A 109574-nucleotide genomic window follows, 5' to 3' on the forward strand; every position below is an offset into this window, starting at 1 on the left:
TTTCTGCTGAAGTGAATAATGCACATTTTTATTGAGGTGGCATTTTTTTTAAAAATAAATAAAATGTTAATGTTGTCCAATCTGTGCATGCAGGTATGGTGTTAGGTAGAGTATAGGCTATGTTTGTTTATACACTATAAACAATGCAGGGGGGTGGTTGTATTTTGTCTCCCTGTTCTTCTATTGAGACATTAGGTGTCAAAGTCATGCCTCACCTATTACTGTAATACACATGATCTGATTTTGACCTGAAGGTCAAGTTAGTACAGTGCTGTGTTCTACCTGTAATGCACGCGGCGTCTGCTGTCGGAAATAAAAATGTTTGCACTCGTGAACCTCTCAAGTAGGCTATATTTTGATAGGCATTATGGGTGTATTCGGCATTATGCACTGGCGTCTGCCCTGGCCACACGAATAGCCGCGTGTCATAGATTATAGAATGCCCTAAAAAAAGTCTAGAACACACTTTAGGCTATACTGTATTGTGTTCTTTGGCTCAGCACCAAACGGAGGATGTGGGATGTGCGTTATAGGTCTATATAGGCTATATATATATATATAAATATATATATATATATATATATATATATATATATATATATATATATATATAGGATAATATATATATAGACCTATATATAGGCCTATATAGTCCCCATGTCATGAGTAATCAATAGAAAAAAAGTTATTTTAGGGGTTTGGAGGGTGAGCTTAATTTTTGGTATATTTGACATTCTTTTAATGAATCTATTTTCCCCCAATAGGCCAATAAGGTGTTTGTCGAAGCCTCGCTGTTGGATTCAATCCGTGACCCGGGCAGGGAGCGCTCTCGCCGGGCCGCAGCCTTTCGCTCCACCTCGGCGGCTGGCATGTGTGGTTTTATGTTCTTAAATGCTTGTTTTAACGCCGGCATTTGTTTTGATTAGTTTTTAATTAATTATTTGAGAGCGACACTTCTTGTGGTAAACTGTTTTTTAATCCCTTCCGTTGTTGAGCTTTTATTATAGAGATGCATCTCTTATATTTGTAGCCGTTTTTATTGTTGTATTCAGCCCTATTTTAATTGTAACATCTACTTTTATATTGTCATTTGGGGGATTTTATTATTGCTTGATTATTTACTTGTTGCAGCCATTGGCACATTTCAACACATGTGAAAATTGATTGATTGAAGACTTTAAATAAACCCCCACTGTTGACAAAAGTCTGATTATTTGGAAACAGAAAAGAACGAATATAGTGGTTTAAAAGTGTCTCCCGCATTTTACAATATGAAGTGTTGTAGTGGTATGGTATTAAATTATCGAGTAACTAAATATTCTGTTACATAGCCTATACGCATTCATGACAAAGGGGCCATAATATGACGAGTGTGGACAGTGTGGTCATGTGGTTTAAATACATTGAATTAAATACAGTTTGTTATCCAGGACCTTTTACATTTGCAATTGTTAATACAATATTGAAAACTTGTTCATCCAAATTAAAGGTCATTCAGCATCATTTGAGCAAAGACATAATAAAAAAAAAAATACTACTCCTGGTTCATTTCACCCTACAGCCACCATTTTATACAATCGGCCCGATTGTATAAAATGGTGGACGATTGAATCGATCGGGCCAGGGGAGTTTAGTATAATCTGATGTTCAGGTATTGAATAAAAATATAAAAAAAGTTTTCTGACTTCATTTCAGAACGAAAATGGGCCCAATGTGTTTCACAGCCATGTATGCGCGTCAATGATTCTAGATTTAACTCATAAGGTCACAGCAGTTTTCTATATATTGAAAGGACCATTCCCTTAATTTTACCCACTGGCTCACCGCGTTTTTGATTGATTGATTCATTGATTCATTGATTGGTAGCCAGATAAGTCGACCTCTTTCAAAGTCGACCCAGACTCGTTTCCCAACGGGTCTGAGGCCTTAAACTAGATGCAGATTAGACTAAAATCAAATCTGTGCTTCTGGGGGTCCCTGGAACAAAAAAGTTTGCAATAGGGGTCCATCCGTGGAACAAACTATTTTGAGATGGGGGTCCACGGCCAAAAATACATTTTGGGGGTCCTTAACCACTGATAGGCACATTCTACAAATGTCTTCTAAATCTCTGAAAGAGGTTGACTTTTCTGGCATTCGATTGATTGATTGATTGAAGAATGTATTAGGTTGCCTGGCTATAGTGATTCAATTGATGTCCTTTTAATGCGTGAGGGGGGCTTGAACAAGCTTTTCCCTCTCCTTTTTTTAACAATGAATTTATAGGAGTTGTCTGATCTATAATATCTAATATCAAATAGGCTACATAAATATTGAATCAAGCAACTGAATCAAACTTAAACTTACATTTAGCACACAAATATAATAGACGTTGAAATGACTGTCGTTTTAAAGTGGCTATAGTGCCATCTAGTGGAATTTGTTTGTAGACACAATTGAATTATCATTTCACATAACAACATGGATATCAGACATGACAAACTGCAATTTATATGACAGAGAGAGAGAGAGAGAGAGAGAGAGAGAGAGAGAGAGAGAGAGAGAGAGAGAGAGATTAGATTAAACTGTGGGTAGTACTTACTTTAAACTTTTAATAAAGTATTAAATCAAACACATTTTACAGCTATACAATACACTCTGAGGAGAGAAATGGGCAATATGAATCTTGACTGATATTTGACAGCACTTCTTACTGCAATTTCAGAGCCACTCATGTTGCACTGTGATATTACAGGAGAACTGGGCACTTTTGCAAAGTGGGCTCAGGAGAGAGCTGCATGGGAAACCTTTTTGAAGTGCACACCTTAACGAAGTGGGCACGGGAGAATTGTTCTCTTTATTAAATCTGTATTAAGAAAAGACACTGTGCAGAGCAGCCTATCTTTTATTTGTTAAAAAGGTTTATATTACTTTATTGTAGTTAGTACTACTAGTATTAAACTTCACTTACAATAACATACTTTTTAGTAGCTTATACTAAAATGAATATTGAAAATGTAATCATTCAGTCATTTCACTGAATACCAAATCAAGCAGCATCAGTCAATAATAAGCATACTCCTGACCTACAACAGCAGATGGCAGTATATGCCTACAGGCACACATCCAGACAGACAGACCACACTTTGATCATCTGATTTTACACCATCACGGTGGGACTACACCAAAAAATGTGCACATACGCGCGTACTGTCCGTGAAGAGGCTCGCGTATGCGTAAACGCTCCAGGCTACACCAAGGAGGGAGTATATGTGAGGAAGACCAGATAGTCTGTGTACAAAACGCATAGGCGTGCTCGAACCGATCCTATTTTTAGGGAATGCGTATCCGTGGTTCGCGCTATCCGTACGCCTGGTGTAGCCGGCTGAATTGATATATATTGGATCTATCCAAAACGCGCATACGCGCGCGCGCCCCGCATACGCACGCACACGCACTGACGCGCGCGAAACGGCTTGGTGTAGTCCCACCGTCGGGACTACACCAAAAAATGTGCACATACGCGCGTACTGTCCGTGAAGAGGCTCGCGTATGCGTAAACGCTCCAGGCTACACCAAGGAGGGAGTATATGTGAGGAAGACCAGATAGTCTATGTACAAAACGCATAGGCGTGCTTAAAAAATAGAACCGATCCTATTTTTAGGGAATGCGTATCCGTGGTTCGCGCTATCCGTACGCCTGGTGTAGCCGGCTGAATTGATATACATTGGATCTATCCAAAACGCACATACGCGCACGCGCCCCGCACACGCACGCATACGCACTGACGCGCGCGAAACGGCTTGGTGTAGTCCCACCGTCATGGGAACTGCCGAGACGCACACGCGCACACGCACGCGCACGCACACACACACACACACACACACACACACACACACACACACACACACACACACACACACACACACACACTATGAAAGGTTGAGAACCACTGCTTTAGGAGAAGGCCCCTCACAAGGCCCCTCGCAACCAACTTATACACATGCTCTATAGGCTGCCAATGATAATAACTATAAATGTACATCTGTAGCCTAGCTGTGACTGTGAGATGGTCTGCTCTAGCTGTTGATATTTCAGCACTTGGGTTAAAGGCTTCTTCCAATCCAAGCTCTAGTCAAAAGTACAGCCGACCTCAACTCACCTCACTAAGGTTTTCATTTACAACAAAGACATCAGGGGTGTTAGCTGTAATGTTTGAGAACATGCTTGGCTTCACAGTAAAAAAAAAAATAGAAGATATATAATTTGATATCAAATCTACTATTCTGTCATGCCTGCTTATTGCAACCGTAGGTCGCAGTTTACTGTCAGAACCGGCACAGCTTGTCCGTGTGTATGTATATGCCTGATACTGTGGTGACGTGTCACTCACTGTGACATCACGGTGACATCGCAGAGATCTCAGATACTCAGAGCATGGATCTCCATATATAGGCATAAACAGGTGACATCACAGTGATCTCAGATACTCAGAAGTCAGAGCAGGGATCTCCATATATGGGCATAAAAGGGATTCTGTTAGGGATCTCCATATATGGGCATAAAAGGGATTATATCCCAGATGATGCCCTTTTAGGAGAACCACACTAACAGTATGGTCAAGACAGATGACCAAGACAGATGGTGACTACTGGTGTAGAGGCCCCTGTATAAATGGCAAACAAACATGGTTTCGTTTCTTTGCTCATGATGTGAGGCACATGATTGCCTGGAAACCACAAACAAACACACACGCATGCATGCACGCACGCAATGGTGTAAACAAGTCTGACAAGTTACTTAACCGCTGTTAATTAAAATTACTGTCCTGAACTACAGTAAACAAGATCAGTAGACTACTCACTCGACTACTCATTCCATTCCATTATAATACACATTTCTGCACATTTAAAGTTGCGGACACCTGCAACTATTTAGCAGAGAACACAAACAAACCGCATTCATTGGACCCGACTTCAGCTACCCACGGTCAGTCCTATTAGGGAAAGACAGGGCCACACTCCGCTGCTCCGGAACTACTCCTCAGCTAGGCCTACAAAGATACACAAAGAACATGTTAAGTTCCTGTATTTGAAAACAACCTATAATAGATTATATGCACCATGGAACAAAGATGATAGTACTAAGTAATAAGAATATAGTGCTATACTGTACATGTATGGCCAAAAGAGGTTAGGCTATGATAATGAGAAATAACCACTTTTAGAGCTATTTATCAGTTCTGTTTAATGTGTGACAAATTATTTTAATACAATGTTTAATTGGAATTGTGTAGGCCTATAGCCATAAAGCACCTTCTTTTTTTTCTTTTCTTTTTTCTTTTTTTACAGACATTTGCAACAAAGTAGCACTGATGAGAAAGAAGATAGCAGGGGCGCTACCTATTATCCCTCAAACCACCGGTGCTCGAAAGGGAATACAATGAGCAAAAGAGGACAAAATGTGTCACAGAGGTACACAAATCCAGATCCAGGCACTCGGATCGAACATTAAAAAACACCATCGTGTTTCAGCAAATGCCTTCTTCAGGGTGTTACTGAACAAAGACAAAATGTAGGCCTAATTATAGACCTATCAGGTGTGTCCACAGTGAGGACCTGCAGTCTGCAGCCTACAGCCCCCCTGGTGGCATCCTACACATGTTGTCTGCATATGAATGAAAGCACAAAACAGGGTATGCCTACAGTCTGTTAAAACATACTTTACCATGGTTATAAAGTTAAAGGCCAACATTAGGACCAGTTACAATACAACAGTTAAAAAATCTACTTGTGAGTCATAAGTTACAGATACACCATACAGTATATAGGAACCCAGTTGAGTAGTTTCTTAAAGCTTATATATGGTGTATCTGTAACTTATGACTCACTTAAGTTGATGTTTTAACTGTTGTATTGTACACTGCCCCCTTTTCATGCCATACCTGAAGGCGGCATGCAAGAGAATGGCCTTGTCCAAGCTCTCCTGAACATCTTATTTTGAAAGAAATGCCCTCTCTGTGTAGAAATCCATGCCATACGATGATACGCCACATCTCCAGTATGCACTTGATTATGTTCAGTGTGGTTGATATTTTCATCAAAAGGCCCTTTTAGAAATGTCAGCCTCTGCTTCTCTAACATTCACTGCACGTCCCTGATATGACTATGGGCTGGGCAATTAACTGTACATATAACAAAACCACAATTTTGAGGCAAAAGTTTGAAATAATCATTATCAAATTGATTTGAAGTCATATTGCACAGCTGGACAAGCAAGACTATCCTCCCCACCTAGGTGAGATTAGAGTAATTATCCAGCCTGTTTGAGCTTTCAGTCGGTTAGACATGCTGTTGGCATATTAGAGAGAGAGAGAGAGAGAAGAGAGAGAGAGAGAGAGAGAGAGAGAGACACTGTGTGTGTGTGTGTGTGTGTGTGTGTGTGTGTGTGTGTGTGTGTGTGTGTGTGCGTGCGTGCGTGCGTGCGTGCGTGCGTGCGTGCGTGCTTGCGTGCGTGAGTGCAATGTGTGTGCGTGCGCGCACGCGCGCGTGCGTGTGTGTGTGTGTGTGTGTGTGTGTGTCTGTGTAGACCTATGGTACAAACAAGTCTGACAAGTTATTAGGAAACTGCTGTGAGTAAAGTTATGCAACAGTTTCTGTCTGGCTAATAGCGTGAGAGACTGCAAGAAGATGTGTTTTGTGGCGGGAGGTGGTTAAGTTTATGCAGACACTGAATAATAGCCAGACTGTGGTTAGGGTTGCATGCATACACACACACGCACAGTAGCCCTACAGCACAGCAACCCAAAACAAACAGAAAATAAGGCACAGAATTAACAGAGAGAAGAAGTAATAGTGAGATACAGACAAATAAAAATGGAGTGGGAGTATACTACAAACTAAAATGACCAATAACTGCCAATGATTGATGTAAAGGACAATGTTCAGATCTGTCTATTCTACTGAACCTAGCCCCCCTGGAGCCTCTGTCTACACCAGTGGTTCTCAACCTGTGGTTCAGGAACCCGAGAGGGTCCCGAAATTATTTTGGGGGATCCCCAGATGATTAGCCTAACTTAAGTAGTTCACCCCCAAAATATTTTTTTCCCCCTATTGATTAATTCTATTGAATTTTGTCCCATTCCTAAGACAACATTTTGATTACAATGAATTCCGGATGGGCATTTGGGTCCCCATCCGGACCCCATTTTGGGCGTGAACTACTCCTTTAATGTGCAACATTGTTTTCTCTCTCAACAGTAAACAAACCAACAAAGTTTAAGTGTATAGACATTTCTAACGTGACAATTTAAGGACTTTTTAATGCCTCTAAGATGACGAATTAAACATTGGCCAAATTGTCAAATATTAGAGGCAGAAATTGTGAAAATAGCAGATCTACATGCTCACAACGCCTCGCAACACAAGGCGTTGTGAGCATGTATAGATCTGCTATTTTCACAATAGCACCGTTTTATACAAAATGAAATGCCTCAACTCTCAGTGCTCGTCAGGGTGGGGGGGTCCCCAGTTAAAATATGATTATTTTGGGGGTCCCGGCCTGAAAAGGTTGAGAACCACTGAGTCAGACGTTTGAGCGACAAATGGAAGGAGGCAGTGAAAAGAAGCGGGAAGACAAATGATCGACAATGGTACACGCTGAAAATAGCAGATCTACAGTATACCAGCTCACAAATGCACCGTTGAAGCGACGCATTGTGAGCTTGTACATCGGTTATGTTCATGCAACAACAAAACCTGGAAGAAATACAAAAGTAAACTTCACCTGATGGCTTGATTATTGACTTGAGGTAACGGAGGCGTATGATTCTCCTACGCTCTCCTACGCAGACAGCAAGGATAAGGTGACAGAGAGAGAGTGGAGAGATGACTACAGTTGTGACTGAGAAGGAGATTACAGTTAGAAAGAACTAGACGAGAGACTGAGGTGGGTGGGGAAAGAGAGAGAGAGAGAGAGAGAGAGAGAGAGCGAGAGAGAGAGCGAGAGAGAGAGAGAGAGAGAGAGAGAGAGATAGCAATGAGGTCAAACCACCACCATGCATGTCGTGCAACCAAAGTGCCATAGGCCTACCAGTTGAAGTTGGTGTTAAAGTCAACATTAAAGTAAGAATAATAAAATGAAAGATATCAAATAAAATATGGTCAAACACAATTAAGTGTGTGTGTCTAGTAGTAGTAGCAGTATAGTAGTCAATAGATCAGCCACACTGTAGTACAATATAATATGTGTTTGTTTGTTTGTTTGATTGATTGAAGACTTTATTAGAAGTTTGCATAGGAAAAGGTACAGTTTCATGACGGTACAGTTCACTTGTACAAGGTCAACTAAAAGGAGATCCTAGTAAGCACTTGGCTTATTTGCACAGGAAACCATTTAAGTATCTCATATAACATTGAATGACAGACGGATAGAACACAGTACTATGCTGCAGTAGATAGTCAGAGAAAAAGGAAAATAAAACAACAGTGCAAAAAATATATACAGTAGATAATTACAAAGAAGGGTCAGGGGAGGGTAAGGCTGGGCTAGATTTGTTTTTACCAGTTACGAGCGGCTGCCTCCTGTAAGTGGTTTTTCAGGGTGATTTTAAAGGATGTTAGGGATCTACACTCCTTTACGGCCTTCGGTAAGGTGTTCCACGTTTTGGTGGTATAGCAGGAGAACGAGTTTGACCCTTTGACTGACTTAACTGTGGGTTGTATTACAGTGTAGTAGGCCTATGCAGTGATACTCAAACTCAGGCCCGCAGCGCAATTTTGACTGGCCCACCAATCAATCAATTGATCCCACAATTAACCCAAAATGGACGATTCGAGATATTTTGAGATTTTGCCCTCTCATGCTAAATCAACCACCACAGTATGTTTAATTAGCCAAAAAACAGTGTCAGTTGTTAAGATGGACAATATAAGGCATCAATGAAAGACAGAAGTTATCAAGTATCAAAAATGTTGTCATTCTATGAACTGGCAACTTGCCATTGTTGTAATGTGGCCCACAGCTTCAGCTGTTTGAGTATACCTGGCCTATAGTACAAGTCACTGAGAGTAGCAGGAGGCGGGGCAGCATAGCTCAGGGGTAGAGAAACCGTTAATAGAGCACGAAGGGTTCCCAGTTCGAATCCGGGCTCCTCCTGAGTTAATGTCGAAGGGTCCTTGGGCAAGACTCTGAACCCCACATTGCTCCCGGTGAGCAGGTTGGTGCGTTGCATGGTTTCCTCCGCCACCGGTGTATGAATGTGTGCGTGAATGGGTGAATGTGAATGGGTGAATGTAATGCACAATCTCTGTAAAGCACTTTGGATAAAAGCGCTATATAAATGCACCATTTGCCATTTAGCAGGAAGAACATTATTAGTATATAATATACATATCAGGGGTCTTCAACGTTTTCAGGCCAAGGACCCCCCCCCCCCCCCCATGAAGAACATTCATGGGGGCCCGCAGTGAATTGATCTGAAATCGCATCACCATTAGCATAAGAACACACCTGACATAACTGTGAAGCCCATTTGTCACTTTCAAAAATCGTATGCTGTATATTAGCATGTTTATGGTGTATCTACTATCTATTCTGCATCTAGCATGAGGCGTATCTATTCTGCATCTAGCATGAGGCAACATGTTTAACCAGCTGTGTGTGTGTGTGTGTGTGTGTGTGTGTGTGTGTGTGTGTGTGTGTGTGTGTGTGTGTGTGTGTGTGTGTGTGCGCAGGCAGGGGGGGGGGGGGGGGGGGGGGGGGTGGGGGTGTCTGGCCCTGTTACAGAAATCATGCTGATCGGGTACACAGTATCTCTGTAGCCATTAAACAGGTATTTCTTACATTGATGCTCCTACATATTATCATGCAAGCACCAGTTAAAGTTACTTTCCATCCCTCATATGTGTGCACAGTGCACACCCCATAACCCACACACTGCACATCATTTCGGAGCTCATATCTTTGAACGGGTAAGGGCTAGTACTATCTATCTATCTATCTATACTTACTAAAGCCCCTTTTCGACTGCAGTTTTAGCACCACACCACACCACACTACACCACACCACACCACACCGCACCACATAAAAATATCTACATTTTCCATTACAAAAAAGTACCCCTATCGGTAAGAAACAAATTGACCCTTTTAACTGTGATTATAATACAATATAAATTTGTATTACAACTATCCTAATTATAAGGCACTGTAATGGATTATAACTGTGATTATAATACATTATAAAGTATTAATGTATTACTATGATAATTAAAATACACTATAATAGATTATAATAGTGGTTATAACACAATAGAATCTATTATCATGTATTGCAACTATATCCTGGCTGGTGGTCTAAATGAAAAGTCAGTGAGTGATCAGTAATTATGAAGTGTTTGGCCCTGTTTGGCCTAGCTCAGACCTACTCTAGAGTGGATACTTTTTAGTACCCTGTTTAGTACCACTTTCACACCACTCTACCCAGGTCCTTATAGTGGAAAACCTGGCACAAGTGGGCGGTGTGGTGTGGAGTGGAGTGGTGTGGAGTTGGGCCAGTGGAAAATGGGCTAAAGTGGCTAAAAACACACCCACACTCCACATTGACCCCAATGCAAAAAGGGGATGTTTGAAGCCTAAGCCAGCCCATGATTCGCCCCCACCCGTCGCCATGGTGACCGCCGTCCATTGGCTCGTATTCCCAGCTATGGGACCGGCGGATCCAATTTCAACAGAGGGGGCGTCGCCAGAAGCACACACACACACACACACACACACACACACACACACACACACACATTAGTTTAGATAGTTTAATTAGTTTTTTAATGTATTGTGTAAGATAAACACTGTAAAGATTTATTATCAGTTAAACCTGGAACAGCTAAAAACTATTTTCACTAGTGGTTCTCAAAGTGGGGTCCTGGGTCCTTGAGGGAGTTCCAGGGGGTCCCCAGATAAATGATAGTTAGGAACCACATAGAACTTTTTGGGTCTGTAACTCGGTGAACAAATGGAACCAAATGGACCTGTTCCATTTGTACTCTAGTATTTTAACATTTAATATAAATTGTGTCCAGTGATATAAATATAATTAAATGGGTGTCTGTAGCCTAGTGTATTTAGAAATGTGTATTTAGTTCAAACATTAGCCAAATTGTAAAATAAATATAAGAAATAGGCAAACATTTTGAAAATAGCCGATCTACAAGCTCACAGTGCTCGAAAACATTGTATTGAGGACTCATAAAACTTTTCTGGGACACATTTGAATGACCACCTGTGGGTCCTGGGACCCATTACATTGAAAACCTAGTAACATCACTGCGTAAGGCTCGAATTTACTGGCCACATGGCACAAAGAAGCAGTGTTCAAATGACAGAAAACTGGCCTCTATAGAATCCAAATTACTGAAATCAGTTGTGACTGAGAACTGTAATCCTTCAGTATTTACAGCATCTATTTAGATTCAGTTATTGCAGGGCTGTCCAAAGTGCAGCCCAGGAACCAAGCGCACCCCGATGACACATTTTATACAGCCCGCAGCTTCATTCCTAAATTGTATTATAAACAGCCTGCCAACACCTTCAAACAGGAATATTTTATAGTATAATTTGTCAAGGTTCCTTGTTCCCTGTTGTCTCATTATGAAGGGGTCAAAGAAAGGCTATTTTGTTGTTTTTACCTTGCACATCCGGTTACATTTGGTAATGTGAGTTATTTGTGTTTTGTTCAGCACACACCTGACAAAAAAAACATTGATATTAAATGTTTATGATGATAGTTAAATAAAAGATTGTAATGTATGTGACTTTGTTATGGTCTGACCGAAAGTACATTTTTTCAGGAGATAGTTGGCACTTCAGTGTTTTAATATTTTCTAATGTGGCCTAGCCTGATTTCAGACTCAGCTGAAACAGTCCACTCTTAGAGTGGGAGGGTCTATGGGCTGGAACCAGGCTAAATGTGGCCCCCTCTGAAAAAGGTTTGGACACCCTGAGTCATTGGGTTCAAGTTAGAATAGTACTAGCAAAGAGACACATATCAAATGTGTGCCGCGTGAGAAAGAATTTTATTCATCTTAAGACATGACAAAACAAAATTCAATTTGCATAACAGTAGTACAGCAGCGGCCCAAAAAGGTACAAAAAACGCTTTTTTCAGTGTAAAAATAACTCTAGCTCAAACATCATACCTGTGCCTTCCTGTCTTAGTGCAAACTCTTGAAATAAAAGATAGGCACGTGATGGATACGATAATCGCATTTCAATTACACTTGAGTGCTTACTGCTTTTGACAGCAGACAAACGGTCATTCATTATTCCTTTTTGTAAAATTCCCCCATTTGTAATCCAGAGTAACAATGACAATCTAATGAGCCTAAATGTTTGAATGTTTGTAGACTGACAATATATAATGAATGAAAGCTGACATTCATAATTTAAGCTGTTCGTACGTGTTATTTCTGTCTGAAATGGCGTGATATTGAGTTCACAATGCAATGTTTTTTAACCTTTTTCTACTAAGTGCAACTGACTCACAGCAAGTGTAATAATACTATTTAATAACAAAACAAAAAATACAATGCAAGCGTATGGTCCCAAGCAATAATCACAACTGTCAATCACAAAATGAAGCTTTTAGCTAAGCAAGAGTTAGGTGGCAACTTGACATCTTTCTATTCTAGGAAAATAACCAATAAAAACTAGCCAAAGAAAAACTAAAAGTAAAATATTTCCAAATTTGTATTTTACATTATGTTACAAATAAAAAATAAATATCAGCTCTGTTTAATCTAGGCATTTTACTGATTTTCATCTGACGAGAAAAATAAAGATTACAAAGAGAGACACACCACCAGTTTATCTTTTTTTTCCAATAAACAGTGCAGCTTATTTCAAGTGTTCTTAGAACTCTCAGAACATTACCTGCCGTTCTTATAACCCTCGGAACGTCTGCCAGAGTCACATCAGGACGCCAGCACGCCTCTGCGGATGATGTTGTTACCGTAGCGACGGGCGATTGACGGGTCTCCCCTCAGCTGGTGAGAGTGGCACCTCTTCAGACAGTGCTCTACCTCCCCGTCATTCGGCTTGGCGTCGGAGGAAGGGCTGAAGGACTCGTTCTCTGCCCCGGTGCGGAGCCTGGTTCTGGGGTACGAGGGCTCTGTCGTGTTTGTTAGTGGCCTGAGGAAGGGCTTGCGCTGCTGCTGCTGTTGTTGCACAGACGCTGGCTCAGTCGCCCTCTCTTCCTGCTTCTCCTTCCCGGCCGCCCCAGGTGGTCTCTCGCTCCTCTTGGGGATCCTAAACTTCCCCCAGTTCTTGAGGTGGCCGTTGGAGGCCGAGTGGGAGGATGAGGAGTTGTTTGCAGGGGTCTTCCTCGGCAAACCACCGGGTTTAGTATTGGAGTCTGGGGGGGCACTATGGTTTTTGTTGGCTTTTGTAGTGACGGTGGTAGAGGGGTCAGGGGTCATTAGGCTTTTGCTGGCTGTTCCTGTGTTTATGGTGTAGTCGTCGAAGTCGGAGGCCCTGATATCGACCAGTCGAATCGATACCGTTCGCTCCAACTGGGGCTTCAACCCCAGTCTCATTTTTGTTAGGATTGGAGTAACGTCTGTGATTTCATTCTTCCTTTTCTTCCGTCTCCTTTTCTCCTCTTCGTCCTCGTTGTCGCTCTCGTGCTTCTGTCTGGTCAGCAGCACCACCGCCTCCCCTCTGCTCCTCATTTCTTGTTCCTCCTTGTGTTCTGGCCCTGGGGCCTCCCTCCTGGGCTCTGCCCTGTTCTCATGTTTTTGTAGCTTGACGTGGTTCGCAACCTCTCGAAACCCCTGATATCCCTGGTCGTCATCCATGTTTGGGACTCTGGTGTAGCCAGACACCTCAACTGTCACGGACTCCTTGAGTTTTGCTCCCTCGCGAACCTTTGTGTCCAGTGGTTTGCTGCTGCGGTCCTTCTGAGTGTGCGGGGAACTGGGAAGATGTTTTCTGTGGAGGCCTTTTCTCTTCTCGTGCTTCGAAGAGCCACGTTTTGTCTTTAGGCTGGAGTGACCCCATGGAGAGCCAGACTGGGAGCCTTGGCTTGATAACAAGCCCAGGGAGAAGATTCTTTCCAAATCTTTGGCTGAGGCATCACCTACAACAGATTAGAATTGTGGATAGGAAACAGCGAACAGATAAGTGTTTTAGTTCATGAATTCTAGAAATAACATTCAGTAATGCAAGAAATGTGCAACTGACATTCTGTGTTAGAACAGCGAATAACAACACCTTTTTGTATGCATGTATGTATTTTTGATTTTTCTATTATTTTACAGCTAATAACAACATGGCCTCCGTGACCTCTCTTTAGTTATCCATACTATAATTAGAGAGAGAGGTCAGTCAGTCAGTCAGTAGGTCACAAAATGCATTATCTATTCACTCGCTTCAGCGACTGATCTCAAATTTAACATGGCATTGGCCATTAGCATTATACACACGGTGACGGAGCCCGAATTTCATTTTTCCCAAAATTATAGCTATTTATTAGCGTTTCTTCACTCTAAGCTCTACAGCCTGTTGTCAGGGTTACGGTCCGTTCCTCCAGGCCATGGGATCTGTAGCCCCGGGCCCACACACACCTCTCTCACAGTTAGGAATGTTGCAGTCTCTCTCTCTCTCTCTCTCTCTGCATGGGTCACGCATGCAACGGGTGATGTGTGTCTCATCTTCCAACGGGTATAGAAAAATTATGTGGAGCAAATACATCCTCATACTTCTATTCACCTAATTTAGCTGTTAAATTATTTGTATCCATCATAAATATACACTCCTCCATGGGCTGCTCCTTACATTATGATGCTCAGACATATTCTCACGCACACACCATGCAGTTACAGTTACTTTCCCCATAACCCACACTCTGCACATATTTTGCAGCACATATATTCGAACGGGTAAGGTCTAGTCAATAGTAATTTACAGTTGCTGAGCAAAGCTGTAGAAATCAGAATTTTGTGTTCAGTCGGTAGATCACTTGGGGGATGGTCTGATTGGTCTACATTTGTAGGGACCTACATACAAACTAACCCTGTTCTAGACAGTCTTTGCCTTTGGCCACACTGTAAAAGCATACAGCACTGGCAAAATAGAGTCTTCTGCATTGTTCTTGATTCTTGAATATATCGAGGGCTTGGTGCAAAAAGGGCGTAAGTGGCATTCTCAATTATTTTACAGGACAGCTTTCCATTGATTGTAATACTTTACGGTAATTACAAACAATTAAAAAGGTATTTTAAAATATATTCATTGAAGCCTAATCTGTATGAAGAAGTATATATAGAATCAGGAAGAAAACATATCCCAACTCAGATTCGTCTGAGAAGCCAAAAAGAAAATACAATCCAGTTCACTCACCAGTGAGCAGCTCATGGTCCAGCAGTCTGACTTGGTGATGAAAGATCTGCTCCTGAACCCTCCACAGAGAGCGCTTCATCTTCTCTCTCCGCGTCACCATGTAGGTCAGGTTACGCACCTGAGGACCACAACACAGCAAAGTCAAGCAAAGTCAGGACAAAATAGAAGAGAAGAAACCATCCGATTTCAGATACCCTGTTGCCTTTATGTTGATGGTGTCTGACGTCATATGTTGATGGTGTCCGACGTCATATGTGAATGTCATTCATACTGTACATAGGTGAAGGCAACTAAGTGAGTGAGCCTTCTGAACACCAGTGACACACTTCATTGGATCAAGAAATATTGTAGTGACCACGTAGTGCATGTATACTTCATTGTCAACCACAATCCTAAAAACGTAGGAACTAGAGTTCCACCCCAAGCTAATTAGACAAATTCAAATCATCCTATCATCCAAATGTGCATGGAACGATGAGGAGGGGTCTTTAGTAATAGGTATATTTATCTTACGATTCTATGGAGAAGGCAGAGTTTTTATCTGTTTATAGAAAGATTCCTACTCAGTGCACTCTTCCTTCTGTCTCTGTCATCCATCCGCAGGTAGCAGCAAACGCTCTAGCCCTGACCCTCAACCCGTTTCAATACCTGGTCCTGCTCTTAAAGCTTGCCATGCTCTATGCTTGACCCGGCTCTTGAACTGTCTTTTTCCTCCCGCCTTGCATTATGGAAGGAGGGAGAAAGTGGAAACCTACCCTCTCCAAGTCCTGCCGGAGGTGGGTGAAGAGCTGGAGGCGGCGGAGCAGCACCTCCTGCTCGCGGCGTGCCAGGCTCTCCTCCTCGTCCTTCTTGGGCGTGAGGAGCGGCTGGTTGAAATTGGCCTTGCGTTTCAGCTTCCAGTACTGGAACAGGAAGTCCACTGCCTCCTGGGGCAGCTTGAGGTGCCGGGCCACTTCCTCCACGTCCACAAACTGGAAGAACTCCTCCTCAATTGCCTGGAGCTTCAGCTTGCGGAGGTTGACGATCTTCTCCTCTTGCTGTCGGCTGCTCAGGGCCTCCGGCTCGCCGGTGGGACCTCTGGAGGAGGGGAGTTCTGGAGGAGCAAAGGAGGAGGAAGAGACGTCGCCCTCCTCCTCCTCCTCTCTCACCCTGCCTCTTCTTTTGCCTTTTTTGTCTCTGTCTCCCGCCTCCTTCTCCTCCTCCTCCTCTCCTCCGGAGTCTCTGGCCTCGGCCCCCTGCAGCCCAGAGTGTTTAGGGCAGTAGGACTTGAACTTGACCTCGTCCTCCTCGGTGAGGACGGTGTTCATCTCCAGGGACGCGCTGAGGCCACAGGTCACGTGGAAGGCAGTCCGGCAGTTTTTCGCTGAGCACTGTGGGAGCACAAACACAGGAGTTTTTGATCATTCGTGGTGAAGTGCCACATCAACTGATCCAAATCTCCCTAGATCATCATCTGGGATTGGTTTATCGCAAGCTGGGTTCAAAATAAACCAAAGCTGGCCCGGACAGCTAGGGTAGCAGTCCGGGCACCTAGGCTGCTGATGCACCCTGACAGCGATGACCTTTGCTGCGTGTCACCCCCCATTTCCTGTCACACTACTGTATACCATCTAATAAAAAGGCAGACAAGGCAAAAAGATATCTTTAAAAATAAATAAAGCGAAGGTTCTGCCAGCTTCCCTGTGTTAACTGATCTGAGTTTAGCGATTGAGGTGCACAGTAACCTCATAGTAACCTCGTATCATGAGTATGTTACTAGTAAAAACTGCTCCAGAACAACAATTCTGGTAAGAAAATGTTCTCCCTGTTCTAAACTTCTTGTAGTGTGGTCAGGCAACCACTGGGTGGCACCTGATCTCATCTGACATCAATGAATTGGATATTGGATCATTTCAATAGAGTTGCATTTGAACAGTTGCAGTACTGTACCTGTATACACGCTCCTCTCTTCTCCTTACACACACAGCAGCTAAGTGCCCATCTGTTGCTGGGAATGTGAGACACGTTGGTTATAGGTTCCATCTTCTCTGGATTCCCAATGCTCACCTACAAACACACGTATTGTAGCGTTAGGTCTCGATCGGAACTTAGATTACACAGTAAAAAGGATTTGAAGATCGCATGACAACATTGATGTACGGGATTCCGTAATACCCTCACACTCGCATAAGGTCAATGTCGCTCTGTGTGATTCATGGACATTATAATTTTGCTTATCACACGTGTTACATAACTTGACAAACATGATTAAACAGATTCACCTCTGGAATCCACAAGGCACAGCTAACATGGACCCATTTGGTTCCACTGCGGGTGGGCTTCATGGCACCGCCTTTCTTCGGACACAGTTGGCACTTTGGCAAGATGCCCAGGGCACAGATCCGACATAGCCAGCTGCCCTTGGGGACTTTCTGAATGCCATAACACGCCTATCAAGGGGCAAACAAACACCGTGTTCAATCCTTTGAGAAGTATGCGGAAAGAGGGTGTGTGTGTACATGCCAAATGCAATGCAAGTTTAGGTTATTACTGTTGTTTGAAGGGGAACGTATGCTGTGAAACCTCACAAACATTGCACAATATTTAGTTTCTACTCCTTTTCATAATTATTATTGGTAGCTGTGGCAGTAATTTAGGATTAGTAGTGGGGTAACAACAGTAGTAATTCACTCAGTACTCTTAAGTAACTCTTTCTTTCACAGTTTGACACTTCACAGGATTTGTGAAAACTTAGGGGTTCAACTGACAAAGGATTCTGCGATGTACTTCTGTATGTTCATATGTGCATTTACTATACATCATTGGTTCTATTTTGCTTCATTTGTACACTCAGAGTTATGGGGGTCCTTGACATTAAAAAAAAAAAAAATCACCACTGCTACAGTTGAAAATGGGTTTTCAACTATATGGGCTATAATGGGCTCTATATATAAGAAGGGACGTGGCAAACCAACCTGGTGCACACAGATGTTACACTTGTCACAGAACACCATCTCATTGTTGTCCTCTCCGTCAGGGGACATGCAGACGTCACAAACCACATCCTCGTCATACTCGATGCCCAGCCCCTCCTCTGTCTCCGTGGCATGGGTCATGTTGTCATGGCAGCGGCACTCAAACTCCTCTATAACTCTCTCCATTGTGATCTCGTCAAGCACCGGAATTCCTAATGACACAATGAATAAATATGTTATAATAATCTGTTCCTTGATTTATTTTACTATTATGTAACTGTATGTGTACTGATTTCCCTTCCGGCATTTAAATTATCACAGAGATATTGCTTGCACAGCATTTGGTCATACTGTCTGCCCTACATTTATTTTAATAGGCTTCTTTCAAAATCTGCCATTTGAAAGCAAAAAGGTCTCTACAAACTACAAAAACAAAGTTTAAGTGCTTCCGTGGTCCTGACTGTATTGTGGAAGGCAACAGTCTGGCTCGCATGACTAGACTATTACTAAATTTCCCCCTTGGGATAATAAAGGTATCTATCTATCTATCTATCTATCTAGACACAGGTGGACCAAAGCAGGAAAACATCCCAATGCAACCAAAGCCCCCAGCTCAGCCCACCCCACTCACCCATCTCAGTGAACTCCTCGTTGATGATCTGTATCCAGGCCACATCTTCCTCATCCAGGTCATAGCGACACATCCCCTCGGCCAGTGTCCTGATGTCCACGTAGCCCAGAGACTCAGAGCGTGATATCCTGATCATCTTCTTAGGCTTAGTGAACATCACCTCCTTCCCCTTCTCTGCCAGAACCCTGTGGAAAAAGGGACGTTTCATTTAAAATCTGTACAAGACTCGCTATATGCTAAATTACTACATTTTAGAATGTCTTGCTCAAGCGAACATTAACAACAGGTTACTGTTGTAGAAAGTGAATCCTGCAGTCATTTGGTTGTGGGACTGTATTTCTAGCCTACCATACACAGCAGAATGTTGTTGGTTGTCTTACCGCGCTACTGGATGAGGGACGGACTGGGGACTGACAGGAACCTGAACTCCCTTCTCCCACTCCTGTCTCCAAGGATCCGCCAGGATGTAGTACTCATCTGGGTTCAGCTGGTGTGAATCATGAACCTTCATGGCAGTGATCAAGTCTGTGCGGAAAACCTGACCCATAGAAATGTGAATATTTAACTTGCAGTATATTACGTTTTTGAAATCTAAATCTCAGTCTAAGAGATGAAACTGGGAGAAGGGCAGAGTGGGAACTAGAAAGGCACCAGAGTGAGTCAATATTTGGCCTTAGCTGGCCGGGGTCAGAATAGGGACACTAGGGTTAATAGACACAGTTAGAGATGTGCCAATTGATCGGTGAATGATCGGCCGATAATGCCTGTATCGGCTTTGATCATTATCGGTAGATACTGATTCCAGTTGATCGTATCGGCCGCAATCGGAGCATCTCTAGACACAGTCACGTTTATTTGCAAAAACAGAACGATAAAGCCAAGCCGCAGTGATGAACAGATGAGAAATCATGAATGAGATAAAACTCCCAAAGTGCTCATTAAAAACAATTAAAGCAAAAACTAATGGAAAATAGTCAAGATGACAGAAAATACCCTAAAAACCTTTTTTCCATGTTTAAGTTTCATATAGTTTCTAAAAAGATGTACCTCAGAAGGTTTATTTCCCTTTCCTCTCCTGGGCTGTGATTTAGAGTGCTGGGACCAACATGTGGAGTTACCTGATAAAGGACAAGATAAATTATAATATGAGCCATAAGGATAATGCACATTTGATTCGCATTTTGTTGTAACTGCATTTTCACGCTAGATGGGTTCAATTTCTGTCACGCTGTAAGCCTGCAAAACAAACATGATAAAACCAAACATGTCTGGACAATGTGGACATTGTGCTCATAGGTCACCAGCACTTTCGCCTATAACATATTTGCCTACACGCATTTGGTCTTTTCGCATGGCTTTTTCACCGTGGAGGAGAGCCTTTTCACCAGGCCTGTCTGGTCGATTCACCGCTGTTGAAGAGCCATTTTGCCTACCCTCAGACTGTCCATGTTTGCTTGCCAGTGGTGTTACCTGTCAAACAACGGTGACGGCTATCCTATGCAATGCCACTCCATAGAAATCACATTAATACAGATTAGAAGTTAAAACTATTGGAATCATTTAGGGCTTTGCACAGGGCAAAAAGTCCACAGCCCGGTCCTCCTAAAGCACGATGTTATTTCTCTCTGAGGCGCATGCAGAGAGCACAGACTGGGCAGCTCAGAGCGCCAGTGGCGTCAGTTAAAAAAAAGCTAAGGTATGGCAACATGACTGGTGTGACACCAGTCATGTTGCAATACCTTAGCAACAGGCACGATGAAATGTACATTTTATTATGTCCCCTGTAGCCAAGGTATGGCAGCTGCCATAGCTTGCCATACCCAATTGACGCCTCTGAAGAGCGCACCACTCACGCAGCAGAGACAGAACAAATGCTGGGCTTGTATTGTAGGCCTAGTTTGATAAAAGCTAATGAATGCCGTTTTACCCACCTACAGCCCCCGTCAGTCACTGTTTATTTTGTGTCGGCGCTCCTTCGCTTAAGCCTACAATCAATCCAAAAACTCTGTGACTCCCTTTTTGCCGGTCTTTCAATCCGCTTATTAGGTTATGTATCAATTAATTAATTATTTGGACGCACCTGATTCCAATAACTATCTGTATTGATGTGATTACTATGGAGTGCATAGCCGTGTGTAATGGTCACCGTTTGACAGGTAACACCTGTCACAAATCACAATCAATATAATATTTAAATGACAAAGGGATAATATGCAAACATGGACAGTCTGACATCAGAATTGAGCGTAGACATACAGATTAGAGCTTTGGAATCAGGTGCGTCCAAATAATAATTAATTAATTGATACGTGCACTGCGCAAATAGGTCATGAGTCATGATGTCCCGATATACATCATAGCATTTGATTTTGAATATTATCATAGGCCTACTGCTGCTATGCTTTGTGGTGAAGAAGGTTTGTAAAATATAGGATATGCAGCAAAATTGTTCTGGAGGGAGGCGCGCAACCCCGCAAGCATAAACTTTCTGTGTCTGGTTCTGGTGCGCTCTCCTCTGCTCTGTGCCAAATTATGTCTGTCTGTCTGTCTGTCTACCTGTCTGTCTTTCTGTCTGTCTGACACACAGACAGAGCGTGTCATCATTGCCTCGTTAAAGACACTCGACTTAACATTTTAAACCAGGCAAAATGGATTTTGGATTGATGTAGGCTTAAGCGAAGGAGCGCCGACACTAAATAAACTGTGACTGACAGGGACAGTAGGACTACAGGTGGGTAAAACGGCATTCATTAGCTTTTATCAAACTGCGACCCCAGCATTTGTTGTCTTTGCTGCCTGTATCAACGCGAGTGAGTGGTCGAGCTGCCATAGCTTGGCTACAGGGGGGACATAATAAAATTTACTTTTCATCGTGCCTGTTGCTAAGGTATGGCAACATGACTGGTACCAGTCATGTTGCCATACCTTAGCTTTTTCTGAACTGACGAAAAGACCTGGCGAAAATGTTATAGGCGATTATGCCTGACACCTGCTCATATACCATATTATGTCTCTCTCTCTCTCTCCACACACACACACACACACACACACACACACACACACACACACACACACACACACACACACACACAATATATATACAATATGAACTACAGTCTTAGTTCCATATCCACGTCTTTATTTTACTGAATCCCCTGGTGAAATAGAGAGGTTGTGCTGACCTTATTCTTCTGTCTATATTGAGTTTTGGTATGAATGAGTCAGCAGCAGCCAGAAGAGGAAACTTACTTCCATTGTCGGAGTCTTCACTGCTGCTTGCATGCCTGCTTCTCTTCATGGTCCACTGCCTTGGGTACAGTCCAGTTTGGTCACACACTTCACAAGTCAAGTACAAAGAAAGAAAAAAATACAGAAATGTGTATTATTTCATCTAGTATGATACAATGTTTGAAATTGTCCACTGAATTAATACTGATAGAGAACATTAACGTCACCAGGTTTAATTGCAATTTCTCTTTTAAATGAATAATATAATGTGTTTACAGAAGACATGCTATATCAGATAAACAGAATAGATGTACAATTCTGGAACGTGATGAGTGAATATTGTTATAACATCAGCAATATTAGAAGCACACACTACTACTTTACTTGAGTATTTCCAATTTCCAATACTTTTACATACTACACTACATCTTGGATCCAAAGCATTATTACTACTACTGCACTTGTAGTCTGATGCGACCATAGACTATAACATTACAGTGGGGTTGTTGTTACTCTACAACTACAACAGCCTGGAAATGACAACAGCATTCAAGTCGCCACGTGCACACTAATGAGAAAACAACGCGTCATAGTGACACGGGCGCATAGGGTACTTTTTCCATTTACATCGTATGATGTAGGCAGCATTGACTTCACATAACACATTACTATTGTTATCATTTGTTTTGTTTTAATCTTAGGTTTAGAATAATGTGTAGGTAAAATGAATACAAACGTGCAATTTAGAGCAAATTAGCTCTGCGTTATGTAAACACCTGCGTTATGTAAACACCACATCGGCAACGTTACAATTAGGGCAAAAGAAAGTACCCTATGCAAAGTTCAAAGCATTTATTATTAATATTATTATTAGTAGTGTGTACAATACGTACTCGAGCTGCGCTTCTGTCGGCAACGATTGGAAACCCTAACGACTCGTAACTAGGTTAACAACACAGTCAAAACGCGTACACTATGGCTGACATGTTGGCATCGTATCGTATGTCGCCGACGTTAAAATGGTTATAAAGACTGCTTATAAAAGTAATTTAAGGCGTGTTGCTGCCATCATAATGTGCACGTGCGAGCAGATAACGTGCACTTGTTTTCAATCCAGTCAACAGTACTTTCCCAGGGGAAAGTATTCATTAGCTAAATGGCTAACTTGCACGTTATGTAATCCATAGGCAAACCCACACAACCACAGGCCCTGTCGGTCACCCCAGCAATGAAGATAAACGATATACCACATAGCAGTGGTGGAAAAAGTACTCAATGTTTTTACTTGAGTAAAAGCATCAATACTGCAATGTAGAAATACCGTTACAAGTAAAACTCTGGAATTCTAAATGTACTTAAAGTACCAAAAGTAAACGTACTCATTGTGCAGGATGTCACAAGTTTTCAATTTGATTAAATGTACAAAAGTCCTTGGCTTTGCACATCGCGATGCGAGGAATTGTGAGCTTGTAGACCTGCCATTTCTAAATATCAAAAATGTATATATAGGTCTGAAGTGGTTAATGTATGTTTTGTAATAATAATAAAAATCTACACACTAGTTAAAGTTTTCAAATGAATGTACAGTGGCGTAAAAGTACAATATTTGGATCCAAGATGTAGTAGGTGGAGTAGAACTAGAAGTAAAGTATTTGAAATACTCAAGTAAAGTACAGTACAAATACTTAAATGTTGTACTTAAATAAATGTACTTAGTTACTTTACACCACTGCGTACCACATAGGCATAGCTAGTAAACGAGTGCGTGGCTTATAACCGAACTACAGTGCTAGTTAGCTGGGTGTTTTCAGGAACCATCGCAGATTCACAACAACACACACCGTGTGTGTACAGTTTAAATACACATGAGCGTTAGCATTAGCCGTCCATTCCAGCAAATAGACAGAGTCTTCCATCCTGAAACCCAGCGGCTCAGCGGTGGTAGTGTGGCTAACATGTTAGCTCGGAGCTTGTAGGCTAAGCTACTACTGTAGTGCTCAAATTAACATGGTGCAGCCCAATCAAGCGTCGCCAAATGTATGTAAACGGGGCAAAACAATGTAGTTTTTATCGTGGATGAGTGGCATTTTGGGATGGATTGATGCACAGTGTGTGTGTGACACATCCACCAGTCATCCACTGGGTTCAGGTTAATCTTTGGCGCCATTTTAAAATGACGATCATGTTGCGTTGGGTTTTCCTCCTAGCGGACTGCTGCTAGTTTTTGAGCGACCACCATACTACTAGGACTAAAAAAAACTCACTCAAATAAGACTCATAAAGGAAAATACATTGCAGATGATGGACCAATTAAAAAAGTATATTATATATACACTTTAAATCCGTGTAAAGAAGAAGAGTTGTTAAAAGAAAGTGGACGGTACATACAGAGCACGTCAGGGCCGTTGCAAAGGTGTGCAGTTTGAATGTGATGTGTCTGTCTGTAGCGCAGCGGTTTTTACAGAGGCTTGACTTGTTCCGTTCAGACTTCAGAGCCGCATTCCACATACACAAACACACTGACGTGACCGACGTCGGCGCGGCGGAGGTGGGCGGCGGCTACGTCCCCCCGTGGGCCGTGGCTACCGTCCCATGGCCTGGAGGACTGTTGAGAGATGGGTCTTCAACGTTTTCAGGCTAAGGATTGGAAGGACCCCTTAGTTGAGAGAGATGAAGCAGGGACCCCCCCAAAACCTTTTCATAGATTCCATATCTGTTTGACAATCATCAGTGTATTTTGGATTCATGTTAATGTGTGCTTTCAGATATTTAACCACTTCTTGAGCTTGATTGATTGATTGATTGATTGAAGACTTTATTAGAAGTTTGCATAGAAAAAAAAGTACAGTTTCATGACGGTACAGTTGGTTCACTGGTACAAGGTCAACCTAAAGGAGACCCTAGGAAAGCACTTGGCTTTATTTACACAGGAAACCATTGAAGTATCTCATATAACATTGAATGACAGACGTCATTACCTACAAACTTGACCTTTTACTCTGTACTAAGTCTGCTCTTTCGGGAACCCAGGCTTTTATTTTGGCACCTCAACACCAAACCTCTTTGCCGAAAATAGCCGATCTACAAGCTCACAAGCTTATGAAGCTTGCAGTTGTGAGCTTGTAATCTGCTATTTTTGGCTACAGTTCTCAGCATATGGACACTAGGGTTCAATGTGTTAATATAAAAAGATTTGGAGGACCCCCTGTAGTAACTCTGAGGACCCCCTAGGGGTCCTGGACCCCCTGTTGAAGTCTTGAAGACCCCTGCCCCAGTGCCCTGCTGTATTCCTTGGCTGCGCCCCGGGACCCTTATATAGTATTACCTCTATTGGGGACTCGGGACCCATTTGTGGGTCGCATTTTTATGGGTCCCTTTATTTTTTAAAGAGTGGGAACCACTGGGCTACGTCCCCTGTGGCTACGTCCCATAGCCTGTAGTGGAACCGTACGGAGGAACGGGATGGTGTTTTTTACTGGTGTTTCAGTCCGAGTGTGGGGAAAGGGTGCGTTCGAAAATGCGCACCGGACTGCGCGGGCGTTTATCGTGGGCTTGCCCAGGCCTTACGGCCTGGGCATAAATATAACGATTGCATTCACCACGGCTTCGTAACTCGCGCGGCGCTCCGCCGGCCGCGCGGCCCTGGCCCGCTCTTCGCGGCCACTCGCGCCTGCGGCGCTCGGGGGCGAAGAGCAGGACCAAGGTCCGCTGGCCTTCGCGCCGCTTGCAATGTCGTGGACAATAAAACGAGCGCACCCTTTCATACACTCTGACTGAATCACCAGTAAAAAACACTCTCTCACGGAGGAACACGTACCACGTGGTTTTAAGCTGGCCAATGGCCATGCATTAGCAGATAATCGGGCAGGGCGCAGTGAAATCGGGAGAGTGTATTTTGCAGGTCTTTCAGTACAAGTGTATCAAAAAAGCAACTGGGTTAAGGCAGCGGAAGCTTGTGATTGGCTGCGCGGGCCGGCGGGGGTGTCGAAAGTCGGGGGGACCAAACCTTAACCCGGTCTCTAACCTCAGTAAAACGAACACTGGTGAATGCTAACCTGCCGACGCTGGTGAATGCTAAATTAATGTTAAACTGATCAATTAATCAACGACCAACGGTGCTTAACCCAGTTGCTTTTTTGATACACTCGGACTGAAAGACCTGCAAAAATACTCTCCCCAAAATGGACCCAATGAAATCGGGTACTCGGGTAGCATTACACACTACAGGCTAGGTTATGTCGTTTAGGATTCTCTGACCAGATAATACCCGAGTTTGTGGACGAAGATGTGGAATTTATGACCTCGAGGATCAACAACAGCTCGCTGTTTTTTCTTGCGATTTTAGTTTAATAGCATTTCTGTTCTGCAACCCTCCCGATGGTCAAGGGAAAAAAAACAATATAGTTGTGGCTTCAACATGGCGACAAAGAAATGGACACAAGAAAAAGAAGATCAGCTCGTTCAGATGTGGCAGAAGCGGTCCCTTCTTTATGATATATCGAGCTCGGATTACCACAACAGGTTTTTAAAGGCTAAAGCAGTGCAAGACATGGCCACAGCGGTGGAGTTATCAGGTGAGAAATGTGTTTTTATGCCATAGATAGACCTATCCTCCGCGTGCCTCGATCGGAGGATGCTGCAGCACAGCTCGAAATAGACACAACATAGCCTGATCTGACCATTAATTTGTTTCCCCGTTTGCCATTTTGTTTTTCCAGTGAAAGACGTTGAAACCCGAATGACAACGCTCCGGACTCAATTTTCCAGACACTTAAAACCACTGCCGAGTGGCAGTCCTGCCATTCCAAAGAGTCCGAGGACACTGTGGCTTTTGAGGTCGTTGGATTTTTTGAAGCCATACATAGCCCACCGACCAATTGTGACTACGGTAAGTGTTTTGTAGGTATTTATTTTGGAAGCAGGCCCGGTTCCACAGGGGTGCTCAGTCCTGCTAAGCACCCTCAGTTTTCCAGTGGAGCACCCCCAGATGAGATTTAGAAAAAGTTCTCTTTTTTATTTTATTTATTTTTTCGTTTTGTCTTCTAAGTTAGCTAACAATGGCATGTTAGCTTTGAGAGAACCTGCAGCTTGCGCCTCCCCTCCCCACTCATTAGTGAAGCCAAAAGGTGTTAATACGGCTTCTGCTCTGCACCAGAGCAGGGAGAGGAGAGGCTAGAAAGGGAGGGGAGGGAGGGGTCGGTTTGACAAGTAAGGGTGCCTGTGAGGTCAAAACAGCGGTTTGGTTGGTCTCAGGACGTTGTGTAAACACAATCCAATAAAAAAATACTAACTTTGAAGCTGAAGAAATAACCGCACTAGTATAAAGGCTATACACTCTGTTAGTTATGAGAGGGCCTGCGAAATCTAGCAACAGGGGCAGCCGAAATCTAGCAACAGGGGCAGCTATGAAAAAAATCGACTAAAGCAGGTATAAAGGGGTATGATAAAAGACATATTTAACCCTATATGTGTTTTGGTCTGGATGACTCCTTTAAAGGAGCCTTTGGCATGAGAAACATAAGTTTACATTGCCTAAGCAAGTATCAAAATAGTAATACAATAAAAAAAAGTAGAAAAGGGGGAACATACCTATACAGTTGGAGGGGGGCAGAGGGTACAGCATTGTGTAAACAGGACTATGTCACATGTTGTCCTAATGTACATGTTAATAGTCTATATACAGGCTATAAAGTAGCAGTATGAAATATGAAATACCATTCCTTTTGCAAATTGTCTTTGGAATGCTTTCTGCATAGTAGCCAATAGCCTACTGTGTTTTATTTGTCATTCAATTTAAACTAGTTTAAAAAGGACCCCAATTTAAACAAGCCCAAAGACCATTTTTATATGTGTTTGTTTTGCTATTTTATTCACTGAATAATAACATGAAATAATACAATGTCTAGTCTACCTGTCTACCTGAGCAACCCCAGTTAAGATTTAGAAAATGTCCTCTTTTTTATTTTTTCATTTTGTCTCAAAGTTAGCTAACAATGGCATGTTGGCTAGAGAGAAACTGCAGCTTTGCCTCCCCTCACCGCTCATTAGTGAAGCCAAAAGGTGCTAATAGTCGGTCAACTGTAAACAAAGCCTTTGTGTTTGGATCATATTTACATGCACATGACATACATGCATGCAAGTGTGTGACATGTGAGGGCTGACTGTAGTTTGGGGCAAGACATGCATCTTTTAAAACTTCCTTACATTCCTAAAAACCCACCTAGACCAATGTTTAATATTTTTCTCAACATTTTCTTGTCAATTACACCAATTCAATGTAAAGGAGCCTTTGGCATGAGAAACATAAGTTTACATTGCCTAAGCAAGTATCAAAATAGTAATACAATAAAAAAAAAGTAGAAAGGGGGAACATACCTGTATATTGGAGGGGGGCAGAGGGTACAGCATTGTGTAAACAGGACTATGTCACATGTTGTCCTAATGTACATGTTAATAGTCTATATACAGGCTATAAAGTAGCAGTATGAAATATGAAATACCATTCCTTTTGCAAATTGTCTTTGGAATGCTTTCTGCATAGTAGCCAATAGCCTACTGTGTTTTATTTGTCATTCAATTTAAACTAGTTTAAAAAGGACCCCAATTTAAACAAGCCCAAAGACCATTTTTATATGTGTTTGTTTTATTCACTGAATCATAACATGAAATAATACAATGTTTGGTCTACCTGTTTTTCTTATATACAGTATTTTCTGGACTATAAGGCGCACCTGACTATAAGGCGCACTGTCAATGAATGGTCTATTTTCAAACTGTTTTCATATATAAGGCGCACCTGACTATAAGGCGCACATAATAGACGCTACCGTTGCGTTATGCATCCAACAGATGGAGCTGTGCTAAAGGGAATGTCAATGTCAATGAATGATCCATATATAAGGTGCACTGGACTATAAGGCGCACTGTAGTTTTTTGAGAAAATTAAAGGCTTTTAAGTGCGCCTTATAGTCCGGAAAATACGGTATTTTAATTTTACTATTGAGAAGCAGACTGTTTTATAGATATAAATCCGATAATGCTGCTATACATTCCCCGTTTTCTTTAACTGCTTTTATTATATTTTGACTCTTGCTTGGCAATGTAAAAAGATGTTTTCTCATGTCAATAAGCCAATAAATCACCTTTGAATTGTATTTGAATTGTGTGCCATTACTTTTTGCATAGCTTTTCGGCATCAAGCCTTTCTCAGCGTGGGAGGAACTTATCAAGATAATATCAAATATAATAATAAAACAAAGCTTCCGATTGTTTTGCTAATAGTGATGGTTGGTTTAATTGTCTGGCTGTCATTGCCTGCGCAGTGGGCACAGTGGGCACAGTCAGATATAGACAGGCTACAGGGGGCGCCGCTGCAGCTGCCGCGCTTTATTGGACATAAAACATTTTTAAATATATGGGCAACCTCACTTAAAAGGGGGGCACCCTCAGCCATTATGGGCACCAGCCGGCCCTGTTTGGAAGCAAGCCTATTGGAAGGAGCCCCCCACGTACCACCGGGAGCGCGTGTAACATTTAGCGCACAACATTTAGCCACCAAAACGCACGTATTTCTTATTTATCATGCACGTTCTTAACTTAAACTGCAGCGCGGATGGTGGTTTATTTGGTGCTTATCGTTGTGTGTGAGCCGAGGCGAGCTGTCTGCTCTTTTTGGGAGCGCGCCCCCTCGCCCAGTTCCAAGCAAGCAAGCAGGCTGGCTGCTGATGCATGCAAACAGTGATATGACTTGCAAGTCGCAAACAAATACAAATTAGCCTACATACATGACTGACCGCAATTTAAATATTATGTACAAGCAAGTTGAAATGTTTGGCCTAGAATGAAAAAATGGAGGGGAAGAGGCCTTCACTATAGTAAGACCTATGCAGTGGTGGAAGAAGTAGGCTACACACACACACACACACACACACACACACACACACACACACACACAGGTGTGGGATGTCACACTGAGTATATAAATGTATGTCTGTCTATCTACACTGCTGTTGTGAGGGTCTGATGAAGAGCCGGTAGGCTCGAAACGTTACCACAAGTAAACGTACTCTTTGGTACATAAATTGGAGTGCAGACTTTTATTTTTCTATTTGTACATTGTTTTAGTCCAGCACCCAGGCTATATTGGCGCTGGATGTTCTTGCCTTTTGGCTGTCTTGCAGCCTCTTTGTTAACGTGGCGGAAGAAGTAGCTAGGCTACTCATGTATTTTTTCACTCATTTGTAAATTCCACAATCTAGATACTGTCAAGTAGCCCATTCACAAGTATTGAAATAAAAATATACAAAGTTAACTCAAGCCTGAACATTAACCATTAAAATCAACATGTACATTAAATGTGCACATAATAATAATGTAGGCTACTTGTTCTCTTTCCACCAGTGCCACTGTTTTCATGAGTTTTTGTTTTTATTGTGTTCCAGCTTGATATGCCCCCGCTTGATTCGCCCAACACCGATGAGGATGAGGAGGAGCCGCAATCGCCAGTGCTCTCTGCCTCCCCTGACAACGAAGAGTCTCGTGATCCGGAAGTATCTTATGTAGTATCTTCACCATCACCCACTCGCCCTGTCACACCCACACCTGCTGTGCCCAAAGCTGGTAGAGCTGGCCACCGTTGGGCATTGAGAGCGGCCAAACGGCAGAAGAATAGTGATGATTACCGTGAGTCGCAGAAGCTTGCAATTCTGCGAGAGATGGCCGGCACAGCCAAAGAGGACGATGTGGACATTTTTGTTAAGTCTTTAGGGAACGAAATGAGGCAGATCAAAGACAAAAGCAAACTCCCAGCGTTAAAAGTTGAGCTACTGTCTTTGATTTGTCGTGTCCAGTCTGGTGACAACCTGCCAGGTCCGCCAGCGCCCACGCCCGTCAACTACTTCACTCCGCCTCCAGCACACGGATATCCTGGACATCAGTACATGTATCCTCACCCACAAACCCCTTACCACATGACTCATGTGGGTCCACCACCAATGCCTCAGTTCAGCATGCCCTCATCGAGCTGTACCCCCCAAGGCCAGCAGAGCAGGGGTTGTGTGTCAGAGTCTGTGTCTGAGCAGGTAGTGAGACTCACACTACCCACCATGTCGCCCATGGACCAACCTCCCACTGCAGAGCAGAACAACCCTCTGACTCTGATCATGACAATTGGTCTAGATGGAAAGGGTGTAGTGAAAAGAGAAGTAGGGATGTGACCTGAACGTTTTCAGTTTTTTCTTTGCAGTTTTCATCCTGCAATAGAGTAAAGATGTGCTTTAATCTGAATAATAACCACTTTGACGGATTCCTTAGGTCCAAATTGTACATAAAAAATTGGTTAATTGTTGTCTCAGTAGGTTGTTTCCTTTCAAAGTTATGCTTGTTTCTATTGTTTCCATCTTGGGGTTTCGAGTCAGGATTTGTGTTAGAAAGGGTTAAAAATGAACCCTTCAAGGATTAAGAAAAAACAGGTGTTGAGAAAAAAAAATCAGTTTCACACCAATAATTTAATGAAAAGAGAAGTATAGATGTGATCTGAACATTTTCAGAAATTTCTTTGCAGTTTTTGGCCTGTGATAGTCAAGATGTGCTTAAATCTATCTATTAAACCAGCAAACTCACTCACACACTCACGCTCTAACGCTCACGCTTATCTACGTTTATCTATTCACTCGCTTCAGCAACTGATCCCAAAGTTCACATGGTATTGGCCATTAGCATTATACCAACGGTGACGGAGCCCGAATTTCATTTCTCCTAAATTAAAGCTGTTTATTAGCGTTTTCTTAGCCTGTTGTCAGGGTTACGGTCCGTTCCTCCAGGCCATGGGATCTGTAGCCCCACACACACACCCCTCTCTCTCACAGTTAGGAATGTTCTCTCTCTCTCTCTCATATCTTCCAACGGGTATGAAAAAACTATGTGGAGCAAGCGCATACATTATGCCTTACATTTTGATGCTCCCACATATGCTCCCACATATTCTCACGCACGCACCAGTTACAGTAACTTTCCCCACAACCCACACTCTGCACATATTTTGGAGCACATATCTTCGAACGGGTAAGGTCTAGTCTTAATAATAACCAATTTATTAGGTGTATGCGACCTGACGGTCGCTTATCTCCCGATTAGGGAGTCTTACTGGTTTCTATTATTTCCATCTTGGTGTTTAGAGTCTGGATTTGTGTAAGAAAGGGTTAAAAATGAACCCCATGCGAAGATATTTCAACTTGGTACCTGGCAGAATCTTAAAATATACCCTTCAAGGATTAAGAAGAAAACAGGTGGCAGAAAAAGATCCACCCTATGCGCGCGGACCCCCATTTCCATCTAGACTAATTTTTTTATTTTGACTAAGTCTCCGGTTCCCTCTCTCCCCGGCGGAGGAGATAAACCCCACCCTTCGGGGAAACGAGGAAGAGGAGCTGGACGCCGTACAGAGCCGAGGGCCACACCTCGGCTCACAACGCGTCACAATGTGACGCGTTGTGAGCTTGTAGATCGGCTATTTTTGGTGAACCTTCCCCCCAGAATAGGGATGCTGGGGTTCAAGTGGTTAAACGTCAAGTATTACTTTATTCTCAGTCAGTTCCGATGGAAACGGATATTTCTCCAATATGATGTAAGATTCTAAAAATGAACAGTGTAACTGAGGGGTGCTGTGGATGAAAAAGTTATTTACAGGGGTGCCCCGAGTCAAAATAGTTTGAAAACCCCTGTTTTAAGTTATATTCTTTTGTGTGCGATACATTATTCAATTAAAACATTTTTTCAAAAAGTATGTGTTGGTTATCATTCATTCTTGGCATCATATGCTAGATATTTTCACAATAGTAAGATAGTAAGAGCAGAGTAATTAAGTACTGTAATTAAGCACACTTCTAAGGTAGTTTTACTTCAATCTGCAATACTTTTACTTCTACACTATCTCAGAGGAAATAATTGTACTTTACTCCACTACATGTATTGGAAAACTGGTTATGTTGTAGATTTAGACTATTAATACAATGCATCGCGATTGCCATTTTCATGGATTTTTGAGCGGTGGTCACACCGTCTACATAGCGTGGCCGTGTGTGTATCCGACCGTCTATGTATGTGGTTGGGTCCGTATGTAGCCTCATGTGGTGTAGTACCTTTTCTGACCACAAATGTTAAGGGAGGGGCGCTGTTTTCAGGCCAGGCCAGACCAGGCACACACACACACACACACACGCACGCACGCACACACACATGCAGGGGGGAAGGGGGGGGTAAACCACCGCTCAGTTCACACGGGTGTGATTTTATACATTTGAAAACCTACCATTACTGAATCAAACTATGCTATGAAGCCTATGCTTTGGCATTGGCCAAATTGTCAAATAATTTAAGAAAAGAGATAACAATTGTGAAAATAGCCAATCCACAGGCTTACTTTTGTAGATCGGCTATTTTCACAATTGTATCTGTCGAACCAGGTCCCCAGTTCAAAAATTATAATTAAGGGGTCACAGCCTGATAAGGTTGAGAACTATGATATATTTGTTGATTTTTAATGAGGGCAGGATTCCCAGATTTTTTTTTTTTTTTTTTCCCCAATTCCAAGGCCTATATGCTATAACAATCACATAGTGCAATCATGAAAGTCTTAAACCGGTGTGCCTTGACAAAACCAACAGAAAAATATTTCCCAGAATTTCATGACCGAGGAAACCCGTTTAATATACTTGGAGCAGTGATAATATTACGCTTGAATTCAGAATTGTTTCTGGTAATAGAACATTTCACCAAAGGGGTTTGGAGTAAAACAGACCAAAATTACAACAATAAACCCTTTTGCAAATCCCGCCCCATTCTGCCCTGTTACTATGATGGGACATTAACCCTGGGCAGATTGTTTTTATAGTGGAAGTGGATGGGATTTTTTTTTCCCTTCATAGCCTCATTACAGCTATATAAAGTACCAAAGGAAAAACACCTAGGTGATATTAATAAAAGGGGAAGACAAAGGTACAGTAGTTACATTGCAAAACAGGGGATTTACCCGAAAATATATGTTTTAATTTGTTTAATCCCAGTGGGACAGAATCCTCTTTGCAGATTCTTTTATAGTGGTAGTGGATGCGATTTTTTTTCCCTTCATAGCCTCATTACAGCTATATAAAGTACCACAAAAAACACATCTACGTGATATTAATAAAAAGGGAAGAAAAAGGTACAGTAATTACATAGCAAAACAGTAGTTTTCCCCCGAAAAATAAATGTTTTAATTAGTTTAATCCTCTGGATCAGAGATAGAAAGAGAAGCGCATTGCATCTTGGGTACTAGGAAGAGGACAGAGAGAATGTTTCTCCTCACATAATAGGCTGGCTTTTCGTAATTCTGCCCATTTAAATTATATGTACCCAATCGTGACTCTTAGACCATTGATAAGGTACATGTGAACTAGTTTGTTGAAGCTTATTCGTTATGATGAGCGAGATCGCTTGACGCTTGCCGTCGCTATCACCGTACCGGCCGATCTCCGTGTCGCGCACTGCGGACAGTTTTTGAAAGGCTGAAGCAACATTCTCCACTGCACAAACTCCACCCCCGATAGCAAAAAGTGAATGTTTTTTTCTGGTTGGCCAGTCAGGGAGTCTCAGGGACCAATCAGAAGGCTGACAAACGGTCTATTGAGTTTTATTTCCATAGTATGAAAAAATATACAAAGTTCTCCTTTATAGGCATTGCAGAAATAATGAAGACAAGGTATAAACACAAGCACACCTGTGTTCCAATAGATCGATTGCAATTTTTTTTAAAAAGGTCAATTATTAATGGCGTTTTCCTGCCATTCAACGCTACCTGCAGGTGACACGAAATAATCACGCAGGATGTCACGTTGCTGTTCAGCAGATCTTGGTGGATTCCCACCCATTCCATGCGTCACTGGGAACAAGGTGCCCATCCCTTCAAGTCGCCATGTTCCGTCGACCAGCCTGTGGTCTGCGTCCTCCCAGTCCACAAAGTCTGGCCGTGTATATGCTGCAGACCTGCGCCCACAAAGGAAGTTGTGGAGGCATAGGGAGGCCAAGGTGATGGTGGTCACCCTGTCTGGTTCCAAGGATATGGCAGACCTGAAAACCCTCCACCGGTTTGCGAAAATGCCAAAGGCATTATCCGCTATTCGCAGTGCCATGGATAACCGGTAATTAAATATCCTCTGATCATGGTCCAGCTGCCTGAAAGGGTATGGCTTCATAAGGTCGGACCTTAAGGGAAAGGCCTCGTCACCCACCAGCAAAAATGGCATATTTATACCAGTGTTTGGCAATGGCTCAGGCGGAGGAAAGTTCAGCAGCCCCCGGTCCATTGCATCTAACAGGTCGGAGTGTGCGAAAAAACCTGCGTCTGGGACCTTACCTTGTACCCCAACACTGGCATAAATGAATTTGTAGTTGGCATCTACAAGCGCCATCAATATGACAGAGTCACTGCCACTGCTCGCTGACTGTTGAGGCTGAAGGCTGATGTGTTTTGCATCGAGCACACCCAGGCAATGTGGTAACTGCCATCTGGATTTGAACTCCTGGGCAATGGTACGCCATTCTGCCTCTGTTGTTGGTGTCTGGCAAGAGAAAACAATGATGAATATGATTATGAATAACACAATTTGGTAAAGATGTTTACAGTAAAGTGAGTAAACGCTTTTTATGCACTGTCTAAGATTAAAATGAAGTAGCAATACAGCAACTGTTGCAATATATAGACATTATACTTAACTATATACAAATATGTAATATATAAAACACAGTGATATAAAACAGAGCCCACCTTCAGGAAATCGTTTTTCATGACCTCGTACAGCGCCTCACAGGTCTCAAACACAATCTTTGCTACAGTGGAGGTCCCGATCCTGTACTGGGAGTGAAGGGAACTGAAGCTCTCACCTAGATGGACAAATGTATAATGTAAACATGATGCACACACAACTGCTCATTGTTCACTTTCACGTTTTATTTTCATTTTTACAGAATATAAGAAAACTTTGTTCGTTTTTTGAACCCCCTCCCCCCACCCCATCCAGGTATATCAACAATGGTTAAATAAGATTTAAGACATGAATCAATCTTATAGGCCTATTCAGCCCTGGATCACAAGATCCCCCCAGGGCTGATCTATAGCCTATTATGTAATATATATATATATATATGACACTCTTCACTCTTGTATCAAGGCCATCTTATATCAGTCCTATGTCCCACTGTAATATTAGAGAAAATCAAACCTGCTGCCAAAAAACGCAGGGTCAAACACAGTCGCTCCATCGGGGTAATGGCCCGTCTCATCTTGGTGTCCTGCTTTCGAATCCGCTGCTCGACCATCCCCAGCACAATGTCGAACTCAGCCGGTGTCATCCGCAGCATCTGTCCGAATCCATGGCGATCCTCAATCTGTATAATGTAAATAAATGGTAAATGGTGCATTTATATAGCGCTTTTATCTAAGGCGCTTTACATAGATTGTGCATTACATTCACCCATTCACGCGCACATTCATACACCGGTGGCAGAGGAAACCATGCAAGGCACCAACCTACTCACTGGGAGCAACTGGGTTCAGAGTCTTGCTCAAGGACTCTTCGACATTAACTCAGGAGGAGCCCAGATTCGAACTGGGAACCCTTGGGGAACCCTTTGTGCTCTAATAACGGTTTCTCTACCCCTGAGCTATGCCGCCCCCGGGTGAGTTTATACTTTCTTTCTTAGTAGGCATACTAGTACAGCAGATAATAGGAGCAATCGTTCACTTAGTAATACAAGCCGCAAACATCCGCAATGCCGAACTTTATATTCAACTTTAATATGTTTATGGGTCTTAAAATCAATGCATTTAGAGTTATAAAGGAAAAGACATGTTTTCGGAAGGACATCTTGGATTTCGGGGGCGCCATCTTTGATTTTCAAGTGGCCCGGTTTCTTAAATCGAAGAGTGGCCTCCAAAGATGATGTGTACGTCTTCATGCCTCTGAATTCATCCACCCTCCATGTGTCAGGCAGGGATTTCAGCCACTCCTGGAAGTCCAAGCCTGGTGGGTTTAGGAATCACGCGTTTGTAATGCAGGCTGCTATCCCAGGAAGTCATGTGATCCAAGATGGCTGCCGTGTGAATAAGGTCTACTCTAGACCTTCTTATTATGACCTTATAACTCTATGGTCTAGACTCTATTTTCACGCTTGTATCCTTCTTATTATAACTCTATGCTTGTATCACCAAGCGAACGATTCTCCCAAAATAGCCTACTGCTGTTGGCCGCTGTAGCCTACTATACATACACAACATGTTGAAACATAAACACCAGCCCCACGCGTCTATGTACGCGTGCGGTTATTTGTTTTGTTTAAAACGTAAACGCCATCATACCACTAACTAAGAAGGCAGCGACATGTTTCCATCATAGATAATGCATCGTTTAGTTATAGCCTATGCCAGCAAATAACAATGAAAATAGCCTACTAAAGTGGTTATGTCGTAATCATCACTAGGATTGGCAACTACTAGACTCTAGAGGTAGCTTAGTACCCGGGTATGCGTTTACCTCCAACTCTGTCCGCAAAAGACACAATCCGTGCTCGTCGCGTATCTGCTCCTGCCGGGTCCATTTCACCCACCTTCTTGTTCTTTTCTTGTTGTTCCGTCGTGGTCCCTCGCAGCATAGCAGCGCCACAACAACAGCAGCAGGCTTCATCTTCGAATGGCAAAACAACAACAAAAACGTGCAACCAGTGGTACTAGACTACTAGTTGTAGTAGTGCTAGTGGGTAGGGTAGCGCCGCGCACTGGTCTGGTGGTCTGGTCAGTGGTCGCCCTCTTGTGGGGTTTTATGGGGGACCTGGGGACCTTGCTACCTCGCGAGGCGCCTCCCCCTCACAGGGCCACAGGGCTGTCGGCGAAGAACTCATGTAGTTTGCGAGTACATTGTGACCTATGATCGTGAAACACACAATAACCTTCAAGAAAGAGAATCGTGTAGTGCAGGGCTACTCAATTTAAGATGGCTCAGGGGCCAAGGGCCACAAGCTAATTGACAGTCCTATTTTGGACGTTTAGATAATGATTTTGTAATCTGGCTAGCCATCGTCAAAGAAAAGGTCCTTTTCACGCGAGCATAGAAGTCTGTTCTTGAGAGATTAATGATTTTGTAACACTCTGCATGACTTGTCCAAAAATTAAGGAAACACTCACTGGAAAGAAAAAAAAAAGACAAATGAATACAATAAATGTAGGCCTTGGCCTACCATTTGGGTCCCAATCCGGAATCAATGGGGCTACATTTACTATAGCCTAAACACATTTTTTGTCTTAGGAATGCAACAAATACAAAAAATATTATTGAACTCAAGTCTCCATGACTAGCTGTGTCACAACTAAGTAATAATATAACTGTAGTAAGGGCCTTTCCCCACTAGAGCGCACCCTAAGCTCTCTCATAGACATAGCCCACATTGCTTTATTATGATAAACACAAACAACAAAAAATGTAACGGGAGAAAAGAAAAACACACTGTTACAAATGCTAGGTTCCAACATGTGTTGTCTATTATGAGCAGAGCAGCATGAAACCGCAAACAGATATTTCCAAAATATGCATGATGCAACTGTCCTTCCATTTGACAATCCACTCCACATAACCTGTCCACATAACCTTAATATATTTAAAGGGACAGGGACAGAACACCAACGCCCTTTCTTTTCTCCTGGAGAGGTTTTGAGTAGTGTGAACATATAACACACTTAAACATTGCTCTACAAGATTGTTTTAATGAGATGACAAAAATCTGTGAGTGTGCCCTAAATTGCATTATAATGTGACTGGAATCTGGATGCATATGCTACTGGAATGGTCCCGGAAAGTTTTATGACAGATGACTTTATTATTTTATAAAGGATTTTAGGATTAGTCTGTCACCCATTGAATTCATACCTACCTTTCTAATTACACATGCAATTAGTCAAACAAGCCAATGTAGTGCTAAACTCTACTAACCCTTATACTTAGCAGGAATCTTATGCAACTACATTTTTTTTACCATACAATGGGAAAACTATTGTACTACACAGAAAACAACTACTACAGAAAAAACTACTATTGGAGATGTGTTTGTAGCCAGACTGTGAGATTTCCAGACCCTTATTTGTGCAGAAACGCATCAACAGTGTCCTGGGATAAAAATGAACCTGAGTTATTCATAAAGGTTTAGCTGAAAAAACATATTCACAGTGTGACCATTTTTCTTCTTATATCACACCCGGGAGTTCCCATCGCCCCAAGTATGATGCAAGAGCAAAAAAAGAATGCATGGGCCATGCAAACCACATGGTGTACAAATACAGGTATCTCAACACACAGTCAGGAATTTTAACTCCAAACTAATCAGAGTGAATTTTACTCAATGTCCTCTACTCATTCTAAACCTTCATATTTGACTCCCGAGCTCATTTGATGGCAAGAATGGCATCATAGGACTTCCCCGTTCTACAGACTTGTATGTTGTGGAAGCCTGACTGGGAGAGCATGCTGGAGTACTGGGAGGGCGGATGTTCTCTGCCCTCGGTCTGAACCAGCATGTTGAGCGAGAAGATCTGAGCCATGACAGGACCTCGTCTGTTCTCAAACAACATGGCCTCTACCAGCAGAACCCCACCACCTGCCAAGGAGAGGAAATATACACAGGATTATTTTTTACTTATAATGAACATGATCAGTATTAAGAACTATATAAATACTATTAGTGCTAGCAAAATAATAAAAATAATACCTGGTTGACAGCTGTCATAAATCTTCTTCAGCAGTTTCAGACACTTCTCTTCATTCCAGTCGTGAATGATTCTCGCTAAAATGTACAAGTCAGCAGATGGAATTTCCCCGTTGAAGAAATCACCTGCATAATAACAAAACAGATTTCTCAAGTAGCACAGTTACCTTGTGATTACACATTAATCTATTATGGGCAATAGCATTAAAGAAGAAACAATAAAGAAGAAACACTGACACACAGCAACCAGGCTTTCTTGCTCTATCCTTTGGCTGAACATACTTGATTGGCTTGCTCCCAGAATAGAATCTGTATAGTATCTGCGCGTGCCTGGTAGAACAACAGACCATCTAAAAGTCTATAAAAAACATTTTAACAGTCTTTAAAATGGCCTCACCGGATTGAAATACAATTGCATCATCCTGTTCAGAAAAGTGTTTCTGGGCTGTTTCCACTACTTGGGGAAGGTCAAACACTGTAACTGAGGAGGAGGGGTAGGCTTTAGCTAATTCACGAGCCAGGGCACCAGAGCAACCTGGAAAAGACAGAACCACAACCATGGTACACTTGTCTGTGCATGATTGTATGAAGGAGAACATCAATAGGACAACAGTTTATGGCATGATGATGCTGTATCTGTATTTCTTTGTTGATGCTATTTGATTTTAAGTGGATGTTCCATTCAGTGGCGATGAACATCTTACAGTGTCTTATCATAACAACAGATACGGTACCTGATACATGATACTTAATGAGGTAAACGTGGTAAAATTTGCGATAGACCCGGGATATTTATTTCAAGACAAACAGAAAATTCACATTACTTGTCCTCATTTTGTCCTGTGAATGGAATGATGGCAGTTTAGTGTTAACGGACGCAGGCATGTAACTGGAGGCTTTGATGTTGCTGGGTGGGGTGATAACATATGTGTACTGGTCTACTGGTGATTGACTATTCACTACTACCAGTAAGACTCCCTAATCGGGAGATAAGCAACCTCAGGTTGCATACACAAACTTTAGAAGGCAATGGTAGCTAATCAGGAGGGAATATGGGAAATGGGACAGATCCATATTGATGACATGACGTTACTGTGTACTGTAAAGTTTGGCGTCGATAGGGGCAACGTGGTGGAGATATGAGAAGGGGAAAAGTGTGACGTGACGCACAGACTACAGACAGCCGGTGTGAGAACTAGGAAATGTGAAGCGTAATGCATTCTTAGCAAAAGCCTTTGATACAAGTTCATAAATATACTGGATGAAGTCTAAAAGTCATCCCCATACCTCCCAGATCTATCATTGTCTTGAAGCAGGAGAGGTTGAAAGCTGTCACTATATCATGTCCATCCAGAACCCACGAGGAATTCATCAAACCCATAAATTTCAGCATCTCCTCTTCAGATCTAAAGCATCAAAAGATCAAAGTTCACAATCAAAATCACTTTACTTGTTAAGTACACTACACTGACTGATAAAGCAGGCACATAACTCGTAAATTGGTGAAAGGTTAAATGTATGACACACACAACAAATCAAACAGTAACCTGTAAATAGCTTGAAATATATCTTGAGCTGGTAGGCCAAATGTCTTCTCGTTCTGGTTTTTCCCTTCCCTGTGTAATGTAACATGATACTGTAGTCAACCACAGCTTGAACTGAAGAACAGGAATCTTTTGCTGAATGATTTGAAGCCACTGACCTGACAGCATCCGCCATGTTATTCCAGAGAGGGTAGATGGTTTGGGACTGGTATATGATCATGTCATGGAGAGACTTGTCGCTGCCTTTAGCCAAGTAGAGGTTGGCCACATCACTACTGCTATAGAAAGCTGTTACAACAAAATGCAGTTACAGAATTTGAGAGAGTAATGTTGACCGTCACTTACACAAGGTTTCTGGGATGCAACAAGCTAACACCTGTTACAAACCTTATTCCAGTGCATGTCTGGCAAAAGAGAGCTACTTTACTCTGTTGTCATACAGTAGCTGTTCTAAATGGTGCACTTTGTGTGCAGCAGAAATGTAGTTATCACCAGGCTAGAGATACAAAACACAGACACATCCCAATTAATTTCAATTAACATTTCATTTAGGTGATTTTTGTTTACTTCTTTCCTGACTATCTTGGAAAGAAGATCCATATTCGGCTATTAGACCTGCTGTCTAAAACCTGGGTTGTAACTGGTCTAAAAGTGAAAGTGAAAAGTGAAAAACACCTAAAAACCACCACGTTTTAAGCCTAGTCATTATGTCTAATAGCCCGGAAAATGCTCAGTGAGATGACTGACAATTTCTTGACCCGCTTCCCCGAACTTGGGCAACGTCGTGAAAGATGGCAAACTAAGATTTTCCGGCAGCAGTGTTGCCAGTCTCCCAACCGAGGCACGGCAAGAATTTATGGCACTATGATCGCATAGACTGACATGGTAACCATTACGTGACAAGCGTGTCTCATGCATTTATTTGGCACAATAGTTGTTAGTTGAACATTTAGAATAACATTCTAATGAGGTCTATAAACTATGGTGTTAAATGTTTTATACTACCCATTAAATAATGATTTGTTGCTGATTCCTTTTGTGTGTGTGTGTGTGTGTGTGTGTGTGTGTGCGTGTGTGTGTGCGTGCGTGCGTGCGTGCGTGCGTGCGTGCGTGCGTGCGTGCGTGCGTGCGAGCGAGCGAGACACAGAGAGACAGACAGACAGACAGAGAGAGCATTTCATGCCTGTACACACATGGATTGGACACATTATACATGACTGCACTGGGCGTTGGCGAATGTCATCATCATCTGTAGTAGATTACCCTGGCATGAAGCCCTGCCCTGACAGGGGTGGCAGGGTGGCCATACATTCAAAATGTCAAAAATAGAAAATGAACCAGTTCATTTGACGTCGTTCTGGATCTGAGCGTCAACTAAGCTCCCAAAATGAGACCCGGGTTTTAATCTGAAGTGATGTAATTACAAATTTGTGTCAGTAACACTGACACGGCGGTTGAGACAAATCTGTGTACAGAGCAGACATGTCTGTCTGTCTGTCAGTCTGTCTTCATGCATGCATGTGTGCATGCGTGTGAGAGAGAGAGAGGGGAGGGGGTACGTGTGGTGTGCAGCACCTTTCCCTTCTATTGTTTCCACCTCCAGGATCTCGATCCCCACCAGAACCTCCAGCAGTCTCTCCATTCCGTCCACGCTGGTGTCCAGTGTCCCGGCGACATGCTCCGCACTCAGGGGCTTCTGGGATTGCAGCAGGAGATCAAACACTCCCAGCTCACAGGCGGTGAATATCACCTGAGAGGGAAGTGAAGTTAAATAAAACCACATGGATGCTGTTAAGTTGAGGAAGAGGCGTGTCCTGGTATTTTTAGCAGGAGAATGGTTTGGTACATTAACCCTTGAGTCCCTATTTTGGGCAAACTTTCCCAAAATAACAATATTTTCCAAAACAGCAAAAATCTAAAAGCTCACAAATAATACAAGGGCAAATTGTGCGTCACAATTGGCTATTTTTCACTATTTGTTATAGCCTATTGTAGCTTATAAATCGAATAGGCTTGTTGTTAAAATAGCTATGGATATGTTTTCATATTGGAAGAGATAGGCTTAACACATGGTCAAGTTCAAAACTTCAATTAGGGCAGAGGTGTGGGATTCCAAACTCCATCTAGGACCTAAAGATACATAACTGTGTTTTTTAAGTGTTTTTAAAAAGTCAATGTGTTTTCTGAATGGTAGTAACTAACATTATTTATAAAGGGGGGTGGCTTTGACGTAAGGACATCAGTGCAGGGGCGTAGGCAGCGGTAGGCGAACGAGGCGACCGCCTACCAACTGAGAAATGATCTGGCAAAAAAAAAAAAAAAAAAATCTCAAAAAAAAAAAAAAAAAAGTTTCCTATTTCTGACTGGGCAGTAGGCCTACAGTGTGGAGAGGACCATAGGCCTATAGAATGTCGCTCAACCAGTTCCATTCATTGACTAGTAGGCGGCCTGGCCATTGAGAAAGTGTTACCCTTTTAGAGATATGTAAATTTGGGCTGCCGGGCTATTTAACTCAAGTCGCAACAACAGAGACAATAACACACTGAACAAAGTCCATTCTGCTTTCCTCCTACCTGTAGGATATCCTCTGTTCCAAATGAATAAAGTCCTTAATGTAGTAGGTAAACAGCTTCCAAACACAATACGTGATCATTGTGTTGTTTAAATCCAGCACTGCTGGATTAAGAATTGACATCTTGTTGTCTCTCCAGCTGTAGCATATTAAAACTCATTAAGCAAGCCTCTTCCATAAATGTAAGGCCCATTCCCACTGGGCCAGATAACAGATAAAAAATATATCTATAATATCTACCACAGATAGAAGTACCTGTGGCAAATATCTGTGCATGGTAGATATATATATTTTTCTATCTGTATCTACCATCCACTTTGAATGGAAAAATATCTAAAGAAAGAGTTTTTTTTATCTGTTATCTGGCCCAGTGGGAATGGGCCTTAAATAAAAAATAAAATGTATTTCATTAAAGGAGTAGTTCACTCTCAAAATTATCGATATTTTCAAGCTCAAGCCCCGCCGCATGTTGTTGTGAGCCATGTATTTTAAGGGACACAAGTTTACTTTGAACTAATTTAGCTAGTGTTGTAATCACAAGTTGAAATAGGCCTATATGTCACTATTTGGGAGCAATGTTCGCCTTGTTTGTAATGCTCCATACTGTGCTTTTTGAAAGGGGGGGGGGGGTTGGCATTTCGCCTACCAAAATTTAATTCCTGGCTACGCCCCTGCATCAGTGTGCCTCTCCTAACCTCAGATAACCAATCTACAATGAGTCTTGTAGGCTACTATTATGTAGACCTGACCTACTGCATTTAAACATTTATTGGCTGTTTGATACCGCCTTCTGCATGATAACATTATATGTGTATTTCGACAAAACACAAAAAATAAAAACCTTTGAAACCCTGAAGCCGTTGAAATACTCCAAAAGTTTGAAGGGATAGTCCAGTTCACTCTGGGATAGTTGCTCTGCCATTGATGGAGGAAAATCTAAAATCAAAATTCCACACCCCAGGCAATCAGTTGAAGTGTGAGTGACAAATTAGTGACAGCACGCATACATAGCCTCCTCAGACTATACAGGAATGCGTTCAAACTTCAACATGTATCATCATTAGTTAGTTGCTTTGCCATCAGCTAGCTCAGCGTATTGCATGCAGGATATAAATCGCATCTTGGATGCATTCATTGATTCACTCACCCCGCAGAGATGATCTTATTGCTCTATATGTCCAAAGGTCGGGGGATTTGATAATTTGGGAGTTGAGTTATTATTATGGTTATATAAACAAAGCAAGATGTCGGTTCTCTACAGTTGTTGTCGAACAATCCGAGCCCACTGAACTGTGTGTAACTGACTGTTACAAAGGCACCACACAGACCATCTTAAATGTGCATTTCTAGTTTCAATCTGGTCGAGGGTAGGGGCGCTGTGGAGCAGTGTCTGCCTCTAGTCTGCAAGCATCTTGGGGGCTGCATGTACAGATGAGGATGGATTCCATTCTATGACTGAACAGAAAAGGCATTACGGTGCAAAATATTTTTAGCCTGCAACTACGCTACCCAGTGGCTTGCTTCACCATATTTTCTATATTTTATTTATTAATTTGATCATAGGAGCTCGTTAATCTGCCTGCAATGTGTAAGATATTATCTCCCTATGAGGAAAATATTTCATAGTTTAATTTAAACGGCATGTTTTTGTTACATATGCATGTGCAACAGACTGAATGGTTTGAGAGAAATTTGAATATGTGCATTATTTAAATCTGGATATAATGGACAGTGTATCATTTTAATGGTTAATCCGTTGCACATGACTAATTGTTGTGGGAGGGTAAGAAAATAGCAGTTTATTAATACAATTTGACAATGATTTTGTCCAATGTTTATTGTAGAGTATGTTAATACAATATATAACTAACTAATACAATTGGGGTGGTTGTATTTGATCTTCCTTCCTGTGTCTATGTTGGACAATCCGGTTTCTGGTTTGACATGAATTTCGGGACATATTTTGACATGAAGGTGAACATGTAATTAGTCAAGCAAGCAGGCAGGCAGGCCCAATGTCAGAACTTGTGCAGGGGACCAGTGGAGCAGGAAACGTATACTGTTAACCCACTTGTGAACTTGGATGACACAAGGTTTGATTATCTAAATACCGGAAATAAAATAATCATTGTTCAAAAGTAAAATACTGTACATCACATTACTCCTTAGTTCATTTGTTCTTTGCCATTAAGTGCATTCACACTGAGCAGTGAGCACTATAACTTTATGTATATTTAGGCTATGGTAATCAATTCCAAATTCATGTTTCCAACAATTCTGTTTAATTCTTCATTCCTTCCAGTTCTTAAACACTCAATCCAGTCAAACAAACCAGTGTTACAGAATAAATGGCTTCATAGTTGTTTAATATTTAAAAATAAAAACATTTTGTTCTGGACTGTGACAATAATGCTTACTACAATGGTAGAATGGTACAATAAAACACGTAACTCTTTCAAATATTAACCAAATCAATTTATTATGCATGAACAAATCCCTTCATGTCTCTGTCGCGCAGAAACACACCCAACATTTAAATACACAACGTGGTGGGACTTCGGCATAGCTCACATTTGTTGCACATGCTTTAATAAAATGATAGATAATATATTTACAAGATAAGCAACTTGTCTCCCGAAAAAAAAAAAAAAAGCAAAGAACAGATCCCTCAATCCCACCCCCGCAGCACTTTCTCCGCCGTTGCTTTTTGAAAGTCACACCTACGTTTGTTTTTTGAAAGTAACTTTAAAAAAAAAGAAAAAAGAAAAAAAGAAAAGCTGAATCAACATAATCCATGGGGTATTTTGTTTGGCCAATACAACATAGCAATATTATATGGAGTTCATCAACTACATAAATATGGCAGTAACACTGAATACGTCATACGGTCTATTTACAAAGTTGTGACGTGGGGGAAACCTTTTAGAGTCTGAGAGTGCGTGGTCTGACCAAATGCATGCCTTTTTAATTAATCGTCTGGAGGACCTAGTCTAGGAAACCACTGATGTCAAACGGTCCGAGGACAAGGGTGTTACATCTTCTGCTATCTTTTCTTTTGTTTTTTTAGACTGGTCAGGACTATATAAAACAAACAAAATAAGGCACAATTAATACTTTGACCATTTTCTGGGGGATTCTACAGACTTATAGCTGGCTTGAGAGGCATGTAAACAATTGGAGTCGATTTGATTAGGACTGCCTTTTGCCCTTCCCTTTGTATTCCCAATCACCTATTCGTCACGTCTGTCTGAAGCGATTCAAAATATTGTTTATGGCAAGGACCTTTGAACACCCCCCCCCCCCCCCCCCCCCCCCCCGGACTCAACCCATCCTATGACCCCTTCCCTCCCACAATGCTACTCAACAAATACAATCACATGGTGACAAACAAGAAGAACTAGTAGTGCATACACTACAGAACACAACAGGAAAATCAACAGCCCTCCCATTGGCTTTGGTTAGGCCACAACACTGCCCTTTTCAACAGAGAAGGAAGAAAATAAACTTAAAATCAACCCCCCCCCCCCAAAGAAAAACAAACAAAAACAATATGATTGATTGATTGATAAGCTTTTGAAAGCTAAAGCAGTTCATTTGCAAGGTGACTAAACCAAAAAGTAGACATAATCTGGTTTCTCAGCCCGACAGTGACATCTTTTACCACACTGGATTTTCTAACCACCAAAGACCAACCTTCGCAGGTTTCTCAGCCCGGCACTGACATCTTTTACTATACTGGGTTTTCGAACTGCCAAGACCAACCTCCGCTGCCCAGCACACGGAGTTGCCGATCATGATGCTCATTTTTCACATACAGGGACGCATTTTTACATTTCTCCCCACACCCTATGTATTTTCTGTTTTTGTTTTCTTGTCTGCTTCCCAACATACTCCTTACCCTTGTTAAAAAAAAAGTACCCTCCATAAAGTTTCTCAATCTTGTTTCTGTTCCGTTGGTGGTGGTCTTGGAGGAGGATGACGTTTTGGGAATGGGGAGAGGAGGAGCGAGCCAGAACACGAGCCCCGCTCCTTTCAGCACAGCTACAGTACCAGTTAAATTCAGGAAGTCAGGGGTGGAGGGGGAGTGGCACAATGACAGAAAAAAGGAAGAGGAAGGGAGAGAGAAAGAGTGAGGGGTGGAGACAGAAGAAGGGGGTGAGGAGTCAGGGGTGGTCTGTCGCAGCTGTTTGGGTTCGTGGCTTTGGTCGCATTGGTTGGTGGAACAGCTTCAGTCGTGTTTTAGGTGGTCTTTAACGTCCTCCTCGTCTGTGTACTCTGACGGCTCGTCGCCAGGCTTCAGCAGCCTTCCGACATAATCGTATTTTTCTGGAACAACGAACAAGATGCGGAGCTTAATACATTGAACATTAAAGGGCCAAAGTATCACTACAAAACCTTTTTTAAACATATAAAACATTAAAACATGAAGAATTTTAACAAAATAGAACATTACAATGTTGCTTGGAACGGTTTCATTCCATAATTAAGTTCAGCATTTGCAAATGCATTAAAGTAAAGCATGTTGCAAATTAATTAGGAATTCGGAATAACTTGTTACTTACTCCATCATGAAAAACAAAAGACTTAAAAACAATAATGGCACAATTTCTCATATGTAAGTGGTAAGTACAATTCTGAATATATTTATAACAGGTCTTTGTCATTAATACTCTCAATCTTTTCTTTTCCTTGCCAATTTAACACGCCTTCTGCACTGGTTGTGAAGTGCTGTTGTATTGAAATCTTTCACTCCATTAGATTTCTAGGGTTTCCACAATTGGTTTTAACAGCAGCAGTGACTGGGCTCCAGTTTTGGTTGAACCAATTATTTAAGGCCCTGTACATACGGCAACGCTCTGTAGAGAAAACGGCGAGGTCCCGGGATTTTGCCGTTGCGTTTTGCCTTTTTATCAAGCGTTCATATGAAGCCGAAATGATGTAGTGTCCATGTCACGAGTGAACGGCAGAAACGCAAGAAGCAACAACGCATCTCCTACAAATAGATATTGAATACCTTCCTCAATGTTGTGGTTCGGTGGCCGAGCGGTTAAGGCATTGTGTTTTTAGTCCGTGAGCCCCGGGTTCGCGTCCCCGCTTGCCCAACGCAGACGTCTTTTTTTTTTCGGCGATAAAGTTATTATTATTATTATAACATTATTCACATAACTCAATAACAGCGCTGAGTCGGCTCATCGCCTCCGTCATGAATAATAATAATAACTTTATGGCCGCAAAAGTTGTTCTTGGTGGTGAAAAGAAGTGACTGACACAAGCGGGACGCAAACCCGGGACCCGTGGATCGAAAATGATGTGCGTTTAACCACTCGGCCACGAAACCACAACACTGAGGAGGGTATTCAGTATCTATTTGTAGGAGAGAAAAAGCCTAACATGCGTTGTTGCTTTTTGCGGTTCTGCCGTTCACTCGTGACGCGAGGGGAGTGAGGAGTCAGCTTTTCCACCCAAATCTGCGGATCCAGATCGTTCCGTTTTTAACCCCCGAAAATGCCGTTGTCGTCTGAACGGAAGGCCTATCTGACTTTTTCTTTTGCGTTATTCTTGTTGCCAAAACGCAGTGTGAACGGCACCTAAATATTTTTGTTTTGTCTGAACATAGGGAGCAATCTACCCAGTCAAAGTAGTTGTACGTGTGAATATCCACTGATTGTGAATTCATTTATTAATTATTATCCATCAATAGCACTTAATTACATTTATAGTACTTCAACCAACTAAGAAATATTTCTAATGGACACACATATTATATTACATTAAACTGAATCCTGGCCTGGGTGCTCTTGCTACAAAGATTATTTTCTGAGTGAAAGAAACAAAAAGGTCTAAAAAGAACAAGACATGTCCTTGACTCTCCCCGTTTTTTGCAGCTTGTCTGCTCATGGAAGGAATGAGAGTCTACAGCAGAGGCCAGTTAGAGAATCTCAGCTCGGCTGGCTTATAAATATGGCAGATGGTGTCTGTGAAATGTGAGATGAATCAATATTGGAGAGAGATTTAAAACAAACCGCCATGGAGGCAGAGCGTAACAATGTCCCAATGGTACAATAAATATACGTTTCTTGTGCATGTGCGCTTTATCAGATCAGACAGCGCCTGGAAAGAGGGGTATAACATGTGACACAGTACCGGACACCGATTTGAACCGAAAATGTTGTGATTATGTGGCATGCATCCAACAGTATAAACAAGCAATATTCATCTCAGATTTGATGTTTATTAGGTTATTGTCAAGGCAAAATTGTAGACAAAATGTTTAAATTGTAGAGAGAGAGGGCAGTGATGCAACACAGGTTATGAGCTGGATTTAAACCCATGATGTCATGAGTAGGTTCCTGTGTGGTATGTGTACAAACTGGGTCAGCGAGCGGCCGGGGCAGCCCTAATCCATCGCACAGGGTTCAAAAGTAGTAGGAAATAATCATACCCATGAACTGCATCTCCCATTCTCTCACGCTCTCCATTTGTACAGCATTGAGGTCAGACAAGTCGTCATACTCGTCCCTCAGAGCATCCTTTTCCAGGCAGAAGGTTGCCAGGCCTCTCGATGCATCCCGACCAGCAAATATCCCATATGGACCCTCTGCAGTAAAAGGAAAAGAACACAAGTGGCAGTGGCAGAAGAAAACAAAACAGAAATGTGACTGCACACACTTGAGAATTTACATTTAGCTTCTATGATAACATTTAGAGCCAGACTGTTGCCCCAAAGGAGATAAATCACCACGCACTAGCCAGATGTCAGTCAAATCGTTAAATTTTAATTTTGGCTTACAAGTATGTCTACGCTCAACTTTGATATACAGCCAACTGCAGTGCGTGTTCTATTTCAATGTAGAAATAGTTTGCACTCATGAGATAGATAAGGTGCCACTTTGGCATATAACCAACCATCATTTTACATTCCAGTCCCATTCTAAAATTGATGCTCCACCCCACCCAAAAACATCTCGATTTTGGATATAGTTACTATGTCATATGGCATATGCAGGGTCATCCCAATGTTCACAGGGTTCTATGTTCCCCGCTTACCAAAGGTGTTAGGGCTATGGTTGTAAGTGGGTTGGTGGGATGTCTGGGAACATAGAACTCCCAAAGATAGATACGGTCCTGCATAGGCTTAACGTTGTTTTAGGTTAAGCATTACGGTAAAGTGATGATCATTTCTGAAATGTACTAAAGTGTGTTTAATTGCTTTTACCAACTTAGTATAGACCTTACTTATGATTATGTATTTTAAACTCACTGTGTATTTTGTAAAAGCACCAATATTCAGCTTCACATTGATGGTGAGTGAGGCTTTTTGATTTTGTCCATATTGCCCAACCCTATTCCAGAACTCTAGCCAACTAGTGAACATGTGTGGGAGCAACCAGCCACTGTGACCGCTGGACAGATAACACAGTCACATACTTTTCTTCCCTGGTTGATCTGAAGGTTGTTTCATGGAGTAACTTATCCTTCATATACCACATCATCTGACTCACACATGGAACTGTGGACCCTCCAGGTCTGCCACAGGGTATTTCACATGGTCTCAAAGAATCCATTAAGCAAAGCAGTGTTATCACATCGCTAAACCTTGCCAGATTAGATTTGCTCTTGGCTTGTACATTCCACTAAAAGAGCAATCATTTAGAGATTGAAAACAACATTCAATGCTAGGTCTGTTTATTATGTTATTAAGGCCAAAAAATGTGTTAATTCGGTTTAGCTACGTACATTTAGGACAGTCTGACTTTCATGGCAAGTGAGCTAGAAACATGAAACCCAAAGTAATGTAATTTATGCCAAATATGATAATTGCAGGCTGTCACAGAGTGGATGGGCGTGTCAGCCAACATTGCAAAACTTTTTTGTTGGTGGGGTTAACAGTTTTAGAACAAGCAGGCTAGCCTCTCCCTTTTAGGACGAATGACTGCTCGCTTTCAAATAGCACAAGGTCTCAACTTGGGTAACAGCTGGACTATAAAAGTAACTCAGTACCATTTGCTGACTAACGTTATTCACTCCATGTCACGTCATTCTTACTATGTCAACCACAATGCATGCTCGCGTAATGCACTATTCTCACTTACGCCAACACAAACGTCAAAAAATATAATTGATTTTTTTTCCCGTATTCAGACATGATGTAAACAACAGGCTGGTCTAGACCAGTGGTTCTCAAAGTGGATTCCAGGGACTTTGTGGGTTCCCATATGGGGGTCTAAATTGACCCATACAAGTCTGTAACTCTTAACAGTATGCCAATGGAACCAAATGGACAAGTAAAAGTTTGACACTGGTCTAGACAGCCACAGTGCACTGTGTGGAGACGCGACTTCAACAACACTGCTAGCTGGCTAGAGCTAGTCTAGTGAGCCTTCGCATCCAGAATCAAGACCACTTTTAAGCTCCACTCCACTTCTAAACCGGTTCTCCCGTGTTATTAAGTGAACCACAAAGCACTGCAATGTGAAGCTGTGTGTGGCAACAATGTCGGATAAGCAATGCAATGGTGTCTGTTGTTATACACTAGCTGTTATTATTAGCCACACCATCCCATTCAAGTTCATCAAAACAGACAAAGCCACTAGTAGCTGACACAAGCTAAGCTAATATGCTAAGCTAATGTTAACGGTTTGCGCCCAAATCTTGTCCGGGGACATGGGGGAGCTAACTTAGACCCAATACTAAGTTAGCTAGCTGCGATCTGTCACTTTCAACACTCACTGCTTTGCCTTTGCCCCCCCCAAAAAAAAACTCACCTCGCCCGTAAAACTTTTTGCCCGTGGTCACGTCGAACACCTTCATGTTGACGGCCATCAGGATGCGGGGGTTCTGGAGCCCGTCGTACTCCCCGAGCTGCTCCAGGGTGAAGTCACGTCTCCTCATCTTGGGGAGCGCGGCGGAGGCCTCGCTGCCCTGCGCCGCGCCGTCCGCGCCGAGCCCCAGCAGCCGCTTCGCCAGCCGCCGGTACACCGCGTAGCACACCGCCGCCACCAGCACCACGATGCCGACGTTGAGCAACATGCCGCCTAGGAAGCCGAGCCCGTCGGAGGACTCGTCCGCTGCTGCTGTCCCCTGCCCGCCGCCACTCGTGTCGACCGGTCCACCAGAAGTGTCTCCATCGTCCGCCATACTGCACGGTAGAGAGCCTACCTACCCGTACCCACCCACCCCCGGCCAGCCAAAAAAAACAAAAACAACAAAAACGCCTACTGGCTTTTGATCGCGCCACGCGGAAGTTGGTGACCTATCGAATTCCGGGACGCGAGGGGGCGCTGTTCCGTTACAACCCCAGAAGCAAACGTTTGAGTAAAACAATCAAAATAAAATAAAATCATAATAAATCGCTTTAAACAATATGTTTTCAAAGATTTGCACAACTCTTCAAAAACAGCAGATATACAAGCTCAGAGTGCGGCACCTGAGCTTGTAGATCTGCCATTTTTTAATAGCCAAAGTATAAAACAATCGTTAAAGCGGTTAAAATCTAAAGTGATACAGATGCTTTCCAGGTCTAAAAGGGGCTAAATTCATAATCATATCTGAACTACACGTAAGTACAATTAACAAACCATCAAATAACAAAGCAAATCCTTTCAGGTGATCGCACCGAAATGTCAAAACAGCGTCCGCTGGGGTCACACAATTCGGTAGGTTACCGACGGCGATGTAACAGCTCATTCTGATAGGCCCGCGTCAATAACTTCTCCATCCCATTGCCAGGGACCCGTAGTTCTTTGCTTCAGTCGAACATACTGTACACACACTTTTGGCTGCAAGCCTGCAACTCCTGCAACTTCAGATTATACAACAGACATATTTATTTAGCACTATGTCACTGCAGCCCGGCGTTTCATCTTATTATGTCAACAGTAACACACTGTCCCTTTTGTCATGAATGATGAAACTTTTACCTTTTCCTATGCAAACTTCTAATAAAGTCTTCAGTCAGTCAGTCAGTCAGTCAGTCAGTCAGTCCATAGTACTGCATAGTAGCCTATGCAATTAGTCTTTTCCTGACTAGTATAATATTCAACTCATTAGATGAGATCATGTACAGTAGTTATACAGTTATAACCAACACAACCCATATGCATGCATCATAAGTATGATTTCTTCTTCTTTTCACCACACACACACACACACACACACACACACACACACACACAGTGTATAGCGTACCTACAAAAGTACTATATTAATTCCAGACAGGTACTATCATGTGCACCAAGTATCTTATTCTTTCTTATGAAATCCTCAATTTACACTCCTCAAATCACTTTAGATGTAGGCCGGTTTAGATACTATTCTCATAGTATCTCAGCCAGCCATGCACACACACAACCAGCTGTTTCGTTTTCCTTTTGAACTCAACATAACTCTTCAGACTCAACCTGCTGATCAGGCTGACAGGCTGGGCAGTGCAAGAGGAGACTTGCTGATGGGGGCAAGTGAACGGGAAGTAACAAACATGGGAATCTGCAATGAAAAGAGGGCTTAATGGAATCAACTGGTAGTTAAAGAAAACAGATCACATAAGTCAAGTTTTTACACAATCAATTGTTACTTTATATATTTATTTTTTTGCATTTTACAATTCAGGACATGAAACTCTGGCAATGACATGCATAGCTTCATTCTAAAGCACACTCAAAAACCACACTACCAATAAAACACATCAAGTTTTTAAATTCAATGACAAATAAAAGATGAATAGCAAATTATTTTTTTATAGTATGTACATTTATTTTAAGTCCAAAGCTAAAATCTTTTTGTATATCCGGTCATGAAGGCAAGTCAATTAGCCAATTAAAGTGCCGAGAAGCACCAAATCGCAACATAATGATATGAAGTAAACTTAAAAGCTAAAAATATAATTGATTTTGCTAGCTCACACCCATTTCTGTTGAAATATTTCCTTTTTCATTAACGTTAAATCATAAAAAGCATAAAAACTCAAAAGATTAACTAAAACTATACCAATCAATCCAATGAACAAAAAAAACAAAACAACAATAAATTATACTACTTCCGGATTTAAAACTGGACGTTAAGTAAAGCTTCCCAGAAAGATGACCATTTAAAATTATGTTTGTCAATACTATCCCTCAACTCGCTGGGGGTTTAATCAAAAACAACTTCACACTACTTTTCAAGTTAATTATGGCGCATTGACGGTCACAATGAAAAATAACACGTCAGTTATCTTTGAGGAGCAGCTAAGGGTCAAGTCTTTCAATTGCCTATGACTGCAGCTGTTTATTTGATTGTCATTATGAGAACAAACAAAATAGAAAAAAACTGCTCTGGAAAGGCATCTATGTGCCTCACTAATATAAGAGAGCAATGCTGCAAGCAGTGTCAGTTTTAATAACCTTCAAACTCCCAATAACAATTAAGACGAGAGAAACACTGTCAGAAAAGGAACAACTTTGTCAGCAACGTCATTCGTCGTCGTGGCTCAAATCAAAGGCACAAAAAAGAGACTATATCCGTTTCTTAATCTTGGCAAATCAGGATACCCTGCACCATTCCAACACGTTGAGCTCTTTCAAAACGGCAGAGCGCCATTTACAGATTGCGAAGGTCAACAAGGTCTTGACACTTGTTGAAATGTATGGCATCAGAGAGAATAAATGTGAAATGCAGGGAATGCATTTTTTATATATTTTTTTGTAAACATTTTAAGAGCTGTCGAGCACAATGATAACTTCATTCAAGCCCGCCTGTGTCTATGCTTGCTTTAATAAAAGAAAACTCACTCAATGAAACCCAATGAGATTAAGTCAAGAATCATCCTGAAGCAGTCTTTTCATAACTAGACCGCATGCCACTGAGAATACTGCTCTTGAAGCACATAACTCTGCAGCCGAGTGCTTCCTTCTCACTCTATCTGTATCTCTCTACTTCTTCCAGAAGTTTGGCAAGACGGCAGGAGAGGAAGGGTGGTTTCATTTATTTGGGGCACGACTTTCCTTTTTGGCATTACCAGTTCCGGCCTCAGCTTTCTTTCCCTGGGCGGCGGCGGCAGCAGCAGATTTCTGAGTGTTTTCTTTGGGCGCGTTCTGGGCTTGCGTGGTGGTGGTGGTAGTGGCACTGGAGAGCGGGGCAGCAGAAGGTTGACTGGTGGCACTAGTGGTGGAGGAGGATTTGTTGGTGGAAGAAGCCAGCGTCGGTTTAGTGGTAGGGTTGGAGGGTCGTCTACTACGCCTCCCTTCGTCCCCAGCTGAGTTGGAGTGATGTCTTCTCCTGCCACCCTCCTCACCTATGGGGGGCTGGAGACACAGAGATCCATCATCAGTAACAGTCTACAGCAGTGGTCTCCCAAACCTTTCAGGTCGAGACCCAAAAGAGATATTAGAAGTTTGCCCGGGACCCAAACTAGTGAAAATAACAGATCTACAAGCGCACAAATGGGTCCCGATCTACAGAGCAGCCGTCGCCAGGGAGGATCAAACACGTCATGCACAATGCAACTACGTAAACGCAGATTCTCCCTTCATGGAATGACTTATTGGCTTCATAATCAGTTAAAGGGGTATTTCAGGTTCGTTGACATTTTAATGTCTACTCTGGCTTTTAAGCCCTTCAGATTGAGACATCAGGTAATGTGGGACAGTCAAGCTTTGTTGTGTTGATTTGTTGCTTCAGTGAATACAAAGCAGGATTAATTATTGCTATGCTTTAGCAGTGAAGGCCTATGATCAAGATCACATGGTTTCATGGATGCACTCCCACAGAGGAGGACAGGGGAATTGTCAGAGCAGTGGCTGGAGAAGCAAAACATTTGTCCCAGATTTTCTGATTTCACCCTTTGTGGCTCACTTTATCAGGTGTGCTGTCTGCTTGACTTCCCTGGCCTTTAAATATTAATCCTGGTCATGAACAAGTAGATGCTCTCTATAGGTATTTTATTAAGTGTAAGTTAAATTCTGACCACTGGCCTATCGTATGGCAAGTTGCTATGATACCCTGCCAGACCTAAATGACACCAATAACATTCATCTCTAAAATACATAACATTACTCTCACCTCCACTCTGAAGTCCTCTAGATTCTTAAACTTTCCAAGGTGTTCCTGCAGCTTTGGGTCAATGGTCTGGTTTTTTAACTTGGAGTACTTCAGGAAGGCCCAGAACTTTTCCAGACCATACAGCTGGCCTGGAGAAGTGTGAGGAAAACAAACAAACAAACAAAAAAACAATCAAAATTCTTTGACAAAAAAGCAGCTTCTGCATTTCAAAAGGATTGATGTTAATTAACATTCATAAACCAATTTGTACTATCTATTTATTCCATGCCATTTGTGTCATACGACAGTATTGCGTGACAAAGAATAAATTAGCCTGTAGGCACATTTTCTGCTACTATTTAACACATTGACCGCCATTTTAACATACCTCCGTACTCCCACCTGCCATTCGTCTCCATAGACTTCCATGTAATTGGGTGTGCACGGATCATGCACACCCATGCCTAGATAATGCACCACGTGTGTCCACATTGCTCACAGCTTTCAAACAAAAAAATCCGAATGGAAATCCGTTCAGGCATTCATGAGATAACAGCCACTATGTTTAACAAAGATGGCTGCCAAAATGGCTGCCATGCTTGAAAGATGGGGTTGCTATGGGGGTTAAACATGCAATTTCGCGATTGCTATCATGCCTACTCCATTTTTTGGGGTCCAAAAATTTTTTTGAAAAAAAATTTTTTTTGAAATTTTTTTTTTTATTTATTTAATTTTTTTTTTAAATTCTCGGGACTATCGGGCCTGGCGGGGAAAGACATTGGAATAATCTCGGGACTATCGGGCCTGGCAGGGAATGAGTTAAGATATGAGTCATCATAATATAAAATATTTTAAAATGTATTAGCAGACACAATGTATTAGTCTGACCAAGGTATATTGATGTCCACCTCCAATAAAAATGTTCCTCCCTCCCCAATCACCATGATTCAGACCAACATTTATTCATTATAAAAGGCTAGCTTTCTTCTCTAGTGCACCTCCAGGCTATTGACTCTTGCATTAAATAAAAGATGTTTTGAAGCATAGCATTGTTAGCTTCCATGTGTGCTCCCACGTTTGATTTAGCTCAAACCAGCAGGCAGCTACTCTAATTCATCCAAACAGGCATGGGATCCTTCATTATGATGAGAGGTTTTCTTTCTTAACATATGTAATACAAGTCCAAGCCACATTGCTCAGGGGACACTTACATACAGTTCATACTTTGAAACTGACAAATTGCTTCAAGTATGCCAATGTTTTACTGATGAGACTGACCACCATTCTGGTATGATGTGAAAGAGCAAGGTTCTACTGAACACAAACATCAACTCATCTGGAATGTAATGGCAAAGACTTGACCGGCAATCCCTAAATCAAGCATTCTGCTTCAGTGAGTCACAACAACTGAGGCTGAGAGCATTGGGGAACTGATTTTAATCCATTCCTTTATAGCAAGAGCCCATTCACGTACCAGGGATCAGCTTCTGGCAAGTGAGCCTTCTAGGTGGGTCAAATACTGAGAAGTACTACTAACAAGACTGCTGCACTGTGTTGAGTCAAGTGGGACTTGCAGCATAAAAAACGAGGTAGTACAAATATAGAAATAGCCAAAGATCCACTAGGAAGTCACTGCATAGCAAAGTTGTGGTGAACATTTAGCTGACCCAGAGGTTATGACACAGAAGAGGAGATAGAACCAGCTATGTTTCTTCCCTTTTAAGGGTGTACCTTTAAAAATCAAGTTTAATTCCTCCACAGTGGCCAGGCAGGCACTACAATAAATGCAATTGTAATAGAGCATCGCAGCGGAAGTGGATTCCTGGGGTCACTACGTCATTCCCCATTCATTTTCGCCATAGACTTTTACAAAAACATTTATAACAATTATGTTAAGCCTCGAACCAAGCCATCCAGGATGGAGGTGAATCATGACCATATAACCTTTGATCCTATGTGAAAACATATTTTAATATTACATTATTTGATATACTACATTTAATAACTACCCTTTGTTTAGCGATTTTCAAAATGTTCTTTTCATAGAAAAAAAGGTTATATGGTCATGATTCACCTCCATCCTGGATGGCTTGGTTCGAGGCTTAACATAATTGTTATAAATATTTTTGTAAAAGTCTATGGCGAAAATGAATGGGGAATGACGTAGTGACCCCAGGAATCAACTTCCGCTGCGATGCTCTATAGGAGGAGACATAGCTGTCTACATCCTGTTACTATATGAGGAGTGTTGATTTGTCATTCTGAAGAAGACCTTTTAGTCGAAATGTTAACAAATAAAGCTCTGACTGGGAGCTCTTTAGTTAAGCCAGTTTGCAGACTTTTTGAAAAAAAAAGAGTAGGGGTAGGCACTTGGCAACTTGACAGGACATATACCCCTGGGGTAAAGGGCAACTAAATATGGGAGACAGCAGAATAAAATAAAATAAATGACATTAAGACTTACCAGGCTAAAAACTAACAAGACAAATGACTAGCTGAAATAGTGAAACTGGCTGGATCTAAGCTGGTAAATCTGGGTGGTGACTGGGATGGGTTCCTTCTCTAACAAAAACTGTCAGATGGTTTCAATTCAGTGGTTAGCCTATGTGCATCCTGGTTAAAATGATAGTTAGGCACAAACTAAATGTGGTTAGCAGAAGCATGTATGTTCTTGTTACCTCTCTCATAGTCTCTCAGCGTTTCCTCCTGAAAGTCCTTGAACAGATCTATCCTGAATCTCTTCTCCAAACCATAGCTGTAGAATCGGAATAGGCACTCCAGCCCGTACCTGTAGGGTAACACAAATGAAGGGAAAGTTCAAGTTTATTGTCACACAACAATGCAATTCTTGATTCAAAGTAGGCCTGCATATTTGATGATAACTGTCAAACTGCCAGAAAAAGGAAAAGTGAAACGAAAAAGTGGGTTGAAAGCAAGATTTCATTGCTCAAAAAAATTAAATAAAAATGCTTGGCGTGAAACAGCTTTATGTTAGGGAATTCTCTGTATCTAGTTTTAAGTCTTTGAACAGATATCTTTTCATTGGGGGGTCATATGGTATAATTGTGTAATGTATACAGTATGTGTTCCTCTTTGGTTGTTATGATGCCAAAACTGCTTGCCTCCATGCCAAGGAACAGTGTAATGTTTGTTCTACGTTCGCACACACAGACTGACTCATTGAACCATGAGGAGAAACCGGACAGACTAGGACTAGCTGACATGTTTTAGCTTGATTCACAATGTTAGCTCTATCAACAGCTGTTGGCAATATTATACAATCGGTTCACACAACCAGTCCTAGGATGACAAGCCAGCGTACGTACACACGCGTGTGCACGTACACACACACACACACACACACACACACACACACACACACACACACACACCTGTGCCGTGTTAAGCCACCTAAATATTCAGAGAAGAATGTCAGCTAGTTGGTGTCAGAAATTGCCCAGGGCAAAAACGCAAAAAAATGCTGCAGTTGAGGTAACCTAGTTGTCTGATTTCTACTTGGCTGCGCATTGTGTTGTGTATTGAACATGGAAGCTCACAACTTGTTGCAGCGCCAAAAATACAACTGAATGGTTTCTTTGATGTCCAGACGAACACAGTGGGACAGAACAGACGATCACAGCATAGAAAAGCTTTTTTTTCTGGGCGTTTCTGGGCGTTTGTTTTTAGTTGTTCTCAATGGGAGTGTCGCGGATTTACGCTACACTAGAAATGCCAGCAGTGTGACGAAGCGTTGATCGTCTATTCTGTACTGAGCCATGCATTTGGTTGCCAACTTTGGGAGTTTGGATGAGCGTTTAGAAGTGTACCTTGTGTTCTCATCTAGAAAGACTCTTTGACACTTTGGTGATTCATGCTTCCTGAGTTCTTCAAGGTGAGGGCGTGATCCGTAAATGTCATTTCATAGTTATTACTATCAGAGCAGCTCAAAGAACAGAGTGAACCTCTTCATCATCATAGCAAAAGACTTCTTCTGCAGTAATTCTACTAGATGGCCAATCACAACAATGCACGTACGTCTATGAACACAAATTGCATTTTAGCATCATATCGATGTGCATGCCAGATACCTCACACACCACAGGAAGCATGGATCAGGTGTAACACAGCCTACTGTAGTATAATACATCTTAAAACATAGCATACTACAGGATAACTATCATGTAAAGCATATTTTTCATATCAAGGTCCATTATTTATTGGGCATTTGAGCCACGCACCAGATTTAGCTTCTCGGACCAAAACATTCTTTTTAGGAGAGATAACCGGCAAACGTTGATCAAAATAACAATTCTTCTACATTCTCTAATTGTGTAAACTTCTTCTAAATTAAGTAATGCAGACGTTTAACAATAATTACGTTCTCAAGAGTTAAAGATCCATAAGGGTCCATTTGGTTACCAACTCTCCATCATTTAGCTGGGGACCACCTGTAACCCCTTCAAGGACCACTGGGTGGTCCCCGGACCACTGGTTGAAAACCACTGGTATAAAGAATAGATTTAGTGGTTTCAAAAATTGCATCCAAGTTTTGCGTCATGAATCATGATGATATTATATTTGATCCGTCCAATACCTGTAGTTTTCTTTGGCATCTTCCAGGGCATACTGTTTGAACTCCTCGTACAGCTTCCTGTTGAAGTTGTCCCTCAGGAAGAAGGACCAGAACCTGAAGAGTGTGTTCATCTCCTGAGACTGGCCGACCCCCAACCTCTTCCTCTCTGCAACACAACATAGCAGTCAGTCACAGCCTCACCGTCACTCAGTGTGAAAGCTGAAGGTCTCCCCTTAACTCCGACAGTGTACAAATGGAATCAAATGGACCCATTTGGTTCCACTTGTACACTGCCCAAGTTACAGACTTGTAAGGGTCATTTTAGACCTTGAGAGTCCCTGTTTTGCAGTAATAAATGTAAAAACATGTACAGTATATCAAAATGTAATGGAGATCCTGGGCAGGTTATAGCCAGGCATGCATGAACCACTTTCAACTTGGCATCCCTATTTTGGGCATGCCATTATATAAAGATATATAAAGAAGAAGGAAAAAAAGAGAAACTAGCAGACGTACATGCTCACAACAGAGCTTGTAGATCAGCTATTTTTGTAAAAGTATAAAACGGCTTAAGTGGTTTTAGCACAATGTCATATTAAATACATGCATGACTTTATTACATCAGCTTTATGTTTAGCCCTTTGCCTACGACTCACGATACACTTGACATTGCATCCACTGGATTCCATTCATTTGAGTACGGTCAGTACATGTCCTGTTAAAATTCTGAATTTCTCCACTAAATACGAAACCACTGAATACACACATTCAAATCATATTCATGAAATGAGTGTTTCTACAAGTATTTGTATTTGTGTGGGATCTCAGCATACCGTTGAGACATCGTCTGCGGTACTTGTGATATCCCTGCTGAGTGAATCCGTTGTCGCGAAGCAGCTCGTGGGAGGGGTGCCAGAACTTAGGCAGAGACTGGGGGGTGCAACCGTAGCTGCCCGTCAGAGGGGCTCCCTCTGACGGAGAGGCATTGGAGCTGCTGTGGAGGGGAAAGAGATGGAGAAATTAAGTACAAAGTATGAAATTGATGTTCAAAATAGACATATTCCAATTCACTGGTCAAGTTCACAACTCACAAACACATTTTTGAGTTGTATATTTTGATCTGCAAGAACTATGACGGTGACGAGTGGGAAGAGGGATGATGGAATGAGGATTGATATAGCAGATATACAAGCTCACAGCGCAGCACCGAGTGCCGCACTTCAAGCTTGTAGATCTGCCATTTTTGAAAAATCGTCTTTGAATATTTTGAATTCTTTTAAGGTTTTTTGAAAAACCTATGTTTCAATGTCAGTGGTGCTCAAACCTTTTTCTGTGAAGGACCCCCAAAATGATATGTATTTGGCCACGGACCCCCATTTCAAAATATCTAGTTCCAGGGACCCCCCAGAAACAACATTTTAGTTACAAATGTTGGCTTAAAAAATACATATATTCAAAGATTTGCACACATTTTCAAGATTTTTCAAAAATAGCAGATCTACAAGCTCACAAGCACTCGGTGCCGCGCTTGAGCCCTAGTAACTCATTCCCACTCCCCCCCCCCATGTGGGGATGATGGGGCGAGGAGCACGGAGGGAAAAGAGGAGGGTGGAGGCGTGTGAGAATGGAGGGATTATGGGGTGAGGAGGATGGAGAGGTGAGGCAGGGATAAGGGACAAAGCACAAATGACAGGTAGACATCAATGATTGACACGACAGGAGGAGATAAAGGGGGGGTTGTTATCAGACTTGATGTCTATCGGGTTAGCATGGGAGGAGTTGTTATCAGGTGAGGTTTGAAGGGAGACCTCAGTTTCAGTTTCCAGCTGAAGGCTGCTCAGATGGATACGAGTGCTCAGGGGGAGCAGTTAGGGGTGAAGTGTCTTGCTCAGGGACACGTCGACACAGACCGGGGCCAGGAGCCAAACCAGTGACCTTATGATTGCTAGTGTTGTGTTGTTGCAAACGAACGATTTGAAGCTACAACTGCAGTACTACTACGAAGGTAGTAATATTAATAGTATGTACAATTCAATGTATTAATATTATAACACCAAAGAAATCCATGCTTTAACCCATTTAGAATGGGTACACATTATTGTGTATCATTATTTTATGCTTTAACTATTGAAAAATAGCAGATATACAAGCTCTGTGCCGCGCTGCGAGCTTGTAGATCTGCTATTTCTGAAAAATTGTGAAAATTAGAATTTTGACCCGATTCTATAAGTGTCTTTTGAATCCTTCTAAGGTTTTTTGAAAAACCTATGTTTCTATGTCAGCAATCTGGCTAGCCATCGTCAAAGAAAAGGTGTTTTTCACTTAAATAGAGCTCAGTTTGTCTGTTCTTGAGAGACTACTATGTCAGTGGTTCTCAAACCTTTTCATGTGAAGGACCCCCAAAATGATATTTATTTGGCCATGGACCCCTATCTCAAAATATTTAGTTCCAAGGACCACCCAGAAGCAAAGTGTTCGCTTTGAAAATACATATATTCAAAGATTTGCACACATTTTCACGACTTTTTCAAAAATAGCAGATCTACAAGCTCGCAGCGCGGCACTCGGTGCCGCGCTGTGAGCTTGTATATCTGCTATTTTTCACTGGTTAAAGCATTCAATAATTCTAGGCCTAAATGGGTTGGTAAGACCTCTAGCTGCAGACCTGATTGAGGCAGAGCGAGGGCGGTGTTCACGAACGTCCATCACCCAACCGATGTGCTGCTCCTCGGGGGGGTTGGAGCTGTGGCGAGTCTTCTTTTTCCTGGGTGTCTGACACAGAAAGACACCAGGAGAAATGTATAATTAACCAAGCATTTCATATTTAAAGCATTTTAGCTGATGCTCCTATCCTGGGCTGGGGGTTATGGTGATTTCTTCAAAAACATTTTTGGACACTGCTCCTACAAATCTTGCCCTAAAATCACGCAAATCGGTACACACTTGCTCTACACTCATGTCATCAACATGGATCTGTCCCATTTAGCGCCACCTTCAGGCCGATTTTTTAAAACACATATTTGGACACTACTCCTACAGATTTTGCCCTAAAATCACGCAAATCGCTACACAGTATGTCTACACTCATCTCATCAACATGGATCGGTCCTATATAGTACCACCATCAGGCGATTTTTTCAAACACATTTTTGGACTAAAATCACGCTGCGACCTGACGGGCGCTTATCTCCCGATTAGGGAGTCTTACTGGTGAGATAAAAAACACCCTGATGTCCCAAAGCAATTACTACTATCAAATTACTAATTAGCAACATGGTTCCACACAACAGTGTGAACCATGCAACCATACAAAAATTATGGGTTAACATTACTTGAACATCAATGTATTATACTCATCAGCATGATGAGTTACAAGACATAATTTGGTTTAACTTGACACAGCTAAAGCAGGGTAAACAAACAGGTCAGCAACATCAGGAAAGATGCAAAACACGTGGCAGTCTGTTCTTAACTCAGCATCATACTGAAGCATCTATGCAAAACCCACATGGTAATGTACAACACACTTGTAAATATACAAGAGAAGGCATGGTGATGGATAACTCGATGCAACTGTGTGGAATGTAAACATAGAATGGAACAAAGAATTCCAACACCACAAAACCTGACAATCACCTTGCCGTCAATGTTCCCGCTGTCCTTCATGACAGGGTAGAAGCGGGGCGTCTTGTTGGGGTCCTGGCGTCCTGGGGTGCGCGGGGTTCGGGGAGTCCTGGGCTGGTGGGCACTGGGGGATCCTGGGACAGAGGTGGGCAGAGAGTGGGCCACCTCCACCATTTCGACTGGTAAAGAAAATGGTGTTATAGTGATTAAAGCTTATAGTTATGGCGTTTCTGCTCCAAACTACAGTATACAGCAGGGTTCCCCAATTAGTTTTCCCCAAGGGCCGAATTATGTCTAGGGTAACAAGCCGAGGGCCACAACATTGCAGGGGGTGACGGTGGCGTTCCCGCTACTCCAGCGACAGTTCAGATATCGTCGCTGTCGGATGAAAATCTTGTATGTCCAAAACCGTTCGTTTCGAATTTATCATTTTAAAAATGATTTAAACTAGTGAAAACAGCCGATCTACAAGCACACAACGCGTGTGCTTGTAGATCTGCTGTTTTCACTACTTTTGTGCGACGGCCTTGTATGATTTGCGAAAGAACGTACAAATTTGGAGATACAAGATCCACCCGACAACGATGATATACTAGTGTTGTTGCTGCTCTTATACCACCATTATTACTGGGGTTGGTGTGGGCCAGACAGTAGCCCCCAGCAGGCCGCAAATGGCCCGCGGGCCGCCTATTGGGGAACCCTGGTATACAGGAAAGAGAGACGGAGATGAAAAGTGATATGTCTCATGTTTAATATACACATTTGAATATACAGTAACAGTACATAGTGATTTATGATACAGTACACAGAGAGGAAAGGGAAGGAGAGAGAGAGAAGTGGGTCACGTTACATGTCATGTGAACACCTTGGCCAAGCTAAACCAACATGCTCATCATGTGCAAGTGATCTTGAAATGTGAACATACAGATATCTTGCATGGCAAATTGCCTCGTTGTGGGCATTCCGTTTTCCAGGTCAAAGTTGAATGAAATATGTGGAGGTACAGTGACGGAGGCTTAAATCACGTGAATGTGATCAGAGTGTGCCCAGAATTCAGAGAAACAGGCTCGTAACCGTAATGTTGAAGGTTGGAATCCCCAGGCTGCAAAACTAGGTAAACCAAGAATGAAATAAGACTTTCTCCTGATCACGTTCATGGTACTTTAGGCCCAGTTTCTCCAGTCATAGGAACATGACTAGGGATGGGACGATAAGCGATATTATCGTTTGTTGTGATAAAAAACACTCACGATAATCGCATCGTGGAGATTTAATTCATCGTGATATCGTCCTCCGTCATGCACTGGGATCAATTCACCTTTTATTTGCCGAGCTGCATATCCGGTACAACTTAAACCCTCTATAATTGGTAAAAGGTACTTGTAATATACGTACTTGATAGTCTTTTTTTCACTCTATCAAATGTCTTTGCCAAAAAATAGCAGATCTACAAGCTCACAACGCGTCACAACGTGACGCGTTGTGAGCTTGTAGATCACAACGCTATTTTTTGGCAAATGTTCCGCCCCAGGATAATGGATTTTGATTATTGCGATATCATAATAAATCGCGATTTCTTTTGTCACAATAATCGTGATATGAAATGTTCATATCGTCCCATCCCTAAACATGACAGTAGGGAGATTGTGGCTGTACTGGGTAGAGTGGATATGCAAAACGTAAGGAAGGGTTTGCTTATTAACTCAAACTCTGCCATCAAAATACCCCTTTGTACCCCTTCTCTGCCATGCCCGTAGAGCCCGTAAATGTAATAAAAATGAATTAAAAAACATTTTTTACTAAAATAGGCCGGAACTAATGCTCCGTGATCGGTTTCTACACGGACACATTATTGAGCGGACAAGTTTAACATTGGAGTCCCTGAACCGGAAGCGGAAGTCCGTCCTCTATTTTGGCCCGTTAACTTTCTGTCTGCACTCCGCGGCTTACAGATGGAGAACTTATTGATCAATTGAAAAAGTTTCAACGGATTTGAGAAGCTGATGGAATACGCGAACACACGATGCATAAGCAGTGTCCGATCACGCACGATGGGAACTGGACGAGCGCCCACGTTAACAGGTAGGAGAAGCCGGCAGTGAAAGACATAGAGAAATTAACGGGCTTTATGGCCGTAAACTACGAATGAGTTAAAGGGCATCGGTGCTCACTGCTCAGTCAATGTTTTCCTGATTAAATAACATTGGGGGGTTCTTTGCCCTGAAAACCGCATCCTTACGGGCATTTTGGATACGCTGAACACTACGTATAAAGAACAGGACACAACAGGTGTATTGTGTGAAAAGTGGCTGTAAAAGTGTGGTTGTCAAGTAACCTGGCATTGGCGTGGGTGGGATCTCCTGGTTTGGATCGACAGGCACTTTGGGGGCGAGAGTGTTGAATTCATCTTGACTGATCAGGTTCAGCTTCTTAAAGTTCTCCACTTCCTGCTACAGAACACAGAAATACACATCAAGTCAGCATGGGAAGAGATCCCAGGGTACAGACTGAGATCACAGCAGTGTCGTTGTTCTTTAAACTGAAAAGGAGATTTATGAGTGGTTAAAAACAGTAATGCCATCAACTAAAATACTCCTGGGCTTTGAACTCATGAATAAATGTTTTGTATATTTCAGTGCCCTAAGGCGAATACTGGAAAATATCATTCCTGAAATAGAAAGGTTTTCAAGTCAAGACTGAAGTAACTGCATTTCATATACTAATTAAATGAGTAGTTCAACCCCAAAATGAAATTTTTTCGATTGATTACTCACACCATGGAGAATTTACCTCCATTGATTCCGGATGGAGACCCTAATGCATTTGGGTCCCCACCAGATACAATGGGGGTAAATGTATTACTATAATCACATTTTTTTGCAACAAATACAAAAAATATATATATATATTATTGAACACTCTATGGCGCGAGTAATCAATAGGAAAAAAACATTTTGGGTTAAACTACTCCTTTGAGTTTGGGCATTTGTATAAAAAAGTGCAAAATGGCTGACATTAATGATTTTATGATCACCCTTTCAACCTTGTACTAATTAGCCATTTGGAAGAAAACATAAATATTTAATCAAATAAACTCGGAAATCATAAAGTATTGCATTATATTACTATATCATAACAACAAATACTCACTATGATCAAGCTTTAGTAAGCCAAAATAATGTTTTAACTGGTGGGGGACCAGTTCATATTCAGTCCCGTCATTCGACTCCCATTTAGGTGGAGGACAGCAGAACATTGTAGTCACTCTGGGTGAGTGCAAATCAACTGAATGCCATCTAATGCAAGTCAACATGCAGCTGCAGGATATGAATGTGACTGAACTGTCTGACTCATTTATAAGATAAAATGTTATCCAACCCTGCATCTACACCTGCACTTTCATCTGTAAACAAAGTATGTCATGTTGTTCTTTTTGCCTTATGGCGTATTGATCATGTATTTGATGGATCTTGCCTGCCGCTTGTTAATCTACTATCTGCCACACATTTGTACATGATGTGACACTGATGTAATACTGTTAACACAGTTGTAGCTTTGTGAAGGAAAATCACATCAGAGGTCCCGCAATCCTAGGCAAGACACGCAGGCCTGTGTGACAAACAGCAGCTGTGATGATACACAGCAGACTTTGAACTTTACACGTCTGCGTTAATCGAGAGAAAAAACACATGGGTGACCTTGGTGTATGTGCTCAGGTGAAATGATTCTCACACACGGATGCATATTACCGAGAACCTTTGACCAACAGATGAGCTGACAGTGCGGAAATCCATGACCGCATACAGATGATAAACGTGGCAGTAGTACAGGTATGTAGTATAAATATCTGTAGTATTTTTGTAGTGTAGGCCTGCATGATATTTGTATCCAAAGCCCCTTTCACTACCATGAGTGGACTCATTGTAAGTAGGACTGGCTTCAGTGAAGACCCAAACATGCCGATCCGATCAATATGTCTGAGTCATAGCGTTGGGGGCTTTGTCAGTGTACCTTTTGTGGCCATAAATTAAGATAACTGTTTCTGTCTGTCTAGTGTCTATTTGTGTCCCCGTTTGAAGTTGGTCAGTCCTATATATGCACAAGACAAGACCTAAGCTCTTAAAACATATTCTGTCACAACTCAACACTCTAACCTATATAGTATTATTCCTAAACAGTCAGTCTACAGACTGCCTTATAGAAAGGGGGTCAGTTCAAGAGGCAGCTGTGTGACACTGACACACACACACACACACACACACACACACACACACACACACACACACACACACACACACACACACACACACACACACACACACACACACACACACACACACACACACACACACACACACACACACACACACACACTTCCAAGGAGGGCCTGTGCAGCGGAGAGGCGATAAATAGGGATGTATTTTTGGCAGCATCTATATGCTGTGGTGCCGAGTTGAACAGCTCCAGTCAGAAAGTCTATAGGTCAGCGTGCTCTTTGGCCTCAACTCCAGCAGCGCCTGGTTTTAAGTGGCATTTTTATAACACTCGACAGTGGATACATCCAGGGCTCAACCCACATCTCATCCTATCACGTTAGGTTTGCTAGGTTCAAGGTTGTGTGCTAATTCATTTCCCCTTCAACTTGATCTGATAGTCATGGCAGTGGATGGGGTACAGTACAGGAGACAGTGGTTGTCACCGATTGAATCTGGTTATGGATGAGTGTCGGCTAAATGTTGGCTAATCCGTAAATGTTATGCGTGGTGTACTGTGGAAAGGTTTCAGGATATGAATTTGTGTAACTGTGAACGTGAAGCAGGGCATTCACTTCAGAAGAAAAGCACAGAGGGCAGGCATTACAAGCCAAATATCCCTGAAAAAGAAATGTGCATCAAGAATGGATTAAAACAAAAAATAAATAAAACTAGTATTGATGTTAACAAGGAAGTAGCGACATAAAGTGATGGGATTAAGGATAGAGAGAGGGGTCAAGGAAGTCATCAAATATTTTGGAATGGAACGGAGAAAAGGACTACCCCGGCAGAGGAGCTCCAGCTGAGCGACTGGAGGGCAGCTGGATGCTAACATTAGAACCTCAGCCTTTTCACAGTACAGCCACAAACTGTAAGCATTAAGAACAGATCACAAAGTTCAGAACAGGGACAGATAGCAGAAATCAAGTTGTATCTTATTTCTGGGTGCTATGGCATTGACCCTTGGACTTCCTATTGGTTACCTGTCATAGTCGCAAGCTAGAATACAAAGCAATGCTTCTTTGGCATGCCCATGAAAGTCAGTCAGGATTAAGCGAATCCGATAATACAAGGCCTGATGCACAACGAAAGTCAGGAAGTAAGACTACAATGTGCAAACAAACAATCCTTGCATGGTTCAATTATTAGAGGATTGCAAAGTACGAGAGATAATGCGCCAGCACCTGACAAGAGAAAATAGTCACACATCTCACTCGCCGCAGCTGCCAAAGTCCCTCTGTAATAAATCTGACACACAAGGATTGTCGTGATGTTCCCTGATGGCCTTTAAGTGTAGAGCAGCTGAATGGAGCAACACGCTGCTTTATGTTTGGAAAGTAAATGTGCAAAGTACTACAGGCAACATTCTTGAGCTTTTAAACATATAGGATATCCTCAGCTTTATGTCCACAGAGCAGAAACTAAATGTGAAGAAAAAACACCCAGTAGTATGCACCACATATTTGTAACAGATTATTTTAAATCAAAGGTTTTTTTTACTGATGCACTGAAATGTTATTCAGATATAGGTCAAACAATATAAAAAAGAATTTGTGTTTAACGCTGTAGCAGTGCCCGATAGGAAGAGTTTACTTTGAAGTGTTTTCTGCCACTTTTAAATAGTCCCCTGTGGCAAATCCCACCCAACTGTACAGAGAACATTGTAGACATTTAAAGGAGTAGTTCACCCCAAAAATGACTTATTTCCTATCAATTTGAGTGAAATAATAAAGACCCTCATGTATCTGGTAAGAGACACAAAGAGTCTTCCGTGTGTCTCCATGGGGAACCACTGCTGGCCCTCAAATTATTGGCTTAGGAATGTCACAAAAACAAAACAATATCCATGAATTCAAGTCTCCGTGGGCTGTGTAATTGATAGGAAATAAGTAATTGGGGGCGTGAACTATCCCTTTAAGTCTAACCACACAGACAAACAACGCAAAATCCGACCAAAAGGATCCTACGACCCTCACCTTGGTGAACTCCGCCTGCTCCCCGGGGGTCCACAGGTCCTGCTCATAGTAGTACAGTCCGTCGTTGATGGCCTTGGCCAGGTCGGTGGTGATCCTGGCGCGCGACTCGTGGTTCCCCGTGCGGTCGCCCCCGGGGTGCTTGCGGAGGTTCGGCGGAGTCTGCGTCACGATGAGGATCTTGTTGACGTCGTGGTCGTCCAGCTCGTAGTCGGAGTCGTCGTCGTCGGACCAGTCGGTGAAGCGGTTCTTCCGGGGCGCCATCTGTTCCATTTCCTCGTCGAACATGAAGTCCAGCTCCTCCTGGTCTGCTGCCGGCTGCAGGGCAGCGGGCGGACGAGGGGACGCGTCGGGCGTGGGGACCTTGCCGTGCTCCTGTGTATGGGGACACACATGGTTAATAAGATAGGAAACAGGCATAGGAATAGACTTGTGTTAAGACAGTGCATGTTCAATAGTGTCTACTGAACTAAAGTGTTCTATGTACTGTGTCGCCTACACACTGTACTGTGTGTAGGCTGGTGTCTTCCATGTTATAACCGTGCTTTTATACATTTTATGCTGTGTGTATGCCGTGTCCAAAAAGGTATTTCAGGGAACATAAAGTTCTATCTAATATAATGATTAAATGAAAGTGTAACATTGGCTAATAGAGAAAGAGGGATTTAGGATTAACATTATGTTCTCTTATATTATTATACTTCAAATTAAACTAGACTGGTGCCCTCTGAGCACTGGCCTACCCGGTCTTGAACGATGTAAATCGAGTATGAAGTTGGGAATGAATGCCACACCTGGTTTTTCAATACCTGTTGTACTTGTTGTCGCTAGGGGTGTAACGATACAGTAACTGCATCGAAATATCGAAGTATATCGAAATGAAAACAGCTAAAATCGAATCGTATCGTTTAATTTTTTATCGTATCGAATCAGCAGTGCAAAGAATCGATTGTATCGATACTAACTACTTGTGCATAATATTTAGTATTTTTAACTCATTTACTGCTCCTGAAATTAACGGATTAAAATGTCCAGCGTGCCTCCCGCAGGCTGCATCCACGACCGTTGTCTTATTTTGAAGGCCAGAAGTCCATAGCGTAAACACTTCCGGTTTGACGTAATCGCGTCATATAATCGATCGACTAAATATGGAGATACAGGAATCCCTGATGTTGTCAGAAACTGCTGACACTGTATTACTGTTGACGTACATTGACATATGCGAACAGAGTTCCATCGCAGATGCTACCACTTAGGCAGCTTTATGTACAAGTACACCCCCTGGACATGACGCTAGTATGTCGCGGGGACTTACCCCCAATCCAACCCTTGATGCTGAGTACCAAGCACTAAGCAGGGAGATACTGGGTCCTACTGGTATGACCCGGCCGGGGATCTTACCCCGACCTCCCAGTCTCAGGGCGTACACTCTAACAACAAGGCCACAGAGCTGGGCAAGTACAGGTCATGTTCTACTTGCCCAAAAAGTAGTACTTTGACCGGAAGAAAGAGCGCTCTGGTCACACTCAAGCGTTTTAGACAGATATCTTGTGTTGTTTATGGCGAACTAAAGACGGTTGTGTACCCACTCAAACGCACACTTGCCCCAGTCGGGCAACCCCTGAGATGTGTTAAGTATAATTTGGCATTAAGGAGGAGGGGAAGTGACAAGATGAAAGAAGGAAGGGAGAGAACAGAAAAGCAGAAGTGGTGGAGCAGTAGCAGGGTGAGAGAAGAGGAGAGGAGAGGAGGTGACAGCAGGAGAACAGTACTCAACTGCATGAAGGGGACAGTCAGGTTGGGACACTGGGAGAGGGGATATGCTGATGGCAGACACATCATCACTGATATTCTGCCAGGGTTAAGAGGTGATGGGAAACAGAAGGACAAGAGGAAAACAAGATAGATGGCAGATAGATGATCAGAGGTGAATGGAAAACCAGCAACATACAGTAGCAGATTAATATAAAATAGAAACATAGTAGCAGATAATAGAAAACAGCAACATAATTTTTTCGTTTTATTTTTACATGCGTTTACTTTCTTTGAAAGTGAAATATCCCTTTACATATTCTCACTTGGCGTTCAAAAATGTTCTAATGCTCAGTTCTACACAAACAACTAAATGCTAAAAGGTTAACACAAAAAGCCCTGAGGGCTTCGTTTCCATTGTGGTCCTAAAAGCTCACCCATCTGATAATAAGAAATAAAGTGAACATAAAGCTCAGTACCTTAGCCTTGCCAGAGGGCTGGCGGTGGCGTTTCTCCACTTGTATCCAATCGTCTGGGTCAGGTTTGGCGTCAGAAGGGGGAGATTCGGAGACGTCTTTAGGCGTTTCTGTAGCCTGGGGGGAAGTGCTCTCCACTGGGGCTTTAGGCTCAGTGGACTCTGATGAAGTCTCCTTCACGGGAGGCGAATTTACTGTCACAGGATGTAAGAAGGAAGTCTTGAGTAACGTGCTGTGAATAACTGGTAACCTGTGAATTCGAAGGTCATTAATTTCACAGAAATTGCCAAACAACATTTCAAAAACCGGCCTGATGGTGGCGCTAGAAGAGGGCCATGTGAGAAATCAGGGGCGGAGGTTGTCATTTGCCATCCAAGGTGTGTGCAAAGTTTGGCATCGGCAAAAGTGTGACGTGACGTGACAGACACACAGACTTGAACGCCGGTTTAACAGCCAGTGGAGCTTTTCATAGTAACTTGCGAGCTGACAAGTAGGTCGGGAGTGGCTTGTTGTCGGTATCAGCCGGTAACACGCGGGAGTCTGTCCCCGTTACAATGCGCTAGACCCCTGGGAGATGGACTGTTGAGGTGGAGCGCCACACCTACCATCAGCTCCCAGTACTTGCCGCACGACTTGCCAAGCCGTGCTACTCATACGCTGAGTTGACGGTGCCCGGAATCGAACCCATGACCTTGCGGCACAAAGGTGAGAGCTCTACCGACTGAGCTACCCGGGCTCTGCGAGCTGACGGTCGCAACAATTACCAGTCATTGTGCAATAATGGCCCCTTACATCCATTTACAATTACATAGTAGTTTCCAGTTATTAATGTAATAGTTATTAATAGTTACCTACTTTCTCCTGAGGGGGAAATTAAGTATTTTCAGCCCAACCCAGCTGATTCGCTCCCAACAAGGAACGCATGAGCAATTAGGGGTTCAAGAGTCTTGCTCAGGGAATCGAACCGGGGACAACCAGGGGCTCTGGTTCCCCAGGCGCAGGCGGGCTCCCTAACCATTCAGCTAGGTGTAATGTGGACCATAGATTTACGTTAACATAGCACAGATGCTCTTTCAAACGTCCTGCTTCACATTCCCAATAACTAACACTTCCAATTAGCATTGGCGAATGGTCAAATGGTTAGCGGGTAATTAACCCATTTAGAACGGGTACACATTTTGTGTATCATTATTTTATGCTTTAACTATTGAAAAATAGCAGATATACAAGCTCACAGCGCGGCACCGAGTGCCGCGCTGCGAGCTCGTAGATCTGCTATTTTTGAAAAGTCGTGAACATTAGAATTTTGACCCGATTCTATAAGTGTCTTTTGAATCCTTCTAATTCTAGGCCTAAATGGGTTAAGCCCATAATTCAGGTTGATGAGCTGTTTGACTAACCTGTGGTCATGGAGGTGAAGGCTCTCCCGGGGATGAACTCAGGGCAGTTGATGAGCTGGGAGAAGTCGGTGCGAGGGGAACCCACAGGGGGGAGGGCAGGGATGGGCCAGCGCTCTGGCTCCACCTTACACCTCACCTTCTCATCCACCAGCTCCACCTCTGTGCTGCTCTTCAGAGCCTGGACACAAGGAAAGAACACCTACATTACGGCACTGTTTTCATTAAAACATTAAAACAGGGGTCTTCGACGTTTTCAGGCCAAGGACCACTTAGTTGAGAGAGAGATGAAGCAGGGACCCCCACAACCTGTTCATAGATTCCATTATAGTTTTGTTCATGTCAATTTGTGTTTTCAGATATTTAACCACTTGAACCGCATCAATACTTAATAAACTTGACCTTTCACTCTGTACTTAATCTGCTCTTTTTCTCCTCCACACCAAAGCTCTTTGCTAAATTTGTTTGGCTAAAGTTCTCAGAATATGGTAATATTTCGTTAAGAAATCAAAATCAAAGAAATTCCATAAATGACGAAAGAAAGTGTACTGCGCTTGTAGATCTGCTATTTTCACTATTTTGGGTCCCGGCCAAATGTCAAATTTGTGTCTCTTTTGGGTCTCGGCCTGAAATGTTTGGGAACCCCTGCCATTGATGGTCATAGCATCATACCGGAGATCTTAGATTTCAAGTTAAAGAGTTTGAGACACAGTGACATTTTATCTTATTGAGAACATTTTGGAGGTCCAAGAACTACCAAATTGATGTTTGGTAGTTGTTGATCTGGTGAACTTCGTTCTCGACAGGAGCATGCTGCAGCCTTCACCCACGGCTGGGCATGGATAGGGCTGTCACGATATGACATTTTACATGACGATTAATTGTCACTCAAATAATTGGCGATTAACGATTTAATTGTGTTTTTGTCGTTGATAATTACATTTCTGTGTGGCTTTTAGGCTTTGAAGTTGTACATGGTAGATATGAGACATAACCTAAATACACAAAGAAATTACTGACATATTTGACAACTTACTACTTAAAAAATAACTTTGATAGTGGAAATAGCCGATCTACAAGCTCACAACGCGTCGCGATGCGACGCGTTGTGAGCTTGTAGATCTGCTATTTCCACTATTTCGGACATTTTTCAACATTCACGATTATGACGATTATGACAAAATAATTGCGATAATGTCAAATAATCACGATTAGACGATTATGTAATAATTGTGACAGCCCTAGTCTTACCGCCACGATGAGGCTGATGTCAGTGGTGAGAGCCTGGACTCTGTGGAAGCTGGCGATGAGCGAGATGGGGAGGAAACCCTGGGCGTCCATCTTCCTCCTCAGAAAGAAGTCTCTCTCCAGATTGTGAAGGCTGAAGTAATACTCACTGGAAACAAGGAAGACAGACACAGGAGTCACTCTGTGTTCCTTTACAGTCTAAAAATACAAAGGATTATTATTGTATACTGTATGCCATTTATAAACTTTCAACTGGGCTTCCCTAATTTAGGAGCTGGGGGAGACAAAAACTCTAACATTATTACCATTTTTGCCATGTTAATATTTTCGAAACTCTTTTGGCCATTTTAAACACATATTTAAGAATAAAATACTAATAATACTGCTGTTGCTACTGATAATAATGATAAAAGGAATCGCACTTGAGTACCATAGATATACAATTGTCAGTTATTTATTTCTAATAGAGCTTGCAACCCTCAGGGCTTCTGCACATTTTTTGGCAAAGCACATTAATTTTTCACAGCTATTGCCAGCTCTGTAGCGAGGTTCCCATGACCCATTTTTGTCAAGAGTCCATGCTGACGTGTTACATTTTAATGGTTTGCCTCTTGGCCAAATTCCCAAAGGCACGTTCCCTGCTCCTTGTCAAAGAAGAGTTGCTAAGGTACACACAACACACACACACACACACACACAGACAGACAGACAGACAGACAGACAGACAGACAGACAGACAGACAGACACACACACACATGCGCGCGACGCCAGCCCACCCTAAGCCTGGGGGTATGTGAGGGAGCGTTTGTTAACCCATTTAGGCCTAGGATTATTGACTGCTTTAACTACTGAAAAATAGCAGATATACAAGCTCACAGCGCGGCACCGAGAGCTTGTAGATCTGCTATTTTTGAAAAATCATGATTTTTCTTTGCAAGTCTTTGAATATATCTATTTAAAAGCTAACATTTGTAACTCAAATATTTGCTTCTGGGTGGTCCCTGGAACAACATATTTTGAGATGGGAGTCCGTGGCCAAATACCTGCAATATTGGGGGTCCTTGACAAGAAACGGTTTGAGAACCACTGATTTAGAGGAAGGATTTAGAAGTCGGGTCAAGGATCGGGTCAGAGATATTCAAAGACTTGCACACATTTTCACGTTTTTTCAAAAATAGCAGATCTACAAGCTCGTATGTGAGCTTGTATATCTGCTATTTTTCAATGGTTAAGGCATAAAATAGTGGTTAAAGTGGTTCAAATCTAACGCGACTCGGGCGCGTTCCAGGTATTTGAGAGTTAAGAGTTGAGGAGAGGAGAGGAGCAGGGATAGAACAAGATTGTCACTCCCTCTCTCCTTCCTTCGCTCCCAGTGGTCACTCACTGTCCCATTATCATCATCTCGCTCCCCCACAACGTGACCATCCTTCCATCCCTTTCTCCCCACCACACATCCCTTGCTCACTCGCACACACCCTCCTCATCCTCTGCCTCCCTTCATCTCTTTTCATAGCTAGCTGGCCACTCATCTTCCACCCTCCCTCCCTCGCTCCCAGACTGCCTTCCTCTTGATTAGGGACGGGACGATAATCGGTATTATCGGTTATCGTGATGAAGAAAAACGCTCACAATAATCGTGGAGATTTTTAATATAGCGTGAAATTGTCCTCCGTCATGCGCTGGGATCACTTAAACTCTCTGGTAAAACACGACAGAGTCTTTTATTTTTTTTCATTCTACCAAATCTCTTAATAAAATAGGCGATCTACAATTAGATCGCCTATTATTTGAACCACTGCGTTCAGAATATGGATGCAGGGGTTCAAGCGGTTGATAAAAGTGGCATTTTACGAGTATTAGGCACATTTTGATTATCGCGATAATATCGTAAAATCGTGATTATTTTGGTCACAATAATCGTGTAAAATTACATTTTTGTATCGTCCCATGATCCCTACTCTTGATAAGCATGTCTCTCTCTCTCGCTCTCCCTTGTCTGTCTGTCCCTCCCTGCCTGACAGGCCCTCACAATTGATTGATTGATTGAAGACTTTATTAGAAGTTTGCATAGGAAAAGGTACAGTTTCATGACGGTACAGTTCACTGGTACAAGGTCTACTAAAAGGAGATCCATGAAAAGACTAAGCTTATTTCCACTGGAAACCATCACTCAGAGTCCTTTTCACTGTCTTTATTCCGCCAGTCTGCAGAATAATTCACCCCCTCTCTCTCTCCAGCAAGGCAGTGGGGTCTATATTTAGGACATCATCGCCACTATTCTGGGTCTGGGCAATGAGGCCAAGCCTGTCACTCAGCCACAATACAAACACTGCCCCCTGCAGGACAGACAGGGAACTCATGGAAAACAGCACACCAGAAGTCTGATTCATCTTTAAACTATTTTTTTTTCTTCTTTTCATTGAGTAAAACCGCTTCCTTGCTACACTTATGTTAATTTCCCATTGTTTACCTGTATCTATTTAGGTTTGCTGAGCACACAAATAATTTTTCTTTTCATTGAGTAAACCATTTCCTTGCAGCTACATTAATGTTAATGTCCCATTTTATTGCCTTTGTCTATTTAGGGAATGTTTGCTGAGCACACAAATAATTTTTCAGGCACGCCTGGCTTCATGTTGCTATTTACACAAAGTCACACCTTCTGTGTATGACCACTGTGAATTCAAAACAGCTACAACTGGCCTCTGTGCTCCACAAATTAAGAGAATCCTGAGAAATAGCCATTGGTCCAGGCTGCCCCGGCCCGAGAATCCAGAGAATGTAATTTTATTTCATTCATAAAAACAATCCAAAATCAGATCGTCGATCCGCGGTGCCTAAGTGCCCCAAAGATAGCGCTTCCAGTTTGGGACCAGAAACGGAACCAGATCTGCATTTTTGTCCAGAACAACCCATTTATCTGTGACCACTTCCTGCGTTTACTTCCTATGTAAACTGCTCCTAGTTCAGCAACGGTGCCATGGATTAAGCATGCGAACGGACCACAGCGTGCACGACTGCACGCGGATCGTACACGAACCGTGGATGTACACGGATGCGCCCACATTAAAAGATAAGAAAATCGCAGGCAGGCAACCCAGAAATATTTTCAATGAAAGCAGTCAATGAGATAAGTGCCTTGCTGGATGTCACATCAACAGTTGTGAAGCGAAGGCAGAGAAAGGGGGGGAGACTGCCGCTTCTGCCTCCTATCCCCTTTGTTGCCCTGTGGGGTACAGTAGGTGGACGCCTGTGGCTGGAGAGGAAGAGGGAGTTTCTTGCCTCGGCCACTGGCATTTGTTAATTGCTTTTAGGGCAGTTCTTACGGCTATTTATGTATTGTTTTTAGTGTGTATACTTGGACATCCTTGAGAATAAATCCCTTGAATCTTGAATTGTGGCGCAGGCCTGTACTGTTGTCGCTGACTGACGGGCAGGCCTTTTCGGGAACACACACACTCCCAGTAAACCTCCACTCCATTAAAAAAATTTACCTCATGGTGGCACTATAACAGGCCGCTTCACATTTTGAAAAATGGCTAATTTCCACCTAACTAGATTAAGTGTTAAGGTGAAATGTTCAGCTATTCTGTACACTATCTAAGGTTCTTACATGCCGAACGCAAACAAAGGGGTTCCTACATAGTGTTTGTAATCAAAATGCATGGGCATTATCTTCTACAAATTAATAAATGAGACGGTAAGAAGCGCTTACATTTGGCGTTTGACGTACTCCTTGAGCAGTTTCTCATCTACCGTGTACATCTGAAGCTTGTTTCCATTGTCATAGTAATAAACCATGTTGGAACCAAACTCGGTTGGGGCCTGACCACTGGAACTATCAGATGATTGGCCGTCCCGGTAGATCTGAGAGTACTCATAGCGACCTGGAGAAACAAGAGACATGGAGGATGGATGAATCAATGACAGAAGAAACAAAAATAGACAAAGATATATGAAAGTTACAGGAGCAACTAATTCTCTTTTATAACTAGTAAGACACCTGAGGGTGGAATGCGACCTCAGGGTGACATGCACGCCAATTATTGACTTTCTGGCCAACCACAGCGTTTCTCTGACGATTCTAGTTGTTGTCATTCTGGGGGGAGTTTGTTCATGTTTTTGTGAGGGTATCAACCCTAGGAGAGACGGGGAGAACCTGCAAACTCCACACAGAAAGGCCCTATCGCCAACCCCACCTAGGGTGTGAGCGATAGGGCCTAAACATGGAGATGTGGAGAACACTATATATGGAGATAGTCCAGTCCATCATGTCATATGGGACTACCGTCATAGACAGTAGCCATTGTTAGGCCGGAGTCAATGGCTGTCTGTCTGACTGTCTGTACAGGAAGTGATGTCACATGACATACTTTTTATGCCCATATACGAGTCATTCTGTACCACATCTCCATGTTTAGGCCAAACAGGTTCGCTCCATTTCTCCATGTATAGGTCCAAATGCCCAACGTCGAGCTTGACAAGGAGCGAACCTTGTCAAGCTCTTACTAGTATAGGCAGTATATGTTGTCACTGTCGGGTAGAAACCTCATATCTCCAAGTTTCAAATATCTATGTTTTTCATAAAGTAGCCTAAAGCCCTGCTTCATCAGGGTCGCACAAAACTAGTGAAAATAGCAGATCTACAAGCACACATCGCCTCGCGGTGCGAGGCCGATTTGAAAAGTATGGATTGCAGTGATAATGTTTCATGGATGGGATCAGCGCGTATCTTGGTATAGCCACTTCACAACCAGTCAATGAGCTCCATCAGAGCCCTTGTCTGGCAGGGATAACTATTCAAGGCTATCATCATTTCCTCATCCTTGAGACAGTAGGATTTGGACCAGGCTGGGTATATATAGGTCGCTGCAGAACCTCATCCACCCTTTCTTCTCTCTCCTTTTGGTATCTTTATCCTCCTCCTCCTTTTTTTTCTTTTTTATTCTTCTCTTTTTTTGTCTTTCTTAGTCTTGTGTATCCTTCTCTTTTGGCTACTGTCTATGACGGTAGTCCCATATGACATGATGGACTGGACTATCTCCATATATAGTGTTATCCACATTTCGTGACATTTCCTGACATCACTCCCGTACAGAAGGAAGGTTACGGAAGGAAGGTTACGGAAGGAAGGAAGGAAGGAAGGTCACTCAAGCGACACGGTTTTTCAGAGTATATGCGACCTTCGGTCGCAATAATAAATAAACAACAAAGAACTGATTACTATTGCCATCATTGTCTTTCAACGTAAGCTTCTTATGTATGCACAAATAGAACATGTACTGTGCAACAGTGTACGATGGCCAAATTCCATACTAAAGTATTTGGAAAGCACTGAAAGCTTTTTATTTGGAGTAATATACCAACCGATCTTAGCACAGCAGATAAATACCTCCTCAAAATATTATTGGTAGCCGGTAAGAAGGCAATAACCAGGAAATGGTTGGACAGAGCACCACCAGCGAGGGGGGAGTGGACATCCATAGTACAAAACATATATGAAATGGAGACACTCGCTTTTTCTGTAAGGCTGTGCAGTGTGCACGGAGAAGTTTTACAAATACTGGCTAAAATGGATACTTTACATGAAAATTTATATTCTGTGAGACACCTATGAATATATGGAGATATATACATGCAAATATACCTGTGTATGTTTTTATGTAGTTAAAAGTACCGTATGTGAAAATGGAGTGTGGAGGCATATTGCATGTGACTGTATTTGAATAATGTTATATTTCTATCCTAATTCTGTTTTCAATGTATTTCTTTGTATATCTCATACCTACCCAACTATTTTATTTTATTTCATTTTATTATCTATATTACCGGAGTATCTGGAGACCTGTTCATCATGTTGCTGGGACGGGGAGTGGGACAATGGAAAGTCTGTTGACAGGCACACTTGGACTTTTGTCTTTGTGGAGGAGCGAACTGAGGACTTTATAATGGACTGAAGTTGGACGGGTATAGGACCTCTCGCCTTTGGACTGTATGAAGTGTAACATGATGAGTGTTAAGAAAACTTGTATTGTAATTTTTCTTTGCTATAACTCTGCTGCCCAAGATGAACTGCTTGCTCTATATACAAAAAAAAAAAAATAAAAATAAAAAAAAAAAGCGTTTTATTTGATATTTTGATTGAAAATATTCACCCATATTTAAAAAGCTCTCACACATACAAAAAAGCTTCATCAAAGAGATCTTGCTCTAACTTCATACTAGGGGTGGGCTTCCGAGTATGATGCAAGTGTAAAATTGCCACGTGTGAAATGTGAATATGGTCAATGGGAGTCATTACCTCGCCCGCGAGCTCTTCCCCTGCCGCGGCCTCTCCCTCCTCGACCCCGAAGACCTCCGCGAACGCTGCCTGCATCGCTCCGCACGTCATCACCGTTGTCCCTCGGCTCTCTCCTCCAACCTCCAACCACTAGAAGAGCAGAGAAGAATGAAACACAAAGTTACTCAGAATTCCCCTTTCTCTTTTTATTTTCTCTACACTCTCTAGATGGCAGTGTACTCCCCTTGTGTGTTTATTTTGGTTTAGACAGGCAGCAAAAATAGAAAATACTAAAATTAAAAAATAGTGAGACAGTAGAGGGGAGGCACTGTCGGTATTTAACCCTATGACACTAAGTACACAGAGGGACACTTCGAATAATTATACGAAACATCTAATAATTATATGAAACAGCGTCTCCAAACTTAAGAGCGGGGCAACCCTGTGAGGGCCTCCTAGTCGGATATCAATGTGGGTAAAGGGTCACCGAATGAGAAAAATACTAGGTTTTCAGGACAGGAGGAGTAGAGTAGCCAAGCAAACTGTTTGAAAGGTTATCACTGGTCATATGCTCAGTAAATGGCTTATACGTAAGCCTGCTTTCAGAGACCTTTGTTTGTTTAATAGCCGCTGGTGGTGCTACTGCAGCATTACAGTGGAACTTTATCTGAGGTGGCGACTGCCCCATTACAGTGGAACTTTATCTATGGTGAGTTACGGGCAGGAGAGACCTGAAGGACAAAAAGGTTGGGAACTGGTTGTCTGATATACAGATGTAGTTATGTAAACAAATGCTGGTCCACTGCTGCAGCAGAAACAGCTAGGGCTGTCACGATTATGACATTTTACATGACGATGAATTTTCACTCAAATAATTGCGATTAACGATTTAATTGTGTTTTTGTCGTTGACAATTACATTTCTGTTTGGCTTTTAGGCTTTGAAGTTGCACATGGCAGATATGACACATAACCTAAATATACAAAGAAATTACTGACATATTTGACAACTTTATACTAGTTAAAAAAGAACATTGATAGTGGAAATAGCCGATCTACAAGCTCACAACACGTCGCGATGCGACGCGTTGTGAGCTTGTAGATCTGCTATTTCCACTATTTTTGACTTTTTTAAAAAAAATATATGAAAATCTTTCAACATGTAAACGATTATGCCGATTATGAAAAATAATCACGATTATGTCAAATAATCGCGATTAGACGATTATGTAATAATTGTGACAGCCCTAGACACAGCCGTTACACTGAAAATAATGTATTAGCAAGACAGATCCTTATTAAGGTTGTATCCAAGACTTAATAAGTATACATACTAAAGACAACGCAGCATATAGTTAGACGTGAGCAATTATAAGCATGATATAAGGCAGGGCTGCACAATTAATCACATTTTAATCAGGATCACGATTTTCTCATCCCACAATTAAATGAACACGATCGTCCAATTATTGATATCTTAAAATGTTTGATGCATTGTGAACTTGTAAATCTTTTCAGCACACAAAACTGTCATAGACAAAAAAATGTAAGTCAACATCATGCAGGTATAATGAATGAAGTGAAGTACTTTTTTGCACTGGAGTGAATACAAACAGTCTGCTATTGAGATTTGAAGATTTGTTATTTGCTGGAATATGTAAATGTGAAAGCATTGCTCTGTTTGGTATTTGTCATGGTATTTATTATTTTGATTCAAACCTACATGAGCAGGAATGCGAAGTAACACAACATGAATGTGAAAGCAGTGATATGCTTGTGTCAAAAGCTAAATCAAATGTCACTAAACTCGGTGAATAATTGTTATGAATAATCCTGATCTCAATATTGGTCAAAATAATCGTGATCATAATTTTGGCCATAATCGTGCAGCCCTAAAATAAGCTAATATTATTAGTCAGATAATAAAAACACCTAACTGATGCTTATCTTATAAGCATGTGCACTTGTTGCTGTGCTTTAATATAGAGAATGGAATGAAATGAAATGATACATAATAAGAAGTGAAACAAAACAACAAACAAACTTAAGTAAATGACGGTAGCAGACTGGAGTTACGAGACTCCAATTGGGTAGACAGCAAGTACCAAAACATGTTGCATGCCTATAGGTTACATGTCAATGAAGCACAGCACCATTGCAGATGTAGTAGGAAGCCAAAGATACAACAAAACAAGCTACTGCCAACTTACTCCTGGTGCTATCATGCGCCCTGTTACTATGGAGCGTGTGATTGGGTGACATGGGGTCAGGTGACACGTGGTTGGAATCTGTCCCGCCCTCGCCTGACGTTTCCATGGCAGCGCCGCCATCCTTGGTCACTTCCTCCAACGGCAGAGAGACCCACTTACGTTTGTTACCTAGCGATGACGCACACCGACAACACAGGAGCTTTTGAAGAGTTGCGGTCCAGAATGTTCTGTTCTAGACCTCTTAAAATATATATTTCTACTCCAAAAATGCTATTCGTTCATTGTGTGTGTGTTTGGGGGGGGGATTACATTAAAGTCCTTCATTCAACCTCTGTAAAAGAATATAGAGGACAACATACCATTGCCCCAAGTCAAATATACACCATCTCCATAGGGCATATACAGTATATGTTGGCTGTTATGCCTGGTGTCATTTTGTGTGCTCGGTCAATGTGAGTGAATCGTGTGAGAGGTGCGACATGCAAGTTTACTGCAGCAGGGGTGGAAAAACACCATGCATCGCACTATACCATCCAGTGATTCCAAACCATGATCAGTAAGGTTATCAGCATGCCCTTTTTATGCGTTAACAGCAGGGGTTTTCAAAGTGTGTGGCACGTCAATCTGGGGAGGTGAAAAAAGCATTGCAGGGTGGGCGTGTAGAGTGGGTGAGGTGCCAAGTCTGGTATGACGTATATTAGCTTTCCTATATCTAGCACACAAATAATGAAACGAGGATCACTTCTACCTTTCAGTTTCCTCTCTCCTATCCGGCACTCATTAATTTGTGACGGTGTGTGTGCGATAAGTTCTCCCTTTACATAATGAGAGTCTGACATTACTAGCAGAAGACAGTTACTTAGTGGCGCGTTGTGTGAAAGGGCGGGTATGGCTGTCTAGTCGTTTGTTCAAGGAAGGTCTCAGACTTTGAAAACCCCATGCATTACAGTAATTAAAGATAAGAATAAGTGATCGATCATCATACATAAAGTAGGTGGTAGTCATTACGAATTAAGGCATTTCACAAACAGTCCGTCTATCACACTCCATTATCCACCATTTGATATAAAGGATGCAGTTAAACATGCTTCACTCAAAGGCAGATCCTCCTCACCTCCCCTCTTCTTCAGGTCGGCGTTCTTAGCGTCCTGTCCCGTTTCCGAGTCTCCGTCCTTGGGCAGGTCAGCCAGGGGGTCCTGAGGCTGAGCCTCCTGGTTCTCCTTGCTGTCACTGCTGTCATGGCTGCCGTCGTCGGGCCTCTTGTCAGCCCTGTCCCTCTTCCTCTCGCCCTTGTCTTTGCGCGGGGCTGGAGGCTTCTTTCCGTCAGAGTTTAGGACATTCTGCTGTTGCTTGGAACAAGGGAGGGATTTTCTTTTGGTCACGGCTCCTGAAGCTGTACCCAACTTCTACGAAACTCAGAATCCAAGGGAAGGGCTGTCACAATTATTACATAATCGTCTAATCGTGATTTATCGTCTAATCGTGATTTTTGGGCATAATCGTGATCATTTTTCATAATTGTCATAATCGTTTCCATGTTGAAAAATGTTCATCATATATTAAAAAAATAGTGGAAATAGCAGATCTACAAGCTCACAACGCGTCGCATCGCGACGCGTTGTGAGCTTGTAGATCGGCTATTTCCACTATCAATGTTCTTTTTTAAGTATAAAGTTGTCAAATATGTCAGTAATTATGTGTCATATCTCCCATTTGCAACTTAAAAGCAGAAATGTAATTGTCAACGACAAAAACATAATTAAATTGTTAATCGCAATTATTTGAGTGACAAATAATCGTCATGTAAAATGTCATAATCGTGACAGCCCTATCCATGGGTTTCAGGTGTGGCTGCAGCTGCTGGTTAACTCTGCTGCACATCCTTGCATATCTCGACCACACCAAACCAAACCCCCATGCCTAAATAATCATTTCTTCACACTTTTAACAGTATATCTAAACCGTAAACCAACTGTATCAGAATGCCTAAACACAACCATCTAAATGGAGGTAGCCCTGAATGTATGTCACGCTCAGCTCTGGCTTTTTGAGCATTGCATTGCGGTACTATGATACCGTCGGTTCAGGAGCTGCTACACTTTTTGCCTATAGTATTAGCTAGAGCTGACTGAATAACTATATTTTCCCACGCTATGATCTCATCACATCAGAACAATGGTACTTTAGGTTCAAAGTCTGCAACGTCTTCCTTTAATTAGTTACCCAGTCTCTCCCTGAAGGTGCCAATTAGTGTAATCACCTGATATACAGTAGACTTGGGTTGGAATGGAAATCTGCCTTCACTCAAGAGCATCATAACTGAGCGCCACTGTGCTAAAACATTAAGTGCTCCCTCTAGTGAACAAATGGAAAACATCACCTGTAGTCTAGAATAAGCACAAGATTTTGGGGTTTTAGTGCACCTCCCTCCAACCGTCCATCTTAAACAAACATACATACACAGTACGTGCGCACACACGTGAACACACAAAACCACACATACAGTATCATACCTCTTTGGCCAGCTCACCAGGTGTGGGCCAGTTTGTGATGTCACTGAAATCACTCGACTACAAAACAAACAAACACAAACGGGAAAAGATCATGTAAGTAGCATAACATGAAATTAACAAAATCAGTAGTTGCCTGCTAGCAGTCCAATACTTCCTCCTTAGAAGTCGAAATGAATTACCCACTACTACACATGTCTCTCTATTAAGTTAAACTGTGTTATTTTACGGAAAACCCAACAGAAATGAAAGAGGCCAGTGTTCTGTACAACAATGTAAACAACCGATGGCAGAGAGTGTGTGTGTGCGTGCGTGCGTGCGTGCGTGCGTGCGTGCATGCGTGCGTGCGTGCGTGTGTGCGCGCATGTGTATGTGTATGTGTATGTGTATGTGTGTGTTGAGTACGAGTCCGCAGGGCCCAGAACTTGATAAACAGCCCTGGCCACAGCTGAGTAACTTTCTGCTGGTGTCAATATTGGACAGGCTGATAGCAGATCAAGGGTGTACACACTAGAGGTAAGATTAGACAGTGGGAATGTACAGTTAATTGTCTAAAATAAAATGGAAATGCTGACTGTGGTTTCCAAAGAAAGGAAAGTCATTTCAGATGTCTCCTTAGGGTCGATTCATACTCCACTTTTAGAGCCTAATTTATCTCGGTTCAGCTCTGTCTAAACTATGATATGGTGTCATTCAGAGGATCAGGGTAACGTCATTAATTCGGGCTCTGAATGACGCCATATCATAGTTTTTAGACAGAGCCGAACCAAAATAAATTAGGCTCTAAAAGTGGAGTATGAATCGACCCTTAGGGTCCCTGAATGACTAAATGGCATAGGGTTTACATCACTATGTGGAATGGTGAGATACCAAATTAAAATAAAGTACCCACAACAGGTTCGGAAACGTAACTTTGGTCCATTATATCTTCTCTTTAATAATAATACCAATTGGTATTGTTTTATATCATTTTTATCATTGGTTAGTTACCTTTACAACGAGGTACAGCTTGTAAGCATCGAGCAGCACAGCCTAAATGTGTGGATAGCGGCCTAATCTTTTTTTTTGGGCCAAAACCTCATTGTAAAGGTAACTAATCGGCCATAAAAATTATATAAAACACAATACCAATTGGTATTATCAAAGGGGAGATATAATCCACCGAAGTTACATTTCCTAACTTTTTGTGGGTAGTTTACTATATTAGAAAAAGGTTTTCATGATAGTCCAATAAGTAAATCCTTGACAACTCATCTCCTCTCAGATACACACACGCACGCACGCACGCACGCACGCACGCAAGCACGCACGCACGCACGCACGCACGCATTCCCTCCCTCCCTCCAACAAATACACACAAATTATTTACAGAAAACCGGTTTGCAATTCAAATCACAATAGCAATATATAGCTAATTATCTAGTACAAATTATTATGATTGGATAGCATACCTTGCAGGCCTAGTTCTGCCTGAGCCTCCAATGTGATTTTGAAGTTATGAGTTTACACACCTGATATCGTGAAATTACATTAACTATTATATAACACTAGCCTATGTTACACGTCTTATCTGACCACGTGCACAAGCGCACGCACGCACGCACGCACGCACGCACACACACACACACACACACACACACACACACACACACACACACACACACACACACACACACACACACACACACACACACACACACACACACACACACACACACACACACACACACACACACACACACACACACACACACACACACACACACACATTAATACCTCATCTTTTAATAGGTGCTGTAATTTGGTCTGATATGACATTTCATTTTGCAGATAGCATTTGAACCACAGCCAAATAGCTGGTCCATCCAACCCGGCCACTAAAACTTCATAGTTTTTAGCTGCTTTTTTCACTGCCTTTAACGTCAACATATTAATTAAGTGGTGAAAGTTTTCTCCTTTTTAAAATACTTTCCACATTTACACAAACAACTCTTCTCTTTCAACGCATCTGCTGAATATGGAAGTAATAGGAAAAACAAGTCATCAGAATTGTCTCCTCTATCTCTCCATTTCTTTCCCTTCAACCTGTTATTCAGAAGTCACATGTCATCATTCTCTCCAGAAGAGACACATGGACACAGTTATATTATCCAATAAAGGGCATTTAAAAACAATGTGACAATGTCAATTCTTGTCAACATTGAAATTACCTCAAGTCATATTCCCCAGCATTATGCCTTACTTTAACATTAACACATGGTGATGAACTAATGATTCCCCCTCCCCCCCACAAACACCTGAAACACTCCCATATTGATGTGTGTCACTTGAAATAGGAAGAATAACAAGATAATAGTGGTTATCTTTCCAAGAGGCTGGTGAAAGAGAACACATCCCTGTTGTTTGTCAACTAGGGTTCGTGGCATTTGGATAGCTTTAAAGCACAGCTCAAGAACTATTTCTTTACTCTTGCTTTTAGCTGAATTTTTAAATCCCTGTGCTGCTATTGAGGTACGCACTGTTCTGTCATTTCTTTTTTTCCTTACCAATGTTTTAAATGTTCTTCGATGTTTTATGTTTCCGTTTTTTCTGCTTTATTGTAATCATGTGTATTTTTTTGTTAAGCACTCGTGCTTCATTTTCTGCTCTGTAAAGCGCTTTGAGCTGCATTTCATGTCATGAAAAGTGCTAAACAAACTAGTAAGACGCCTTAGAGCGACATATACAAATACATTTTTATTATTATTATTATTATTATTATTACCCCTGATCTAACACTTGTAAGTCGTTCGCTCTGGATCAGACAGAATGTCTAAATTCAACAGGAAGAATTGTATCAACGTTTTAAACTAACAGTTGTAGGTAGAAAGAAAACCTGACAACATACACATCAATATATCCTGCATTGTGAAAACAGGGAACGTGGTACTCCTGCATCTCACACAGCTGTGCTCTGCCCTCTGCTAAAAACCTATTATTTTTAGCCAATTAATTGCTCAATATTAATTAACATCACATCTTGCGCTACTTCGAAAGAAGACACAAATGGTTGACAGGCTGTCACTAATAAAAGCTTCCCATTGGCTACTGTAAATGGCAATCAGTATCAGTGTCATGTCCTGCCCTAGCTTACTGTTTTTACAGGAATCACGTGATATGTAGAATCATGATTTCTGGTCTTTAATATATAGCCCATTTATTTATGCTCACAGACGTCTGTCCATGTACGCTTTTTTACGGTCTATGGGTTTGCCGCTCTGACATCACGCTCTGACATTACTGTGATGTCAGGGGAACCACACAAACAGATTCCCTTTTATGCCCATATATGGAGATCCCTGATGTCATCAATATTAAGCCCATATGTAACAGGACTTCATATGAGAATGCCCATATTTGGAGGCCACATCAGCCACATACCCTAACACTAACAGAATCCATATATGGCCAAGACAGATGGCCAAGACAGCCCATATCTGTGTGGCTGGTTCAACAGACAGGGATCTCCACATATGGGCATAAAAGGGATTGTATGTATGATGTCAGATGTCATAGACGTCATAGGACTTTCACATAACGAATAACTGAGTAAGCATGTTTGGGCTCTCACACCATATCTCCCTATACAGTACATGGATCTCCATAAATGGGTACCAGGGGTCTCCATATATGGGTAACTAACTGGTCCGATATACATCACTGGCCAGATGGCCAATACATGGCACAACCTCACCCTTTAGGGAGAGGTCGCTTGTCGCCCTGAGGCTTCTTACTAGTAAATATAATTTAACTTCACTCATAATACAACATCTGCTTTCAAGACCATGTCAATAATAACTTGGTAATTTCTACAGGTTGTAGTACACATGGCTATAATTGTTAAAGAAAAAACATTACCTTGCTGGACTTTCTTGTCCTAGGCTTGCCAGCACGCACCACCTTCAAAGAATTCAGCTGATCTGTGGACATGGGGTCAACAAATAACTGTGATGTCATTCATTAAAGAGAATAGGCCTCAATCTCAGGAATTAAAAACTTTCAACAACTAGAAAACCAATTCACAAAAAAACAAACCTACGCATATTGGCATGGCTGCTGTCATCAGTATACATATAATACCAAGTTAGAATGTACAAAACTCCTGGCCCAGAAACCCACTTGCTACTACAAAAATGCTAATTTTAGCATTATGTCATTATATTATTAAATAATATTCTCCCACTCCCATAACAACCACTAGTGTTTCGCTCTTTTCAGAGTCTTAGTTTTTTTCCCTCCCCTTCTATTCCTCTTAATACAGACTAGTGGCAACAGTGCCAAAATGTAAAAAGCCAGCACCGAGTCCGAGGCTGTAGTCTGGGAGTAGCACATTGGGGCTTGACATGGTCCCTATCACAGCACAGAGGATGGTCGGCTTGATAAGAAACACTTTACATGAATGGGTGTAGGCCTTAAGTAGCCTAAAACATACACCATACACCCACAACACTGGTTGTACAGTAAGACCAGATAGACTACACAGTATGACACGCTGACACTTTCACTGGACGTAGACTCACACAGTAAATTGGTTAATTTGTTATGCCTACATAAAGAATGCATGCAGGTACAACTTGCCAACCTAATAATGGCACATTCAAATTAAGTCAAAATGGCAATGGGAATTGACATATGCTTTCTATTTTATATTTATAAACCCCCATAAAATAAAATCTATAAGCCATATCACCCATGTTAGTTGTAAAGTAGCTCAGCAAAATGACGTATTTTACCAACTTTATAATACATATATTATAGTACATATTATAGTATTATAGTACCTATAGATTCATGTATGATGTTAGGGCCTACCATTTCATTACATGAATGGACACAGGAACAGACATCTCGATTCTCAACCATACATTTACATCCACTGGTTGTAGAGCAACACTGTAAAACGATGCCTTACTATCGTGTAGAAACACAGCCATACACCCACGTCACTGGTTGTACAGTAATGTGGTAAAATGATGCCTATGCATGTCACTGGAGCACATACTTCAAATACTGCTGTCCTCTTATTTCTCCACAAGTGTGCACACGCAGGGAATCAACTAAAACTCTTCCTCTCATGTAGTCATTAGATATAAGCCTTATGGCAATGCAATATAAGCATTTTGGCCATTGTATGTCACTGTCCACTATCAATAGTAATTAATTACTAATAGACAATTGTCAATAACCACATGTAGACTGTAAACCACCCTACCCAGCTCTGCTGATTTTATCAAATGTGTACTCTGACATAGCTCTGTTTACACAATGCTGTACCAACTGTATATAACATGTTCCCCATTTTAAACAGTTTTTATATATTTTGACACTTGCTTTGGCAATGTAAACGTATGTTTTCTCATGCCAATAAATTTCCATTGAATCGAGTTGTACTTCACTGTGTGTGTGTGTGTGTGTGTGTGTGTGTGTGTGAGAGAGAGAGACATGGTTGGTGGGAGGACTTGCAGGAAGGCAGGCCATTGGATGTGAACAACGTGTTTGCGGAGCATTAAGAGGGGTTAACTAGTATAATGTAAAAACTGAGTGAGTCGTTTTAACAGTAAATAAGCTAATGGATCCCCCCTGTGATATATTTTTAAGCCATATAAGCGTGGCACTCCGTTTCAGAAATGTCCGAGAAAGGGTACATAGTGAAAGGGTACACATAGTGATGCCGCTAGCCGCTGGTGGCTACATTGCTAAAGAAGTAGCAGTTGTCAGCAATCTCCACGTGTTTGAGTGCAATCCGAGCAGAGAGGGGGGATGGGGGGCAGAGTATGCCCATATGCCACCATCAGTGCCGTTAATGCTTATGCTTGGCATTATGAGTTTTAATTAAAGTGCAAATCGACCCTGTCACACTGTTAAATGTTATTTTTATAGATATTAATTTGACATTCTTGGTTGTTGTTGTGTGGCATACCTGTCAAAACTCAACAGTCAACACGCTGGCTGACAGACTGTTAAAATTACACGTGATACAACGACATCGGTGACGTACAGAATACTGTTACCGAAGGGGCCAGTGTTTGTTTCCTTGCTGGACTCTGTACAACTGCTATGCTTATTTCTATGAATGTGAAAATCGAATGGATTGTTTTATAGCACAATTGACAGGGCACACTATCAGCATATTTTAATATAATAGATAGATTTAACCTACATACTAAAACCTACTTTAAGTAGGCTAATATGGATATAATTGCTAGGAACACATTTTTGGGTGAAACTAAGGTCTTTCTAGCTTTTATTTTTATTTCTTTTTTTTACACCTGACCGTCACCTCACTACAATCCCCGACATCTTTCAGGTTCACACAGCGAGCTTGCCAAAACAGCGACCTCTAGGAATACACAATTAACCGGGACACTAATTCCCATGTGCCGTGGTTAACGCATGCAGTCAGTGAGCCAGAAGTGATGGACATACGAACTCAACTCTTTGCACTGCGGCAACCAATATGGCAATGTTTGTTTTCACGAGTGTGTGTGGCAACACAAAAAAAACACCCCCCACTCTCACCTTTGTCCTGGGAGTTAGAGCTGATGTTTGGCGAGTTGTTGATGGTATTGTTTGTGTTGTTGTTGGACACTCGTCCCGTTGTCCTCTTCGTCCAGGGGTTGACTTTGGGCGGCGGAGCCTCCACAAGCCCAACTTTGTGCTGCTTCTGATCAGCCGCAGCCTGCTGGTCAGCCTGGCCGCCGCTGCTGCTCTGAGCTTGTTGTTCGTTCTCCTTGTCGTTCTCCTTGCACTTCTTGCTGTGCGACAGGGGGTCCGCCGGGGTGATCTTGTTGTCCGACGCCTCGGTAGTGTTCTGTCCAATTGCTTTGTCCTGATCGGTCTTCTTCTGATCGGTCACTTCGGGCTTGTTTTGGTTCTTCTCCCCGTCGGTTGAGGCTGAGCTGCCCGCTGTCAGACCCGAGGAGTCCACGTTACTACTACTACACTCAACCTCGGCGGACATGCTGCTATAGTTTCCCTAACTAACCACACGTACACGGGCTGAGATCCAGTGTGAAATCGTTTTGGTCCTTGTTCCTCAGATTCCAGGGAGAAATAATGCGTTGACAAACAGGGGGGCAAGCGACCCACCGTCAACTTTGTGGTAAACAAGTCTCTCTGGCCAGCCCAGCCAGCTAGCCCAGCAGATAACGTTAGCTAGCTGCCAGCTATACCACCATGCAGGAGTCAACCGATCGCGACCCACTGAGCTAAAATGTTTCTTTTTTTTACCCCCCTGCTCGCCCTGCTGGACCGTATGAACCGTACAACAAGTAGATAACACTCAACTGTTTTAAAGCGACGGACACAAAAAGGAGTCCCAGTAATCACAACTTGCAAAGTTTTGGTGTGTAAAAAGTACTATATAAACGACCTCCCCCCTCAACCTCTCTGGTTCCAACTACTACTACAGACACACGCTAAAAGCTAAGCTACTTCTTGACAGAAAGTACAACTCAACTCGTGGAGTCTGGTGGCTCGCTGCGCTGTAAACACTGACTCTGCCGCCCCTGCAGGGCCACTAATGTCATGAGTTTTTGCCAATATTTTCGTAAACTTGTTACTACTGTTGGCAACAGTACAGAATACAGTAGTAACAACAATAACTGGTTTGACACATAGTTATATGATATGGTATTATTATAACAAGTTATTGTGACAATTACCAAAGGCCTTTTCCTATGCCAACAGTATGTTGGCATAAGAAAAGGTCTTTGGTTATTGTCACAATACCTTGTATTTGACATAAGAAAAGGCCTTGGTTATTGTCACAATAACTTGTTATAATACAATATCATAAATATGTGTCAAACCAGTTATTTGTACTGTCATATTACACTGGAAAATGATATCGGATTCTTAAAGGAATTAGTTGAATCTTCAAAGTTCCAATATAATCCTAGTAGACCGTGAGCTAGCAACGTACATATGGGGTCATCGGTATCATCTGGGGGGATTAATTCTCATAGTGATTTTTGGGAAGGTATACACCCCTAGTACTAGGAAAAATGTGATAGCCTTGCAGTGGAGGTAGCTTTGTGTGTGTTATCACTCCTTTTATAACCACATGCCAAAACACAGTTTTCAAAATCCGAATGGAACATTCTACTTCAAACTGATGGTTCTCTCTTAATATTGACCCCATCTCTTTGAAAAATGGTTGGGATAAAGCTCAGACTATATATTCTTCACTAATGTTGTTAACATTTGCATATCTATAATTGTTTTTTATTACAGGCAGTGACAACATAGTGACTATAATTATGACATAATCCTCTGTGAACCATGGCTCCACATTGTTTGGTCATCGGTACCATCTGGTGGGAACGATTCTCATAGTGATTTTTGTGAAGGTATACATCCCTAGTATTAGGAAAAATGTGATAGCCTTGCATCTGTGGTAGCTTTCTGTGTGTTATCACTCCATTTATAATAACATGCAAAAAAACTTTTCAAAATCCGAATGGAACATTCTACTTCAAATTGATGGTTCTCTCTTACTATTCATCCTATCTCTTTGAAAAATGGTTGGGATAAAGTTCAGACTATATATATTGTCCAGTAAGGTGGTTAAAATTAGCATATCTAGAATTGTTATTACAGGCAGTGACATATAGTGACTAATTATGACATAATACGCCAGGGCCCCAAATTTGGGGTCATCGGTACCATCTGGGAGGGAATGATTCTCATATTGACTTTTGGGAAGGTATACATCCCTAGGACTAGGAAATATGCGAGAGCCTTGCATCTGAGGTAGCTTTCTGTGTGTTATCACTTCATCTATAATCACATGCCAAAACACAGTTTTCAAAATCCAAATTAAGCATTCTACTTCAAACCGATGATTCTCTCTTAGTATTGATGCTCTGTCTTTGAAAAATGGCAAGGATAAAGCTCAGACTATATGTTTTTCATAAAAGTTGTTAAAAGTAGCATCTCTAGAAATGGTATCTATTACAGGCAGTGACAACATAGTGTACTGTAGTGTAGTGACTACATTACATCAAACAAAATATAGTGCAAGTGTGTAAGAAAATATCCAAAATGCCCACTATTTGATCCACTTGTCTTAGTATAGAAAACCTGGGTACTCTAATTTCTTGGTTTTCATATGTATAGAATCCATACCTCACATGTTAAAGGCCAGGTCAAGGTAACATTTGACCTCTGGGAGAACAACAAATAGAAACAACTTGATGAATATTCATCTTTCACTTAATAAAGTGTTTGTGAAAACTGTCATTGGCATGGCAGAACTGGCATTAATAATAACTAGAAGCTGGGCCGCCCTTCGGGCGGCCCAGCGTCTAGTCGGCGACCTGGCCAACTCGGAACAATGTAAATAGGGAATGAATGCCCCGCCCTTTAATGCAAACCCCATTATACCTGTTGTCATAGGACCCGTTTTGACCATCTGTTTGCCTGTGTCCATTTATGCCCATATATGGAGATATCTGTTATCTGTCTGTCTGTCAGCGTCCATTTTATGTCCATATATGGAGATCACTGCAGATATAGTTCTGGGTCCATTTTATGCCCATATATGCCCATATATGGAGATATCTGTCTATTTGCGTCCATTTCACGCCCATATATGGAGATCTCTGAATCTGTCTGTCTGTGTCCCTTTATGCCCGTATATGGAGATCTTTGTGATTCTGCGTAAATGTTATGCCCATATATGCCATTTGCGTCCATTTTATGCCCATTTATGGAGATCTCTGTATCCGTCTGTCTGTGTGTCTGTCTGTGTCCCTTTATGCCCGTATATGGAGATCTTTGTGATTCTGCGTAAATTTTATGCCCATATATGCCATTTGCGTCCATATAGTTCTGGGTCCATTTTATGCCCATATATGCCCATATATGGAGATATCTGTCTATTTGCGTCCATTTCACGCCCATATATGGAGATCTCTGAATCTGTCTGTCTGTGTCCCTTTATCCATTTTATGCCCATATATGGGGGCATTCATTTTATGCCCATATATGGAGAACGCGCGTGCCCGTGGGACGAACGGTTCTCATATGGGGGCATTCATTTTATGCCCATATATGGAGAACGCGCGTGCCCGTGGGACGAACGGTTCTCGAGATACGCGGATTACCTACATACATACACACTCACAGAGATTTTTTGTTGACTCATGTGGCGTACGTGATGTCAGAGCCTTTTATGAAGTGATGTCACAATGAGTCAGAGCTTTCGCCGATTTCCTCAGAAACAGCCTGATGTCAACAATCAACCCCGCATAAGGAGATTCAGAACGTTTCATCTTTGTGATTCTGCGTAAATGTTATGCCCATATATGCCATTTGCGTCCATTTTATGCCCATTTATGGAGATCTCTGTATCCGTCTGTCTGTGTGTCTGTCTGTGTCCCTTTATGCCCGTATATGGAGATCTTTGTGATTCTGCGTAAATTTTATGCCCATATATGCCATTTGCGTCCATATAGTTCTGGGTCCATTTTATGCCCATATATGCCCATATATGGAGATATCTGTCTATTTGCGTCCATTTCACGCCCATATATGGAGATCTCTGAATCTGTCTGTCTGTGTCCCTTTATCCATTTTATGCCCATATATGGGGGCATTCATTTTATGCCCATATATGGAGAACGCGCGTGCCCGTGGGACGAACGGTTCTCATATGGGGGCATTCATTTTATGCCCATATATGGAGAATTTAGGAAGTCTTTGTGATGTCTGCCTCATCATGACTAAATGGAGTAGCCTATCTATCACCAGCACTGAAGGTGTCCACCATGCTCAACAGCTTCTGCTCTGTTCTTGCTCTTCAGGATGACATCTTATGTGGTTAAAGGATATTTATTATTACCATGTACAACATTGTTGGGGACATTTACCAATAATGGGATTGAAGAGATGAGGGCAGTGATCTTTCTGTGTGTGTGTGTGGATACACCCTGATATTTTACAACCAAGACACACCAGTGCTTAGACTTCCTACTACTTTTACTGCACATTTTGGGTAGGCATCAGTCAACTCTACCCACATGCGTCATGACAGCATCATTCCTGCTCTTTATGGCAGTCTGCTCCCCATACTGGTGAGCAGAGACAGTGATCCAGAATCCATTATGGTGCTGACAGACCAGTTATAGCTTAGCCTCTATGGCATGGAGACCATGCATCTCAGCAGGCACTGGGTGAGATATCAAGCATATTGCACATGGCCAGCATGGAAGAAGCATTTCATCATGTGTGTCATGAGAGAAAAGGTGACAACCTATTGACAAGGTGTCTCCCTGCATGTTCAAACTGGTGAATGGGGAGTATACAGTAGGAAGAATTAAGTTGTCTACCCAAAGTCAGCCAGTCGGATGCACAGTGTGCAGGTAGACTGCTGCTGTATCTGTTCAAATGTCTTTGGTCTAGTTGATACAAACCACTTCAGAGTGCAGCTGATACACTCAAGACCATTACCACTGAACTTGCCTGTCAGCCCTCCATATGCAAACACATGCATTTCCAGCACTGAACTTTGCAACAGTATTGCAATGCAGCTGAGGAATGACTGTATAACATGTCAATCGTGAGGTGTACACTCTACATGTCAACCAGTGACCATAGCTGCTGCCTGCTTGGACACCTGGATAAGGAGTAATAAGATGTGAGAGACCTTAACCTGACCTTTAGCACATAGACCTAAGACTGAATGGCAATTGAATATATAACTGTAATCTACACCTATGCCCCCCAGGTACCCATATGAATCACCATAAGTTTACAGATTCCCTCACACAACTGCAATACAATTTGTTATTTTTAACAAAATGTTGTACAATCATTGGATCATTGCAATACAATTGATTTGGCAATAAATAATTAACTGATGGTAATTTCACTGATACAGCCACATTCATTGAACCCTAAAACCTTGGGTTAGATAACCAATACCACCTTTCTATAGGTTGAACAGTATCATAACGCTATTTAAGCTCCAGGCAGCCATCTTGGAAGCCATCTTGAAAATGATGGCTTTATAAGACATAAATTCCTACATGTTTAGTGTGTTCTTAAGCATGCCTAGAGGTACCAGAACTAGTTGAAAAACCTTTTATATAGGGGGGTTAAGTAGCATGTTTTCATATATTGACCCAAGTAATTTTCGCCTAGTGTTATTAAATAAAATGCATGATAGCACCCATAAAGCTACCTCTGGTACAAGGCTATCACATATTTTCTAACTCTAGACATGTATACCATGACAAAAATCACTATGAGCATTAATCCCCTCAGTTGATACCGACCAACCCCAATGGCTTACGGTCTATAGGGTTCTGTTGGAACCTTTGACATTTCTACAGGGTATATTGGAACTTTAAAAACATCCTAAAGTTCCAATAAAATCCTATTGGAACTTTGAAAATCCTATTGGATTGCCAAAGTTCGATATAACCCTATAGGATCCTATTGGAACTTTGCAAAATCCAATTAATAGAATCCTATAGGACTTTCCAAAGTAAGATATAACCCTATAGGATCCTATTGGAACTTTGCAAAATCCAATTGGATTTTGCAAAGTTCCAATAGAATCCTATTGGACTTTCCAAAATAAGATATAACCCAATAGGATACTATTGGAAATTTGCAAAAATCCAATTGGATTTGGCAAAGTTCCAATAGAATCCAATTGGACTTTCCAAAGTAAGATATAACCCAATGGGATCCTATTGGAAATTTGCAAAAATCCATTTGGATTTTGCAAAGTTCCAATAGAATCCTATTGGACTTTCCAAAGTAAGATATAACCCAATAGGATCCTTTTGGAATTTTTTACAAAGATCCAAATGGATTTTGCAAAGTTCCAATAGAATCCTATTGGACTTTTCAAAGTTAGATATAACCCAATAGGATCCTATTGGAAATTTTGCAAAATCCAATTGGATTTTCTAAAGTACCAATAGAATCCTATATAGCCGGGGATCCAGTCACCAAAATGGGAGGGGACCTGTGATGTTCTGCCGCACTTTTTATTTCTGTTTTATCTATTAGTTTGGTCATTAAGGTCCACAGAATGAGAGGCCTGCTCTGCCGGAAACATCGCAAAAAAAAGTTCCATTGACTCCACTAGAAATATTTTAAAAATAAAAATAAATCTGCTTTAAGTAGCATGTGAGGGGTCGAACTAGGGGTTCTTCATGATTCTGAATCCATTGCAAGCATTTGTTTTGCATGAAGAACATTCCTTGGGCAAAATTCTGGCCACCCAGAACTGTGAAAAGTGGGAAAAAAGTGATGACTCATCACTTTTCACAGTGTTTAGTTGCCAATATTTTGCCCAAGGAATGTTTTTCATGCAAAACAAATGCTTGCAATGGATTCAGAATGACGAAGAACCCCTAGTTTGACCCCTCACATGCTACTTAAAGCAGATTTATTTTCTTTTTTTAATATTTCTAGTCGAGTCAATGGGACAGTGAATATGGGTGGGTGACGTGACGTAGCGTTTTCGCTGTCCTCGGTGTCAAACATGTATAAATAAAAAATATATTTGTCAAAAACCTTCTGAATATTGTGCAGGACATTAAGCTTTATGTGAACTTACTCAAGATTAAAACATTTCATTCCTCATTTCTTCAGAATCTTCAACCAAACATGGTAAATGTCATCTGGTGTGACTGTCCCGACCTTGTTTCTCAAAGTGGGAACTTGAATAAAACTAAGAAAAAGAATTGCTAAAATTCATTTAAAAATGAATTTAGGCAAAAAAAAATGTCTATTTGTGAGCCTATATCTTTTCAAAGTCCAAGCATAATGTTTTCAGTCATTTCTGATCAAAAAGATTTTGTCCCCCAAACCAAAATCATCTGGTGTGACACTAGTTTGGAAAAATTAAACAGGCAATAATTTGGACACCTACTGGGCTAGAGAGGTCCTTCTTCTGTAAGGCTATTCAGCACTCCCAGCACAACTGCAAGACAGGTGTCTGAGGTGAGTTATGATTTTAACATTTTCATGAAATGCCATCTTGTTGAAACTTTGACAAGTGTGGCACTTCTGGATGTCATCTGGTGTGACACCTTTTTCATTAATAAAGCAAAAGTTATTTGAAACTTTGGTCATAATTACATGTAAATCTAGGTTGTTTTGTTATAGCTAGCATGTTGTTAGCATGCTAATGTGTACCTGGTAGCCTCAAGGTAGTCCTAAATGCAGAAAACGTCATCTGGTGTGACACTTCGTCATCTGGTGTGACATATCTGCTTGTCACGCCAGATGACTTGATTGTCACACCAGATGATATATACTGTATTTTCCTACAGACATAACAATAAATAACAAGTCCCATGTTTCTTTTGTCCATTTAAAACATTTTAACATGTTTAAAACAACGTTTTAAACATTTTTACATAATTTAATTTAGCTTCATTCGGTGATACAGCAAATTCATCAGACAGAGCAGAAACCCCTTCACAGAAACCTAAACCTTATATTGTGGTAACACTTTATAATAACTATCCGTTATAAGCAGTTAATATAAGACACTTGACAACAGAAAATGGGTGGTACAGAAAATGTGATTTTATTATTTCCAAAATACACAAACATACTGTATAGTGATGAATGAATGGATATGGAGGAAGGGCATTTAAACAAAACCATAGCTGTTCTTATCCTTACTTGGATACAGCAAAACAAAAAAAAGAAGGAAAAAAAGTAGGACTACTAGTTATAGATTTAGCACAATTCAAATAAATTGATTAATTTGGACTCACTGATGTGTTCAACCAGAGGCTCAGTGCGATTGCAAGTCATCAGCTCAACTGGCTTCATCAGGTGAAGCAGTTCAGACACATCAAGGAGAGCATCCAACCCAATGAAATGGTCTTGCATATAGACTTTTCTGAGAACTATGCATGTAAACTAAACACAGAGATTCAGGCGTTTCATTTTGGTGGCAATAGGCAGCAGGCAACAGTGCATACCGGAGTTGCCTACTCAGTCAGTGGCTCCCAGTGCTATGCCACCATTTCACAGTCCTTACGCCATGATGAGCGTGCTGTGTGGGCACACATCAAGCCAGTTATTGATGATTTCCGAGGAAAACAAGACAATGCAATTGACACCCTGCGTGTCCTCAGTGATGGGCCAGCAACCCAGTACCGGAATCGCACAAACTGCTTCCTCATGAGCAGCATTCCTTATACATGGGGATTCAAGAGGGTCACCTGGAACTTTTCAGAGCGTTCCCATGGAAAGGGCGCACCTGATGGTGTGGGAGGGGTGCTGAAGCGTAAGGCAGACATGTATGTCCTCGGAGGCAGTGACCTACAAACACCGAGGGATCTGTGTGAGTATTTACAGAAGTCCTCTGAAAAAGTCACTGTCATGTGGATCGAAGAAGAGAAGATATCCAACATGGATGAAATGGTCCCTCCATCAGTGCGTCCAGTGACTGGCATCAGCACTACGCACCAGGTTCTTTCTATCTTCCCGGGAAAGATAGTTTACAGAGACCTGAGTTGTTTCTGCCAGTTTCCTCAGATCTGCACCTGTCACAACCCACGGAAATTACAGTTCGACCAAGTCTCCAGGGCTGAGGTGCCAGGTGACAAGACAAGTGATGAGTATAACTAAATCATTCTCTTTGCCAATTTTATGATACCTGTAATTGTACCAATAAAGTAACTTATGTCATCCATTCATTCCTTTTCTTCCTTAACTAAGTGGTGGCCCATCTGCGGAACTGCCCCCTTCCCAGGTCAGCTGCAGGCCCAAAACAGCTTCCGGAGCTCAGTGAGTATAACATACTTGGCAAACTTGAGGACTTGCTAGTAATTACATTTTACTACTAAAAACAATCTACCTGACAAATAAATTACATTTAAATGTCTCCTCCTGAAGGTCTTCTACTCAGGTGCTGGACGCAAGTGCATCTATTGGAGAGGCCCAAGCTGAGGATTCAGACACCTCCTCAGATGAATACACACAAGGACAGTTTGTCATAATCAAATATGAGGGAAAGCCATATGTGGGGCAGATTGTTACCATTAATAAGGAGGGGCTAGAGATAAACTGCATGAATCAACTTGGAAAAATGAAAAATGGTTTTGTCTGGCCAAAGGGGCGAGACTGCATTTTCTACAAAGAGCAGGAAGTTGTCTGTGGCATAGCAGAACCGCAACAGGGCAAACGGTTTGCTACCCTCACCAAATGTGACTGGCTGATGTACAATACAGTCTAAATGTCTAGATACCCTCACCAAATGTGACTGGCTGATGTACAATGCAGTCTAAATGTCTATTCTAATCTAATCTAATACTTTTGTACTTTCACTCACTGGACTGGACAATGAGGTAAGGTAGGACCCGAGACAAACATAGCGAAAATAGCTGATCTACAAGCTCTCAACGCATTGTGCTGCGAGAGCTTGTAGATCAGCTATTTTCGGAGTTGCACAACCCAGCACTCTTTAGCTAGTGGAGATGTGGTGTAACGACATGATTCGTAAATACATTTGTTCAACTCAAAATGCTGTGTTCAAGTTCAGGAGACTTCGGAAAAAAGTAATACACCTGAATGCTGAGTTGTTTCCAATAATTGGTGTTAATAAAATGTTGCCTTGGCTCCCAGTGTGGCTATGCACCTTATTGTCTCTTTAAGATCCTTCTGCCGTGGGCCGGCAGAAGACTTAGGTGTGCGTAGCATTCCTGTGCACATCCTCATCATCCATCTACTACTACAATTCTTTGTTATCCTATGTTAAGGCCCAACAATACTATCCTGTTCAGAAATATTAAGGCCATGTTATTTAATGTTAAAGCAATTTTACTGTTGCTGTTTTTCCTGGGTAATTGTTTAATCAATCAGTAAAGTTCAGTACTCACTAATAGGTAGGTTAAAACACAGTTTGCTTTGACACATGAAGATATGGTCATCTGGTGTGACACTAAGTCATCTGGTGTGACATTCCAAATAGTGAGAAATCATACCTTTATTAATGATGAAACCGAAAAAATGTTTATGGTTTACATAGAAAATAGTATCAGGAAGAGTCACAAATATTTGTGTAATTTTAAAGAAAGTTTTTGTCAGAATAAAATTAAAATATGTTGAAAGATCGACAACATGGGCCTCACACAGAGTGTTGATTATGAAAAAAATATACAGATTCAATTAATTTTCACAAAACTATAGTGGATCACAGGTTAGTTATGATAAAGGACTTTGATAAAGTGAGTAACTTAAGAAAGGTGTACTCCATTTTCATTTTATGAACAATTATTGTCATGTCACACCAGATGACGGTTTTAGGCACAAGTACAACAAACTGCTCAATAAAGTCTGATTCCAATAAAATATCTAAAAACAAAATGTGTTTCCATAAAGTTGAGAGTGAGTAGAACAAAAGTAAATAATTTTTATGCCTGCTATTTAAAGTTTTTTAAAAAACATGTTTTTTGGGGCGTCACGTCACTGACCCATATACAAATGTCCATAACTTTTTTTCGCGATGTTTCCGGCAGAGCAGGCCTCTCATTCTGTGGACCTTAATGACCAAACTAATAGATAAAACAGAAATAAAAAGTGCGGCAGAACATCACAGGTTCAACCCTATTCCTTGAGCTTTTGGGCATGTGGATCCCCGACTAATATGACTGTATTGGAAATTTGTAAATTTCCGATATGATCCTATAGGATTTTCAAAATCCTATAGAATCATATTGGAAATTTCGAAGATCCTATAGGATTTTTTGGCTAGGGTATATTATTACTCATATTAATTATGTATTACAACTTAAGTATTGGTAAAGTAGTTGTCCCCTGGCCCTTACTGAAGTGGCTTAAGTTGATTGCAGAATTATGTTCCTTTTCCCACTTGTTTATTGTAGAATTTAAAATAATAATACACATTGTTGATATTTATTTTCCTTTGTATCTTTCTTATAGATTATATAAGGAGAAAAACTCCTGAAAAGCTGTCCAAAGTGTCAAACGTTCCCAGGTTTCCAGAAAGTGGGTTAGTTTGTTTAATTTCCATAAGTAACTGCAAATGTAGTATTAGTTGTGTGAACCAATATTTAGAAAATGTGCATGCAAGAAATGGGTTTTGAATCAATGTAGCCTTCTACATCTTTATTTATCCTTTTACACCAAGTAGATTGCTGAGGCTAACAACTTTCAGCACAATGTTGCAAATCATTTAGTAGCATTTCTGCATTTTTAAGAATACATTGTCATTACAAAACAAAAAAGATAAAATTATATCATAATACTATAGTTACTGTGTAGCGTTAACACATTGCTCACAATCATGTCATATTCTATTTGTCACAGAACCTTTTTTAAATCACAAACAAAATGTTTATATTTACTTTTTAAAAGTCAGTACCACAACCTGGGTTAAGCAAAAATGTCCATTGTTACTAGTAACCTGCTTTCAATATCAGCTGAAAGTCTACAATTTACAATTTAGGCATTTATGTAGTTATCAGCATTAATGAAAATAACCAGAGAGAGAAGTAGCAATAAGGTTAACATGGACATAGAGGGACAGGTCAGCAGTGGTCCAGCAGCAGCAGTAGTAGCAGCAGCAGTAGTACGGTAATAGAGGCAGTAGTGGTCGTTGTTGTAGAGTTACGTAGAGGTCTGGTATAGATATACGGGTGATCCTATGACAAAATGTAAGAAGATAAGATAAGTCAAAAGGTAAATGCAATTATTTACGGAGGAATGCAGCTAAATACAGGTTAATTTTATTCAATTTTATGTCAGCTCTGTTCAATTTCATTTTCTTTCAGTTAATTTCAATCCATTCCACAAAAGGTTATCAAAACAATATCATTAATTAATTTATTAAACTGTTTCTGCTTGTTCGTTTTTTCCTCCCATGTAAATCGGGTTTTTGTGTATATAAAAGTGCTATACAGTGCAAGTTGTATAATTTGTAACATATTTACTAGCATAGTACCTTTGGTGGGCAAATGGGTTTGATGGGCTCTTGGAAAGTGTCAAGCATCTCCTTCTCTCCTGCTGGCTGGAACTAAGGATGATGAGTTATGGGTGTCAGAAAGACAACAATACACATTAGAGGATAGTCTTTAGGAATACACAATGTGTTGTATGCTGTAAGAATGAATTAAAGCCCTTCTGTCAACAGTGTTCTGTGTATAGACAGTGGTTCCCAAACCTTAGAAATCAGACATTTCCCCGGGAACCCAAACTAGTGAAAATAGCAGATCTACTTGTAGATTGTCTATTTTCACTGCTTCTTAATTTATTATGTATTATTTATGGAATTTATTATTTGTGTTTGTTTGAAAATGTATAATCTTGAGTTGCATTATCTGTGTATGCATCAGTATTAACAATCCCTGGTTTTTAACCCAAGACGGGAAAAATATATAAAAAAAAAAAAATCACCATGTTGTTCCAGAGTCCTTTAGCCAGTTCCTCGTGTCCCTTTATAGTGAAGTGAAAGCAATCAGGCGTGAAGAAGCTCAAGTCAAGGCTTCCATTCTACAGATAGGAAGACAAAGAACAAACAGAATTACTTTTATTACCAAATGACAACTAATTCCCCTGTAATGTGTCTCAGTTATATTTGTCAATTAAACAGAAACCAGTTTAACAGTATGTTCTATCGCAACATGGTACAATGTATAAATAACAACATAGGGATGTATGTTAGGAAGAGATCAAAGGGTAGATATAAGAACAGGAAACTACAAACAAACATTACTAAGACAGAGGTTCACAGTTGGTTTTCATTTGAATATGTTTGTGTAAGTATGTATTTATGTACTACAAGCATACATGCATACTGCATACATGCATACTACATACTGTACATACATTCTTGTGTGTGTGTGTGTGTGTGTGTGTGTGTGTGTGTGTGTGTGTGTGTGTGTGTGTGTGTGTGTGTGTGTGTGTGTGTGTGTGTGTGTGTGTGTGTGTGTGTGTGTGTGTGTGAAGTTGTGTGTTCACAACTTCACAACATATCTTACAGGGTGTCTGGCTGGTAGTGCGTGTTCTAAATAGGGCTGCAGGACCACAGCAAAGTCCTCCTTAAAGAAACGATCACCCTGCAGAAGCATCTCCAGTCTCTTCTGTGAAAGAAAACACACGTAGAAAAGTTATGTCCAAGACAAGTGGATCCTCCGTGCAAAGGAGTGTGAAGTGAACACAGCAAAATGTTAAAATAGACCTGTATACAGTAGGTCACTATACACTAGGGTGGATCTTAAATTACCTTTTTTAGATTTTCTTGAGTCTCACCCCCCAATTATGTTCCAATGTACAAAAAACTGCTTTGGTTAAAATTTGGTTGAATTTCAAGCATATTTAGAGGTAGCTCAATCAAGTCAAAGATTGTACATTTTATTGGTCAAAATCGAATTGCACTGCAGGCACATTTAAGTTATACATTACACATTATTCTTATACTAAGCACAGAAATTATATTTTTTAAGCTTACAAATCTAAACACAAATCTGATTACATGTTTGTCATATGTCAAACCAGAATTAATGTATTGTAGGAAATAGCAAAGCAAAGAATGACAAATTGCTATTTTTCATTTAACGTGCACAATGACATGTCTTTATTGCACACTCTTCAATCATACTCACAACACACAACAAGTACACAGCCCCACTTCCTTGTTTACCCCCGAAAACCCCGAAAGTCACTGCAGTATAGCAATTCAGTAGTTACTGATCAATTAAAGTTTGTTTACGGCTATCGGGATACTTGTGCCGATGGTTCTGCACAATTTGCAGCAAGTATTGGAGTTGGGACTCATCTTTAGTAATGAGACCACAATATTCTTGTATTAGGTCAACCCCACGCTCTGCATGATCATTGACAACATTCATTGCCTTCACTACAGCCAGAGCTTCTTGGTAGTCTACCCTGGGCTCCCACTCATCGGGATCAACGTCAAGGAAGTCATCTGGGAGATCCATCATTTTGAAAAGCACTTCAATGTTCTTCCTTGCAATTGTTCCAAGGTCAACAGTAATTCTCAGTTCATGATCTTCATTTCCATCTTTCATGGCTCTCACCATCAGCCTCTTCGTTTGCGCGCTCACTTGACTGTCAAACAATGCAAGTCCGACAATCTCTGGAGCAAAATACCATAAGTGATTGGAACACTTTTGAGAAGCAGCTTTAGACACCTCAGTATTTATTGATGAATATTCCAGCAACGATTTTAACAGCTGCCAAGTAATTTAGTGGAGCGCTGACAGCAACAGGTGCCATCATCCATGCCTTCACATAATTGCAAACTGCAAAAATGCACAAATCCATGCATGCTTTTTCTTCCCTGAAGGTCAGTTTGAATTGGCCATGAAACATCCAGATCTTCATACAATAAATAACCTTTGCCATCCAACGGGCATGATGGGTAGCTCCTGGAGCTCTGAACCGGATACCTCGAGCAGCGAGGTATCCGGTTCATCAATAAATGCTGAGGTGTCTAAAGCTGCTTCTCAAAAGTTTTCCAATCACTTATGGTGAACAGGGGCATATGAAGAGAATTACTGTTGACCTTGGAACAATTGCAAGGAAGAACATTGAAGATTTTTTCCAAGGTGCTTTGAGTGGGAGCCCAGGGAGGACTACCAAGAAGCTCTGGCTGTAGTGAAGGCGATGAATGTTGTTAATGATCATGCAGAGTGTGGGGTTGACCTAATACAAGAATATTGTGGTCTCATTACTAAAGATGAGTCCCAACTCCAATACTTGCTGCAAATTGTGCAGGACTATCGGCACAAGTATCCCGATAGCCGTAAACAAACTTTAATTGATCAGTAACTACTGAATTGCTATACTGCAGTGACTTTCGGGGGTTTTGGGGGTAAACAAGGAAGTGGGGCTGTGTACTTGTTGTGTGTTGTGAGTATGATTGAAGAGTGTGCAATAAAGACATGTCATTGTGCACGTTAAATGAAAAATTGCAAATTGTCATTCTTTGCTTTGCTATTACCTACAATACATTAATTCTGGTTTGACATATGACAAACATGTAATCAGATTTGTGTTTAGATTTGTAAGCTTAAAAAATATCATTTATGTGCTTATAAGAATAATGTGTAATGTATAACTTAAATGTGCCTGCAGTGCAATTCGATTTTGACCAATAAAATGTACAATCT

The 109574-nt window shown here is 41.7% G+C and overlaps 6 protein-coding genes across 8 annotated transcripts; 1 reads left to right on the top strand and 5 right to left on the bottom strand.

Annotated features, from left to right (window-relative positions):
• Nucleotides 1-12103: 12103 nt before the first annotated feature.
• Nucleotides 12104-24690, bottom strand: jade1 (jade family PHD finger 1). Its single transcript, XM_080750124.1, has 11 exons — nt 24575-24690; nt 22208-22294; nt 20006-20076; nt 19339-19496; nt 18959-19143; nt 18328-18539; nt 17635-17802; nt 17303-17419; nt 16129-16743; nt 15374-15491; nt 12104-14111 (listed from the first exon to the last, which is right to left on the bottom strand). The coding sequence occupies exons 2-11, from the start codon at nt 22254-22256 to the stop codon at nt 12949-12951; spliced, it is 2856 nt and encodes a 951-aa protein (XP_080606250.1). The 5' UTR covers nt 22257-22294; nt 24575-24690; the 3' UTR covers nt 12104-12948.
• Nucleotides 24691-26948: 2258 nt separating this feature from the next.
• Nucleotides 26949-31490, top strand: LOC308306281 (uncharacterized protein). The gene is made up of 2 exons (XM_080751184.1): nt 26949-27074; nt 30628-31490. The coding sequence occupies exon 2, from the start codon at nt 30634-30636 to the stop codon at nt 31399-31401; it is 768 nt and encodes a 255-aa protein (XP_080607310.1). The 5' UTR covers nt 26949-27074; nt 30628-30633; the 3' UTR covers nt 31402-31490.
• Nucleotides 31491-34892: 3402 nt separating this feature from the next.
• Nucleotides 34893-37964, bottom strand: LOC308305425 (uncharacterized protein). The gene is made up of 4 exons (XM_080750226.1): nt 37826-37964; nt 36442-36607; nt 35988-36103; nt 34893-35781 (listed from the first exon to the last, which is right to left on the bottom strand). Exons 1-4 carry the CDS (start codon nt 37868-37870, stop codon nt 34981-34983), a joined length of 1128 nt encoding a protein of 375 aa, XP_080606352.1. The 5' UTR covers nt 37871-37964; the 3' UTR covers nt 34893-34980.
• A 1670-nt stretch (nt 37965-39634) lies between these two features.
• On the bottom strand, nt 39635-45008 carry asmt2 (acetylserotonin O-methyltransferase 2; the record flags this gene model as incomplete). The annotated part of the gene is made up of 8 exons (XM_080750098.1): nt 39635-39862; nt 39974-40096; nt 40368-40505; nt 41258-41376; nt 41518-41586; nt 41673-41802; nt 43090-43264; nt 44928-45008. 8 exons carry the CDS (start codon nt 45006-45008, stop codon nt 39651-39653), a joined length of 1047 nt encoding a protein of 348 aa, XP_080606224.1. The 3' UTR covers nt 39635-39650.
• A 2429-nt stretch (nt 45009-47437) lies between these two features.
• On the bottom strand, nt 47438-53230 carry pgrmc2 (progesterone receptor membrane component 2). The gene is made up of 3 exons (XM_080750120.1): nt 52852-53230; nt 50529-50684; nt 47438-48412 (listed from the first exon to the last, which is right to left on the bottom strand). The coding sequence occupies exons 1-3, from the start codon at nt 53222-53224 to the stop codon at nt 48315-48317; spliced, it is 627 nt and encodes a 208-aa protein (XP_080606246.1). The 5' UTR covers nt 53225-53230; the 3' UTR covers nt 47438-48314.
• Nucleotides 53231-54645: 1415 nt separating this feature from the next.
• On the bottom strand, nt 54646-94867 carry larp1b (La ribonucleoprotein 1B). 3 transcript variants are annotated; one of them, XM_080750179.1, is made up of 18 exons: nt 93958-94867; nt 91297-91358; nt 87403-87459; nt 86004-86232; nt 82702-82830; nt 80116-80287; nt 76403-76547; nt 75155-75332; nt 73758-73948; nt 71530-71901; nt 67636-67750; nt 65313-65479; nt 64342-64448; nt 62510-62670; nt 61698-61842; nt 59782-59891; nt 57125-57252; nt 54646-56367 (listed from the first exon to the last, which is right to left on the bottom strand). In XM_080750179.1, exons 1-18 carry the CDS (start codon nt 94397-94399, stop codon nt 56044-56046), a joined length of 3234 nt encoding a protein of 1077 aa, XP_080606305.1. In that variant the 5' UTR covers nt 94400-94867; the 3' UTR covers nt 54646-56043. The 3 variants fall into 3 exon arrangements, with proteins under 3 accessions (XP_080606305.1, XP_080606304.1, XP_080606303.1); XM_080750178.1 differs by having other exon boundaries at nt 67636-67747; nt 86004-86238; XM_080750177.1 differs by having other exon boundaries at nt 86004-86238.
• Nucleotides 94868-109574: the final 14707 nt, after the last annotated feature.

Source organism: Nannobrachium achirus (assembly GCF_963921795.1).
Source record: "Nannobrachium achirus genome assembly, chromosome: 20".
Lineage (NCBI taxonomy): Eukaryota > Metazoa > Chordata > Actinopteri > Myctophiformes > Myctophidae > Nannobrachium > Nannobrachium achirus.

Bases quoted from the DNA above. Each gene is read 5' to 3' on its own strand.
- jade1 (XM_080750124.1), bottom strand. From the start codon at position 22,256: ATGAAGAGAAGCAGGCATGCAAGCAGCAGTGAAGACTCCGACAATGGA. The intron at 18,540-18,958 runs GTGAGTGGGGTG...TTGTGTCATTAG, and splicing joins CGAGGAGTTCACTGAGATGG to GAATTCCGGTGCTTGACGAG. The intron at 15,492-16,128 runs GTAGGTTTCCAC...TGTGGTCCTCAG, and splicing joins TCCGGCAGGACTTGGAGAGG to GTGCGTAACCTGACCTACAT.
- LOC308306281 (XM_080751184.1), top strand. From the start codon at position 30,634: ATGCCCCCGCTTGATTCGCCCAACACCGATGAGGATGAGGAGGAGCCG.
- LOC308305425 (XM_080750226.1), bottom strand. From the start codon at position 37,870: ATGCTGCGAGGGACCACGACGGAACAACAAGAAAAGAACAAGAAG. The intron at 36,608-37,825 runs GTGGGTGAAATG...TACATTATACAG, and splicing joins AACAAGAAAAGAACAAGAAG to ATTGAGGATCGCCATGGATT. The intron at 36,104-36,441 runs GTTTGATTTTCT...TTGTCCATCTAG, and splicing joins CCTGCGTTTTTTGGCAGCAG to GTGAGAGCTTCAGTTCCCTT.
- pgrmc2 (XM_080750120.1), bottom strand. From the start codon at position 53,224: ATGGCGGACGATGGAGACACTTCTGGTGGACCGGTCGACACGAGTGGC. The intron at 50,685-52,851 runs GTGAGTTTTTTT...CTTTTACTGCAG, and splicing joins CAAAAAGTTTTACGGGCGAG to AGGGTCCATATGGGATATTT. The intron at 48,413-50,528 runs GTATGATTATTT...TCGTTGTTCCAG, and splicing joins ATGGGAGATGCAGTTCATGG to AAAAATACGATTATGTCGGA.
- larp1b (XM_080750177.1), bottom strand. From the start codon at position 94,399: ATGTCCGCCGAGGTTGAGTGTAGTAGTAGTAACGTGGACTCCTCGGGT. The intron at 80,288-82,701 runs GTAATGACTCCC...TTGTTTCTCCAG, and splicing joins GGGAAGAGCTCGCGGGCGAG to GTCGCTATGAGTACTCTCAG. The intron at 76,548-80,115 runs GTAAGCGCTTCT...CCTTGTTTCCAG, and splicing joins GAGTACGTCAAACGCCAAAT to TGAGTATTACTTCAGCCTTC.